General features: G+C 37.6%; 2 protein-coding genes across 2 annotated transcripts; both read right to left on the reverse strand.

Annotated features, from left to right (window-relative positions):
- Positions 1-6,635: 6,635 nt before the first annotated feature.
- On the reverse strand, positions 6,636-117,449 carry BCKDHB (branched chain keto acid dehydrogenase E1 subunit beta). The gene is made up of 11 exons (XM_066545897.1): positions 117,321-117,449; positions 114,773-114,850; positions 112,144-112,212; positions 95,724-95,857; positions 94,886-95,041; positions 90,879-90,987; positions 84,330-84,427; positions 82,103-82,213; positions 53,632-53,718; positions 13,484-13,636; positions 6,636-8,137 (listed from the first exon to the last, which is right to left on the reverse strand). The coding sequence occupies exons 2-10, from the start codon at positions 114,834-114,836 to the stop codon at positions 13,496-13,498; spliced, it is 969 nt and encodes a 322-aa protein (XP_066401994.1). The 5' UTR covers positions 114,837-114,850; positions 117,321-117,449; the 3' UTR covers positions 6,636-8,137; positions 13,484-13,495.
- A 14,728-nt stretch (positions 117,450-132,177) lies between these two features.
- LOC136554101 (nuclear receptor subfamily 0 group B member 2-like) lies at positions 132,178-137,448 on the reverse strand. Its single transcript, XM_066545898.1, has 2 exons — positions 136,854-137,448; positions 132,178-132,431 (listed from the first exon to the last, which is right to left on the reverse strand). Exons 1-2 carry the CDS (start codon positions 137,446-137,448, stop codon positions 132,178-132,180), a joined length of 849 nt encoding a protein of 282 aa, XP_066401995.1.
- Positions 137,449-144,179: the final 6,731 nt, after the last annotated feature.

Here is a 144,179-nt window from a genome sequence, read left to right on the forward strand (position 1 = left end):
AGAGGGACACCTAAGTCATTTCCAGTGTGGGCAGAGGAAATGACTGGCTGGGGAAGCTGAAAGGGTTGCCACCCACACAGTTTAGCAGCCCTGGAAATAAAAGAGGGTTTTATGTGCAAATAAGAGCCTGGAATATTCCTGCCTGACTGGCTTGGCATGCAGGATTGTGCAGAGTGAGCTTACAGCTGCAGGCCAGTAAGGATGCACAGGATGTCAACAGAGAGACTGAAATTTTGTTCAGCCTCAGTGAGCACAACATTTAGCTGGTGACGGTGACCCAGACCTGAACCCTTTATTCACATGCAGAGACACATGGGAATATCTCTGATCTGATGTTCCTGCCAGTACCCAGCCCTCAGCACCCTCCCTGAGCTGCAGGGCTGTCCTGAGGGGTGGTCAATCCTGCACAAGCCTTGCAGCTGCATTGGCTGGTAGGGCCAGGGCCTGGTGATGAGGCAGCAAGATCTGATGTCCTCCAGGTGTACAGGACACAGGACAGTGGAGTCATGGCTTTATTTCTCAGTGTTGTGGTTTAAATCCGGCCAGCAACTAAGAACTGCACAGCCACTCACTCCTCCCCTCCACCTCCCCAGTGGGGAGGAGAATAGGGACAAAAAAAGTAAAGCTTGGGGTTTGAGGTAAGAAGAGCTTAATAATTGAAATAAAATAATATAAAACAAAATAAAATAAAATTATAATAATAGTAATAATAATAGTAATATTGGAAAGGAGAGAAAGAGATGAAACCCAAGAGAAACAAGAGGCACAACATACTTGGTGACCAGCTGCTGACTGATGACCAGTCCATGCTCAAGCAGCAATCCTCCTGGCCAAGTGCCCCCGGTTTATACACTGGGCATGGCATTCTATGGTATGGAATATCCCTTTGGCTAGTTTGGGTCAGCTGTCCTGGCCCTGCTCCCCACCAGCTTCTCATTTGTCTCATACTGGCAGAGCATGACAAACTGGAAAATCCTTGAATTAAGGTCAGCACTACTGAGCAAAACTCAAAAGATCAAGGTGTTATCAACATTATTTTTGTACTCAATTCAAAACATCACATTGTACCAGCTACTTGGTGAAGAAAATTAACTCCATCCCAGCCAAAACCAGGACACTCAGATGCAGTATCAGGTCTTCATATTCCCAAGCAGAGAAGGGGAGTAATCACAGACACAGCTCATTGCATGGGACTGCAGCAACACTTACTGAGCAGATTTTTACAGCATAGTATCAGAATTAACCAAAGAACTAAAGAGTTTCATAAATAATAAAATAACAAATCTCATTTGAATTTAACTATTTCCCCTGGTTGAAAAACAAGCAAATAAATCCAAAGAACCTGCTTAATTGATAGCCCCATATTTAATACTTAGTTGAAGAATCTTAAGATTTCATCTATGGATATATGTTTCATGTACAGATATTTATGGATATTTATCTTACCAGGACAGTGGAAGGAAATTACTGTAACATAAGGATTGCTTGTCCTTAAAAATAAAATGAATCAAATTCATTGGGAAAGATACTTTAAATTTCAATCTCATGGAGCCAGATTCATTCAAGAGCAGCCTCACTAATTTCAGTGTGTCTGTAGACACCATAAACATCAGTTTCCTTTTGCAGCTATGCTCCACCGAGATAATTTTAACTGCATTCATAATTTGAACATCCTCCTTCCCAAAACATCAGGATGAATGCAGGCAGTTGCTGTGCTGCCACAAAACAGCTTTGCAAGAGCAGAGGCAGATGAAGCTGAGGGGAGTGAGCTGGTGCAGCAATGACAGAAACCCAGACAAATCTGCACAGGGCATCCCTTAAACCACAGGACTGTGGAAGCCGAGGCTCAGTTAGCGATGCTGACAGCAAAATGCTCCATGATTTCACTGCTCGTAACACAAGATGAATCACATGTTCTTCGTTGAAAGCTAATTAGATAAAGTGTCATCTCCCAAAGGCTCAAGCTGTGCAGATGACAACACCCAGATCACTGCCTGAGTGGGTGTTTCACAGCCTGAGCAGTGAATTGCTGTAAGTCACCAAAGCTGCTTCCACCTGGGTGAAAAGGAACAAGAAGGGATGGGGATGGGACACGGTGACTGCACGCACCACAGGCAGGGAGATATGCACAGTCTGTGACATCCAGGCTGGCTCCCTCTCCCAAGGGACTGAGGCTGGGATGGCAGTGGAGTGGGAAGCCTGGGAAGGCTGGAGTCACTGGTTGAGGATAGGCAGGGCTAGGACCCTGCAACAAAATGCTAATGCCTTCCTCACACCTCTTCTCCCTCTCACTCCATCACCCAGCAGCAGCAGCCACCACTGCTCTGGTCCACACTCCATGACCTCCCCGAGCCCAGCCCCCCTGCCTGGGGCCAGCAAAACACCCAGCAAAGTTGTGGGTTGGCTGTGGCATGGGGCCAAGCCAGGAAGGGAAGGACCAAGGAGGAGGCCAGGGCTTCAGCTCTGCTTTGTAAGGCTGTTCAACGTCCATTTGCTTCAGTGGCCTCTAAGTCAACTGTAACACAGCAAATGAGGAAGAATAGTTTGGTTTTATTACAAAAAAAAAAAAGGTCTGACAAAAATTACTTCAAACATTTAAAAGTGTTGTAGTTGATGGAGAAACTAGGTTGTTGGCAAAAAGGGAGGGGGGAAACTTTACTGAAGAGATAGGTGGGGGGACTGACAAAAAATCATTTGAGAGGACTAAGTTACATTTACACTAGGCTTGTCCTTAGTCCTTTTTGTTCTCCATGTATTAACATTTGAATGCCAACCTGCTCACACTTTCCTTCCCAAGCTAAATTCTGTTTTGTGAACAAACCACAGGATCAGTAGGTTACAACAAGAGATGCCATGAAACCATCAGAGCAGCACTTGAACAAGGCTGCACTTTGTTCCTCCACTGCCTCACCACTCTTTTGAGAGCCATCTTTGAAAATTCCTGAGGCCAAAACACTTTATTATGTAACACACACATCTCAATCATCTTATGCTTAGACTTGAGGCACTACCCTGCAGCAGGCTGGGTGGTAGAGAAAAGCATACAGCACTATGTTACAGCCACAGGTCCTGCTAGGGGCACCTTCCCTGCACCTCCTGCACAAACCATCCAAAAATTTTAAACGTGTCTGGGTTTGCCCCTTGCAAACCCCTAGACTAGCAAACAACAAGAGGGAGACAGCCGAGCTGCATGTGGAACACTGTGCACTGCAAATGCAGGCAGGTCCCAGGTCATCACTGGAACACCATCTCTAATATCTCCCCTGTGCAGCTGCCACTGAGACCTGCCTGGCTGTGCTGCTCCAGCCGTGCCAGAGCCCGTTCCCTGCTCACAGACCCGAGCGGTGCCGCTGTCGCAGCTCTCACAGGGCAGGGCTCTGCACCCTCTGCTACCCCCGCCTCCGCCAACCAGAGGTACCTGGGATCCCACAGGGCACAGCTCCGCACAGCCACAGCGCCCTTCGCCGACCGCAGCCTCGGCAGGGGCTGCCTGGAGCCCCCAGCACAGCTGAGACTGGCAGGGCAGCAGAGGGGAAGGGGCTGCATCAGCTTCAGCACCTGCAAAGTCCCGCCTGCAGCCCGGGTCAGTCCTCAGAACTGCCAGAGACTACTCAAGCCTGGAACTAACAGTGGCTCAGGCAGGGCAGAGCTCACCAGTGCTGCAAGAGAGCAACCAGAGGCAAGTCAAACAATTTCTCTTTTCAGCAAGTACTCAGCTGCAAGCAGAGTGCAAGTAAACAGGAATGATTTAATTACCATATAAAAGTAATTAATTACACACAGGAATCAACAGGGATGCCTTATGAGACACTGGTGGCACATTACTGTCAGCTGTAGAACAGTTAGCCACAGACCTACATGAGCAAGACCAGACACTAGTTTCTGCTCTTAGAGTAGCAGAATTATTTTGGCAGACAAAAATAGGGTTTAAAAACATCACCAAAGACCATAAAGCAATTTCAAAGCAAGTAACATAAAACCAAGGCTGGGGTTGCTTCAGTGCTGCCCTTGAAATATGAAAATAGGCAGCTGATCAAATTAATTGGTATTGCTCATCAGGAGGTTTAGTTCTTTCTGTTAGGGGGCTGGGGATGACTTTATGACCTGAAGTATGGATTAGGGCAATGCTGCTTGTAGCAGCTGGACTGAAGGACAGACCATCCTCCCCCAGCTTCTTCCACCATTTAGTGCATGGCCATAGCATCCTCAAAACACTTCATGTGCCTCCTCTCCATTCTATCCCTTCTGCCAAAAGCATAGAATGAGAATTTTGTCTGAAGTTAAAAATCTAATGCCCACCTTTGGGCTGTGATCCCATGGCAGCCACTGGGGAATTAGATCCTGCTGCCCACACATTTAGCAATGATGATCTGCAGCCCTAGATGACTTCGAGCATGGTGAAAGAAGGACTGATGGGAGACCTGAACCTTTCCAGACAAGCAGCTGAGGGCCAGGCAGGACACCTTACAGCACCTAATGTGGCACCAGGCAGAGACCAGTCAGTGGAGTCAGTTCAGCCTGCAGAATGAGTCAAGATTACCTTAAAGGAACTTAGTACTAGCTCAGCTGCTCTGCTCAGTCATACACACCTAAATCCAGACACATTTAGGTGGCTTAATCCTGAGCTGAATCCCACACAGAGCCTACAGAAAGCAAGGGAACTCATGTCCCATTAACTCACTCCTGTTGCTCATGGTTTTGCTGAAATAGAACTAGGTCCTTGCCCCGTTACCTTCAGATAATCATCAGAAACCTTGTGACATATGGCAACCAACTCCAGCCAGGTAACAGTTCCAAGGTTGGGGTTTTGCTCTAAATTATTCTCCTTGGGGAACTAACAGGCCAGTGCAGCATCAGCCCATCACCTAGGAGATGATATTTTCTTTCACACACAACATCATGTATCCCACCTTATGTACATACTAAGGATTTGAGCAATTTACTTGGAAAATCAAGGACTGGACCAATCTCAGTGTTGGCATTTTATGCAAGCTTGCAGAAAAATAGTCAGACATCAGCTATCCAAAGTTCTAGAAAACAAAGGACTCCATTTAGATGCCTGAATGCCAGCATCTATGCTATTTGAGATGTACATGGGGTTGGCAGATGCCAATAGGTCCTATGGAAGCAGCAGCTGGAGACATGGAGACCATGCAGGATACCCCAGGGTGTCTCAAATGGTACTCGATGCCAAAGCACAAGCAACTGAACCAAGTTCTAAAAATCATGTTTCATACTGAAGTCAGCTGTAGCCCTCCCATATCTAATCAATGTGTATCTTGCAGAGCAGCTAAGCTGAAAAAGAGCTACAAAAGAATTGCATCCTTATTTCAGGTCTGCTGAAATCTGGCAGAGCTTACAGACTGTGTCAGCTTATTTTGTTATGAACATATAATGCTCACTGAACCCCATGAGCTGCTGTGATAACAATCTCTGCCAGCTTGCTGAATGGATTCCTTTCAGTTGCTGCCTCTGAAGTTATGTGGCTAGAACAGAGCTTCTGCAGTATACCAGTGCACCAGGAGCACCAGGTTTTAGCTAAGGGAGCAAGAAATCTGTCTGGAAAGATTAATGGGCTCAGAATTGATTATCAGACCGTAGGAGCAGAAGGTCATTGTGTCAAGGCTCCTGGCTACGGCAGTGAGAATGTACTACTGGCTAATCCTCTTACAAACACATGCACTTCCACGAGGAAGAATACATCTAATGATTTAAGTCCAATTTTTATATAATCAGCACACTGTTTATTATGGTGAGGTTGTTATGGCACTACAGTCTTAACTGAGCTAGATGACAGAAGAGGATACAAGTCTTTCATCTGCAGTTAATAAATCTGGGGTCTTAGGAAGGCTGTGTAGGTCTTTCATAGAATAATAGAATAATTTAGGCTAGAAAAGACCTCTAAGATCATCCCAGTTCAACCATTAACCTGGCACAACCAAGTCCACCACTAAACCATACTCATAATGTCAAAGCTACACACCTTTTAAAAACCTCCAGGCATGGTGACTCCCCAATTTTCCTGGAGCTCTTCCAATATTTGAAAACCCCTTCAGTGAAGATCTCAGGATTCAGCAATAAACTTTGTACTGTAAGTATTTCCAGCAATTGGTGTTAAATGAGCATGACTAGATAGATTACTAATTTTCTGGACTATCAGCAAGGAGTAGTGACATGATTTTTCCTTTAGGAGTTACTTAGTGTGAAACAATCATTGCCCAGGTTAAATCTGAGAATAAAATTAGGAGACCTAAGTGGTTAAAACCCAGAAAATATGACTTGTCTTTAGATTTTATTATTAGGAAACTTAATAAGAAACAGTTATTTGTGTGTACCAGCATACACCTTCCCATCCAGTTTAGCACTGTAAGTCATTTTTCCTTAACACGCACTTAAACAGCCTCCATCCTTGAGCACAAGTTATGTGAGTGAATACTGCCATCTAGGCAGGCTTTTGGAGGCAGCACCTATTTTAGAACATTAATCCATGTTTGCCAGGGAAAAATATTCTATATTACCCAAAACAGAGGAGAAAGGAACAATTTTTTATACTGTTAAAACTGACACAACACCAGTCACCGAAAACACAAAACCTGCCCCTCAACCAGATTGCAGCAGTCCACATTAAGTGTGAATATTTTCTACATGTTTATTAAGAAATATATTATTTCATATATCAGTACAGGAAACTTGAATTTAAGCTTTGCACTACATTAGAAATCACTTTTTTCTGTGAAAACTGTAAATACAAAGTATATTTTATTAAGGCTATTAATTACCAAAGTACATTTTACTAAGGCAGTACTATAATTGCATCTATTTTATATGCTTTGAAATACAGTAACAGTACATTTTTAGGAGACAGTTACTAAAATATCTATTAATGTTTTACAAAGACAGAAATAATTTTTAAAACCATTTTCCTTCATATGACCAAAATATCTTCCATCCAGCACAAAAAAAATATAAATTATGTAATGCACCTATCTTATTTCAGACAATAAACAAGTTCTATACATGGCATCTACAGGAGACTTAACACAATTTGACAACAATTTCATTTTGATTGGATACATTAAGAACTAGCTCCATTATCAGGTGTGAAATTCTTCAGGGAATGCACAAACTGTGAAGACATAATCTTACACAAAATGGTAAGACCTGAAAAGGTAACAGTTTAGCACTTCCCATAGATCCACTGATATTGAATGTGAAGTTATCCTCCTCAAGTTCCTCCCTGGTGTGTTTCACCTGTCACCTTGAGGATTGTCCTGAGCAGGTTTGTTTACAAAGGTATTCTTCTCTCTCTCAGAAAGACCCCCCTGAACAATCACAGAAATGTGATTATCTGGCTACAGCCATCCATCTCCTCAACCCCCCCCAGTCCTTCCCCTATTCAGTAAGAAGCAATGCAGCATGAGACTGATTTGTACAGAGAGCAAAGCAGGCAAAAAGAAGAAGAATTGCTTTTTGCATAGCTGCTTAGTAGCAAACACATTCCATTTCTAGAAGGAAGGATATTGCAGCAAAGATGTACCAATTAAGCCTCTCACAGCAACAAAGCAAAAAATGCTCTCCTCCCCTCTCAAGAAAAATGGACTTCCCCTTGCAGAAAGGGAAATCAGTATTAGGGACTATTTTGCATGAAGCCACTCAAGTAAAACACTGATGCCACCAGTTAAAGCAGGTCTCTATCCCACAAGTTGGTCTGGCTGTGTAAGGTTTATTGTGTGAAAAACAGTCACATTCAAATAACTTCTTTGGGTTCTTCCAAAACAATAGCAAAACGGAGAGACTACATGAGCATAACATGTTTTATTGAATAAAATTCTGCTTCTAATATTTACACAATGAAGTCTAGATGTAACCTAGTGAAGCACGGCAATGTGCAATTTTCATTCAACATCTGGAATATCTTTGAATACATCTGAAAGTACTTACTGTAACAATCACCTGCCCATCACTGATTTCATAATTAAGGAAAATTTGAACTTGCTGAAGAATAGCCAAGATGAACATTCAGGATAGCTGAGTTAAAAGAAAAGTCTGCTATGTAAATTCAAAACCCAAAAGATCTGATTAAAATGTCAAGAGTTTTGAAGGCAGCTTCTGTATTTTCCTGTTGTTCTTCTCCTCTCTGCAGAAAAAGATGACAAAATAAATTATAAATCTGAAGACTGAAATTAATATCTGCACATTAAACAGACAGCATACTCCAGGATAATCTTAGTTCTTAAATTCATAATGTCTTAACTTCAAGGTGTATGAACTAAAACAAATTACTATCAATTACTTACTGATTTTGTATTAAATACTATTTCATGTCTGCCAGGGTAGACCCACAGAAATTAGAAATGCTGCAAATGGTACCTAGAGTCAGCACACCACTAATTATTGCCATTTACTCAAAGAAAATTATGATGAACTACCTTCCCTCCTACTCTAGAATGTTAAGCATTAAATGTTTTGTATTTTTTCTACTAGATATACTATTATTCTACTATTACAGAGAAGAGGGGTCTGATAAAGAAACTATAGTCAACACCTTTCCTGTTTACAGGGATTTTTTTTAAGATAATTTCATTATTGATCTTGCATGAGTTCTCAGCAATGCCTGAATGCAAGTACAGATTTGCAGCAGCCATACTAACAGTCTAACTCATAGTTCTAGTAGAGTGGTATCTTATATGTGGACTACTCACTTGTAAGACATGATTCACTGACCACCTGTATGATTTTTGTCATCCAGAAGGAAAAGATTTATAAACCAGGAATGTTGTGTCCTACTCAAGTTTCTGGAGGTTGTTAATTCTAGTGGGTTAGAGATAGCCTTATTAAGCAGGCAGTCTTGTCTGACACATTTTTGATTTATGTATTGAAAGAAACTGGTTGTTAGTCTCAGGTTAAAAAGATTTTGCACAGTCTATCATATCTTATTTACCAAACAGGGAGAGGAAGTACAGTTGTCCTGTCCTCAAGCTAACCTGTATGAAGCCCTGCCAAACAGCCAGGAGTGCAAGGAAGACACAATTACTAACTAAAGTACCTTCCAGGTCCCTTCCTGTTTCCCAGCACAACCAATTTCAACTGCATGCTTGGAAAGAAAAACAAATTTAAATCAGCCCCCTAAGATCCCCTAACATCACCTAACCTTTAAGCACCAAGATTAAACTTCTCATAAAATAGTTCTGCAATGAAGTTTGGTGCGCTGCATTTTTAGAGACTAAGTTTGTAACAGTAACAATGGTTCTCCATGAACACACATGAACACTCTCGTGGAGGTAAATTGTAACCAAGCTTTAAAATTCAGAATTTGACAAGAAAACAAAATATGCAAATGTGGTAGTAAAAGCTGCAAAATATAACAGAAAAGCACTTAAATACCTGCCATTTCAATGCTACAGTCAGCCTTCAACGTATTTGTGAACAAGAGCATATTTTATAAAACTTGTCGCTATTTTCTCCAGTTTGATGGCTATCTTTTGTTTCTTCCTTTAGGGACTTTTTCCCTCCTCAAATAAACGGCCAGACACATTCCATTTACCCAGGAAATGTAGATCCATCCTAATCTCACTGCTCTTTTTATTTTTATCTGTTTTCCAACTGCAGAGAGTTATCTGGAACACAGCTGCCTACCTGGAAGCTATTTCTCATTCTCATTCTCTCTAATGTAGCTACAAATTTTAATAACTGAGGAGCTGCTGAAAGACAGAGACTTTGCTCTTGCCTGTCTCGTTGGTGAGGCACACAGGAGACATTAACAAACACTGGCAGGAAATCCATCTGTACTGACAAACTCAAGATAAGCAACTACCTGTGTGTGAGATGCTGTCAACATAGGCTGAACAAAACTAAATGTACATTAGGATAATAATGGTAACTTTAGAAATTATTAACCACAGTACCCAGATATTTTTACTTTTCTAGCTCTCTCTCCCCTATCCCTCTGGGGGGAAATGAGAAAGGCTGTGTGGGGTTGAGTTGCCTGCTTGGGTTAAACCACACCACCAGCTTGACCATTTCTGTAACTCAAAAGCCAACCCTACACCCCTCTTCACCACAGGGAACTCCTAGCTGCCCTGTCTCTCCAACAGCAGGACGTGAAGGGGCCCAACCTTTCTAACGTCCAGAAGGACTAGCTGTGCTCAAATCCACACAAACTGTATAACCATTTCTTAGAACAACATATGAGATGGTTTGGAACACATAACTTCATCACTCTGTACCAATGGCAAGTAACAAATGTTACCAATGAGTACAAAAATAAGCAAATGTAAAGCAATCCTTCAATTTCTTAGAAACATAAGTGAGCTACCTTGCAGGCAAACTCTGTGGAGTTGACAGCAGAATGGAGGTCTGTTGCAACTGCTGTGTCAAGTATGTAAGACCAATGTACAGCAGACAGAAAAATAAGGAAATACTCCCCGGAAATGTGCCTTACAACAAGACACATTAATGTTCTCTCATAGAAAAACATAGAAGAACTTTGAGCAGCTCATTTTGTGACACTAACATCTAGTCACACCAACCAAAAGATATGGTGCTATGGGCCCCAATATCTGGATGTTTTGTTAGACAAAGCAGAAAGCAGAGTTTTCTGTGTCTTGACACTGTTTTTCAGACAACCTCTACTAAACCTGCTCCTTGATATGCTTATGCTAAATCCAGGCAAATTTTTTAGACCAGGGTTAGTGTGGATTTCCAGTGTCGAAACTGGGCTGTGCACAATTATGATGCAATCTCAGAACCCACTTTTCAGCTCATACCTCCCTCCCTTTACCATCCTATAGAGGAACAGGGGGTTAACTAAGTCTCTGAACCACCAAATGCCCTCAGTTTGTCTCCCTTTTCTTACAGAGGTAACAGTATTTGGTGCTTTGATTTCCTCTGAAAAGGAACAAATCAGAGGCTATCTAGCATGAGCCAGTAACTTGCCTCAAGGAACAGATACAACCAAACCATTCTCCTTAGGTAAGATACTCTGACTTTGTTACAGAGGTGCCAAAAAAAAAGGAAATAAATCTTTAATGAGTTTACTTCAACCCAGATCAAAGGCAAGGACAACTGTTGAAAAAAGAAGAGCACTGATTACATATTCTACAAAAAATATGACAGGTTAGAAAACAGCTTTACTTTTAATACCAAGGAAATGAGGTGCACTAAGAACTGCATCACCAGCTGGGCAAGGGAGGGGATTGTCCTGCTCTGCTCTGCACTGGGGCAGCCTCACCTCGAGTGCTGGGGGCAGTTCTGGGCACCACAATGTAAACAAGCCATTAAACTATTAGAGAGTGTCCAAGGAGGCCAACAAAGATGGGGAAGGGCCTTGAGGGGAAGCTGTGTGAGGAGCAGCTGGGGGCACTGGGTCTGTTCAGCCTGGAGGAGACTGAGGGGAGACCTCACTGCAGTTACAGCTTCCTTGTGAGGGGAAGAGGAGGGGCAGGCACTGATCTCTTCACTCTCATGATAAGGCAGGACTAAGCTCAGGAAGCTGAGTCATGGAAGGTTTAGGTTGGATATAAGGAAAAGGTTCTTCACCCAGAGGGTGGCTGGGCATTGGAACAAGAACCTTAGAGAAGTGATCATATCACCAAGCATGGCAGAGTTTAAGAAGCATTTGGACAACCATCTTAGGCATGTGATGGGACTCTTGGGATGTCTTCCACAGGGCCAGGAGTTGGACCCAACGATCCTGATGGCTTCCTTCCAATTCAGCATAGTCTGTGATTCTATGAATTGCTCTGGTTTGTCAGTCATAAGCGATTTTTGAGTAAAGTAGAACTACTACTGTAGTTTTTGCAGAAACTGCATCACTGGTAGCAATCCCATTTCTCATACAGAAACTCTACTGTCTGCTATTGAGGGAAACAAACAAGAGTGGAATGCCAAAAAGTCTCCTGAAAGTAACTCTGGGAGTTGGAGATGAGGGTTTGAATCCTTTCTTCCCAAGACAGGGTGGTGGGGTAACTCTAAGAAGGGGTACAGTCTTCAATCTTTGGCTTACAAGACCAATGTTTTTGTAAACTATTAGAGTTAATTAGAGTTTGAGTAGTTTATTTTCTAGGGCGGCCACAAGGGGGAATAAAACTAGGATGATTGTGAAGTAAGTGAATGAGGCTAGTTGGCCAATGATGATGAATGGGTGTTCTACTGGTTGGCTGCCTACTCAGGTTAGAATGAGGACGTTAGCAACTAGGGTTCAGAATAAGATTTGTGATAGAGGGGGGAAAGTTATTGATTGCAGTTTTGATGTGTGCAGTAATGGAGTGAGGAACAGGACGAGGATCGAGGCAGCTAGGGCTAGTACACCTCCTAGTTTGTTTGGGATGGATCGGAGAATGGTGTAGGCAAATAGGAAGTATCATTCGCGTTTGATGTGGGGAGGGGTTTAACATTATGGTATTGGTAACCTTCTATCCATGGCTCTAAAGTTAATTCACAGTTTAATGTAGAGGTAAAACAGACAGAAGATGGCACCCCTCATATAGGGCCCACATTGGCCTTCCTGTATTTGGTGTCAACAGCTAAAAATCCCTTGCCTGTCCATTACAGTTTCTATTGTTTTCTTCTTTTCATTTCCCATGTACAAGATCCATCAAGACTGTATCTCAAAAACCAGGTTACTTTGTTCAGTTAAAGGAAGCACAGAATACATTGTGTTAACACATTTTCTAAACTGTTAAATTTTGGTCATTATACACCAGAAGTTCTCCTACAGCACAATTCTAAATCCTCATCAGCCCACCCCACAGTCAAATGCTACTTAGTAATATTATCATGAAACAAAAGATATTACAGACTGTGAGTAACAGACACAGGATTATGTATTACTTCACAGTCTTTGCACTCTGCAAACAGCAATCTTCAAGCTTGATCAAATTACATTGAAGACCATAAAGGAAAATTATTTTTATAATAAATATTAAACAGTAGTACTTCAACAGAACTGTAAGACACTACAGATGCTTCACGTATTTCCAATGGTTTGTGTGTGTTTACAATACAGAGGCAATATTCAGAGTAAATTGGGTGTTATTTGTACAGGATTACAGGCCACCCTGAGAAGTGAAAAATTACAAAATTTAACACTGTGGTTTGCCTATGAAGTAACTCTTGAGTATTCTAATAGAGATGAAAATATAGTCTCTGCATAAGTATTCTTTTCACTCTGCACTTTATACTCTTTTTCACTTCTCAAGATTCAAGACACTTAATTTTTAAATTGATCAAGCAGTGTAATTAATTTTGAACACTGATTTCAATGGCAGTACTCAAAAATATTCAGACCCCTTTAAGACTGAAGGCCCAAAGCTGTAAGAGGCAATTCTTATTAAAAATAATTAAATAAAGCAATAAATTAAATAAATAGTTTAATAATGAATAAATTAATTAAATATACAAGTAGCAGTATAGGCCCAAACCTTGCAGTAATCCTGTCAGAACCCTTGGAGGCAACCTGTCAGTACAAGCTGTTATTCCTCACCTGTAGTGTTGCTCAGTAGTTAATCATTCTTCTAAGAGCATCATAGCATTTCCATTTGTCTGGGATGTAGAAAGGCTCAAAGATGTGAGGGAAGGGAGTGTCATAGCCACATACTCTTGCAATAGGAGCTTCTAAGTTCAAAAAGCATTCCTCCTGTTAACAAAAATACAGAATAAATGTTAGTGAGGACATTCTTTTCAGGAGTCTTGAATCACAAATTGGGGTCATATGAACTTTGCCAGACAGACAGTCCTGGAAACTCAGAAGTTCTATTTATATCACTGAATAAGTAGTCATAATCAGAATAGTCTTCCTCTTGCACAAAGGTCCTAATTAAAAATACAAATCATATGAATGTTATTTTCATTCTCTGCATGTGTGCTGCATTAAATCACAGCCAGTTTATATTTAGTACATCTGCTATACATTCAGACAACTCCTGCCAAGAAACAAATACTTTAGGAGCAAAGGAGTAAGAGTCTATTTCCTGTGCCACTTTTAAACATATAGAAAAATTATATAATCTAAGAGTGCATATTATTTGCTGGATAAAGGAACATCATATTCAAAATTCTTTCAACTCTTAGATTATTAAGGCTCTGTCTAAGCATTAAGCAGTTAGGAAAAGTAAGTGGATTTGCATATCTCCAACCTTTCAGTCAAATCCATGCTCTACTCAACGCCCCACAATTTGTATTCTACTTGGAGATCAGATTTGATAATGACTCATAATGTTTCATTACTTGACCTAGAACAGCACAAAATATTACAAACACCACATTAATTTGAAAGTAACCTGTAAATATGTAATATTATCAGCCTTAAAAACCAAATAAATAGTGGGGTTTCCATCTTCTTATTCTCAAGTGCCAGAATGATGGCATGGACCACAAAAATCCATGAGAAGTAGATGTAGAAATAACTTAGCCAGACCAAACTGATGTTGATGCTAATTATCAGCTCCCTTTTCTCCCCATATCTTTAGTATAGGTATTTGCCTTCCAAAGCAGACAAATGAAGTGATAAAACATGTCTCCTCCTGGTCTCTCCTTTATGGCGTGCAGCAACTGAGAAATCCTGGCCAACTTCCCCTGTACTTGGCTCAGCAAAATGGAAGATGAAGTATTATCTACCGGTCCTTTTCCGCCAGGCCCACAGGGAAAATAGTTAAAAAGCTTTTCTACAAATGCTTGAACGAAAAGTTAAAATGCTTTTCTACAAATGAGTGCCAAGTATTTTCTCAGATTGATGAACTGTTTTGAATGCACATTGCCTTGCAGTCCATGGCAGCCTAATTCTACTTACTGTGCTTTCTATACATCACTATTTAGCAGTATAGAAGGTACTGGTAGCACACTGAGATCTCAATCTTTCACTCCAGTATTGTGAGATGGGTTTTTCTGGACAATGAACCAAAGTAAAAAGTCCAAGAAGTCGTGTGATTGCACACAGTATCAATTACACTTAATAGTGCATTAAATCACCTAGAAAACTTCACAGTCTGAGTAGCTCTGAGGTAAAAGATAAAGGCAAACAATATAAATATTTTTGAGCTCCATTTCTAGGCACTCTTTTCTTTGCAAAGCAAAAGATTCACATTAGTACAAAACCCTGGAAAGCAGAGTGTAGTAAGTCCTTTATCTGCCTATGAGATAGATCATGATGTCCTACTCTGACCTGCTGGCCAGGGTAATTATGATACTAAACAGACCTCGATTCCCATGTTGTAACTGACCAATAAGACAAGGCAATAGATTTTGGACCATCCCAAAACTGACTGCCCAATCCACCTGTCAGTTGCATTACACCAAAACATGCAAATATATTTTAGACCTGCAGGCTCCCAGCCCTGCAGTGCTGTTTTCAAGTGCCCAACACAGACCACTATCTAGAAGACAGACTGTTTAAACAAACTGATATCTCCCCAGGAAAGACATTAGGAAAAAACTTTAAAGTTAAATGGTCTTGGAAGTAAAGTAGTAGGCATGGGATTTCTGGTTCAGTGTAAAATGTTTAGTTTTGAAAACCTGTATGAAAAAGTCATACTCTATTAGCACAATATCCATAACCTCCAAAATTCAATTAAAGTAAAAAATTATTATTTTGTTAGAAAAGTGTTTATGAAACCAACAGCTATAGTTATTAGTTCAATCTATCAAAATTTTTTTAATGTAAAAAAATAAAAAAAACATTAAATTACTGTTCTTGCCCTGCTTCCTAACTGCAGAGGCCAAATTCTGGCCTCAGTTATTCAATATGACCTTTGCCAATTTTCCTTCATTTGCCTGATTTTCACTGAAAGCTTTCTGGAAAATACATTATTATATTAAGATATAAAGGCATATAATTGGTCATATAATTCTATTTGAACATGTGATGCTTAATACACTCTCATTAAGACTTTTCAAAACACCTAAAGAGCACAGGTCGCAATAAAAATGTGTTCCTGAAATTCACAGCAATCAGTCAAATGTATCACACATGCAACACTTTAAAACAATCACATGCCTTGATTTCTTAGAATAGGACCTAAAACCAAAGACTTGCTGGATGTTAGATAATTGTATATGAAATGGATCCTCCAGTATGTGGTACACTCAATCTATTTCCCCAGATTACAATGTCCCAGTATGTTAATATAGAAAATTTTATCCAAGTTTCTTTTAGCTTTATTTAAAAGCATGTTTTACTTTTATCAGAGATACAGGTACTCATTGCTAAATCAGGGTTCTGAGTTAAAAACTCTTTAAAATCTTTGAATGAGAACTGCAGACATTTACAGAGATATACACTTGTATAAAAAGGATAAAATAAAATATCAAGTCCATTATTGGGCATTACTGAAAGAAAACATTACTCATCCATCTGCAATGTATGGAAAAATAAAGCAATCTCATCTGCTGTTTGGAGGAAGTGCTTTCAGGCATCGGGGCAAGAAGAAGATAGTTAAAAGAGGTTTTTTACTCCAGCCTGTCCTTCCTCTGAAGGGAATCTCTGCAATTCCACAGTCACAGTAAATGACCTTCAAATGCAAACACTTTGGTAAGTAAGTACTGGTAAATGAGACTATTTAATGCATAGCTAGCAAATCAGGCAAATTCAAACTCAGTCTTTCACCCATTACAATCCTAATTTCTTTATTTCTATCTTTTGGATCTATTTCATTTTCCCCTGTAGCTGGCATGGATTAAAATCCATAAACAGGAATTTTTTTTATTTTTAATTTCTGTTGTGCATAGAATACTTCCTAAGTGAGAAAGCTTTCCTTTAAAAATAAATTACTTCTGCAATATTTTATGTCCTCAGAGTCTCTCCCACACTATTCTTATTTTGCAACCCTACAAGTACTCCAAAAATTAACAGCTACTAGAATTCCAGATGTCATCTACACGAGACCACTGATTTTACAACTCCTTCTTCAGTACAGGAATTTACTTTCTGAAGGATGATAAACAAAAAGTTTATATAAAAGGCTAATATGAATACCAAGAGTTAGATGGAACTCTTGATGTTTATTCTGGTATTATAGGTATTATAATAAAAAGAAGACTAAACATAAAGTCCATTACACAAGGCAAACTGTAGGAACATTCTTCATGCAGAAGTACTCATTTTTTGGCTGACAATTATAACAAAATTTAGACTCAGGAATTCATTTGCAAATGAATTGCAGGATGCAAATCTTTAATTAAATTGTGGTCAGTACTGTCAATTAGAACTCTGAATTTTGCCATCTCATCTACAGATTATAAAATTTTAAAAACCACATACTTAATTAAAGAACTTTTCAGAGTGAAAACTTACTGCATCAGAGTTTCAGTTTCTGTTCTGGATTTTTATTCAGATTTATTTATGCTATTGCCATGAACTCAAGTGTGGGGCTTAAACAGTTAAGAAAATTTATTTCAGATCACTTTTTTTCATGATTGTTACATCTGTATTATCAATTACTTCCACACACAGATTTTCAACAGTAAATTACCTATTATTTTCAAAATAAGATTAAACCTATTATAGGTTAATAATGAACACGGAAATCTCATTTATAATAAAATCTGTTCTTTAACTCATAGCTTAGATTTTCAAAAGAAGCTTTCCAAAGACATTTTCAATCAAGTCCATTTTATAAAATGTGGATTTCATGCAATAAAGCTGACACTAAATAAAGACTAAAAGTCTTTTTCCTTGGTTTCTGCTTAAAAATAATGTCTTATTTTAAAAACCTATTTTTTATAACAGAAAAGTCAAGCGTTTTCAGTTTTCATGTTTCTCAGTTGTAGTACAATACTTTTTACAGCTGCAAGCACCAAATGCTACACATTTTAAACACACTTTGCTTTGACAACAAATATATGTCACATTCCTATGAACAGTCACTTCTATGAGCTACATAAGTACTATACAATGCACCCCGAGATATTCTCAAGTTGACATATGAGTAGAGAGAGTGATCTATACATTCTTTCTTTAGAGGAACTTTCTTTTTTCCAACAGCTTAGCCATTTTTGTCTTAAAGTACTTCTATAAATCTTTTCCTGATAGTTACAACCATGACACAATTTTTCCTCAGAGAACTCTGCAGATGTATGTTGTAAACTTTTAACTTCTATCAAATATTTTTCTCCTGTTCAAATCACTTTAAGACTATACATTTATAACTTAGCATAGATTAATAATGATCCATTTTATTTGTTACCAATTCTTTGAATATATGTAATTAATATTTTGTCAAATACAGAAAAATAGTTAGCTGCTAAAATTATTTATTTTGTAATTGCCAAAAGAGATCATACTTTTACTTTAAAAATACTTCAGTAATAATAAAACAAAAATTTAGGGGGGAAAAATGTCTGTTCTGTGTAATTAATTTCCTTGTTACCATTAAAAAGCAATTAACTGCAAATATTGTCTTTGCAGTAATAAATCATATAAAAGAGTATTTATAGAATAGTTCAAATGTATTCCATAAAAGATAAAGTAATTATAACATAAAATGAACAATTCATACACAGGCTTGAAGATTGCTTTCGAATTTCATTTAAGCCAGCTTAAAAAATGAATGGAACAATCTTTAATTACCCAATACACAACTGGCATGGTCTGTTAAATTTTCCTTATCAAGTTAACAACAGAACCACTCCAACAAACATTGACAGCAAGAGCATTAACTTGAAGCTGTTGGCTAAGTTGTCTTGGTGGCAGAACTGCACAAAGAAATCGGCACTGCATTCCCAAAGTATTTACAATACCAAACAAACAAACAAAAAACCCCACACAAACCAAACAAGCCCAAAACTTTATTTATGACAAATAATTATCTTTTGAACAAGGAGTAAAATTAATAAAAAGTAATTTTTATTTCTTCACAACCTATTCCTGTGTTTTATGCAAAAAGTCAAAGACTTTGTATGAAAATACTACCCACTTAAATTGATTCTGGTAGAATCTAGGACTAGAATTGAAATATATTCAACTCAGAAGAACACACAGACAGGAATTAAGGTCTTCCTGGTAAATGTATAATTTGCATTGTTTGGGGTATGAGGTGCAGCAGCCAGTACAATTCTTCTCCACAAATTAAAGGGCACTAAACAGATACACTCAAGACGATGTGGAATGACTTGCAGATTATGGAATATGCTACTTTAAATTAACCATAAGAATGTCTTTTGGCAAGTCAAGTTTTTGATAATTAATTGCAATCTGCTAGATGATCACTTCCCACCTTTTTGCTACAAATACTAGAAATACTATATTTTCCTAGGCAATTATGTTATGTATCATGTATGCAGAATATGACGAAATTATCCAAGCGGAAGTTGTTCCTCTATATAGCAGCAAACCACCTTACAGCAAAGTTACTACAAATTATGTTATTCTATAGGATATTCCAAGTTTCCTGTGCACTTCTTAAGTGGCAATTACAAATATTCGCAGCAGAACCCACATATTTTCTAAAAGCATGCCCAAAGCGCCAGAGCTAGAATGATTCCCCAGGCCCATGAGTATCTGAATTCTTGCTTTTTTTAGCTACTTGGCATTACTAACTGATCTGTTCAGTAAATGATCCTGCAAACTGCTACACATACAATAACATGGCTGGATAATCCAAGGGAAATCAACAGAGCTGAAGTGCCTGCATAAAATTATTCTTACATGAAATTGTTTGCAGATCACGGGTCATTTTTCTGCATGAATGAGCAGTTGTTCTGTACAACAAACATTTGTTAAGATTTGCAGTAAAGATTAACCTACTTCTAATTACTTCCTACCTTTTAATAACAAAGCTAGAAATATGCTACCAATGTAATCAAACTTTATACTTTTCGATCATCATTTATCACCTACCATTCTAATTACTTATTTAAGTATTTTGTAAAAACATCTTCTGGTTAAGCTCAGCATGCCAAAAGTGACTGGAAGGATTTGCTGCTAAGAGTTTTAATACTCAGTGAGTGGTATTTTTATTTTTACAGCTGTCGAGGCAGCTGAGAGATTCTTGCAAAGACAGCCTTGTCAGTCTATCTATCTGGCACAGTAAAATTCTCGTAGAAGTATTTCGCTCAACACACACTAATGAACTTCAAAGGAAATGCAATTTCAGCTGCTGTTACTAAACAATTTAAACCAGCAGATTTCCCTCTTCACACTGAAGCATTTGCATTTTGGGACAGCACAGCGAGAATGATGCTTTCAATGTGACTGTCACCAAATCCTTCCCCAGTGCAAACCTACAGCTTGGCCAGGCAGCCAGGGCACAAATACAAAGGAACTATTCTGTCCTCCTATGAAAAGGTTAGGGCTTACCTCATATCTTTCCAGAATTTTTTACATGATCACCTTTGCAAAACAGTCTCAGAGTGGAGGAGATTATTAGATCACTTCACACAAAGATATAAGGAATTTCATGGTGTACTATTTAAACCAAGTCATAATTTTAGTTATAAATTTAATTTATCAGAAGCTGCTTGATGGTCCAAGCCCTCGGGTAGAAGAATTCTAGTGAAAAGTTTCAAGTGAATAATAAATATTCTCTCATACAAAGGCAAAATTAACAGTTAAGAAATCTGACTGGTGAGAATAGACACAATTTTTATTCTACAGAAAAAGTTTTAAAAGTTGGAGAAAAATGTAATGAGCTTTTAATATAAAAGTTTATGCAAAAAATTACTCAGAAATACTAAAATAATTATAGTGGAGACTGAGCTTTTGGGTACAGGTTAAACTAAAAAGCATGAAATAATTATTTCACCAAATTTCTTAGAGTAATTAGCTTTTCTTCTTTCCTAGAGAGATGCAATTTTTTATAGTTTTGATCATTCTACACTTCATTTCCTAAATTACTACTCAAACAGGCTACATTGATATTCCAGTGTAATGAAAAATTGCCAACAAAACAAATGAAAACAAGACGTCTAAGAAAATAAGAAATTAATACTATTAATTTTTGCAGCTATAAATAGTCAATGCAACTCTGTTACAAAAGACCAAGAAATGGACTGCACATGAAACATTTTTATTTTAAAATGTTTAATAGACCATAAACAGTTCACATTACATCTCTTAATTTAAAAACTGATCCAAAAATGAAGACAAAGAATAACATATTTTGGAGGCTATGAAATTTTGAGTTTCTTTTATGCCAGAAAAAACAGTTGAAAATTATTGCCCTGATTTCGAGGAGTCGATGAAATGCATGTATAAAAACAAATGTGTGGGACCTGCGACATATTCAGCAATATTACACACAGAAATACAGATAAAAGAATTAATTATTTTTACACAAGAAACATAACATAGATGTCAAATGTATATTTTAGGAGTCTCACTGAAGTTTTCATTGGATTAAGCCCAAGTATTTAACTTGGTCTATGTCTTAGATCATTTAAATAAATTTCTTAAAATGGTTATGTGAACTTTACTTTTATGCTAAATCATTTACACAAATTTAATTTTCACCCCACTAATGAACTTACTGCTTTTAAGTTGAAACTATAAATCTTTTATATAACCTAACCAATCTTCTATCAATGTGACCAATTGTACAGTGAAATTTCTTAAAGAAGAAATGAAGTAAAATACCTACACAGCTGCCTTAGTTACTATGAAGCACATCTCATAATTTTCTTCTTTTCTGTTTCAGTTAGCACTCAACATAAAATTGCCATGAATGAAATGCAAAAATAAGCTATTGGTAGTACAGCAAAAGGAAAATTGCAATAGAGTTCACACTGAGATTTTCTTTTCCACCTATGTGTCTGCTAAACAGTAAAAAAAAGTGTTTCTCTCATGCAAGTACTTGAGAAAAATTCTCAGTTTATTCACTAACTAAAATTTTTGCAGAACTCAATCCATCAGGACTCCACTGGACTAGAAGTCTCTAACAAATGGCATTCAATAGCATAATACATAAAATCAGAATATCATAAATATAAAACAGAACAATAGTACAAATGGACATTAATTTACTATTTACAAGGTCTGATTTCATTAAGCTAATTATTACCCAGCAATCCTAATTTACATCGCCCTGAAAAAAAACCCAAAACACTAGTATTATACTAATGCAGGATTTTTTGAGAATTAATGTTCCCTATGTCAGATTTTTTTTTCAATTTTTAACATAGCTCTTGAAGCACATTGGGCTTCTGGTCTCATCCAGTACTGTGATTGTACAGTAGCATAAACTCTAACCTCCTGCACTCACAGAGCCTGTGATACATGACATACAACAGGAAGCATAAAGGGAGAACCGAAAATGTAGAATTCTGTGAAAGTCTGAGATTCTATTTCCTTTGCTAGTGACCAAACTCACCACTGCTTGAGTCAGGCTTCCTGTCACCTAAAGCCACTACTGATGTCAGAAGGGAGGGATTAGGTGCACTTACACTGATGTACTCTCCCAGCTGGGCAACCACAAAATCAAAGCACATTTTCAAACAACAGTAATCCAGTCATGGACATTTCTGTGCCCACCAGTCCATATGCCTGATTTACTCTCAACAAATGAGACCACCAGGCCATGCACAGGTGAAGTTGGAGCTTTTTCCCCAGACTTCTGACAAAGCATAAGGATACAAAACTTGGCAAGTTCTCTGAAGTCCTGTCTCCAACATCACAGAAGGCCACAGTTTCTATCACAAATTGATATTGATACATCTGACTGTATTGTACTCTATTGTGGTGGTAATACTGTAATATGGTTATTGGCTTTTTTAATTCACACTCCTTCTATGTGACAGGTCATCTTTTTCTAATTTCACTTTTTCTAATTTCAAGCTATTAATTTCAGATTCATTCATATATAGTTTCCCTCAGTATTACTTCAGCAAACACTTTTCTGCTGGTTACCTTTGTTTATTTTCCCAGTAAATTTATAAACAGGACTTCCATTCCTTTAGTCTTCCTTTTGAGAGTGGAAAGAAGGCAGGCACCATAAGCTATTTTCATAGAGCAAGCTCTCCATAGCTTTTGATAACCCTAACAGCTCCTGACTCATGTCACCTGGTTTCAATACTTATTTTAAAAAACTAGCTCACCACACCACTGTCTTCTACAACAAAATAAGTCCTTACTATTTCTGCCATAATGGCCTCTCCAAACACACTTGTCTTTTTATCCACCTGCAGGATATACAACTGAGCCAAAGCCAACTGATACACCAATTCTTCCTCTTTCACCCAACAAATCATTTATAAGCTTATGCTTTAAAAAGTTAGGAGTTCCCAGCCATGTAGAAACTCTGCTTCTGAGATCCTCAATATCACCCAGATAGATTCATTATAGGACTCTAATTTTTACTCATCAATAATAGACTGACTTTGTGACTTCAGAATTCTGTGTTTTTAACTAAGAAAGTAAAAGAATGTTAAGATCTAACTAAGTCTTAAATAATGCTTCTCTTTACAAATTGGTAATATTTTTGAGAGCCCACCATACCACTATCCCCACATCATATACCTTGCAGTTCTTGTACTGACAAGATTTTGCAATGTCAGGATCTAATCTGTCAGGTTAATCTGCCACATTCTACACTCACTGTATAAAGCCCAGCAAATTCACTGACAAATTAAATTTCAAAAACATGAGGCTGACAACATTTTTATCAGAGCACAATAACAAGAAAATTAGTAGTTCATGCTTTTAGAAGGGAATTATTTGTCAAGACTGAAAAACAGTATTCAAAAAAATCCAGCCAGTACAGAAGTTATTATGGGGCTTTTCTCACTGTATTTAGTGAGATTTTTCACTGGTCAGATGGTAGAAATACAGTCAACCAATCCTGCTAGCAACTGTAAGAATGAAACATGCAGACACTGCAGATATGGGTTTAGATCGCTAAAGATCCAGTTTAAGTGTTTGACATTGTACTTTTTCTTGACCAAGACAAGAAACATGTTCTCAAATGTCTTCTTTTGTGCTTGACTTTAAAAAAAGTAATGAAAAAAAGTTCACACAACACTATTCTCCTCGTTTGTTTCTGCTATGAATTCAGGGATATTCCAGAAATTATGGGGTTTGTTGGCTTCATAGTTTCCTATTCACTGTAAAATCAATATTATTTTGAATACTCTACAAAAATAGAGGTTTAAGTATCTTTCTCTGAACAGTACATAATTTTTCAAGGCATTTCTACTTATTTTAGTGATCACCACAAATTATATAGAGAAAGAAAACCTTAGCTTGTAGTGGTTAATAAACAACTTCAGCCTAGAAGACCCAGTGAATGAACTGATCAAGGGCTGAGATTTGCTGCAGCACAGTGACCACAGCATGCTGAAATTCAAGCTGCTGCTTTGCAGTTGTCTTATTGAATACAATGGTTTCCTTTATTCAAACATCTTTTGAAAGCTTTCTTAATTATTTGATATAAGTTTTCTAAATTATTAAGGCTGTTTTCAAGACTTCTTTCTTTCTGATTTCCCCCCCAGTCAAAGAATTTTTAGGGGCAAAACAGGCAGTTCTTTGTAATTCATTAGCTTGTTACCATTAAAAATCAAGTAAAGCTATTTATGTTCTTAAAAGGGAGACAATTTTAGGAGACAATCAACAAGACCTCTAGTTCTCAGGCACTGCTAAAAAGTTTCAAATCTCTCCATAGAGATATTTACTCTAAAATGAAATGTACTATCCTTTGAAGATATTAATCCTTACTGACTACAAAGGAGGCCTGTAGTGCATAGATTAGAGATGCAATTTTAGATCAATCCCAACTGAGTTTTTTAGTAATCCCAATTACTAAAAAAATTCAAATCCATGCCACCTCATAGCAGTGGCTGTCTTTACACAGGCAATCACAGAGATTAAACAAATGTTCACAATTAAATGGAATTATTGCAGAAGATAGACCGCTACAAAATCTGTGGTACCCAGTAAGAGCATCCATCAGTAACAGTGAAAGAGACAATGATACTTGAAAAATCAATCCATATTTCCCTCTCTTTTCAGTCCTGATCCACTGTCAACTACCTGTAATTCAAAGCCAGTATAATATCCAGCTTTACAGGTGAATGAAGACTGCAAGTAATCAAACATATAAAAGGAAAATAAATGCCATTCATTAGGTGGTTTCTGAAGTTGCTCCTATAATTTTGGTAAACCCATTGGTTTTTGGAAGTTCTAAATCCATTTATAATGTTACAAATAGTATTCAGAGCCAAATGTTTCCCTCAACTAGTATAAAATTCCATATGAAAATGGGGTAAATTCAAATCTTCCTACTCAACGTTAAATCAGCATTTCAATCCTTAAACAACAGTACAAGTTTGTTTATAACTTGTGCAAAGATGGTAACATCCATATTTATTCACATAATCCCATCATGCTTACTTATAGAAGAAAACCTTTTCTTAGTATTCTCAATATAGACAGTGATTAAATATACAGTAATTAGAGGATTTTGCCTCAGAGGAAACTAGATTTTTCAATTTTGGTTCAACCAAGTGGGAGTCCCCTCAGAGAAAAGCTGCTAAAATTATCTTGGTACGGCAACATTGATGACATAATTTGATTTTTGAGTAACAGTGGACTGCCTCCTCTGTATTATGTACCAGGTTCCTGGCACATCTGAAACATTTTCAATACATTCTGGAGAAAAATTGCTTACCTGAGGATTTCTCAAAAAATTTCTGACTCAACACATAGCAATATATGGTGTTACAACTCATATTTCAAAGACATTTTGTCTCCTTTCACTTCTGCTCTTTGGGACTGAATAGAGGTAAGTCCATCAATATATTTATTAGCATATAATCACATGAATTCCATCAATATATTTTGTGGTTGACTCAGACATATGCATATGCAGAATTGAACTTGACACCTACAATACACAGAATGTGTATTGTGACACCTACAATGCACAATAGTCAATGCTTTTTATAGCCAGTATTTCTTATTCTCAGCCAAACAATATTCTTAATGTAAGATGGTGGCCAGGCTAGCAAGAATCTGATGTTTGGAACCTAATCCCCAAGTAAGGTATCTGAAGCTATTCTACAACAAGCAAATAAAAAAATAAACAAACAAACAACAAAATCTAATTTTTTAAGTACTTCCGTGAATAATAAATGACCACAGAGATGGGTAAAATTTGAAAGAGGGACATTCTCTTGTGGCACCCCAAAAGTCACAGTGCCACCGAACAGCAAAGAAGGGAGATCAAGTAGGGCACTTCTGCCCATGGCCAGGGTGCTCATCTCAGGGATGGCAGCTCCTGACCCCCCATGCTCCTCACATAAGCGTTTTATCCAATGGACATGAACACAAAGCAGAAAACAGTCCAGGGAACAAGGTCAAACTTTCAACCAAGAACACCAATTTGTCAGAAATTCCACCTGGAAAGACAGAACTAGTATTCTCTGAAAAACCTCCTGCTAAAACTGGCAAAAAGATTTGACATTGGCATTTTCTGACAGAACAGTATCTTGCCAAAAGGACCGTGGTCAGTCTTAAAATAGATGCACTTCATCTCTTTTTTTGTGCTAAAGAATGGAAGTGTTACATGCAATTAGCCTAAATATTAGCAGCCCCAGTGGAATTGGTTATTCCTCCTTCAGGTCCTCAGCAACTTTCATCTGTCTCCTTCTCCTACCATTAATGTCTTGGATCTAACTATGACTTACAGAGGTATTCAAATGTAAGAGTCTGAACATCTTTTACAGTTCATCTTGAAGAAAAATATTGAAGCTATGTTACGCAAAGGGACAGATACATCATATTTCTACTTGCATATTTCATAAATGAATTGCAATGCTTGCTTCTCTGGAATAACACCAGTCAATGCTAGCCACCCAAGGGGCCTTCCAGGATTTAATTACTGAAACTTGGGCCTACAGATAACTTTTTTTCTGTGGCAATGCTGAACAGTGTAAGTTTGACTGTATTTAGAGCAGCAGCCAATCCTAAAATACAATTCATCCATCTCAGCTGTCCAACAAAAGCATGGAACTTTCACATTATAATGCAGGATTTAAGGAGTGGGGTTTTCTGCCTTTTTTTTTCCCCTTCAAGTTTTTGCAGGAACACCACGTGAGTTGTCTTTGGCCTCACCAACTATTTCTTGTATGCTTTTTGGATATCACTGTTACCAGTACTTCTGCCTCCCTGACGGAACATCTTTGGTCTGAGGTTTCATGATTCAGAGCAATTATATCATAAAAACTGAATGTTAAAACAATTCATTTACATGTATGTTTATACTGCTCCGAAGATTTTGTACACTGAGATCAGATTATAAAGCACGTGCAACTAAATCTGAGTTTCAACTTCAGCTAACAGACAATTCAAATACAGTAAATTGTTTCAAATTAAGAAGACTGCATTTAATTTTAAAGTTTGTGCATTTTTATAATTATATTATACTCTAATGTATTTTGAAATTAATTAATTTTATTATTTGGCAAAAATACAAATGTAGTGCTTTTACGTTTCTATTGTATTATTTAAACCTGGCTTTGATTATAAAACCTATAAACAGCTGTAGAAAGAATAATTTTTCCTTTAGTCGTAAGTTATATAAAAGAGATAAAATGTAAAAAATTAAACATACAGAATTCCACATACTATAAAATAATTATCCTATTTTAAGGTATGGAAAACTAATTTTTAAGATTTACAGTGCATCAATCAGTGGGGTTTTTAAATCAAAAGTTATGGGGTTTTTTCTAAAGGACAATTACTAATATGGTCAACATTTTTCTGATCTTTAGAATTAAATTTAATAATTTCTAAAAAGAAATAAATGATAAACATATTAATTTAGCACAGAAAGAAATTACCTAAAATAACAGTTCCGTCTTTAGGTTCTGAATGTATGTTCCATAATTCACTGTTAAATTTCATGCTATGAAATAGGCATTAGAATGGCTTTCAGATTTTAAAGCTGTAGTGCTACAATAAACCAAAGAACATGGAAGCAATTAACTCCGATTGCAATCATCTTATGCTGTGTTTATAGAAAATTAAGCTTTAAAAAAATACTTATTTAAAATTGTGATCATTCACAGATATGCTTGGATACACATAAAGAGAATTAGAGGTAATCTACTATGTTTACTATCAAAGTATGCAAAGAAATATACTGTATTACTGAAGTAAAAACAAACACATACATTTTCTCTGGAATATATTTCATAATCGTTACTAATATTTATATAAATATGGTCACTAAATTCCCTCATTATTACTTCCACTAATCACCATTTTGAATTCTTTCTACAATATAAACAAAATTACTGGCTTGGAATTGTCAAAAAAAAAGTTGCATAGACATTAACAATTCCAGCCCTGTGACTTGTGAAATGCCTTCCCATGCTTACTTAAAACTCAGATTTCAGTCAAAGGTGACAGCAATAAATAACACAAAGGGTTAGGTCTGAATTTTTTGTGAAAGAAACAGTGCAAAACATGCTAAGGCACTAAACTCTTTTACTTATTTTACTGCTCGAACATGTTACAGCCCACTAAACTGCAGACTAAAAGCAAGAAACATTTCATTTTTAAAACAGCTCCTCAGTTTGGTTTTTGTGCCCTCGGGAATGGACGCCAGTTCAGCTCCCTGGGGATCTTGGCTGTAGAGGAAGATAGACATCCATGCCACCAAATATTCACATTTCTGCAGTAGCTGGTCAAAAACTGTAAGAGCTAAAACAACTGATTTTGCTTTATACTTATTGTAATTCAATTCATTTGAAGACAGTGACCAGTCTGCTTCAACTGCTGCTCTGGAAGTGGGCCCTGAGAAAAGCCATCTGTTCCACTCAATAAAATCTATTTTTTGGACCCTCTTCCACTTTTATTTCTGAATTCAAGTGCCAAACACCTGCAAATTCTCCAGGCAACTTCCAGATCCAAAATTCCCACTTCCCTCACATTTCAAGACATAAGTGCACGCTGCAGTGACTGGCAAAGCTCCTCAGGGTGGAGCCCCCACAGTTAGGGGGCATCTCCAGGGGGGACAGAGCCGTCCCCTCCGCTGAGCAGGCAGAAATGCATAATGATCACTCTCCAACCTTGGGCAGTGCAATTCAGTCCCTCAAGTCACAAAGCAAACATTGAATATCCAGGTTTGGCAGGTTTAAGATACCTAAAAGCAAGTTTTGTTACTCAGAAGCCGCTGAAAAAACTTGTGTTACTATTTTACTACCCAGAGGAAAAAGGCAACAACCACAGCTGAGTATTACCTGAAAGGACTTCAAGATGCACTTGGACAGAAAAATATTTAATTTAGAACTGTTTTGTCAACAAAATGTCTGAAATCAGTCCAAACAGTGGGCAGTTTCTAACCTCAGCTGGCTATTTTAGAGCCAGCATCTGGTTTAAGCCAGTTGTCCAAAACCTCCTCACAGTTTGAGGAGAAGAGAGGGGAGGAGAAGAGAGGGCCCCCAGGGCATGGCAGACCCCAGGCATTCTGTGTGACTGAGACCTCTGCCTTGTAACTGCAGAGGGAGCTTATGGCACCAAAACTTCCCAGTCCCTTCACATACCCCAGCCCAGACAATTTTCCAGTCAAGCAACAATTAAATCAAAAATTAAGTTCCCTTTATATAAAGAGTTATCACCACTAAATTTAATGTATCTGACCCATAAAGAACATAGAAAACTGCATACAAAGAGTACACAACTACCGTGAGCCCTGGTCATCCTGAGAGTTAGCTACATAGTGAGGTGAACCTTTGTTTTTCATACAGTGCAGTAAATCATGCTGGAAGATGACACCATAGAGCATGTCTAAATCAAGAGAACCACTGAGGAATACCTAAAAACTATCCAGCCAAAGAACTGCAAAGAACCGGCACTAAAATCTCCCTCGCGCCAAAAAGTGCTACAGGGTTAAAAGGAAAGTATAAAAATACTCTGTAGTAGGGAAATGCTCAACAGCTTTTAACACTGTAACACACTTGCCTATTAGCATGGTTATCTGCTTATCTGATATATTTGTCTTCTTAACAAAGATCAAATCTTTTCTCTGCCTCCAGGACTTCACATTTTACAGCATCACTCAGTGCCTAGATGAAATAAGTGCATCTATCTGGGATTAATGACTCTGGCCTCCCTCAATTTAAAACATAGATACCCAGGTTCTGCAGCTGAAAATCCTAATTTTCAACTTTCTTGCTATAAATGCTAAGCATTTCTGAGCTGAGAAAGAATTTTCTCTCCTTAGTACTCAAGGGTGAAGACTGGCAGGAGAAAAATGAGCAATGGGTCGCTCACCATTTCCCAGCTACGGAAACAAAACCATCAGCGGTTCCAATCGGATCAAACACTTTGCTCTGTAAGTCTGAATCAGCTTTTCCAACCAACTGAGTAGTTAGAGGTTACAGCACATGATAAAATCAAAACACCAACGGCATTTCAGAGCAAATTATTGCAAACATCAGGATTTTCAAATATTCAAATGCAGGAGATCATTCTTAAGTCTTCCGAATAGCAAAATGTCCTCACTTGTAAAATCTGGCACCCACATAGCAATGTAGGTCTTAGGAAACTGAGCAAAAGTCTAAGAACAGCCTTTGAAGTTTCAATTAAGTATGTTTTATTCGTGATCTTATTTTTATTCTCTAGAAATTATATTCACAAGAATATAAAGAAGAATTTTGAAGAAAAAAAAAAAAGTGAAAGTTCAATAAAGTGTAAACATAATTACAACCATATGCAACAAATCTCCGTAACAAAATATTTGTGCAAAAGCCTGAGTGACCTGGAAGAATATCTCTCAAGAACAGAATATATTTTCCTGATACAGTCCTCTTGCATTTTAAAATAACAATCTTTGAATATTTTTATGTATTCAATCTTCTCAGTCTGTACAACTATGAAAGATAGTAAGTCACAGGTAATGCCAGCTTTATATCAGAGCTTCAATCACATTTACTTATTTTGTTGTGCTTCAGAAGCTTGTCCTCTAGAATAAATGTCTTCTGTCATTTTAAAGACTACCATCTTGATTGCATATCTCCTCCTTTTTATGAATTCTGAACTTTGCAAACACTCCTGAAATCCCCTGAGCTCAGACCTCCTTTTGGACTCTATTCTGAACTCCAATAGTATTTTTTTCCAGTAGTATTAGTGAGAGAATTAGAATTAGAATTAGACCAATTGCTTTGCACAAAAATCCAAATTTCTTTCACTGTTTCAGGATATTTGACAACTCGGGCATTGAGCAAACACACCACTCTGAAAAAGCTCATGTTGTTAAGTATACTTCTTACTAATACCTAAAAATTTGAAAGATTTTCTGCTTCCTTTCACTTGTTAAAGTGTCATTTTATCTATAGCACTACACTAAAACAAGTCAGATTTTTGACAGACCGATTTCACTTTCTTGGATTTTAATATCTGAGAGAATTATGATTTAAGTTATCTTTTAATCCTCACATTTCTCAGCTGCATTGTGGGTAACACTACTGCTTACTCTTCATGTATGTGGTAATATTTAAAAGGATACACTACCTCTTTTTTAAGAATTATTTAAGTTTGGGATTTGAAAATTTATTTTGATATCCCTTACAAACTTCCCATTGAATATTTGCTATTATATAGGATAAGATACTGTTTCTGTAGTTATCTTCAGAAAAAAGAGGTATATCTTTAGCCTTTAATTCCTCCTTTTCACAGACACCATTACACAAGGCACTCCTACAATCTGGTGAATTAAGGCTTTTAGATACTTGGAAACTATCTATTGCTAGATCATACAGGATCTTTATTAAAGATGCTATGGCAGCTTAAATAGTATTTTGATTGGGTTATGATACCATAAATACTTATTCACAGATTTTCCCTCACTGAGATTTTTAAGTATGACTCCTTATTTTATAGCAATCTAGAGGTATGTAGATATATTGAAAGGTATTTCAAGAGTAGATGGTCCTTCTGCTTCACTTACATTTTATTAATAGGCTCACAAAATCACAGAATTTATAGGGTTGGAAATGACCTCTAAGATAATTGAGTTCAACCATTAATGCAGCATTGCCAGGTCTCCCGCTAAACCATGTCCCAGTTTGCCACATCTACACATCTTTTAAATATCTTTAGGGATGGTGAATTCACCACTTTCCTGGGCAGCCTGTTCCAATGCTTGACAATCCTTCAGTGAAAAAATGTTTCCTAATATCCAACCTAAACCATTCCTGGTGCAGCTTGAGGCCATTTCCTCTTGTCCTACCCTCTTGTCACATGGGAGAAGAGACCAACTCTCCTTACAGGTAACTGTAGAGAGCAACAAGGTCTCAGAGAGCTCAGTGATCACTTCCATCAGCTCACTCAATATCCTTGGGTGGATCCCACCCAGACCCATAAACATGTATGTGTCTATGTGGTGTAGGAGGTTCCCTTGGGTTCTGGGATCTTCAGATCCCCCTTTCTGCCTTCCAGTTCAGAGGGCTGAATACACAGCTATTAGATATTGTCTTCAGTGTGAAATTCTTAGTCACCTCTGCATTCTAAAGCTAATCTCCACACCACATCTTCAGAGATCAGAACATTAATCTCAGTTCTAAATACATTCTTTATCTTATTAGAAATGCTGCATTATCCTAAATAAACACCTGTTCTGTGAAAAAAGTACAATAGTCCTCCCCTACTTGGTAAAGAATCATTTATCTGGAGATAAATTGTTTGATTCTGAATAGACAAAGCAGAGTGTCTTCAAGTGATAATCACACGTAGTTTATTAACATGTCTCCGTTAAACAGGAAAACTGAACAAGTACTCCTGAAAACAATGTGCTCTCTTATGAATGTTTATGAATTGTCTGAGGAGACATTAGCACTCCTTACTCAAAATTAGGGATTTTCAGCATGTAATTCTTACCAGACATGGAATCCATAAATCATCTATTGTAAATTATGCAGTCTATTGTAAATGATGCAGACAATTCACCTGTCTGTTATTACTCCCTCTAAGAGTGGAATTCTCCCTAACTTCAGTTTAAGTGAGGCATCCTAACCTAGCACCAAATACAAGATACAGCAGAGATTAAACACCCTCTGCATATGTTAATCAGTTTTAGAGAAGGGTCAGCTCTTCTGTGTAAAATCCTATTTCATCTGCTATTAAAAAAAATAGATAAAAACCTGACCTTAATCAATTAAAACTAGGTCTGACAGTTTGCATTAAGAAACTATCTATCCACAATAAAATTAAACTATTGGCTTATATTCAATTACAGAAGCAGCACAATTGCCTTTGGAGAACATTCCCAATCAAGCATAGATATATGCAGCATAAGAATAGTCACAAATGTAATGGATTCAACATTTTCTTTGACTGTTATTAAACAATTTTTAAGTAATGCAAAATAAACAGACACCAGTCAACACATCTCAGAGTTACAAAGATCATATGTTGCTATCATTTGCAAGTGAAGCTAGCAAGCTTTATATAACAACTCAAAGTTTAAGGAACTTATTTTCAGTTGTTGACATTTTTATTGATTGCACTGATGCCAAGTGGAGGTAAATTACATGAGCAGTAGAGCTCAGTTAAGCAGTAATTCAATACTTATAATTCAATACAAAACTAGACAATATTTGTTGAGGAGCACCCACCTGGAGCAGAAGTCTCAGCAAGATCAATTAGCTACTTGCCAATACTGCCACAGTTTAGGGGATGTGTCTTGTATTCTAAGTCACTGCACCTCTGCAACTTCTGGAAAGACTTTGCGCTGCATTCTGCAAAATCCCTCACAGTGCCCTTGCTTAAGATGCAAGCATCTTAAGACAGTAACAGGTTTACCTGCAACTTCAAAATGCTTCTCTAATTATTTTTATGGCCTGAGTTTAAAACAACAGTTTACCATTACAGGTTTTCCTTAGATCATTTTAAAATATCTTCTTGTAAATGAGACCATATGATTGCTTTCCTTCCAGGAGTATTTGAAAGAGCTGCTAAAATAACTGAACAGTGCTGAATGTGAGAAAAGGCAAAAATAAAAAATAAGAAAGGTACACTAAAAACAGAGAGTAAGAAAAAACAATGGAAACTAATCTTTAATTATGCAACAGGGTCATCTAACTTGATAGTGTGGAGATCTGAAGTGTTCTCCAGAACACACAGTCCACTGCCCCATACAGAACCATTCTGTTTCACACAGACAGCTTCCAGTAATCCCAAAGATAAAATGGATTCATACACTAAGACTTTATGGAAACTGTGTGACACCAAGAAGTAAGAGATAAAGTAAAAGCCTTTTGTCAACAGCAGTCAAGGCTTATCTAGCATCAAGGATCAGGAGAAATACGGTCAAGCAATCCTAGATAAGAGACACTCATGCTCCAATGCTCTGCTGCTTTTCCTGTTAATTTTTCCCAAACAAAGACATCACAGGTTCCCAAACTTTCCAAACAGAAGTCCCCTTTTATCCAAATCAGCCAGCAATATACAAACCAGTAGTCTAGGAGAGAAAACTTTTCAGATTTCCTTCTGAGCACTGTTCCATTTGTCTACTTTTTGAGTCCAATTCCAGCTGTTGCAAAGGAATGCATGCAAAAAAAAAAACAAACTTCAGAGAAATCTGATGCTGAAAACCATGCATCTCTGCAGGATACAAAGCCTACCAGACTTCCAAAATAAATATCCTTCTTCCTTCAAAAATAATAAAATATTAATTCAGCTTATCTTTTCCAAGTATCTCAAAGTATCACTGTTTGAACTTTATACTATGTCAAGAGAATGTTCAAAGAAAACCCAAATTGACCTGTTTGATGATGACTGGGCTTGACAGATCAGATGAGAGGTAATTTAGGTAGTGAAAGATGTTAACACAATACATAGCAAAAGCATTCCAGTCTCATATGGTCACTGCAGCTTTTCATATTGACACAATAACTGCCAGGCATTAAGTTGCTATGTTTTTAGGTTTTTTTCAGAAATGCTATCATTAGTTTTCTTTTCTTTCCACCATAATATTCTAGATTAATTAGGAAAATTAGTTATGTAAGAATAGACTAGCCCATGCACTTCTGCCAATCCATTCTGTTCAGGCCACTGGGTACTGTATAAACAAAACCCAGCATGGCCTTTCAACTAAATCAGGTGGTTGACACAGGATTGGGGTTTTTGCTTAGAGGGACTCCCTGGTACCACAAAAAGATTTTATAAAACTGATTTCTTCCTCAAATTCTGTATGGAATCAGACAGACTAGGGATGTGATCTACAGAGCAATATAATCAATTCATATTTTTAGGCAGGGCAAGGAGGACCTACAGATGAGAATTTACAGCTGTAAGCCAGTCAGCCTAATAACAAGTCGCTAGAAAGACAGAGCGAATCATTCTCAATTCCATCTCCAAGACCACCAAGGGGCCTCAATGCCATGTCCAAGAGCAAAAGTTGTTTGGGAATGGTCAATATTAATTAAACAAGGGCAAATCTTGCCTGATCAACCTGACTGCCTTCTAACACGAGATGTCAAAGATAATGGACAAGGGGAGAAGAAGAGATACTGTTCTACCAGGATTTCAGCAAAGCTGTCAACAGCCTTCCTTTAGTCAAGCTAGTGAAACACAAGCTGCAAAAATGAGCACTGTTGGAAAACTGTCTGTATCCCTCAGGTACAAAGTGTGGAGATGAGCAGAACAAAATCTAATAGGAGGTGATTAGTAGACCTGTTCCTTGGGGATCAGTTTCACCAACAGCTTTATCACCAATCTTCAGGGATAGAGCACACAGAGCAAAAATACAGAGGGGACAAATATGGGGGGAAAGGATTGATAAGCTGGGACAGAGGCACCTCATCACACAGAAAAACTGAATGACAAGCACATCATGGAGCACAACAAGTCCTACAGCCAGTACCCAAGCACTGTGAGCACCACTGCCAGCTGGGGACAGCTGGGGACAGCTGGCTGGAAAGCAGCTCTGTGGAAAAGATGCTGGAAATCCTGTCAGGCAATGAGCTACATGACAGGTAGCATCAGGCACTTCCAGCAAGGGCAGGTAATGGCATTTTGGGTTGTATTAGCAAGTCCAAGATCAGACTGGATTTAAAGACTTTGCTTTCAATGTCTTTGTTTCATGGTTTTGTAAATCATATTCCTTACATGACACAAATGTGACCCTCGTGGGTTAATACTACAACTGGAAGTAGTTCTCAGCTAATGACTTCTTCCTCAGCTCTCACTGTCTTTTCTTTCATGTATTGGGACTTTTCATGGATTTTCATTTTAAAAAATAGATTAAAAAGCTAGTAAAGGAAAACAGATAGGCCAAAGTCTGACAGATACATTTTTGTCGGGTTTTTATTTCTTGCTTTAAATGAACACTCTTTACTAATGAATCATAACACATAACCCCTGTTCATACTATATTAGTTCAAAAGAATAAAAGCCAAAAATAATTAGCATTGGCAAAGATTTCAGATTTAAAGAGAGTGAGCACAATACATGCCTTGTGTTATTCCTCTGTACTGTACCAGAAACTCGGTAATACCCCATCATTACAAAATGTGCTTGTGAAAGAATATAAAAATAGACAAACAAAATAAAGACCAAAACACTCAAGCTCAGAACGCACAGTGCACAAAGTACATTCCCATTGTATTTACCCAGTCATTAGCTATCTGTTTGCATTGTATATGGGGAAGTGCAAAGTAAACCAGAAAGCCTGCTTGCGTAGGCACTGACATCAGGACTGAAGGGTTATTAGACACTGGACAACCTTTTGCAAAAAGCTTTTATGATTTAAAAACTTTCTAAAATAACAGATATGGATTTACTGTGAGAACTGAGAAAATTCAAAGCCCTCATTGCTCTACTTTCTCTAATTAACACTCTCTGCTATGGCAGGCACAGTCCCCAGCACTGCATGACAGAGTTATCATGCCTTCTGTTGATGTAACACTCTTGAGTTTCAAAATATGATTATTTAAAATCCATAAACACAGTGCACCAGATTATGCATTTCTCTGTTAATCAAAAGGCGTTATTTCCATGCCATTGCCAAGGCACACAAAAAAGGAAGGAAGAGTGGCCACAACTGTGAAAATATCTCCAAGATCTGTCAATAATCTTAATGATCTCCTCGAGAGCTGCAGCTCACATTGCCAAGTGCAAATGAGAAAGCAGGGAAAAGAGTCCAGAAGAACAGCAGCACAAACACGTCCTTTTCAGCCCAAAAGAATCTATGGAGCAATAATTCAACTCACATTCATCTTTAGGACAACACACAGACATCAGTCTTTAGCAGAATGGCTACTGTAAACCTGTGGGTTTGCAAGCACCATAGTAAGAGAAGGGTATAAAAGCAGCATGCTGGCACATATCTCCCCAAAAATTGACTTTTACTATTATTTCTTGTTATCTAAAAAAATGTTTTGTCAAAATGGACAGAAAAACAAAATCACCTATATAGGAAGCTTAATGTGATGACTGGTTTTGATTTTTCATGATTGATGTATACCAGCAGTTCAGCATCATTCATGTAACTTAGTCCAGTCTGGAATTTAGGAACAAAACCTTCCCCCACTAAAAAAAAAAGTGAAAAATTTTACAGTTTAAAAACCCTAAGAGTTATTATTCCATTTTGGAAGCATCAAAACAATATTTATTTCACTATTTTCAAACTTGAAAATTGCCAGTAAAATCTGCAGCCATACTTCTCCATTTTTTTTCCTTCTGATCCATGTATGCTAAGGTTTCAGGAAGCACAAGCACTGCCACTTCCTTCAGGAGAGATACAAAGGCATGTTGCAATATGATTAATCACTTCAGCTGCAAGGCCAAACTTAATAGTAATTATCTCAGCCATCTTCCTCAATTGCTTCATGTTTTAATATATCTACTGCTAGTAAATTGTGACAAAATTAAAAGCGAACACAGAGCTTTTTGCAACTGACTGGAAAAAGGTATGATGAACATCTAGGACTCCTAAACAGTGAAGCTGTCTGGAATACTGTCAGAAATTTGTCTCTATGCCTTTGCAGAAACTGTCAGTTACAGGAATAAAGCTGTTGCACAGTGCAGCTATTTCCAAGCAAATTGTTAAGGCTTCAGCAATTGAAGTGGGTGTAAATAACAATTTTCTAAGGAAACAGGGGGTTTCCTCTTAGCCCTCAATAGATATCAAGGGGAAGAAGGAGAAGATACCACCTTCAGGTTTTGTTGAAAATGATGCTGTTTGCTCTATTCAAGTTAACACATTTGTGATATCTAGTGAGACTCCATTCTAGCCAGTATCAGAGGGGACTTCAGTTATGACAGAAGGCAGCTTTGGGATGTTTTGATACTACTCAGGCTGTATTTTTCCTCTCAGAGAGAACATACTTCATATCATTCCCTATGGCCGAATTGAAGAGACTTTCTTCCCTCAGCTTGTGACAAAGAGGAAAGTAAAGGAAATGTACTTGTGTTTAATTCAATCACAATTGACTGGCTTGTCAGATCTGTATATCCAGTAAATCATGAAGCCCAGCCTTTCCTAATGTTATTCCACACTTTAATAGCTCTTTCTTCCTGATGGTTTCAATCAGCATTTTAAGTGTTTACTTCCACTGCAATCCTGGCTGTGATATTAATGTTGTCACAGTCAGTCAAGAATAGAAGTAACCTATATATTGGCCCTTATGTATCTCATAATTTATTTCAGCCTTGTTTTGATACACTGTAATCACTGGCTCTATTTTTATGCCTCTCAGTACCACTGACCTTAACTATTGCAAAGCAGGACTGTATTAAGATAGATGTTACACAAGGGCTGATAATTGGCCCTCATACCTCTCATAGTCCAAGTGCCAGGTAACTCACAAGGCAGTGAGCACTGGGCTGCTGCCTGCAGCTGGCATGATACCTGTTAGCACGCAAATAAAGGACCAAGATCTCACACTTGCAATGAATTTTAAATATTGCACAGGCAATTTTTCAAGTAAAATAAATCTGATTTACTTCCACAGGTGTAAGTGATCTTCACCATATTTTTAGCAGCACTCCCAGCTCATGACTCAGAGTAGGACTAACTTATGCAGAACTACATCCCACAGTGAAGCACTAAAGCACTGGAACATACGCAAAAAAGCAGCTTTTTTTTCACAGAAAATATTTTAGAATGTCAGTGAGGAGGACCTGGTTTTAATAATATAAAATATACCTACCATAATAAATATTTTAGGGGCTGATTAAAGAAAAACTGCCCACATAATTATAAAAATGTGTAGCCTGTAGAACTTCAAGAACAAACCAAAATTCTATTTTAACACTGTAAAACCATTTTATTTTAGATATTCAGCAATTTTATTTAACTACCAGCTGCAATCAGATTAGGGAAGATATTTTCTTTGGCAATAATGCACATTTGTATGCTTAGAAATACATTTTATTCTGGTTATAGTTTAAGTTACTAACACTGGAATGCAAGTTTCAGTAGCAGATTTTTCTTTCACCTTTAATTTGAGTAGTATCATGTACTACCACAACTCAGACCTGAAATTCACTTCTGCAATATGAAGTCACTTGGCTGCCAGCATTTCAACAGTTCTCATATGTATCATAATAATTCTGTATTTAAAACTGGTATGCAGGATTTTCTTTAAAATTCATAGCAGCTAACTTTATTATGTCATCTAGAGTGCATTTAGCTGCGATGTTCACAAGAAGTGTTAATGAGTAATAGCCTCACCATGGCATCAATTATTATTCAAATATTCTGCTTACTTTCTATCAGACTGTTTGTACACATTAAATACAAAATATATAATCAGTGTAACAGAGAAAACCCTATTATTTTACCACAACGGATATTCCTCTGTCCAACAAATGTCATATGCGTGGTAGAGATTAACATATTTGTATCTTTTAAATTAATCAATTCCTGGGAAAGCCATGTTTTTAACCACAGGAAGCTCAAATTATGTATTCACAACGTCACAGAAGTCACACAAGTTTCTAAAAGTTAAGTGATTGAAAGGTTCACATGAAAACTGAATTCAGTATGGAAAGATTTCTGAAACATAGTTTGCAATAATTCTCAGACATCCTTTTTTGCAAGCCATCCTACCTATAAATAATGCTTGCTCAGGGGCAAGTTCAGCCCACAGGTAAGGAAATAAATCAGAGGAAAGGACAGGAAAAATATTTTTTATTCTAAATATTAATTTTATCTCTATTTCAAAAAAACTCATTATATTAGGATTATAGATTTCTGTATCTATTGGCATAATACATGTGCAAGCAAAGTGTCAATCTCTGTCCACGGGGAGGCAAATTTCATCAGCTAAATTTGCAAACCATGAAACACATCACTGTTAAACACAAAAGTGCTGCTGCCTCAGGAAATAAGATACTCCCAAATCTACAATCCATTTTAAGAGAACCTTTCAAACCACACAACTTCACATCTTCTTATTTCCAAAGCACTCTAAATTTAAAGAAGTTCTGAAACCAGTGAAAAAATAGTCAGATATGGACAGAAAACCCAACACCTTCTCAGTCACACGATCATGAGTGCAAAATTGCTGTGTAAAAATCATATCTCTCTCAAAAGGTAGAAAAGCTTCTGTATAAAGAAGTTTTGAAATGCTAGCTATGCCAAAGTTAACTAATGACGTGTTCATCTCAGTGGTTCAATTGCTTTCAAACAGAAAACTTAGATAAAGACCTTTCCTTTTTCTTTGAGTACTTTTCTTTGAAAAAGTATCTCTGTGATTATGACATTTTTCTCTCATTTCTTCTGCAGATGATCTATGGACTATCAACTTTAAAAGGAATAACTAGGAGATTAGATTACCTTAGAGTAGATTAGATTAACCTTTTTTCACTCAGTTTCTTGAATGAGAACCACTAAGAAAAAGAAGCAAGCAGGACTGATTCAGTAAGCTTCAAGACAGATGTGGATTCATTATTTTTATTTTTTTTTAAGTCAGGCCATATATTTAGGTAACCAAATACAGACTTCTTAGTCTAACTACAGGTATCTTATAAAGGAAAAAAACAGACACCTTTAAAAAGAAAACTTTTATGAGAAGGACTGGAAAACAGAAGACTCCGGAATCTCACAAATGGCTTTTAAAAACAAAGGCTAAAATAATAGAATTTCCTTTTCTGATTGTCAGTGACAGAACCACCGTAATTGTGGCATATTTTTCAGATGGTTGTGTGATGCCCATAAATACACTTCATTGCCTTTTAAAACTTCCAGCAAGGCAAGACACACTGGATAATGAAGATTCCTTCTTTACTGCTACTTTTACCATTTCGTGTGGCATGGGTGCAATTTTGAACTGAATTGCTGTGTTGAGGAACAGAGTTCTCTCAAAAAATATACTTCATTTTGACTAATAGGGCTTAAAAGAAGTGTGCCCAAGCTACAAGTTTACTCTTACAGTTGGATGCTATACAGGTTCATTTAGGTCTCCCAGTATACAGTAAGTACTGGATGCAATATAAAGTACAAAGCCGTAGAGGATCCTGATACAATGTTGATGAAATCAACAAAATTAGAGCAAAACCATGAAATGTTTCCTCTCTAGAATACACAGTGATATATGATTCTTATACATCTACCAATATTATTCCTAATACTGCAATATTAGAACACAGTCTTGGCATATTATTTCTTGGCACTTTTTAGCTGTTTATTTATTGCAAGATTATTCATCAATGCGCAGCAAACCTAACTTTATTGGCTGAACAAAACAAGGTACAAAAAAGCAAAGCACTAGAGTCTTTGCTTTAAAGAACTAGAGCTTTCCAATTGTACACATGTGCAACCAGTTAAAGAAGAAAACGGGTGATTCTTAGGGCAAACCATCCTCTCCATGCACTGATATGTAAAAGAATACTAAAAATGGAATACTAAAACAGAGGTATTCAGAATGAAGTCTCAATTCCACAGACTTCATCACCAGGGCCTACATTTGCACTGTGGGCAACTCAGAGCCAAGTTGATAATGCCAGAGACACGTGGGGATTGAGAAAATATGGTATCCACATAATGACTAAAATCTGTGCAGCTTGTGTTGCCTACCACCCCCTGGGAGAAGAGTCAAGTCTTTTTTTAATGTTGCTTTGAGTAAAAAGTCACATTTTATCTATATTCCTTCCTAAACTGCATTACTCCAAATGTAGGACATCAGTTTCTTTAAAATGTACAGGAGAAACAGCAAGTTTTCACTAGATATAGGGAAAAAGTGAAACACTTCTGTGCCCACTTCAAGCATCTATTCAAGAAGACATTTGCACGCCTTAGACACCCAAGTTACTGTTAGTCATTTGTGCATGCTTAGTGCTTCAGCAAAACACAGCTGGGTGATGAGCATGCCACTTGCTGGAACATGGATAAAAGGCACTTCTTCAGTGATGACAGGGAACAAAATATTATTTCCAAACAAATGTATCTGAGGAACAATTCCAGCTACAGCTACACAGATCAGCTTTTCCAGAAACTTCAGAAACTTCTATATGTAGATTAATAAAAGATGGATTTGGCTCTTCATAGAGAAACTTTTTCAGCTTTGAATATTATTTTATAAAATTATTCCTTCAGTGTTTGGCAAAGAGGAAACAGCCCTCCCTCCCTCAGTCACAACGAGCATTAAACCTTCACCAGCCTTTTCTGCTTGTGAGATAAGTGTCATTATAGAAGGATTTGTGCTCTGTGTGCCTAGAACTTTGTCTCTTGCTCACCATGATCACAGTTAAGTGTGGTAAGAGTAACAAATATTTCCAACAGGATGCAGACAGATGCCAGTACTGCTACAGCTCTTTCAATAATGCTGCCTTTCAAAATCCCACTGTGGTAGCAAACAGCACAACTCCAAAAAGCATCACAGGCACTGCTGATATACAGCATATGAATTACATGCACCACTAGGAGTACCTTAGCTCATTCTCTTTTGCTGGTGTTACATTACAGAATAGAGCTTTCTCTAGCACAGATCTTGTCACAGGTAAGATCATAGGAAGAGAGGAACACACGAGGTTCTCTCCCAGTGTGGTTATTTTTCTCATGTAACTGACTGTAACTGTCTTTGTCATTGGAAATTCGCTCCAGGCTTACATCTGCTATTCAGGCATTTTTACCTGGCTTTAATCACTTTTGTAGCTTTTCAGTTGCCTCACTGTAACTGCTAGATCCCTGCATGATTGCAATGAACATGTATCCATTTGACTGTTGGACAAATAAGACTATTTGAAAATTTCTTCCTCTGTGCCTACCTATAACACGGAAACTTGGCACTGTCATAACTTATCCTACTAACCTGTAGATCCAGATTTGAGGCTTTAAGCCAGGTTTGACATCTGGGGCACTGAGAAGCTGTGCCTGCCCCAGGGAGATCAGGCAGTTCCCTTCACAAGGAAGCAGCAGAAGATCCTAGAGTAGTTTTCTGAGGTAGCAAAACTGTACCCTCTATTTTCTCTTCTATATTAAAAATCTTAATCTAGCCAACAGCAACAGTATAAAATTCACAGTACTCTGGAAGAGCACAGAAGCTCAGAAGAGCTCAAGAGGCTCTTTTTACATCTCCTCCTACAAATACATTCATCACAGAACTGAAATAATTTGATCTTATGAACATACATAAAACATCAATAAACACACACACACTGTTTTACAGGCCTTTATGTAATTATTAAATTAAACCTGCAAGAAAATTAAAAAGGCAAAATTCCTTACATATTTCTTTTTATTTTTAAAACTTCACTGAGCCATTAAAATAGAAGGATAGATTTTTCTGTGTTGCTCTATAATTTTCCCCTATTCTGCATAGATTTTTATATGCTACAGGCCACTCTTCTCTAATCATGCTACTCTGAACTATGTCTGCTGCTCTAAACTAATAGTCTAGCCAGATTATTTCCAACAGCCATATCAAAATATGAAAGACCAGGAAAAAAACAGAATATACTTGCATGAATCAGCACTTTACAACCCCAAACCAACACACTAAAATAATTTTTTCAGTAAGTAAGACAAGGTAGTGATTGTATGGTCCAAGGAAGTAAACCTGACATGCAGTGCAATTAAAAACCTCCACATTTTTCTTTATCCTGGCTTGCCAGGGTGCCTTAATATGTTTTAAGTTGTTGTACCTGTGACTAGTAAAGGATTCTAGCATCCCACTGAGGCATTTGGAGGAATTATGCCAAAGGTTGAGTGACTTTCACCACCCAAGTAGTTTTTTACAGCTCCAGGGCACTGAAAATTGAAAGAAAGGTCATTATTACACTTTTACAGGGGACTCCTGGGCTCCCTATCATAAACTACTGTTCAAAGCTCTTACTAGTAGTTCTAGGGCAACTCATAATTTACTGGGAATTAAAGATAATGCCAAAGACAATAAAGCAAGTTACACATGGTATTGTTCAGCTTTCAGACAGGAGAGAAGTTGAATATCCTTGAATTAGTAGGTGCTCTTCAGAGTTGCCTTATTCTAGAGCCCTGTCACAGATCATCTGTTATCAGACTAGAGTCAAAATTTCAAAAAAATTTATTTATATTAATTTTCATTAAGCAATGAGTCAGTGATTTGACAGGGTGTAATATAAAGGCCTGCTGAGTAATAGGCTTATCAGGGACCCAAAATTGCTAGAGGGAAGTTCATAGTTCTGATGTTCTCCTAGATCATCATTAGCTGTATTTACACATCAGCTAGAAATGCTGACATGACTGAACTACAATATGGTATTAGAGGGAAAAAAAAAGGAAAAATATCACTGGATCACAAAGCAAAAAACATAAGATGAGCAGTTCAGAGACTGTTTTTTTGCCCTCCTCACAATTAAAACCATTTCATTTCTATCAACTCCATGAGCTATCAGAAATGTAAACGCTAGAATCACAACATGATTCTAATCAAAACAGTTTGCATTAAAACTGTAAATGTAAACTCTACCTTAAAGTAAGTAAAAAAATGTTCCTTCCATTAGAATTCCTGATAGCTAGAAAGATGAAAATGCAAAGGGAGGACAGTGTACAGAAAAGAGAAAATTTTAATTCTGCCTCAGTGCCCATGTTTTTGGTCTTTTTCAGAATTAGCATATGGAAGACTAAACACATTGTTTGAAGTTATAAATCACATTGAATGAACATGGGTGTATCAGCAGGACAATGATGCTGGAGCTCAGCCTCAGGCATATGAACATTTGCATGCCAAATTAAATATTAGAACATGGAAAAAATGTCCTCATTGGATACACCAAGAGCACACTTTATACTCTACACTTGAGTTATTAGGGTGAATCAAACACTGAATTGTTCAGTAGTTCAAACTTTTGATTTCACTGAATCACAATGACTTTCAGCATATGCTTCCACTTTACCACTTTGTATTGCCCAGGGATAAACTTGTTCCTCTTCAGGAATTTGCATTTAAAAATTAAAGCACTTGGCTGCACACTTCTGTACCCCACCAATACAAGGAAAACCAGTTCTGTCAGGAGAAGACAAACAGGGTTTGATGCAGCTGGAAGAAATGCTGCCCTCTGCTAACTCACAATGCAGCTGAAAGTGGGACAGGAAAGGGTTATTTTGTTTCAATCCCAAAAGCTGTTGCTCAATACATTACTTGAAAATAAGTAACTCCACAGAAAGCATTCAAGGTAACCCTAGTTTTAAAAATGCTCTTTTCTCAGTTGAATGCTTTTGTTAAAAGTGCCCATCTTGCAGGGCTTTGCCTACCATAAATGGCAGCCTGGAGATGCAGGCAGTCACAAGCTGATCACTGGCTTGAGCTTTCCCTGTTCCACCATCCATGGTGAGGTGTTCATGGGCACACACCCCCCCCTCCAACCCATCCTTTCCATCTGTGAACTCTGGTCCTGCAGCAGCAAAGCTGGCATGTGCAGCACACTCCCAAAGAGCAGGCATTTATCCACATACAGTGGGGACAGTCCCTCAAAACCTTACTGCTGGACATGTTCTCTCACTTGCAGAAGACTTTTAGCGAGGCAGACCTTATTGTTCTCCTCTCCTTTCAGTGCCCATGGAAACTGCCAAGCTCCTGTCTCGTTTTTCTTGTAAACAAACAGCTTTAGCCCCATAGCACATGGGAAAAGCTTACCCCAACCCGTATTTTTTAGACAGAACAGACCCAAAGCCAAGTAGATGGGGCACAGTCACATAGTGTAGAAATCCATGTCCAAATCAATGCCAATGGGATTCAAACACAGTTTAATCACTTGCTACCAGAAGAACATGCCACAGGTGGCTGACTGAAACACCACCTGAAGGCAAGGCATTGGTTCATGCCCTCTCTCACCCATGGAATGACACCGTGCCCAAAGCCAGGAGTGAGTGTGCACAAGCAACCTCGTGGCTGGCACTACTCTTAGCCCACGTGCCCACTCTTGTGTGGACTGCATCATGAAGTGCTTCACAGAGCTGAAAACACTTCAAGCTAAGCTGCAGCTGAATAAGACATTTTGATATTTGTTATGCCTAGAGACTGGACTAATTAGACATGTAAACACTTAATGCTTGCATCTTTTGAGAAGGTATTCTGGGGCTGATTTTATGAAAATCCACCACCATTTTTGAGCACTTCATTTCCCAATGTTGAATCTTGTTTTAGGATTTGGGGGGCGAGAGCTTGTTTTAAGAAATGTATTTGGGAGGTTTGTACAGTACAGAATACTGTGTTCTGTTCAATATTTGGCTACACTGAATTCATTAAATCACTCTTCTCTGCTCAGTATTGAATTTATTGCAGCCTAGAGAGAACACAACAGTCCCTTGTAGCTGAACTATAACATATGCCACTATTACAATCATTTGCTGTTTTCATTGTAGAAGAATTTGTTCTTCCTTATGTTCACTAAAATTAAATAAGTATGTGTAAATTGGACTTTATCACATAACATCAAACAAAACATCCTAGAAGTTCATTTCATCCTGTACTGAATTTCTCACATCCTCTACTGCATTTCCTAGTTATTAACCAAGACATCTGTAAGTGTATAGGTATCAGAATGTAAGACAAATGAAAATTAAGATACTTCCATGCAGTGAGACAAACTAGAATAAGAGACTTTTATGCAATATCCAAAACAGTTTCGGCCTCATAGATTTAGTGTGAAGAAAGTCCCAGGCACCACCCTGTGAACAGGCATTGCTTGTTAGATTTTGGTTCTCTTTTAAATGTGATACAGGTTCAGGAAAATGCCATCTCTGCCTGACACACATAACCACCAAATCCCAACAGATGGGCTCACAAGCCCAGGACTGTGCAGACACTATAGCAGTGAGGGGCAATGCTCCTCCACAGGGCACACAGTGGAGTACAAGGCACAGAATTTCTTCTTTCTCATTTACAAAAGAAAACAAACAAAAAAAAATCCTAAATGTTTACTGCTATTTCCAAGCTCTTTGGAAAGCACTTTTAAAATAAAAAATAACTCTTAGCTTGATAATTAATATAAACTATTCACACTAAATTAATACATCAAATTTCTAATCTGAAAGAGGATTTTTTAAATATCAATTTTACTGAACTTTTCAGAACCACTGTTGAATCTTTCTTTTCAAATATTTTTCATAATGCATAAACCTTTTTTTTAAATAGATGAATAACAAAGCTTCATTTCCTTTGAGAAACCCTGGGTTTGTAACGTATTGTCTATTCACCTTTATTTTCTACATTGTGTAACAAAATATCCTGACATTCAATGCTATGCAAGACTCCAGACTTGCATAGCAAAAATTGCTTCGAGTTCATCCTGCATCATAAACTGGGAGTTTGCTGAACTGTTTAGAGTCACATTTAATAAACACAGGCAACATTTTCATGTACCTTTGTATCCAGTCACTGAATGGCAGCTTTATGCTGGTATTTCCCTTACTGCTCCAAATCCCTCACTTAAGAAATAATCTTATTGGTTTTCATCATTATGGCTTATTTCTGTATACTTTGATTTTATTTTCCTTCAAATCCCTGTTCTCTTTTGTATTGCTAAACAATTTATGACCACCTTGAATTTACTTGCCTGTATTCTAGCTTTTCTTTATATTCTATACTAATATTTTCTAGATCACACTCCTACTGACAGAAACTGATGGTGTGATCTATAAAACCAGACTTTTATATTGTAGTTTGTGATTGCTGCTAGATATGCCAAAAGAGTGACAGTGAAAGTTAAACAGGATAACAAATGAAGCGCCACATTGTGTCAATATTTCATCTCTTCCAATTTTGCTGCCTATCGTAATTGTGATTTACTGTATTGTAATTGCATCAAAGGAAGTTAAAAAACATCAATTCAGATGTAATAATCTTCTTACATCAGCTGAACTACCATACTGCTGTACCTGTATGTTTTAGTGAGCCTTTTCCTTGGATATTTATGTTACATTTAGTCCAGAGCCTCTTTCTTTAGCCATCCCATTAAATGGTACTCAGTGAAAAAAGTCTGTGTCCTATGAAAAGCTGCCCAGGCTGGCCTCAATTATTTTTTCTAATCAACTTGGGGAAATATATTTGAGTCCTTTTATTATTTCTCCAGCTGAATAGAGAAGAATTAAAATTTCCTTCATTTCCATAATTATGTAGTTCTAACAATTTGTACCTCAAGCTCCTCCAGCTTCTTAACACACACACATTCCATTATGTCTCAAAGGTCAGTTCAAAAGGCAATTTGCTTCAATACACCTTGTGAGAATGAAAACATTTACCTATAAATGAAAAACAATTACTCCAGAATCACTGCTTTCAATAAAGTCAGACTTTAATACCAGTTTACAGCCTGTTCATTAAAATAAGATTTCAAGTGTCACCAGCACAAAATCTGATGCTATTCACCATAACTTAAAAATCAATCCCAGAGACAAAGTTATTCATTAGTTCCTTTGGCACTAAGTACAAACACAGGTGCATAATCTGAAAGTCAAACCTGGTCCCATGGATATTTTTAAGTACTGCACTATATTCACTATATTCACTGCTTCCTCAAAGCACCACAAAGACCCACCGAGGACTGTTACAGCTTCCTTGGGAAACCCCACCTTAACTTCTACTCATGGAAAACTGAAACAATGGAACTATTTGGAAATCTCAACATCCCAAATTCTAAAGACAGATAACGCAATGGTATGAAGAAGTATTTGGGACCAATATTCTGAAAGCATTTTGTTGGAAAGGTGAAATTTTTCATTAAGACTCTGTAAAATAATGGTTGCTCTACACAGTTCCTGTTCAATATCAGTCAGTACCAGGTCATTTTATTTCAAATGTTCATACTGCTGAAGTCATTACATTTCTTTTTCTCATTCTTTTACTTTTTTGAGCACATTTTTTTCCTATGGCCACCTGCTTTAGGATAAAAATGCTGTGGAACTCTGATGTCTTAAAAAGGTATTTCACAATACACCCACTTTTCCTTTTCCTGAATGCTTCTCACAAAACCAGCTCATCTAATAGTTTCCCTTATGCCACACTCTAGCAGAAAATTACACCACTTACTGGAGATTAGGACTTATTTTGCTGCAGGAGAAAGAAATCTAAAGCATCACTGATCAAACAGTCAAATACTGTTATATCCAATTTATAGATACAGAATGCAAGATTTGAAAAAGTAAGATTGTGTAACTCAACTCTCAGAAACAGGTTATTTCACTGAGTTTTCTGAGTCCTATCCTCTGACTGATACCAGTCCTCTGGAAGACTGATACTTCTGTGTAATTCTGAGAAACATGCCATGTCCTCTGGAAGGGCTCCTGAGGACTGAGCTGTGCTCACCTGAACATTTCTTTGGTAGCTGACCCAACATCCCCTGTGCAGGCAGATGCCCAAGAACAAAGTACTCACCAGGCAGTGAGAAAAGAAACTGTGCAAAATACAGGAACTGCAATTAAATCAGAATTGCTCTGTTCCTGCAAGAATGATGCATCTGTGCAACCATCTACAAAAAACAATGTGCTACCTTGTTACTTTATAGACAGCAATGGCTTTTACCAGGTCAGCTAACCAATTTCTTTATTCATACACATTTATTTTAATAACAGCATATATTTTCATGGTGTATCCAGCTATAATGGCATCAATGTAAACAAAAATCAAAATTCCTAAATGAAAATTTAAATTCCTTAAATGAAAACATTAAAAATTATTAGAGGAATTTTCTATTTTTAATAATTTTAGCCATTACTTGCAGAGAATGGGTAGAAAACCACCAAGATCTTCCTAAGACGTATATTTCCTGTATTTGCAGGATCAATGCCAGAGGGTATATGCTACTTCCCTGAATTTATTTCAGCCTTGTCAGAAAATAGCAACCACCATATTATTGAAGCCACAATACAAGCTTCCTCTTTTTCCCTTTCTCTCTCTGTTTTCCCATATCTGTGTTTCTCCAAACTACCGTGGCTCCCACATCACTCCAGTTTCGATTCCTTCTCTAAACATCCCACAAGGCTTGTATGATTCCAAAATGCTTCCTCCTGCATCCCATACCAAGTTCCCAGTGCTGGCAGGCAGCAACCCTGTGAAATAGTCCAGAGTCTCTTACTCTTTGTGCTAGCTGTCTCCATCCCGCCTGGTTCTCTTTCCTTTTTTTTTTCATTTTTGTTTTTAAACAGGACACAGTTACTGGATTTATGTTTCTGTGTATTACAAATGATTAATATACTGATGATTTCCACACACAATTCTTCGTTATTTTGGAAGTGACATCTCAGTGGGCTCCTCTCCCAATGCTTCTCAAACTGTGCTTTATGCAAGTTTAACCCTTCCTCTGCTGAACACAACAGTTTTGCAAGCTTTTATACAGAATATAAGCTATTTCAACTTTTAACTGTACCTGTATTGAATTTGTCCTGGTATCTGTTGCTCACTTCAGAATACCCATTGAGAGCACATATGAAATACTGGAGCAAAGGGCACAGTTGTGTCATGTAGAGTTTTAAGTACACCATCTTTTCTTGGTTTTAGTTTTATGCCTGAGCAGAGTAAATGACCACTTAGTGCAGTAACATGACCCTTTAAAATATTCTGTACTCGACACACAACAAACCTGATTTAACATGTTCTCCAAATGCTGTTTTAAATCTCTCATATGCAAAAAGGAAAATATTCAATGTATTTTTTTCCTATAGTTCATGACTGAAAGCCATCATTACCATTTGATCTCTTTTCCTTGAACTGTATATCACATGAAGTGTATGTGACCACAAACTTTTAAAATAGCCTATATACTTCTATTCACCTTATTTCTGTGATGAGACCTCACAGCAAGGATGGAATAACAATATGGAAACGAACTATCTAATCCAACTGGGCATATTTTATTGAAGTCTTATTACTTCCATGTGTAAGAAGAAACTAAAGCCAACTGCAATCCCCAATTTTTGGCATTCTCAGTATGCATTGTATCCAGCAAAAGAGAATTTCACTTTTTGTTTTCATTTTTACAGCACAGTGATATTAGACATACAGACTTAACTTGATTGTTAAGAGATCAAGATTTTTAAGTGAATAAGAAAAGCAAAGTCTTTATAATGCCTAAAGCAATAGTGTTCTTTAAAAAGTTGCAACTTTTTATTTTAATCTCTTTCGCAGTATAATCTTTAAAGAACTCATATCAAAATTTTCATATGGATGATAGAATCTTCAAGAATGGAGATACAGAGTAATGACAACATGGTTATAACACAGAGTCAAGTCAGGCAATTTATATGAAAGAAACTTGTCATGGATAAATGCAATGCCAAAGAGTTGTATTCAAATTTATTCTGAGGGAGCACATGTAATAGACCAATATTTCTTAAGATACAAAGCCTATTTTCCTAAGAAAGATGAATATAAAATTATGAGCAACTATAATAAAACATTTTTTTTTAATATTGACAGAAATAAATAGCACTTTAATAAAGCATTTTCAACTTGGTTTTCTAAACAAGTGATATTTGTCAGATATACCTCTGATATGAAAAACAACACCTCAAGAAGGATCAATCAGGTACGTGGCTTTCTCAGGGGAGGTCAGAGAGTTAAAAACTAATATTGTAATTTTAGCAATATATTGTGCATCCCATGTTTTTCCAATGATATTTACTGATAAAATTTTTTTCCACTCATTTTTTATCCACATATGCTTTCCTCTGTTATATGGTAGAGTTTGACTTTTCTGCTCACCTTAGAATAGTTTTCTCCTCAAGTGTTGATAATAATACAAGATGCTAGAAGACAGGCTCTTTTGGTTGAGTCTATTTCACATTTTTGTGAGAATTTATAAAGGAAATTAATTTCCTGCACTCACAGCTGGCAGTACCTTATGGCTTTATTAGTCCTAGTTTAATCAGAGGCTATCTACTAAAGAACGGAGGTCAAATGCTGATCATTTAGAAGGATGAAAAATCATGGAATCATAGAATGGTTTGGGTTGGAAGGTACTTTCATCTCATTCCAACTCTCTGCCATGGGCAGGGACACCTTCAACTAGTCCAGGTTGCTCAGAGCTCCTCCATTTAACCTGGCCTTGAACACCTCCAGGGATGAGGCATCCACAGCTTCTCTGGGAAACCTGTTCCAGTGCCTCACCACCTTTACAGTAAAGAATTTCTTCCATAAATTTAACATGAATTTCCATTTGTTCAGTTTGAATCCATGACTCTTTCTTATCACTAAAGTTCCTGATGAAGTGCCCTTCTCCAGCTTCCTTGTAAGATACCGGAGGGCTGCTATGAAGTCTCCATGAAACCAAATATTTGGTTCTTAATACAGAAAACATTTTGGTGGAAAAAATGAATTTAACTTAATATAACTACATTAAAATTAGTTCAACTACTCTTTAAAAGAAACTGTACCACCAAGTTAAAGAAACATAGTATTCTGATTCTTTCTGCATATTTAATTCAGAATTACACTCCCAGAACTAATAACTCTATTCCTTCCCATAAAAAGGCTAATTACCAAACTTTAATAACTGCCTACATGATTTATATTTTGAATATTGGGAATTTTACAATCCTATTTCATTCTAGTCCTTTAACTATCCTAAAATAATCAAAAAAGAGTCATCAGATAGTGATGGACACAATTTGGATGTTTCTAGAAACTGGAACTACTGATGTGCACAGGAAAGAAATCAAGTTAAGGGGAAAATTTCCAGGGAGGTACAGCTATAAAACACATCAGAAAGCTCAGAAGGACTTCCAAAACCTAATGCTCCAGCTGTAAGTGACACTGATGGACAACTCAGCCTGTCCAAGCTGCTCTGTGTGCACAAGCTTGACACGTGCATGAGCATCACCACAAACACGTGAACAGCTTCTGCAGACTTTTCTCAAGAGGTCTCTGAACACTGTGTGTCACACTGTGTTATACTGTACTGGACGGGAATGCTTTTTCTTTGTCTGATTTCAACATTCCTAGCATGTATTTTTAAGAAGCTCAAGGGATAAGCATATGAGAAAAATAAAAAAGAACATTAAAACCAGACTACACATGAAGATTTTTCCCCTGCATCTCACAGTGCACATTCTCCCTGTTTTGCTGTGGAAGTTAAATTTCTAGCTTAGCAGACACAGTGCACAGTGCCTAGTAGGTACATGATTTCTCATCTGTTCAGATAAAGAAAGGCGAGTATGCACAAAACTGCAAAACAGAATAACTTTAAAAAATATAAAACCTCAACTTTTAATGTAGTGTTAAGTATTTCTTCTACAGGGAAACATTCATCCACCACACAGAACACTTAAAAACAAATAAGCTGTGTACCTGAACTGTGGAACTGATTTCAGATGCAAATCCTCCTGTCAGGGGAGCCTCATGGCTAATCAGCAATCGCCCAGTCTTTGCCACCGACTGAAAAGGAAAAACAAACGCCCAAAATGTCACCAAATTACAGCTCTTGTGATTTCTTACTTGTACTACTTGTGGTATATATGAAATATGTGACTTTGTTAGCAGTGTTAGAACACAGCTCCTTTTCCCCTCTTGCATTTCCAGTGAACAATAAATTATCCTAAAATACTCAACTGAGTCATTAATAGAATGGTTTTATACTTACTATAAAAGTATTCACATTTTCCACTCAATTTTAAGCAAGTATCAAGAATAAATTTAAACCTGTTTCATATTAATTTACCCTATCAATGCAAACTGTAACATTTCTGAAAAGGAATAAAGATTTTAACAAGTAGCCAGTAAAAAACTGAGTCCTCAAAATACTAAAATATGCATACACAAAGAAATTCTTCCCTGATATCACTGTACAAATAGATTCTATATAAAATCATAAACCACTGCTATTCAGAAAGTAAAATTGCTAAATAAAAATTTTAGCAAGAAACGTGTGGATTAGTGCTGCATATTTAAATTTCACATGGCAATTAGTAGTACCATTTTCTACTTTTAGATTTCTATGTTTGTGCAGTTGTTATGTAGTCTACTTCATAGCTAAATAAAGAGCATAATATATACAGATGACTTAACCATCTTTGATAAAAAAACCAAAACTGTGCCCCTTGCAGACAGTAAAAATGAAAGCAAAATATTTTTAATCTTATGGGAAATATAAAGCTTCACCATACAGAAATATATTGATGTTTATTGGAACTATGCTAAATTGACTGAATCCAACAGTATCGGATACCTTTAATAAGAAATATGGTAGCAAAGTCTCTGCTTCCATGACATGTATTTTAAAATGATTATAATAAAAAGGCTCATTAAAAAGTTTCATAAACTTCTAGATATGCACATCAAAAAAAAATCAGATTACTGTGTATGTTAATCTTTCAAGAACAGTTGCAGTCTGACATTTAAGATAAGTACATAGTGTACTGCTGGTCGAATATTATCCATCAAGTGGAAGAGCCCAAGACAGTAGTTACTATCAGATCAGACCTTCTGAATACTGTGATCTTTAATTTAATGTCTACACCAGCACACTCTCCAGACAGCTCCATGTTATCTACATAATAGGATACATAAAGGCAATGCCCTAATTATGCAGCTTTCTCTCTGATTCAAGTATTTTACTAATTCTTTTGCTTTTCTAGCAATGACTCAATCAGTGGCTCTAAGCAGCTCATGCACAGATGTACTGGCAACCTGTAGGCTACGAACATGTTCCGTATACTGTACTATGAAATGGTTTGAAAACATTCAGAGCTAAACAAGACAGAAAAAGTAATTTCAGCAGTTGGAAAGTAATCCAGTTACATAGGCTGATTTCTGGGGTATTTTTCCAGCACTGGAAATTCATATCTAAAGGAACAGAGGTATTAACTGCGCCATAAATCTGTCCAGTACATCAGAATAACAGTTCCACGAACAAAATGTACACTCTAGTTATAAGTTGATATTATTAAAACTGATACAATCAGTTGCTATAGTACAAGTTGCTATAGTAAAACTGATACAACTAATCAATGTTAAAGTTCAGTCTGGTTGTTCATGTGTTTTTTAATCCTCTTTATTTCAAAGAGAGATTCTTTTGCATTACAAGCTGTCATTAAAGTTCCAGATTTTGTTTCTCAGATAACAGAGTATAATCTAACACTGTTAAGTATATAGGAAAATTCACATGGGGTCAGACCAATAATCTGTCAGTCCAGTAAATTATCTCCCCAAAGAGATAATTTAATGTTTAGGGTAAAATAAGAAAAGGACCTTAAATGTGTTCCTTCACTATGTCTCAGTCTCCAAATACTTTCACATCTCCTGTTTCTTGAATCCAATATTGTCTTTTATACTAAATAATTAATAACTTTTATTCATCTGTTCTCGAAACCATGTAAATAAAGAAAAGGCGGGGGAAAGAGAAAAATAATCTCTTGTCGGTAACCTGCTTCTACTGTGCGAGAAATCCTTGTTTTTACATATGATTCCCACAGGCTCCAAGGAAGTCCATGTCTGTGGGAGCTTGTTAAGAGTGAACAAGCAGCTGTGATCACCAAGCATTGCATACAAACATCTCAGCCCTACTATAACACGATATATGCATCACTCCTGCTACAAAATCATGCAGAGGTTTGGTGCTTTTAGAACCCAACCAACCCTACAGTGCATTTTTCAGGAACACATGCAATCTTAAGTATTTCTAGTGGTTGTAAATGAGTCATACCTATTAGTAAATTGTTCCAGTTTTTACAATTTTGCACCCTATTTCCAAACTAATTTGGCTGACTTACTTTCAAAGCTGCTGCTTCATGTTTTATTTCTGTTTGCTAGAAGGAGGCACTATCTATTATCACATTTCTGCTCCCAAATGAATACATTAAGAGTGTGATCAAATGGTCTCTTAAATATGATTTTGATAAATTAAGAAGACTGCGCTCTAAATCTTTCGGCAAACAGCACATTTCCAATTCCTTCATCATTCTTGTAACCCTACCCTGAATCATCATCTCCAGTTTTCTATGTCCTTCTTGAAGCACACCCATCTGGAACCAGCATTCCAGATTTTATCAGAACACCGTCAAATGAAAAGATAATACAGCTGCAGTACTGCAGCTCTTGGATGTATGAGGCCTGTTGGCCAAAGCATAACGGGACAAGTCCAGCTTTCACTGATAACTGGAACTCCCTGATGGTGGGAAAGAAGGTTAAAGGATAATGGCTTCCTGGAATAAAGATGAAAATATAGTGTCCCTTTATTATTTCAAGACACAAAATTATATTTTGGATATACTGAAAAACATCTTATGTGCCTGAGCTTAGCTCAATTAATGACCTTATCTTCTCTTTATCAGTAACTGTCTATTTTACTGGTCTCTTAGCTGTTTCTTACCTCTAACTTTTTACCAGTAATGGTTATAATGTTTTGAATATATTTGACAGAAATATTAAGAAACAGGTCCCAAATCCAACTTTGCAGGAACTTGAGACTATTTCCATTCACTATCACATTCACCACACAGTTACAAGTCAGCTCACTACTAATGTCTTACTTTTCAAACTATGATAATTTATTTTGAGCACCTATTAAATGTTCTCAATGCTGAACAGTTGAGCATGTATTTCTAATTACTGTTGAATAGCTGCTAAATTTCTTGGTAGTGTCTTCTGAGCTTACAGATCATTCTCCCCAGTTAATTTAGTACAGGTTTTTTGTGGAAAAACTGATCCATAAGGTATCAGACTAAGAAATTCCTGGTCAAGAAATACTTTCAGTTAGCAAATATTTTGCAAATATATTGCAGTCTTTGTATTCCCTCTTAATTTTAATTATTATCTTGTTTTTTCTGTCTACATATGACAGCACAATACAGTAATAACAGCAGACAATAACAACAGATGGGATTCTTCTAGATACAATTTTTAAATATCTATTATCATGTAAAAATATTTTAGTTGGCATAGCTTAGAACAAAGCCCAGCAAACACATTCATAGTGTCCTAGAAAGCTAACATTTCATTTCAATATCCTCAAATGAAAATTTAATCTTACTTCCTGGAAGCAAAATAGTTATTCAGTTAAAAGTTTCAAAAAAAAATTTTCAAAACTAGCTGCTCTACTATCTACAGGGCACAGCAGACATGGTTAGTGATTATTTGCAGATATCATCATTGTTCTTTTATAAGGCACTAATTTCACTTTATAAATCTATGGCAAAACATTAGTTCCTGTTAATTTAGACAAGGTGATTATTCAACTGCCAGGATACCAAAGCCCAGTATTCAGAAGAGCATTTGGTTTACAAATAAATGCGGCTCAATAACATTAGATAATGGAGTCCTCAACCTTCAGATTTCCTAGGAAACACCACTGCATAAAACTGGAGAAAACATTGGCTAAATCTGCACAGTGTAGCACACTGGCCAGCATATAATCCTACCATTTTACCACCTTTTCTGAAGGTGGACAGATGGATTGGTTTTATTGGTCTGAATTAGGTAGAGAAAAGGATGGCCTTTCAAAGAACAATGTATTTTGTCCCCTCACAACCAAACACTTGTATTTCTGTAAGGGATTGATTTGCCCCACTTCCCCAACATCCCCATTCTGTCTTCCAAAGCTGCAGTCTTTACAGTTTATTACCTAAGTAAAAACCTAAGATTTTGAAATGCATGCACATTCTGCATCTCATGAAGATTATTTTTGAAAATATGTCTTCAAAAGTGTGGTATGCCTTAAGAGATTATTCTTTACAACTAGAAGTTGTTGCTTCCTGATCTTTAATGTCTACATATACTTCAGAGGGCACCAAGAGATTCTGCATGTATATCACATCTCAAATTAAATGAAAATGGAATTTTTTTTTTTTTTGCTATCTTCAGTAACAGACCATAAAGGGAAGTCAGAAGCAATATCCAGGCACTTAGAGAGCATGGCTTCTCCTTGCATCATGGTCACTCTGTGCTGTCACAGCCAAGTTCAGATGACACAACCCTGGGCTTCCAAAAGGGAGAGGTCCTACCCTGCCCAGAACCCTCTTTTTCCCAGACCATCCCTGACATCTCCTCAACACCGAGAGGGCTACTGGGAAAGTCACTTGAAGGGGATAATCTGATTTATCCTGTACAGTTAGCACAGAGCAGCAAACACCACTTCAGAGACCGATTTCGAGATGGAAAGTACATCAAGATTTGCACAGAAAAAGCTTCAGCAGTGCTCTCTCCTGGAAGGCAGCAGAGACCCAGGTTATGGCACACCAATGTCACCTCTGCTATATCCAATCATTAGAGAAGAGACTCTAGGGCTTTAAACTACTAAATTAGCCCTCTAAAAACACAGACACCAATACTGACTATACTTTTCCACCTCAATTTCACTGTCATTTCTGTTTTACATTGGTGTCATTCACAAGAATGACAACTGATAGTGCATCAGAGAAAAAGGCTAACAGCATGATCTAATAAGGAAATGTAAAAAAACCTAATGCCTTTGCAAAACAAATGCTTTCAGGGTGCACTCTGAAGTTTTTCTGAGATGCAGCCCAGTGTTTTTATAGTGAAGCAGTTCAGCAAATTGTTTTCAACCTCCCTGACCACACTCTCTATCCAAGAGTTTCTATAATCACTTTTCTGTTCAACTCTCAATTCATTTTGTTGGATGTTTTCTCCTCTCCTACAGGCATCGATGACAGAAGAAAACAACACAAGCCTGGCACTTCCAAGCACTTTGAAATCCAAGTGCTGACACCACCAGTAACATATTCTGCCCTTACTTAGGAGAAAGCAGCCATCCAAAATGAGTTTGATGCTAAGCCACATGTAACACTACTGCTCTCCACATATAGCAACACCACAACTACCAGCATAACCAGCTGCTTCACTAACACAGACACTGCCTTTAGAGATATTATCAAAGTCAAACTTTTCTTATAAATAGCTGTTATTTTGTCACAATGGTAAGCTAGCTATTTTCTTTAAGAAAATTCTGTTCTCAAAAAGATTTTTCCATCTCTTACAGAAAAGGATTTTTTTTATTATGTTCACTTTCCCCTTTAAATTTTTGCATACCTTTGATTGTGTTTTTTAGAGACCATAAAAATTTCCTGCATAATGAAAAAACTAGCTTTTCACAATAATTTGCAAAAAAGCTGGCAAAAGTACTGAAATTATATTTTTATTGTATTCCATTTTGTACTGAGCACGTATGAAGCAATTATAAAACCGTATAAAAATGAACATTAATTGATATGTGCTTTTGCTGAAAAAACTCAGAATATGGAAGCTTTAAAAAATTACTTGGCAAAGTTTCAATAAATGTCTTGAAAAACATTTTCCTTTTTCATTTTTAGACCAGCTTAAATGAATTTGTGCTTGGAAAACGTAAATCCTGAGGGAGGCTACTCTCCCCATTCCATTAGTTCTACCTTCCCTTTAACGTTTCAATAACAAATTGCATAGCAGCATTCTTGGTACTGAACACCACAAGCACAGGGATAGAATTAAGATCCCAGATTTCTATTCAGTACTTCCCACAGAGAAATATGTAACATAATCTGCCAGATAAATCACTGAGGATTACATTCACTTAGCACAATCAGATCCACAGGATGACACATCCCAGCTACAATGAATTGTTTGTGCATGTGATACATTGACAGTCTAGAAAATGCAGTTATTCCATCCCCTATTTCCAGACATCCCAGAGGATGAAACCCACTGGATTTTTGGGATCTCTGGAAAACCAAATAGATCCTCAAGCACCATTTTTCCCCCCTAGGGTCCTAAGAAAAGGAATAGAAAGGAAGGGGGGCAGTTTGTGTCCTAGTAGCCTGGACGCAAGAAAACCCTGCAGCTTCCTAACAATCATGTTCTAGCTTACAAATTATAGCCCAAGAGTGCCTTCTCCTAGAAGCAGGAAAACTAGGAAAAGTATGCCCTCTTTAAAGGTCCAACCAACAAAAACTAATTCTTAACATTGAAGAAAAAATCAAACAGGAAACCAAAATAACATCATTTGCTGTGGGTTTCAAACAGAAACTAGATTTCCAGAAAAGGAAAATGAGAAATGTACTCTATCACAATGTCTATGCTCCACTTCCAAAAGTTGACTGAAACTCATTGAGTCATTTTTCAATAAAGTCAAGACAATTCCCAGATAAACAAATGGCATGAAAACCATTATTTCATCAGTTCAACAGCCCAAAGCATGAATGAGATTTCTCAACTACTGGTAACAAGGCAGTCAGCCTTACCCTCCTGTTAAAGATTCTCTTAAGTATAACAAATATTATCACAGTATTGCAATTGTATAGCAGAGAATCCTAGCCTAACACTGGAACCAATCTATGAAGATCAAAGATAAATCTACTTGGAAAGAAAAATACTTGGAAAGAAAAATTTTTATTACACCTCTGACACTTAGGAAGGCCATTGGACAAAACAATCTTTAACCAAAACTTCTCAAACAATAAAATGAAAAAAAAACATAGGCAATTCTGTAATAAACTAGTATGCTGATTAACAGCAGGGAATGGAAAACAAGTCTATCACCTTTTTAGCCTGAGACAAACAGCTAAACAGGTGCCAATTTGAACTGACCCACATTAACAGAGCACAAATCTTGGTCTTCCTGTTACTACTTAACCAAAACTGAGGCTTCTAATCCACACCTGTCTGCGTTTTCAGCTGACACAACCAAGGTCTGAGCTTTCTGACCTACAAGTCTGGAATTCATGGACTGCAGATGGCACAGCCAAAGCTGCTGGGACAGGCTCAAACCTACTGCCAGCTTTGGAGGCACAGAATGAGTTTCCCCAAAGCAAAGGGATCTGTCATAACTGATTTGCATGTCAAGAATGATGACAAGCAGATCCTTTACGGTTTCCAGACTGCAAAGAGCCAAAGATTAAGATACTTTGATTCTGGTTTCTATCAAGGAGAAGCAAAACAAAGAAGAAGACAACATTAACAGGCAACTGTGACAAGGGAAAGAACAGAGAACAGTCATCCACTAATGTTGAACAAAATGTGTGACCTTTGCATATCAAGAGTGGTAAGAGGAGCTGTCCTGCTACACAACCCCCCTCTGACACTGTCCCTGTACCTTTACCTGCTTTCTCTGGAGTAAAAGATGAAAACAAAAAACCCACAACACCCTCTTTCCAAAAAAACAACGAAACAAAAAACCACCACACAAAACCCCAGAATTTTTTAGTCTCACCTCCTTTCCAATTGATTTCAAATCACAATAAAAGACCAGATATTAGAGAAAATCAACAAAGACCTAAAGTATGAGGCATTACAACTGTAAGTATAATTGCAATGGACAAAAATGTAGGAAAATTAAGAGAAGTATTAGAAATGTATTTACTGCCCAATAAGATGTCTACCTGAAACCAAATGACTAATGTTTAATCAAATAAATTATCAAACCACGTACTCAAGTATAGTATGTTGTAGACAGTTGCCATGCTGTCTACTCAGCTCTTTAAAAATGCATACTCTGCATTTGAATATTGACTTTGAATAAGGAGCAAAGCTCAACAAAAGAAACTTAAGTTCATTTTACATAGCCCCTTTAAATCTGTTCTCTCCTAAACAATCAGTCCAACTGTGCTTCTACCTAGCTGCTTCTTTTACCAACTCCTTAGTATTAGCAATATATAGCTGGAAGAAAATCCTAATGAGAGCTCAAAGGAAGGGGAAGCAACAACAATTTGGAGCACAGAGAGTAGCTGGGCTGTATTTTTGACAGTGCAAATGCAGAAGCAGGAGATGATGCTAACAGTAGCATGGATGAAGGAAGGGAGAGAGGACAGGCCCTAGTACAGATCCCTGCAGTCCTTGCTTGCCACTGGCCTCCAGGTAGAATACTGTGCTCTACCCACTAACCATGACTATGCAAGCACTCAAGCAGTATTTTACCTACCCAGCTGAGCACTGGACCAGAGCTGTTCATTGGATACAGGAGTATTCTGAGAGTATCAAGAGTTTTCTTCCAGTCAAGGTGTCATTCACTGCTCATCCCTTGTCCACAGATCCAGACATTCATCACAGACTTAGCCTTAGCAAGGCCATGCTTACTTTTCCTTATCTCATTAACACATTCAGAAATCATATGAAACATTCAGTTTGGGTGAAGTTTTATCAAAAGCAGCTTAAAAGCATTTACTGATAACTCTTTCATGAAACACGCAACATTTTCTTAAATTTGATCACAAGATGCAACCAACAGCTCAATGAAGCAGAAGACATGCACCTGTGAGCAGTCTGAGTGCTGTCAGTAAGATGACCCACAGCTGGGAGCACTCCAGCAATCTCAGTACATATTTTCAAATCCGCATTCTACATCATTATTTAGAAAATTTTACTGTTTTCTTCTTGAGCAAATCTGCAGTTGCATCTGAATAATGGGTAGACTGTATACCCTTAGTAGAGTTGCAGATGACACCAAACTGTGAGGAGCAGCTGATTGGCCAAAGCAGCTGTGCTGCCATCTGGAGAGACCTGGACAGGCCGACAGGAACCTCGTGTAGTTCAAAAAAGGGAAGCACCTGCCCTTGGGGAGGAACAACTCCAGACACCTGTGCACACCAGGGGCTGCACAGCTGGAAAGCAGCCTGGCAAGAAAGGGAGATGGATGTCCTGATGGACACCACATTGACCATGAGCCAGAAATGTGCCCCTGCAGCAAAGAAGGCAAATGGTATCCTGGGCCGCATTTGGAGGAGAGCTGACCATACAAGGGATGTGATGCTGCCCCTCTGCTCAGCATTGGTGAGGCCACAGCTGGAATGGTGCATCCAGTTCTGCACTCCTCAGTAAGACAGGCATGGACATACTGGAGAGTCCAACAGAGGGCCACAGAGATAATTAAGGGACTGGATGAGAGGAGTGGGATGAGGGGTCCTCATTGATATAACTACAAACCCAAAGGGAGGGTGCAAACAAGACTGAGCCAGGCTCTTTGCAGTGATGCCCAGAGGCAGAGTTTCTGTTGTTATGCTGATGTTGCATTCTGAAATCCACATCAGGACAGATTTTTTCCCCAGTTGTATGTATGGCAGAAACAGTTCATAAAGAACTAATGTGACCACAGCAGGGAAGCACATATGAAACATCTTGCTGAGAAATGTTAACACAACCATAAAATTTACTGACTCAACATACCAGGATTTTAATATTCCAGTATGTATCATTTTACACTATAAACGCCAAAAATAATTCCAAAATACTAATGTGGATTCTTCCTGCATAGCACCAAGAACAATGCTGTGGTGTAAAGATGGTGGTGCAGAGAGAAAGAAAAATGAAAACAAGCACAGGAATAATGCAAAGTAACGTGGAAAATGTTTTAAGTTGCAGTCAAAACCAAATGGGGTTGCTACAGGACTAGATAGAACATCCTAAGAAACAGTGAAGAGATGATAATAAAACAATTATGGCTTTTATATCCTACACAACATTGTCAGCATATGACTGAGATGATCAACATAGAAATTTATAAGCTTCCTGTAAAGCCAAGAACCAAAGAGAGATCCCTCGTGTGTAGAGTAGCATATGAAGAGTAGCAGAAAATTCCTCTCCAAAGAACTTGCAATTTAAATAGCTGAGACTGTGAAAAGAGAAATGAGGTATGACACATGGCAGGGTGCACCTCAGTGCAGTTTGGGTTGCTTGATATATTTTTTAATAGAAGAGGGTTAAAGTACACTAAAAGGACTAATATTCTACCAAATAGTGACTAACTCTCCAATGCCTTTCAGTAAACTTACTCTTGTAATACAACACTGCTACAAACTCTCTTGTAATACTTTTGTATCATTCTATATACCCTAAAACAGATAATTGCTGAGAAAACAACAGGTGATAAAAATGGTCATGGATTGTGGGGACAATGAAGAAAATTGATGTTTTGTGCAGATGGACACTCCTGCTTAACTTAAAAGTATTTAAGAACACATTAATCAACTTCATTAAGAGATGGGCAAAGAAAAAGTACTTCTGGAATGCAACAGCATGCCTTTTTGATATCCATAAGACAAATTGCTACATACAAACTAGACTGAATTGGTTAGGGATGTAAACTGATTCAGTATTCAAAAGTAAATTTAAAAATAAAACCCATCTGGCTCATTCTTATAACTTCAGATACACTATAATGATTTAATTGCATTATTTTCCTCCACCTCTTCACATCTCATTTACTTTCTGGCACTGGAAGCTCTCCTTAATAGTGACAATTAATAATTTTAATATACATTTGGTGCAAGAGTATGTTTATTTCTGAGGACTCCATGTACAATCCGCTAACACTACTGAAATAAGTAGCATGAATGTTAAAAAAACTTCTTTTAACCAAATACCTCTAGATTTCCCAGCCATTGTGCTCTAGCAATAATTATGAGCAGATTCCTTAAATAGACATTTGAAGTATAATGGCAACTAAACTCAAGGAAAATATTAATGAGTCCACTGTATTGGTAACTCATGACTCCTCAGTACTTTGAACTACATTTGCCTACTTAATCACAATTAAATATATCTATTCAAATAATCCTTCTTTGTGTATAGCCTACAACATAACATTTAATAGCACAGGTTTCAGAGAACAGGAACTTTTGCAGCAGCTTCCAACCTTCACCAGTGTTAATAAAACACTTGGGTAGACTTATCCCTCCCTCACCCTCTACACCATTTAATTCCCTGTTTATGGGAGCAAAATTAGAAAGTCTCAGGAAATACAGATGAACAATACTGCATCAAAGAGATCCTTTTCATCCCAAAAATCTACATGGACACATTATAAGACACCCTTCAAGTCTGTGAGGCATCACCACATTCAGCTGACATTCCATGGAGAAAAGTCCTTTTCTGAGTTTTAATTAATTGTTAAACATACTAATTAGTGCCTTCATAAATTAACTTGCTTCTTCAGTTTTTCTATATTCATGTTCAAATCCAGCACTTATTTTAGGCCTTAAATGTTGTAAGTCTGTTAATAAATTAAAATTTGAGATTAGCTAGCCCTCCTCTTGCCTTTCAGAAATTACATGCATATTGTTTATTAATATTCTCAGGTTTTGAAAATTTCATCTGTCCCTCAAATTCCTGGAATAATCAAGCTGACATAGTACATATTCTTTTCACTATAATACTTTTTTTAAAAAAAATAAATCCAAGCTTTCAAGTCTGAGTGTTTTTTGAGGTTCCTCCAAGATAACCTTTAAGGAAAGACTGCAGTCTTCTGCAACCAAAAAGGTAGGGAAAACACCCACATTCCATAAGATGAAAGTCTCAAAATCTTAGAGGGATCTACCCCAGGACTATGAAGGTAACTAAACCCTGAAATACTTAGAGCCTCTAGCTACCTTTATTTATCTCCTTTCTTCACAACCACCACCATTCTCTCTGTTCAGTACCCCTGCTCTTCCAGGTGCTCTGATTCTCAAGTAGAGTCACATCAAAAAGTCAGACAGTGAAACCAAGTTATAAAACAAGAGGATGAACAGTGCCTCAGGCCCTCCATGGACAATCCAGGGCTTTGTAAGATCCATAAATTCTCTATTAATCCAAATATTGTACTATACTTTTTGTACAGAATATATTTTATATGTTTTCTCTATACCAGATAGAGAACTTCCCCAGCTAATCTGGAGGATCCAAGAATGGGCCAGCTAATTCACTCCATACTCACACCCCAACAGACACACAATAACAATGTCTTGGAACAAATCTTGGCAGTACTCATCCAGAAGCAAAACACCATCCTGCCAGATATGACCCACATAACAAGTCTCCTCAGAATAATTTTACTGAAGCTAACTATAGGTTTGGAGAACTTGAAAGAAGCCAAGAACTGTTCTTAAAAGAAAAGAGAAAAATAGAATCAGGTCACCAATAAAATAACTAAAACAGACTGAAATTTCATTGCTGAAGATAACAATACTTTCATTTCCCCCCACTGAATTGGTTAGTAGCTTTTAACACAATTCAAATAACCCTGTAAGACAAATAGTTAGAGTGTCTCTGGTCCAAAGAGAAAGATTAAAATAAAAGTGATGTTTCTTAAATTTGTAGGTGAAGAGGAAGACTGTAAGAATAAAAGAACCTGAAGGCAATACAGACAGAAGAAAATTAAAAGCACAGAAATGTCAATGAAGAACGGCAAGGAAAAAGAAAAGGCCATAGCAAGAGAGACGCCAAGTTCTGGAAAGAAAATATCTGGATTCTGAAAGGTATGGAGAAAGGAACTGAGAAAAGTACTGGCAATACCACTTGTGGCATACCCCTCGTTTTTCACTCTGGCTCATACTGGGAATTATAGCATGACCTGGACACCAAACCTTCCAAAGAAGCAGGAGCTTCAGAATCTCTGCATCCAGCATCTGCTCAATTCTTATTTCCTAAATTACTTTCAATTCTGATAGTACAAATTCATAAAGTTCATCACAGACACATGAATTCATTTCACTGCAGATGTTGAAACCACTTAGGCTTTATTGGACTTAGTATCTGAATAACTAACATGGACAATATGGGAAAGCACAAGACAATATAAGGGAAAGATCTGAGCAAAATAATCACTAAATAATTAAATAAAAATATGAAGCAGACCAGGACGATCAAATAAAGGTCTGAAAATGAGAGCTGAGCCACCTCTGCCCCTTTTAAAAACAACCATTAGCAGGTGAATGGATAGATATAACTAACTGAATAACAGATTGTTACAGAATTTTATGCCAATTATCTTGCAAATCTATGCTTTAAAAATTACAGTATCCCTTGGTTATGTTCTTCTTAATATATTTTTTCTGTATTACTTCCCATTTATTTTTCTAAAGCAACAACCAATTCACCTTCTCCTTTCGTTCTTTCAGCATCATATTTTGTCCTATTCTCTCTTCTATCTTTTGTACTCTCTTCATTCAAACTATCTCAGCAATCCTCATGTCATTTCTTCTACAATCTCCATTTTTTTTCTATCAGTTACACTCTCTCCCCATCTGGCTGACTTCAACTTACAGAAGAAGGAATAGCCATTTTCAAGATATGCATTAATTTTCAGCCTGTCAGCCAAGAAAATGAGGGTCCCACAACCTGAGCTCATTTTTCTGTCCATTTGTCAGTGTCCTGATAGACATTTTGCAGCCAAATGCAAGTCTTAAAAATATTAAGTTCCTGAAAGCTTTGTAAAAATCAGTCTGTCTGAGGAAGATTAGCACTCCTACTAACTTCATAACCTCATGAAAGCCAAGCTGCACTTAACACTATCTCTCCCACAGCTCTTTATTGGTAAGCACCAATAAATTGTCCCTGTCACTTTTTGTCTAGCCATCCATTTTAGAAAGGAGCTGAGCATCTTAATGTAGTTAAATGGAGAACATGGAGTGATGGAAGGCAGGAAATATGGGCCATAAATTCATAGAAAAACAGTTTCACTCCTCATGTAGTAATCATTTTTCATTATTTATCATAATGTTGTTATCCAAAGTAAAGAAATAAATTAATTTCTGTGTCTTCACAGCATTACATGAGAAGGGAAAATATGGTAAGGCCAAATGCAAAACCCATGGAACACATATCTGAGAGTTCTCTAGGGGTTTTTTTCAGGCTTCCATTTCATGGAACAGTCCTACTATGCCAATAGAATTTCTAAATCATCAACACAGAGTTGATGATTTAGAAACTCAGTAATTTGCCCATAATTTCGTCATTTAAATTTCCATGAAAATACCATTAAACAATAGCTGTTTTCTATTTAAGCAATAACTCTGTTGCTTTTATAACAATTAATTTGACCTTTTTGATGTCTGTCACTCAAGCTACTAATTTGGATATAACTTCTTTTTCCCCAGAAGAGAGACTACAGCTGCAGTGCTTGGGATAAAGGTAAAACAATACTTCTCAATATCAACTGAAAAAGATCACATGATGACTCAAGTCTATATAAATTTGCAGGTTTTATTATTCCCGTTTTCTGGAACAATTGTATGTAACAAAATGTCTGTATCATATAAAAGAAAGGTTAATATTCAGCAATCTTTTCTTTAATAGATAGACTTGAATTTTAGAAACTCTGATTCTATTTTCTGGAAATTCCACTATTATAATCTTCCAGCATGTTCCATATGTCTTTCATATCCAAGCTAAAATTAATAAAAAGATTAAATTACACTAAAATAAGAACTTCTAATGCTCAAAAACATTACTGTGGTGAATCATATGCTGTTTAGGGCTACTTGTACTCAACCAAAGTCATCCTCCAATTATTCATTTCCATAAAGTTTAATGGTCTTTCAGCTACTGAGAGCAACAATAAGCCAATGACATTTGATGGGTTAGCACAGGACAATGAAACATTAGCACACACAAAAACTGTCACAAAATGTATGCATTTGCCACTGACCTCAAAGGAAATCTCTTTAGTGACAAACACCGAAATCAAGCCTCATATTTGAGACAGGTATTTCTTGACACATAACTGAGCTTCATTTAATCATTACATCAAAATTTTTAACATGCTGGTCCAAGAATCACTAATTATAGTAATTTTAAAATGTAGACAAAAGAAATTCTATGTATAGACCAAGAAATACGTTTTATTTTTAAATAGCCTCTCCTGGTGAGCTGAAAAAACTGTGAAAGTAATCTGGGAAAAACAGCCTGATATAAATTTTTTTCATTGATCACTGATCACCATAGCATTAAAATGAGACTGCAGCATGAGAAAATTATCAGAAATAAGAGTTTGGAAATATTCCTTATCTCTTTGGTATATACTCCTAAAAGAATTAACTGTTTAGGTTCTTCTGTTCAACATGACACACAGGCACTGGCATTTTTCACTTAGATCAGCAGCTCAAAAGACGTTGAACTCGTTAAATGTTTATCAACTAAAAGACAGCAGTCATCTTTGTACATGACAGAAAAAATAATCAAAGCCTGTAATTCATTCACTGCAGAGTTCTGACTATTGCTGAATAATAGCCTTTGTTCCCTCCTGTCTGCTTATTTCATATTCCTTGCATATCTGAGACAGTCTTTCCTCTAAGCAGTTTGAAATGTCACAGTCTTAAACTATGTGTCACATGAATATTTTTCACCCAAATCGCTAAGGCAGTTTTTATGTTTTTTGCCAGAAGGAATACAGACAGAAAAATCATGAAGTTGCTGTAAGAACCATACAAGGCACAAATGAGACCTTCCTGTCTTGAAGCTTTAATTTCCAAATGCAATATTATTGAGTAACACTCATTTCCAGTCTGGAATTAATGCTGCATCACTGTAATCACTGAAATGCCTGTAGAGATCTCCTCATTTACATCCTCTACATATGCAGGGCCAGAGAGAGAAGGCATTAAACACAGATCTATGGAAATACCAGGGAGCTTTGTACATCTCAGAGCAGGACAATGAAAGAAGCATAACCAAGCTTGTCAACAGAGCAAAACTATATTTAACCAGAATGTCAATTCATTTTGGGAAAGCAGTAATTAGCAGAGCTGTCGTTTTGTAAAGGATCTCTAAAAACCTTGGTTTTGCTAGAGGAAGGGCCAGAGGGAAGACCAATTACCCAGCACTGTAGGTAGCAAACAACATTTGGTTGTTTACTACTTTTCTCCATTTTTTTTTACTCTGAGCAACATTTGCTTACAGAAAAGCATTTGCTACACACCACTTCTCACAGAAGCTCAGCAACTTACTGCCCCATAAATTCTGTGTGCTCTGATATTCTTTAGAGGTCTATTTGCAAAAAGCTTTTCAGAAGCCAGTTTATCACAGTTTCTGGAGTTCTCAGGTAAAATTTTCTTCAGTGGAATGCAATCATTTTAGAGAAAGAACTGTTGCTTAGTCTTTGTTGTCACTTGGTTTTCTTCAAGGGGAATTGGGTAAGCAAAAGTTTAACAGTTAGAATGCTATATTTAGAAAATTGAAAGAGGGAACTAAGGGAAACTTGAAGAAAATGAGAAAAAATACCTAAAACTTTAAAAGTTAGTGGAAGCTCTAAATAATTCATCAGACAATCATAATTATCTCATGCAACACTGGAAAAATGAAAGATTAATACAAAATTTATAAAAGAAATTGAGCATAAAGAAATTGAGCATTTTCACAAATATCTTGAAGGATCTGTAAGGCACTTGACTAATGCAAATCCCAATTTCTTCCTCAATACTTCCACGTTTCTAATGATGTTTACTTATGAAACCATTGAGCCTCTAAATTATGGAATTTTAGATTGCTCAGAGTTTCTTACTTGTTTAAAGATCAGCACTTCTGTATTGCCAAAAAATATTTTATTCCTTTAGAACACAGATGGTGAAAGCTCAAAACTTCATCACATCAGCAGCTTCCTCTGTACTTTGCTGAATCATCAGATCCTCAATTGTGTCAGTTCTGATATTACTTTAGGTGATAATGAAATAAATACTAAATTAATACAGGAGAGAGGGGGAATGTGAGTCTTCTACAAACCTTTATTTTGACTTTTTCCCAACAAAAAAAAGGTAAAAAAAGGTATTTTATTCTAGTGTGATACAGGTCAGAAAATTTATGCTGATGACTTGAGCAAAACAAGTTACAATTATACTAAATATGTGAGAACTACTGATGTCACAGAGAAAAAAAATATATAGCTAAATTTATTTTTTCTATTAAGCAAATCCCAGTGTGCTACTGAGTAATTTCTGAAACAAGAAAGGGTCTATATATTAGCTTTTCAATTACCCCAAGTAATTGCCTTAGAAAATCTCTACACTTTGAAACACTTCAGTATTGCATCTATGCAATTAGATATAACAGCCAAAATTTTTCAAGTTTAACTTCAACATAGATACATCAATCCTGATGATACTTAGATGTCTAGATCATCAAGATGATACTTTAAATCTAGACACATACATACCCAGTAACATATGCATTAACTATTTCAAATATATTTTGATTGTCCAGTAGAAAGGACAATTTACAAGTGACTATGCAGACAGATCACTCTGAAAGATTCATTTTCTTTCACTGGAAAATAAAACTGTATTACCACAAACTGCTGACAGTGTTTTAAGATCCAAAAATCACATCTTTCCCTAGCCAATCTATTATTTAAAACATCACTGAGCTCTTAGCCAAAAAAATGACAGTATCAAGACAATTTTCTAATGTCAGCAAAACACCATAGCTGGTAATCAGAAATTAATTGTTTCAATGGGCTTGTTAAAGTGCAACATTTTTTCCCATCATATTGCAAATGGTTCCATATTAACATGTGAAAACTAGGTCCCACTGCTGAGCTTAATAACCCAAATTTTTTTCCACTCAACACCATTGTCCCTGTAAGAAAAAGCAGATAGAAAACACACATCTTCTAAATTTAATTTTAAAATTGAAATTTTTAAGAGAAATGTTTTAAAACTTTGAAAAAGTTTTAACAAATCAATTTTTCCCTTTATTAATAAAGTAACATACCAGTTTAATGGCAAATAAAACATAGATGTCACTTGCTCTTTAAACTCAAAACTGATTCCCCTTTTGTAGCAAAGCCATATATGTCCTTCTTCCTTAAGAAATCTGTAAGCTTCCAAACACAGCACTGTTGTAAATTTCAAAGTCTAGGGAGCATGTCAAAAAAGGCACCACAAGTGCCAGATGTGATAATATAGTACAGATTGGTACTTATTGGTAACGTGTTGACCACATGCCAAAAGAGTGATTTTACAGTTTTGTCATGTGCAGATCACGAAACTTATTAAAACTGGCAATATGGGGGTTCTCAGCTGGACAGAGAAATTAGAATGCACATTTATAGCACAATCATTATACAGTAACCAAGTGGTATTCAATTACCACTTCCTCTTTTTCTCATCTAGAAAATTTGATTAGCATTCTCTGTAAACTTTTGTTAAGTCTTAAGCTACAAGACACAAACCAAAGCACAGTTCCAATTTACAGCACACTTCACTGCTAATCCAAGTAGTGTGACTACAGTTTAAATAGAATACTGCTTAGGCAAGTTAATAAATACCTCACATATGAATCAAATGGAAAAAATGAATTAATTGCATAATCTTAAACTTATATCATGGCAAGCATTCATTATGCTGACAGCTTCCTCAGTAGGCTGAATGAACAATTCCCCTCACACCACACATTTGAAAAAATTTTGAAGATTATTCTTATGTTTAACATAGTTAGTTTAGATTGCTTCAGATTAAGACCTTCTAGTACTTTATTAATTTCTGACTGCTTTTCTTATATGTTATTCTTCATATTCTCTCACCAATGAGATGAAAAATCAGTCTGAACTAGTTCCCCCTAAAGACTTTTTATAACTTTATGAATAAAATCTCTTATTTTAAATTAAATAAATTGGCAAAATAACTATATAACGCCAGCTCACAAGCTACTAGGTTGATTAATGGCAAAAGCATTTGCAGAATAATCACACAAGTAGAAAAGTAGGGAAGAACAATGTCAAGATAGTAAAGGAAATTTATTTTGTACTAATATTCACAAAAAGCAGAGAATACCCAATTTCCCAGCAGATTTAGCACTGTAGTGAGATTCATTATGCAGTAAGTAAAATCGCACCACTTGCAGTACTACAGATGGGTAGCTCTTAGTCAAGTCATGGGTAGAAGAACAGGACATGAATCAAGCAAATGACAACATTCTAGCACTGCCAGGGGAATCTCCTGCTTTTTCTCAGATGTCACTGGTCCATCCTGCATTTCCTACCACTAAGGCTCGGTCTTTTCCATTCTTCTCAAAGTAACAATGATGTATACATGCCACAGCTCAAAACACTTCCTTTCTCTTGGCTACTCATTTTAACTAGTTTGTACTTCAAGTACAAAGACTAGAAACTGTTGTAACACATCTCTGTGAACCGAAAGGGTACCTGAAGAAGAGAGCAACAAAAGCAGTAGCAAATGTTCCAACAGTCATTCCTCCTGCTCTTTGTGTCTGGGAGAGACTAAGACAACCCCTGTAATCAGATACTTCTTTTCCTTTTTTTTCCCCTTAGTGCCCAGAAGAATCAAGGTGAGTAAGAGCAAAGCTTTTCTCTTTTTCAGCACAGAAAACAGAATATGCTCAGATGCCAGTAAAAAACAGGTGCAAAGATCCCCAGAGATCTTAAAGGGCTGATATTAAAGGTAAATTAGATGAGCATCTTCCAAGAGATGAAGCAACATGGTGTCACAGCATTATTAATCATTTGCTGTATCCACCATACAAACACCAACAATCTAAATGTAATTTAGCCGGGAGCAAAATTTCAAGCAGAAGAGACTAAGAGTAAAAGTTAGTCTCTGTCCCTTGAAATTGCCATGTGTTGTCTGAAAAAGAATACTCTGCACAACAGGCAGCTTGTGAGTTCTGTAGGGTTAGATCTATACAACAATTGAACAGAAATCACAGATGAGAGGGAAAAGCTGCTAAAGTACACTGCTGAAATGTAGTATCACAGAAAAATATAATTAATTATTTTGGTTTATATTTTCCTTTTATGTTAAAGTTCTCAAGAACTTTGAAACATACAAAGTTTAGGATTCTCAAAACTGCACATCAAGTGAAACAATTTCTGCCGTAACAGCTTTACATATCAAAAGCATATTTTGCAAACAAAAACCTAAGAAAATGAAATTAGTCTAATTTGTTTCTGGAGAGAAAAAAAAAATGCAGACATGTTTTTTTTTTCCATGTTAAACCACTAGATAACTATGCAATAATTAAATACATGCATCTCATTCTAGGACATTTTTTGTGACATTACAAAACAATTTTTTTGTTTTCTATATCCACATGCAAAAGTAAAATGTCCACCGAGCCCAAGCAAATTTTGTCTATTCTATCGTATTATGAAGTGAAATATCATAAATTTCAGGACAATGCAAATTACATACATAGGAAAAGTAAGCAAATTGCAAGGTCTTCAGATTACTTCAACCTCCATATGATAAAAACAGTAGTAGAAGACTCATTAACATATAACCAGAATTTCAAACATTTCAGTATGGTAAAGGTCTTAATGTACCTCAGAGCTATCAAAAATTATATAACAAGAAGTTATAATACATAGAACAAGACAGTAACTGTTCTATCATAAGGAGTCAATAAAGTAATCAGATATTCAGGATTTCATGCATTAGTTCAGCCCACCAGATTGCAGGGAGCAGAATTAAACAGCCCAAAACAATTTCAAGAGATTTGGGGTATTTTAGGAGTACTCCATAACAGCTTGAAAGAAAAAGTTATTCTTGAATAGACTGAGTTTATTTAGAAGAAACCCAATCACAAATTGACTGTGCTGAACACTGTTGTGTGGCAGACAAAAAATGAAAGCAATCTTTAAGTACAGACTCTTGAACACAAAACAAAGATGAGAGGGTTAGGAAATATTTGTCCAGTTCCACATTAGTAGCATCAGAGAAGGTAGCAGCATAATGAAAGCCAAGTAATACCAAGTATAGCTCTAAGACCTTTGGAAAATATCTGAGTATATATATCTTAAAGAAAAATAAAGCCTTCCTATAAAAAAAATTCTAAGTATATTTACCTTTGAAAATCTCTGTAGTCGATGCTTTTATTATAAGCATTTCAGATTGCCTTCACTGTGAACATAAAAATACTTACACGAGGCTAAATACAATGCACTGTGCTATTAATAAATGCATATTGTTAGACAATAATTCAGTAAAAAGTAGGTTAAATCTTGGCATGATGAATTTCAATATTATCTTTAGAAGTACAAAATTATTGTAGAAATACTTAAAACTTCATTCTCATGGGGTAAAGGTTAATAAAGCACAAATATGAAGAATCTACAGCATGTGAATCCTAAAAAAAAGTAGTCTAAAAGAGCAGGTAGTAGTCTAGTTGAGCTGGCTCAACTAAGTGATAATGGCAAGATAAATAGCTACAGACATTTAAAGAAAGGCAATACTGTAGAGAAGCAATAATTATGTCTGTGGAAGAATGATTCATCTATAATCACCATCACAGAACTTCATCCCAACTTCCATTAGAATTCAATCAGCACCACTTGCAAGGAAAAAATAAATGCACATACTGGAGCCATAAAATAGCTTCTAACCATAGACTCTGTACCACTACCCATTTATTTGCATAAGTGCCTTTAAATCTGAACATTGCAATACATAACGTGAGCAAAAGGGAAAAGGTTTGATGAAGAACTGATGGACAGTATCATCAGCACTATATGTTAAGAGAAACTAACATATGCTTTTTTCTAATCAGAAACTCTACCTATGCTTTTTTCTAATCAGACTCTTTCTCACGTATCACTTGTCAATATATAGGCAAAACGACTGAGAACTATTTTTATATTGGGAGGGAGAAAGGAGAAAACAGAATTATATATAGACAAACACCTTGGCACTCAGGTACTTCCCTTAAAATTCAAGATGCGTAGGAACAAAAAACAAGAATTCTTTGTTTCAAAGAAAACAAGAACTTTTTGCTTCAAAGTTTTCTTAAAACATAAACAAAGATATGAATAATTAGTTTCTAAAATGGTTCTGTATATATTCTCATAACTTTAAAAATGCCTGCCTCCAAGTATGGCTCCAGCATTCTGCTTCTGGAAGCCAAGCAACAGTCCACAGCACGCTCTAGTAACCTGAAACTACAAGACCAAAAGACACAAGTTTCTTATGGAAACCGTGACAAAATTAACTGTCATCATGCAAGCAGTACAACTTTAGTCATATTTTATAGGTGCAAGATCCATTCAATAAGAAATCCAAGGAGCAACATGTAAAATGGCAAAAGATCAAGAACAGATAGCCAAGAAACATAAATCTGATCCCAGGATACCTGTGCTACAATTGTACAGTTCAATGCCTGGTGAGTGTAGTTAATGCATAAAAAACCCACATCAGGGTTGCTGATCTTGATTTTCCTTTTATTCACAGTCCAAATAGATGAAGTAAACTTAAAGGAATGGAACAAGCTGGTAGACCTATAGGTCTGCTAGGACATGCTGCCTATTAAGTATAGGATATGAAAGATGTACTACTGAAAATTATTCACTGATGACATCTGACAAAAATGCCACTTGTGCATTAAGGATAATGCTTCAATACATGCTGGAAACAAAAGCTCCCATCAAGAGCCTCGATGAAAAACAGGCACAGAGTTTGCTCAATCTGTATTACCCCCTGGTTCCCTCTGTGGAACTCTGTATTTCTTTTGCTCAGATTTGCTCTTTCCAATGAGTAGCAGATGTGTTTGGAGCCTGACAAGCATTTTTGCTGACCTCCATGAGGGGGTCTGCAGAATCCTTCCTGAAGAGGAGTAAAGTAACACGGAGTGCCCGGAACTACATACATGCCTTCACTTGATTGTAGCATAGGGTCCTAAAGAAGCAAATTCTGAATTACTATTCTCAACATTTCTTTGCACTAAGGTAGTAACCATTTAGAGACAGTTAAGATGACTAATTAGGTATCATTGTGCATGGCAAATACTTGCCTTCTAAATAATTCAAAAAGGTAAAAATGTGCATTTGCAAATTTTCACTTGCACAGTTAAAATGGCAGATTGCTACTGATTGGTTCAACATTTAAATTAACATTCTTGCCTCAGTGCAGGGTGAAAAAGCTACAGTAACTTGCACAATCCTTTAAGAGTACTTAATCCTGAGCTAGATTTCCTACTTCCAGTAACACATATTTTTCAGTATAAAAAACACTACACCTACAGAATTTTACCCTTAATGTGACCAATGAAGCACTGGGAAGTGTGCCATGGACTTTTTAATCAATACCACACCACCCAGCAGTTCATACACAGGAAAGTCCACACAGCCTAATCTATTCAAAGTGTCCAAGCAAATCTGTTAAGTATAGAGAAGGAAATAAAACTTCTGTTTGAAAATTTCATTTATGAAAGGGAGAAAAAGTGCTTTTAAACAGTTTTGTGGCTTATAAATAACTAATTTTATAGACATTTCATATATCACTCATGTTTCAGTTTTCTGAGCAGTGTCCTTCATGGCAGCTTATTCTTTCAATAATAACACAGCTAATCAATCAAGTAGTGGAAAAGGGTTATCTGTCTGGATTAGGAACTGACATCTTTGCTGTGGCTGCACTAAATCCAGATGTCTGCATGCACATGCAACAGCTGAGGAGTCAGCAGAGCATTTAAGGCTTCTTTATCAGCAGGATATGTTGAGAAACACATTAATTTCATGCATTCATGTTTACAGGTGAAGGTATAATGGGAAAAAAATCACTCCTGATCCACATGAATAAAATACACAGATACAGGATGATGTCAGAATAAGCACAGGGAAAGCATTCTCTCCCTCAAAAAAATAAAAAAAAATCAAATCTATGGACAGCTAGCTCACCTCTTTTTGAGTTATAACTGCTTACCACTTATACTCCAATCCTAGTGAATAAGACAAGAGCTATAGTCAGAAATCAGTGAAGATTGTCAAAGTAAACAAAAGATCTAACAAATTTCTCACTGACCACAATAACATTGTCCTTTGAAAACTCATACATAGACAAGATGCTCAGTAATCTAAGGACAGCCTTTGCTGTTACACTTCCTAAGGAAGCAGCTAAGGCAGCACATAGTCTTTGAACAAGCTTGTGTCAATTTTTTGACACATAACAAAACTTTTTAAGCTGGTTTATACAGCTACATATTGGGAGTTGATGCTGCAGGGAAAAAGCACATGTTTGCTTTTGCTCCATTTTTCATTCAGAAGCAATATCCTGGGAAACCTGTGCATGTACAATCTGTACAATCTACCCCATTTTTCTTGCAAAAGTCCTTAGAAAGATTACAGATCAGTGTGCATTTTAATGTACAGAAATGTATGCCAAACACACAGATTCTTTATTTTTATCCTAGTAAAAATGTCGGATATTTTTTAAACAGCCCCAACTACTTATGTCCTTTATGTCAGCAGCAGGTGTCATTTCTCAGGTGCAAAATTAGAGGTCAATTTGCCTCACCTAACTTTAGGAAAATTACAGTTTCCCTTTTTTTTAAAAAGGCCACACTTTTAAAACATGACATTTCCAGAGGCCAATTTATCTCATGAAAAAAACAGACTGCTGATGTAGTTGTGGAAGTATCCTTTCTCTAGAATAGCCTTATGAGCTGCTGTAACTTCATTTCTCTTTCATTTCTCCTTCTTAGACATCTGAAGAACAACAAAAGAAAAATCTAGCCCCTGTTTGCATGTTGACCTATTCCAAGAATTGCACCAAAAAAAGTTTCAATAACTGCTAGGATCCATTAGAAGTCCATGGTAGCCTGCTCCAGGCAGGTGCAAGCTCATCTCCTCATGCAGATGACAAATGCTAACCTATTTCAAAACTGAGAAGAATCTCAAAATCTTAAAAATGCAAAGAAAATATCAGTAAAATAAGGCAGCAATTTTTATTTATGCTCACTGTATTTATTCTTTATGTTTATTTATGTTTCTCTCAGAGATATTTATTCACAAACGCGCTCATAGGAGCAATGCAAAGTCAAACAGATGCTTAACTTGGCTAGAAGAGGCCTCTGCTGGCGGTTGTGAAGTACAACTTCTCATAGTTCTAGGAAATATGCATTTTGAGGACATAATTTTCTGTATTGAAAAAGCTACAAAAAGCAGACCAGTTAGATTTGCAGTGAAAATCTACATATTAGTGCTCATCTCCAAAGCACTAACAGTTTCAGCCCATCCCTCTTCATGGCTACACCACAGCTGTCAAATTAAAGTTGCATGTATTTCCAGCTAAGACTAAAATGAGAGCCTTTACTGATCATAAAGGACACCACTCCCAGCAGTGAAACTGAGGGATGTATTTTTACAGCCAAACCCAAAGTCCTGGTCTCCAACACCACATAGAAGTCCCATCAACCATGGACCATGCATTCCAGCACCAGCAGAAGAGCAATAAGGTTACAGCATATTATGTGCACCACCATCTGCATCCAACAGGACAGACAACAGACACATTTCAAACACACATGTGAGACAAGGAAAAACAAAAAACTGGCTTGATGTTTATGAATGCTGACACAAGTAATAGTCAGCAACAAACAGTCAGACCTGTAACAGCTGATAATTTGCTTATTGGTTGGACTGGAGTAAAAGTAATTCCATTATCATTTAAGAGCTCACAGAGAGAACATAAGCAGACCAATGGACAGCTGAGGACTTTCTCTGGAATGGCCAACTTTTCTATTCATCTTTCGGACCTTGACCCTGGCATCTCAGGACGGGAATAACAAGTCACGTTACCCAAACTGATGCTGTAAGCCACTGTCGACTACAACAGCTGCCACAAGCAATTCCTCTTGGGATGAGACTAGAGCAAGCAGCTAGAACTGTGGTTCCATTCATCTGTTTACACAAGTAATTACCTTAAAAACTGTCCAGGATGCAAATTAAATTAAAAAGTTTCAGTGTTACATAATGCAACCAACTAATGCACAAATGCAAACCACAAATTATTTTCAGCTGAGCAAAATAGACAAGATCTAAAGAAGAAGAGAATATTTCTCCCATCAGACCAGCCAGCATACAGCCAAACTAACATAACAGCAATGCTAACTAAAAACATTTACTGTTTGGTATTTATTATAATAAACAGCTGAACTGCCTAGCCAACAGGCACTATACTTTTTTTTAAATGATTCTCTTAATTCTTAATAGTAAACATATTAACAGATTTAAAACAACAGGTCCATCTATTCCATCTTTTAGAGATATGGGAAAGCTCTCCTACAAGGAAACACTAAGAATTGGGATTGTTCAGCCTGGAAAAGAGAAGGTTTTGGGGTGACCTAATTGCAGCCTTCCTGTATCTGAAGGGAGCCTACAATAAAGATGGAGAGAGACTTTCTACAAGAGCATGTAGTGACAGAACAAGGGGGAAGAACTTCAAACTGAGAGAAGTGTTAGATTAGATATTAGGGAAAAAAAAACACCTTCATTGCAAGGGCAGTGAGGCACTCAACAAGCTGCCCAGAGAAGCTGTGGATGTCCCAGCCCTGAAAGTTCAAGGCCAGCCTGGATGGGACTCTGAGCAACCTGATCTAATAAAAGATGTCCCTGTCTATGTCAGGGGAGTTGAAACTACATGATCTTTAAAGTCCTTTTGGACCCAAACCATTCTATGGTACTTTTATTTATGCTACAGTTACCTTAAAAGATGTTCAGGACAGAACATGAGCCAAAAATCTTCATGGAGTATCCAAATTTAAAGATCATATTTGTAAAATATTGAACAACTAAAACTCTGCACTTCCTCTGCACAGCTACGTTTTTTCCTGATGGTGTTTCAGTGCAAGTCCAACCCAACAAAACAGATTTAATTGCTCTTTCAAAGAGATACTGTTTTCAAAGAATGACAGCTCAAATCTTCAAAGAAGGAAAAAAGAATTATCAAAAAAAAAAATCATTTTACTTGTCCAGAAGAGATTGTAAAGGATTTATTATGGCCAAAATTTCACTTCATATTGATGACACATAACTCAACACATTTCATTTTTTACAGTTAGAAAGTATATCCAAGTAACAAGAAATACACTTCAAACAAAAAAATGAAAACACTTCAATGAAGAAGATCAAATTTTATGAGGCAACTCATAGCTACACATATAAGTACACAATTTGTAATACTTCCACAACCAGACAGCCGAACGCTGCCAATAACAAATGCACAACATGGATCTTTCCTCCCATAATCTATTCCATCCCATCCCACTGGCAGCCCCTCAGATAAACAGAACTGAGGAGAAATACAAGCTTTGCCATAGAGTAGCAGACCAATGGCCCATCTTTCCCTTTATCATACTTAATGTGTTTATATGTTACCTGACCAGAAGCAAGGCCCTTACTGAGCAAACACAGGATGACAGAGCACTCATCTACACAATTAAGATATTCCAAGTATATAGAGTCAGATATGTGCCTGATCTGCCCTATTTAAACATCTGTACAATCTGAGTTAGCTGTACATGACACCATATTGCCTTAAATTAGAAACTGCAGGCAGAGAAAGTATTTGATGGAATCACACACCTTTTTCCAAGCCCATGGCTGCTCTCATCCCTGTGGTTAACTCAGTACACTACAGTTACTAGGCCTGAGTTAAGAAAGCTGCAGACATCTCTCAGTCTTCTGAATAATTTGTTCAGGAGCATAAAATGAGCAAGTCAACCCAGCTTGAATTAGGACCCAAGGAGTTGTTAGCTGTGCAGCACTGTGGATTTGCCAGATTAAGGAAACTCTCAGCTCTAGCAGAAGCAGTAAGTGTTCTGTTAGTGACATCAAAGACTTCCACAAAGAAGAAAAGGACTTTCCAGTACCCAGGAATTTCAAACTAGGTAGTCTGAGAAGAATAAATGCTGCTTTTTCTCCCCAACTCAAGAATTCATATACCTTAAATCAAAACATTTATTTCTAAAAATACAGATAAACAACACTAAGGCACGTTACTGCAGACCTATAACTAGATGAAGATCTTAATGTAAAACAGCAAGAAAAAGAAAATATAAAGATTTTCCCAACTCAGCAGGGATGTCAGAAAGACAAAGACTAAGAAATTGTGGAAAAGCAATTTTCAGGTGGAAGTCTGATTAAATCATACCCTCTGCTTGAAAGTAAAGAACATGTATTCTGACATTATTTTGAGCCCTGAAACATAATTCTCTTTCAATGCTAAAGTAAATGTCTGGTCCATGTAATGTGCATGTACTCTGCATTTATGATACAGATCAAAAATACAGAATATATACAAAGAAAAAAACATAGGTCTTTTTAAAACAACCTAGGTTGTTTTTAAATGAATATGTATCATTTCCTTACCTTGCAAACAGTCTCTGTATCCCATGGTAAGATGGTTCTCAGATCAATAACTTCACAGGACACACCAAGCTTTTCTTGAGCCATTGCTGCCACCTCTTTAATCACATGTACCTGAAAAAACAATGTATCATCACCAAATAATCTGAATTATGCAAATTGCTCTAAATTATACATCTGGAATACAAGCAGTAATTTAACACATCACCTGCACGTTGAGCAGGGATGTTTCTATTCAATAATAACCATTTAGTATTTAGTGCATTCTTATTTAGTACCAAATTATTCCCAGTATTTTAGCACCACTCCAAAAACTCAATTCACTGAAGAATCACTGAGAACAAAATTTGCTTTCTAAAGAAGTGTCTTTCAGTGAAAAGTACCAGTTTTCAGTGAAAAGTCCTCACTATTTTTTTTTAATTAGTTTGAATGAGTTTTGGAAGATTTTTGTTAGGATTGTAACTAAGCTAATACCCAAATACATCAGAATAATGTATTTTAATGTAGCAGTCCCATGCAATCCTGCAAGAAGCATTAAATACATTCAGAAATGCTGCACTCCACTACATCTGATCTTAGCCAAAAAGCCAAGAAACAGGTCTAGTAGCCCCAGTAACTGCTCTAACTTACTGAAACATAGCCAAGTGATCATCTCCAAAGCATTATCTTATGAAGTGCTAGGAGAAAAAGTGATTACTACAACCTGTAAATATCCAGTCCTGATCCCCACAGTCAAAGCATATAGCAGTAGCACGACATTAGAAGCACTTATTGCTCTTCCAACACATAGTTTAACACCAACAATACAAATGCTGCATTACCTGATTACTACAATTAACATTCTACTAAAACAAAAAAGTATTCTTCTCTAGCAGGAGGCTATCACTGAACTGGAATACAGATTATTGCCTATCCACCAGTCAAGGTACCTATTTAGTAGTAGTGAATCACAGTAGATATAAATCATCCACATCTACACCCATCCTTTACACAAGGTGTATTATGCTAAGAACAGAAAAGAAAGTAATACTCCACACATTCAAAACTGTATCTTGACATTAGGTTATAATACACTTTTCAGCAAAATGAATCTCAAGCATTGGTTTCCCTAAAACAAATATTTGCAAGCACATGCTCCAACATGGAAAATGAGAACTGTTACAACTCAGATTATCCTCCACAATATCTCAGCAAGAAGCATTTGCTCATGAGATATGTGGGTAGAAAAATTTCAATATGATGTTGCCAATAAACTCTGGTGCTCTCTTTATTGTTAGAATATTTCACAATACGATTTGGATTGTGGCAAATGACCTCCATCAAGCAACTCCTAGGCATAGCTAAGAGGTTGAAGCCAAGGACCATCCCCACTAATCAATTTGGATGAAGTCATCTTCATCTTGAAGGCAACAGAAATTTAGCAACCTGGACATGGTCAGGCAGTGTCAGCTGCCTGAAGGTCAGAGGGCATAAATAAATCCTACACAGACCCCAATAACAACAAAAAGCACAAACCCAGAGATTAAGTCAAAACCCCTTTGTTACAAAAGTTGTAAGATCCTCTCCTCTGAAAGCTTCTCAGATACAACTAGGCCAAGAAGACAGTAACTTCTGATTAGTCCACACTAGACTCAAATTTCTTTTCTGTAATTCTGGATGAATTGAAGGTGTATTTTCTTAACAGCTTTTTCAGTATTTGCAGATTTTCATCAGGGGGGCAGGGGAGGGTTGCCAATGATGTTCCTGAACAGCTTTGAAATGTAACTGTTAGAATCAAACCTATACCAATCCCTACTTGTATTAAATGCCCCATGGATTTTTAACTTTCAACAAAGGGACCCAAAGTTCTTTAAATCATGCAGGGAAGATCTATACTTTTCTTTCAGCATACCATTTTGAACTTTTCTTTCCCACTACCTTCCTCAGAGTTACATCTCACTGCCCTATTCTTAAATCTATCATTTTCATAATCATAAAAAAATCATTAGCCTGATGCACAGGTACCTGTTCTACACTTCCAGAGTCATCTTCAACCAAAAATGGGTAAAAACTTACGCAACAAAAAACAGGTCTCATAGAAATTTAAACACTGGCAAACATTCACCCCAGCATATAGTGATGGAAGACACACACATTTTAATGTCTGGCACTTGAGTTTGAATGCAAACATCACCTACCCCCTAGCCCAGGCTTTGCTGGGTGACAAATAGCTTGTAAGAGCGTTACTGACCTGAGTGCCCCAAGCAACCATTGTCACATCACTGCCCGTCTGCAGCACCTCAGCTTGAGACAGTGGAATGTTGTAGGGCTCTACAGGAACTTGTTCCACTGAAAAAAGAGAAATGGGGGAGAATAAGTATTAGATTCCTTTATTAGTCAATATTATCCCATAAAAACATACAGTAAAATTTTTCTTCACTGTTAGAGCCATCTGAAATAATACACTAAAATTTCACTGAGTATGTTACTGCTGCCCAGTGACAGGATTAGGAGCAATGTCCATAAACAAAAACAGAAAAAGCTTCACCTCAATATGAGGAAAAACTTAATGTTGAGGGTGGCAGAGCACTGAAAAGGCTGCCCAGGGAGGTTGTGGGGTCTCCCTCTCTGGAGAAATTCAAAACCCACCTGGATGTGTTCCTGTCTCACCTGTTCTAGGTGACCCCTCCTTGGGCAGAGGGGTTGGACTGGATGATCTCCAGAGGTCCCTTCCATCCCTAACAACTGTGCAATTTTATTAGCATTAGACCAAAATAACTGAGCATTAGCATTCATTTCAAAGGTTTAGCTGCACTTCAAATTCTTTTTAATTAGACTCTTACAAATATGTTCAGTGTAGAGTTAAATTTCTGTTATATACCACAACAAGATTATGCATATAGACACATGCAAAAGATAGTAATAAGTTCTGACGTACATCCAGTCAAAATGTCAGCATCAGATTTGGAAATGGACACTGCTACAGTTGATTAAAAAACTCAAGTAAGCACTAATTGATCAGAATTCTTGATTATTCTAGTAATCATCAGAAGAGTCTTGAAAGTATACATTAATACTCAGACAAGAAGGACTATCTGTCCCAGCATCCTCCTGATGCTCCAAATATGGTGCTCTGCAGTTTTATGTTTAAATTGAGGTAAAAAGTTTTCAGAACCTACACAGGGAATGTCAGCAAGAACTTCTGATTATAGCAGTTTTAAGTAAGTCTAAATATTTTTCCTTTAAAAAATGTTACCTAGTCACCAAAAATACACAACAATTCAAGAGATAAGGCAAGAATTAGGCATCTTGTCTTCTCCTAAGACATTTAACATAGCTCCATTCAAGACTCATTTACGAGTATTGAGCTGGAAAAATGTTAGGTTAGGTCAGTTGTGCTAGTTTTGAATCAGTGCTCCAATGCACTATATATTGACTGGTTTAATGACTAAAACTATGATTAAAGCCATCCATATATAATATTTTAGAAGAAATACTGCTTTTGATCTAAAGATGAACTTGTCTATGCATCAGCAAGCCAAATAATACTTCTTGAAACATATTCTAGTGATAAGTAGAAAAAAATAAATCTTCTAAATACACAGAAACAATTTATAAAGAAAACACTCTGCCTTTTTTGTTAACATATTTTATAGCTCATAAAATACTTATTGAGCTCCTGCTGAACAAAATTGCTTCTTGAAGTAACAATGAACAATCTCCATGAGTGATAGCAGTAGTGAAGTGGTTAGTATTTTTCCTTCCCTGTTATGGTAAATACAACACAAGTAGAATGACCTAGGTTTCTTCCTGGCTTACAAGTTCCAAATGTAACTTCAAAAAAATAAAATAGCAAATAATTTTCAATCCTGGCAGACAATTTTCTTTTTTCTTGTTGATAATGATCTATAAACACCATATATATTACAGAACCAGAGAATGGCTGAGGTAGGAAGTGACCTCTGGAGATCACCTAGTACAAGCATCCTGCTCTGTAATAATTTTTTGAATGACAAGTGGCTAGAAAAATATAGGGCTGGGAAAGAAAGGGAAAGAAATGCACATCCAGCAGTTGCTCACTGCACATTAGTGGCAGACCGGGTTTCTATGAATTTTGCACATTGTACAACCCTCAGGCAACAGAAAGAGATCCTGAAAGATAATCAAACTCACAACTACACTAATTGGCATTGCATGACTGTCTTTGTCATGGAATGGTCACCTACATGAAACCTGGAGAACAAGAAACTTAAAAAGATACCACAGGACCTTCAAGTGGAAACCCAGGATATTGACAAGAATTAGAAGGTTCTGAAGAGAGGATGAGCCAGAGGAAGAACTAGAAGGTGTACAAGCTACAGAAATAAAAGCTTTTTCTCTGTGCAATGGTTTTATCCACGTAAGGAAAGGAAATATAATATACAGTTACACAAATTAACTAATTTCTTACTATAGCTGAACCATTCTGCACTAAAATGTTCATTAAATGAGCTCATCTATCATACCTGACAATTTTAAATGGAAAATTCAGCTTGTCAAAAATTTACAGGAAAGTCCCATTTGGAAGGACTTTTCTTGATTGCTTTGCAAAAACTCCTTTCCCAACTAATTCTGATGAAAAATAGAACATGGAATTATTCTATTAATGTTCTTTCATAATAATTATCTAATCCAGGATAACAATGTTTACGTACAAAGCAGCCTGTTCATCTATTACTGAAGAAATCAAATATTTTAAATCAAATGTTTCAAACACAGATTTCAAATACAGCAATTAACAAAAAGTTGTAATTATCAGTGAAAAAGGGCCATGACAATTTTAAGAGGTTACAACATCTGTTGCATTTTCTAAAGGAGCAGTCTGAACAGCAGAAAGAAAATACATGTTTTCTCATCTTACCTGCCTTGTCTCTATAACAACCACTGATGCAAGTTGTATTTATTTCTACACCACCAATGTCATATATAGTACAATTAAATGAAACTGAAAAGGTCAGAAAACATCAGAGTAGGTTCTCCACAAGATGTCTAAACCTGATAATGTCAATGTGACTCATCTCCTCCTTTGATTCATAACCATTATGTTCTCTTGACACTGCACAGGCTGTTAACACTTTTTATAAAACAAAGCCTCCTTTTCCTTTTTAATTCAGATATTTTCTTAGTATCTGATATTTAGGGGGACATCACTACAGCACTTTCAATAACACTATGATCTCCTAAGTTAAATAGCAACAGAATTCTCTCTTCACACATGTCCTTGCATATTTAACTAGATTTTCACTCAGAAAGGTTTACATTTCTTTGCTCCTTCCTAATATAATTGAAGGAAAATTAACATACACAATACTTCTGATAAACACTTGTATGGTTATGTGAAAGAAGAAAGCATCTGCTACTTGAAGGGTGTCTAGACAAGGACCTTTATAACATAAAAGGGGATAACAGGAAGAGAGAAAAGCCATGAGGAAGGACACACAGGGAGACAGACCTTACCACAAAGGTTGAGAGTTGCAGTTACAAGAACCAAACCTGCTCAGTCCCACTTATTCATAAGGGGATGGGGAATATGGGAGTGTTTCTTTCAGTAAAACTATCTGATGGGATGATAAAGTAAAAGGAGAAAAAATTTGCAGACATACATGAAGACAAATATGACTAAGACAAGAAACAAACCTTGTCAGAAACACTCAGAGAAGGGTTATAAATTTTTGGTGGCTGGAATGGAGTGGAAATGGGATTTTTGTCATTATTTTAGTTTAATTTTTTTGCTTGCTTGTTTTAAACAAAGCATTATTAGCTTCAGGCTTCCTGAATAAGGACCGATACCCTGTCTTTTAAAGACTATCCCACCTAGAGTTTCTTTTCAACTGTAATTACAAATATATCAACAACTCTGAACAAAAGATCACTGACAAATATTTAGAGGCCTCATAGGAAGAAAGAAAAGTCCATTAGAGGAAAATGATGAGGCTCAAAAGCCTACATTAATTTTACAGATAGAAAATCTTCTTTCTCATTAACATCCTTAACACCTTAATTTTTCAACGAAGTCCCTACACACCCACTGTAACATCAGTCACAAAGCTCTCTGAACAAACATGTCTATTCACATGAAGCTAAAAAAAAAAGCTATGGTAGGGGCAATATAATTTCATTATTCAATGACTGAGCCATCATCATGGAAATAAAGAAACTTATTTTCATCTGGAACAACGAGATCCCAAATCTTAGGTGAAGTATTATACCATGCTAAAAAGGAAAAAAAAAAAAAAAGATAAATTAAGTAATAGAGGACAACTGATACCATTTTGTGTTCTTGTTTTGGAAAGCCTGCATGTTCCCAGCCTTCAGTAAACCCTGTACTGTTCTGACACACTAATGAAAAGCACAATAAATACAGTGTTCAAGCTTACTGTCTAAGTCAGAAAATTGTACAGATTCAGGAACTTTCTCCTGCTAGAACAACACATTCACATGGCGTGTTGTAAAAATTTTCTTTAGGAAACACAAGAAAGTCACATTTTTAAAACCCTTCTTTCCACCATTTATCTTATTCTTGTTTACCAGGTTTGTGTCTCATTGCTGCTGCATCTTGATCTTATCAATCATGATGGCTCCAGTGCATTTCTGAATTCACCAGGCCACCTGGTTTCTATGGTGGAATTACCAGAAACCCTGACTGTGGCCAGGAGAATGAACTCTAAGAGAGATCAATTTTATAGGAGAAACTCCCAGACAGCAGTCATCTTCCAGTCCAAGCTGACCCAACCCACAAAGGATAGTAAAGATGACAAACTAATGATAACACAAAGGTTCACAGTGAAAATAAACAGAACATGAAAACCATTCCAAATAGTAAAATATTCCTGATTTACATTGTAGAAATAATAAAATATCCATGCAGATGAAAGAAGTTACCTGTTACAATCATCCCTGTTATATGCACATATACAACATTTGTTGATGCAAATGTACTATATGTACATTTACACATATTGTACATATATTTGCACATTTGTACATATAAATTTCAACTTACACCACTAAACTGATGTTCCTAGAAATTTTAAGACAAAAAATATTGGTAAAGTCTCTGAAAATTAGCCATCAGAATGCAGGAGGAAATCACTGTCTTTCAGAAATTACCAACAACAGCAATGCTGTAGCTGCTTACTGACCAGCACATACATCACATTAAACACTATTTCAGCACATCTTTACTCAAGATTTCCATCACAAGCCTGATTTATATTCAATAAATGATCCAGTAGTTGCTTTACAAGTCATTTCCTCAAACACAAAAAACCTCCCTATGTTCTCGAAAGCTGTGTGATGTTGATGCGCGGCCTTTCACGCCAATATAAAAGCAAGTATTTTATTAACTCTACAGTCTGTACTTGTGACTTGTAAATATGGAGGGAAGAGGGAGAAATAAAGGCCTGTTTTAAAAACACTTCATTTTTTTTCTTTAACAGGATTCAGACTCAGGCTCATTTTTCAAACTACTTTCTCTAAATGAATGGACAGAGGCCCTCCAGTTGAATTTTAGTAAGCCCTCAAAACACACTGAACTTAAGGAATGCAAAACCCTATGAATATATCACACCCACCACTAAAAATAGGAGAAACTTAAAATAGCTAAAAATAGCTGCACTTTGAAATTTACATTGCTATTGGGATTTCTGGGCTTTTTTTTAAATTTAAAAGCAAATAAGCAGTTTTACCAGTAAATATCCTATTTGATCCTGAGTTATATTACTATTTCTTTGTAGTTTTGATGTCTGTTTTCTAAATTTTTCCCTTATTACTGTCTCTCTAGGAAGAGGATAAATTTACTTACAAAATGGATGCACTGATGGAAAAGTGCTGTTAAAAGGTCCAAAGCAAAACAGAAACATTTTGTCTCTCACTCAAATACAGTCCACACAGAGTCAACTTATAAACTGGACTGATGCATCAAGCAGAGTTCGCACATAAAGCCACAGGACAGGGAAATGCTACAGGTAAGTCAGGGCTTCTGTTCTATTTTATCAGTTCCTCATCCTATTTCCCTGCCTGTCTCCACATGCAAAATTTTTAATCTGTTTTCTGTTCTGTCAAGTTTCTCTAGTCCAAAGAAGTAACAAGGTAATTTTTAGAACCAATTCAAACACCATCATTGTCAATTTCCACTGTTCCAATACATTACATGCAACTGAGAGTTGTTTAAACTAATCTGAATCAGAAAGCTCACTATGACTAAAAACAAAGTAATGGCAATCACATTTCCTTTCAAATAAGGTTGAAATCTAAATGAGGAGATTTTAAGATTTTTAGAAATTAGGCATTTCAACGAAATTTAAACTTTGAGAAAATGGTGATGGTGGGGCTCAGTTCTTTTGGAAAAATAAAAACTGATCTGGAATCTTTTTTCAGTATTTAGAGTTATCACAAGAAAGCAGTTCAAATTCTGCCAAATTTATACTGGAATTTGATAAAGAGTAATACCTCTTAGTTCTACTTCTTTTGTTAATCTTAGACTGTAAAGCATTCCACTTCTGAAGCTAATTGAGCATAATTGAACATAAATCTGACTGTAAATGTTTATCTTTGCAGTCAAACTTCAAGAATTTATTCAGTTTTCACAATTCCTCTAAAAACTCATCCCACTACATAGCTAATGTCAAGACTCCTACTGAAGTCAAAACAAGTCAAGACTTCTACTGAAGCATTGTTTTAGCTGAGGCTATTAATATATATGTGCAAAAAACCCCAAACATTGCTGCTTTACTGGAAAATACAACATACAAATCTTTACCTGCAGCTCTGTAAAGTATTTTAGGTTCAAAGAATATGCATGGATTTTTGTCCTCTATGCATGAGAGCAGCAGTCCTTTGGCCTGCAGAGGACTCCTTGGAATAACAACCTGTAAAAATATTTTTAAATAGTTTAGTTAAAATAGCAATTCTGCTAGAAACTTCCTCAATAATACTTAAAACTAAGCAATTATTTGCTTTAAACAAATCTACGTACAGATTGAGCTGTTCTTACAAAGTGAATTGACATCAGTGCTTCATTATTAAAGCACACTCCAAATTTTGAATTTTATTTTGTTCGCTGATGAGGCTTCAATAGTCCCCTCTATACATGTGATTGAAATACGAAGGTACTGTGCTCAGATAAGGTAGAACTAACATCTTAACAGTAACATTTGAGGTAAAAAAGAACAGAAGTATGTCAGTCAGATTAATATACATATATACATAAACTTAGTGAAATTAATGTAGATGTACAACAAAAAATGCAGCTGAATGATCCTCAATTACTTGGGTGAAAATTCATCAGAACAGACACTAAAGGTATTCAGACTTAGTCTGAATAGTTTTGAAGGCTACAAAATGAAATAGTTACTTAAAGCTGATTTTCTTTTCTTACAGTAGAAGCTTGAAATTTGTTCATTTTGGAAATAAACAATCAATAAATACCTTAAATCATTATCAAGCAAAAAAAACCTAAGGCCTCCAGATGTAATCCAAATACTTGGAAGGAAACAGTATAATTCATTTGCCAACAGAAGAGTTAACTTTGGATGACGTAAGAGAATTTCAATTATGAAAAGAAAATTACCAAATTACTGCAGTTTAAATGAAAATAGAACCCAAGAGCAAAATTCCCTCAAATCAAAAGAACCAATTAATTTCCATCCCAGAGACCTCAAAGAGCTGCAACATGCAGCATGAAGTCTACCAGCAAACACTTTTATAGCTGTGAAGTTAGAAGTCACTGAAAACATTAATTCTAGCACTTGTTAAAAAAAATACATTTTAATTACAGCCATGGCTTCAAAATATATTTTGAGAGTAGTATCATTTATTTATATAAAGATAATATAAAAGAGTGAAAACACAACCTAAATCTCCTGTTACATGAAATTAACTTGAGAAGTGATTTTTCTAAACAAGGGAGAAGCAGTTTATTAATATTTCATCAAAGCATTTGGTAACAGGCACATGGGAAATTACCCACGGATGTCACTAGTACAGCTGCTTAGGAATGAATCATTTTTAGGACAGATTTTATTTACCTTATTCATTTATGATGTTAAATCAGAACATGGTGATGAAGACTATTCCAAAGCTGGAAGTCACTACACTAGAGAGGATGATACTAAAAAGACCCAGTTCACAAAAACAAACTGAAAAATATATATTTAAAGTCACATGCTTAAGGACTACATTTTTGTTACAGATTTAGAACTCAGGAGTAGAAATTCAGATGTGAACTTATTATCTACTCAAAAAATGACTAGCATACTATGCAGTTAAGTCCTAAAAAAAAGTAACATAGCCAAGGAACTGTTAGTGCTATTGTAAAAATCGCTGCTGGAAACTCAGCTGGAATACTTAATGATTCTTTCAACCCTTTGAAAAGAAAATGAATGAAACAGATGTCAAAAGAGCTCCAGATACTGTTAACGATTCCTTGATACTTTGATTCTTTAGTCTAACAAAACAAAGACTAAAGAGAGTACAAGTGCTTTAGGCTATAAATGAGCAGATAAGTTAAATATACAAGTTAGTCAAGAACAAATTTAGGCTGGAAATGAAAAAGAAAGCTTCTAACCATAAGAGAAGATATTCGTACAAGGGAATGCAGAGAATCAATATTAATGTCTTCCATGTACACCCTCACAACAGTGGACAGAGGATACAATCATCCAGTACCCAATAAGCTTTGCCTAAGTACCAATGACCACAGTCCTTCCACTGAATAACTAAAGTTGTACAAACTCCCCTTAGCTTGAGCAATCCAAATTCTACCTGCCACTTAAGAAAAACATAAAATAAAAAGCCAGAAACTTCTCACAAAGTTTAATAAGAGGGTTGTTTTGAAAGCCACTCTTTTCAAAGATCAAACCTTACCCTTCTCAGCTTGTAAGACACTGACTTTCCTCCTGTAATATGGAGAAAGTATGCTTAGATATGGGACATTTGAAAATGCATCTGAAACACCAGTTCATTTTAACTTCTTGATTTCTATTTTAAGGGCCAGGGTTATTCATAAATACCTGCAGTCTTGAAACATTATGAACTGTACCAACAAACAGCTTTGCAAAAAATATTAAAGAAAAACACTGTTTTCACAAAGCAATATTATTCAAAAGATATAGTCTAAAACACTTCTCTGTGCACAAAAAGCTAGTAGATTGCTCCATCAGTTCCACAGAATTAGTGTGCCTTTACCTTTAACTGAGATGACATATCTTAGTGGTAGCAACCTACTTTAGCATTTTATCCAAGGAAAAGTGAAAGAAAGTGAAAAACGAACACAAAGATCAGAGGTGGGAACAAAGAAATCATATTACATGGAGTGACTAAATAAAATTCTGACTTACTAACTTGTTCATAAGACTAGCCATCAGTCTAGGTAGCTGGTATGAATCAGAAAGAGTATTAATCACCAGAGTGGACCACTAAACCTCATCCTTTGGTTTAGTATATAAAAATTTAAGATTGACCTATAAGATCAGCAGAAATTAGCTGGACCTGGAGTCAGTATTTTAATTATCTGAGCTATGTTTTGCTTTCATACAATATTAAACTACTTTAGTTTTAAACAACGTCTAGAAAACATTTGATTCAATAACCTGGCAAAAGACTTTGTAGATTGCTTTTGTCTATAATCAGGAAATACTTTCAACTTCAGAAGATGACCTCAAATACCATAAAGAACACCCAAAGACAAAAATGTATTCCATTCCTCAAATATAATGAAATAAAGTGTGAATAATACAGGATTTTTTATTTAAGAGAAGAACAAGTAGGAAAAATGGCTATGGCCTCCCTATAGATGAGTAATATCTGAAGCTTTAGGACACCAAAATCATACAGAGACAACAGTATAAACAGCAGATAAACAATGAACATGTGTCTTTAGAATACAAATACTGGTTCTGCTTAAATCTTCCACATTAATCTGCCCTGAGTCATTGCTCAATGGACTGGATGCCAGCTAACCCAGAAGTATAAGTTCACAGACAAAACTTTGGTCAGGAAAAAATGAAGAGCCTGACAAAGTATTCTCTTGGTCTGAGATGATTATATCCTACACTTCCCTTTCTCTAGGAAAGTTATCCACCTAAGCACTAGGTGTCTTCACTTCAAGGGAAGCCACCATCTCAGGCAGAAAGCTTGCCTGAAGTTCTCACTCCAAGAATCACCAAGCAGTTGAGTTTGGCAAGGACCTCCAGAGAGTCATCTATTCCAATCCCCTTGACCAAGCAGAGGCATCCAGATCCAATTGCCTGGAATCACATGCAGACAAATTCTGAGTACCTCCAAGACTGGAGACTGCAAATTCTCTGGGCAATCTGTACTTCCTCATGTTCAGAAAAAGCACCTCTGGTGCTTCAGTTTGTGCCTACTGCCCACCACTGTCTTTCATATAAATTAATTCAATAATGCACTTAAGAGAGATGCAGAAATTTTAAAAAAATTAAAAGGAAAGTAGTATTTTTTGTTAGTTTTTAGGTTCTGTATTATACTGGACACAAAACTATGTAAAATGTATGTTTGTAGCACAAGAAAACAGACAAATACAAAATGCTATGTGTACTAAAGATTGCTTCAATAATGGCTATAAATTTTCAAACACTCAACAGAGTTTAAGTTTTCTAATAGTTTTTAATTAGCATATTCAGATATTTTGTTATGGATTGACATCTACTCTTCTTCTCCTCTGCACCCAGACTCATTGCTAGTCAGGTCCATTATAAAACAAACAAACAAAAAAAAATAATCTTCATAAAATAAGAGCTATTATACCTTTATTCCTGGACAGTGAGCAAAAAAGGCTTCTGGACTTTGAGAGTGATATAGTGCACCATGACCCACACAGCCCCACGGCGCTCTAATGGTGAGGCTTCCACAATTGAACAGATCTCCAGAGCGGTAACGATATTTGGCTGCTTCATTAACAATCTGGGAAGATTTATATACAAAAGTAACATTCAGTCCAATACCTCTAGTTATGCATCAAGACACTTCAGTACATGCAATGTAACTACATCATCTGTTCCATGCATGGGATTCAGAGGATGAAATTAGAAGCAAAGGAATACTGTAAGTCAGCACAAAGACAAACATTTTCCAAGGCAAATAAACAATAATTTATTGTGTTCAAGTTAGATGCCTAAGCCTCAGGGGTAGCCTTATAACACAGTTGTTTCATCATTCTCTACTGTCAATCAGCCCAATCCAGATCTGTACTTTGTCCTGTGGACATATGGCCATCTGCAGCTGTATGCAGAAATGAGACTGTGTTCAGAAGACATAGGCTGTTGACTTTATGGCTGCTGAAGCCAACACAGCCACAAAACCAAAAATTAAAACAAACAGACATTTGCCTCAAACCAGATCTTTAATTTCCATTATTTAATAAGCCTTCAAATTTGTCATGGTACAGTTTACTGTTTACAGTACAGTACTAGCACTGTTTGCAGTTCACGCCTGTTTACCTAAAGCATGCATAAATATTAGTAATACAGCTCTGGTTATATTTGCAAAAAACTACATATTCAAACCAAGTACTAATGCTAACAAAAGAGTAGTTTAAACAGATGTAAGATTTATTTTAACCGCTCTCAAATTTATTAGTACTAACCTGATCAAATGCTGGAAAAATGTAATCTGCAAATTGAATTTCTGCAATGGCTGTAGCACCTGTAACAGCAATTCCAATACCAAAGCCAACAATTCCTTGTTCACATAAAGGGGTGTTGAAAACTCTGTCTTTACCTAAAAAAAAAAAGAAAAAAACCACAATTCCTTTAATAAAACCAGCTTTAAGAGGAAAATATTGTCCCAGAAATATTTGACTTATAAACAAGTCACATGCAATTAAGCATATCGCTGTTTAGATGGGCTTTTTTAGGTGTAGCAACAATAACCATCCATTACAGGTACAGATACTTTAACTTGTAACAACTTAGAGGAAGAAAAGGAGAAACTAAATGAAAGCTAAGAACAGTTTCTGTGACTTACAGCATTCTGAACAGTTGAAGGAAAATTTGTTCTGACATTTTCACATTTAAACATGCCTACCCCATGCTTATATGGGAGTGAACAATACTTACAATCATCCTTAACAGGTTACAATAAAGGTAACTGTTGCTTCTTCCATTTTTTTTTTTTTTCCAGGCACTGACAAGTAACTGTCCCTGCTCAAAGGCAGACAGATGCCCAGGGGCACCTGTACAAAAGCACACTGCCTCTGGTCCACACTCCCCATCAGCAGTGCCCATTCTTACCACTCTTCTCTCCCAAGGTAAGGCCACATTTACATAAGTTGCTTTGTCCCCAAGGAACTGCAGTTCCTGCTACAAACGCAAAACATTTGATTTCATTTCTCCCCTATGGGAGTGCAAAATTTCTGTGCCACAGTAATTTCTGATCCCAAATATGCATCAATCTAATAGATGACTGCACATAAAATTGTTCAGTTCATGAAATTAAAAACAAGAAGGAGTGGGAGGGAGATGAAACACCACTACAATATCCTGTATAAGACTTATTTACAATACTTGCCAGCAGTACTTTTCTGCCAAGGGAGTACAGCAGAAAAATCTTGGTCTGCTATTAAATCTTCCCTTTAGAACACTGGGTAGACAGTAGGTTTCTATAGGAATCCATCATGCATGAAAATACCAAGACTTCAAATTGGATAGAAAAAATGTGCACAGTGCACACCAGTGGCTATGAAATAAATTAAACAATAACAAAATAACCATGAATCAACTAACCAAAAAACCAGACTAAACTAATAAGTGGGAAAGCTGTTACTAGCAGGACTTCTAATTTCAATATCTCTAAGTTCAACTATAAAAAGGAAAGCTAACAAAAGTTTTCAGAAAGAGATGATTAGGGAAAAACCATTGTCCAAGTACTTGCAATATACTAAAGGGAGGTATGTTTTACAAATCTTAAAAGGACACATCTTCCATTTCCACAGGTCACCCCTTGTACCCTGTCCACATGCATGTATGAATGTATAGATATATCAGTGAATATGTTTTTGGCTCTCCCTCTGCTTTCCTCTTTTTTCCCCTCCACCAGCAACATTCATTTAAAGCAAGTAAAAAAAGAAATGCCATCAAATGATACTACAGTGTTGGTGGTGTCAGTGAGGCTACAGAAGCCAACACCAAGTCCAAAGAGCTGCCACAATTGCAGGACACACCATGATTTCTCATACAAGACAGTGGAAACAAAGAGAATCCAAGATTAATTTTCCCTCTAGAGGGACCCTTCATTGTGTAAATTGTTCTCATTCCTGAGGAGCTGTAATCTCAGTTCCTATATTGCATTCTCTGGTGCACTCTCTCCATTCACAGACATCATGGCCAAAAAAAGAGGAAAATAAACTTCCTGTGCAAACATGTAGCTGTCCCAGGCCTTACCACCACAACTGTGAAGGTGCAGAAGCCTTGCACCCATATCCATCTGTAACAGCATAAACACTTGGCAAACACTTCCTTCCCTCCCTTTCATTTGTCTAGCATACCATGAATTAGCCATCTTGATTCCCTTCTCTTGCACTGACACAATTAATTTTAATTTAAAACAAATCTTATTTTAATAAACTAAAAATGTATTAACATTATAAAGACATATGGTAAGGTTGGTCATTTTCTTTCCTACTTCCTACTTTCCTGCTTCTTGTAAGTCCATTGGCAGATCACTATTTCTCACTTCACTTGCTTACAGGATATTTTGATCTTAGGCTTATAGCTTACCTAGCCTTGCTCTTTATTAACAGATTTTTCAGAGTATACTGGAATAGCCTAATACACAGATTCCATAAATAAATAAAACTCACACAAAAATTTAAATGTATTTGAACAATCCTGTAAAATGAGCTTTCAACTAATAATTGACACAAACTTGAAAATTAATTTTTTAATATCAATTTAGGGTGACAAATTAGTTTAAAAGCACGTTAGCCCCACCACACTAACATCTAACACTATAATTCAAAATATAAAATACATCCTAATAAAAAGGATGTATTTCATCCTAAAACATGCTACATACACACTAGCATGTAACACTATAATTCAAAATATAAAATACATCCTAATAAAACTGCTGAAATACTAATGAAATATTAAATGAGAGGTATCACATTGCTATCAATGGAGTATGATGAAATAAATGAAGTGAAAATCATTAAAGCAAAAGTAAAATGTAACGAGACACTGTAATGTGAGGAGTGTGAAGCACCTAATTTGGAGTTTCAGGACTAAAGGTACAATTCTCAAGCACCATGACTTAAAACAGAAAAGAGTAAGCAAGGGAACTCAATGAATGAAATTTATTACTCAGGAACAGTTCTGATTGTAGCATTAAAACAATAATACTGACCACTTAAAAGAAAATCCTAAAGCACTTTACTATATATTACATCAGAAAACAACTTCAGGCAGAGTTTTGAGGAGTAGGGCTTTCTTTATAAAATCTAGCCCCTTATGACAAAAAAACATACACATTGTTAGGATAAAACAAATATATTCATTTCCCCAAACATTAAAAATTGTATCGTGTTGCTTTCACCTTCTATTTTTATTGATACAGCATGAAAATCATTACTAAAACTAACACAACATATTTAAATATTTAGCATTTAAATGCACTAAGCCTATGTATTTTTATCTATTTTTTTTCACATTTTCTTATTTTTCACTTTTTTCAAAACATAAAAAGGAAGTCCATTTTGATAAACAGCCATTCACACCATCCTCTGCAAACCAGCTGAGTCAGATTTCAGCTGAAATCTGACTGAAGCAGACAAACCACCCAGAGATATACTTTGTATTTCCATATTTCATTTCCTTACCAACAAAGAAACACTTCCTAAAATGTGTTCCTCCTATGATTTGTGTCAGCCACACAGCTCAAAAAAAACTAACACTAACTCAAGGAGGTGACTTGCCAGCCCAGGGGAAAGCAGCAAGCTGCACTTTCTGCAGCCAGGTGCGTCAGCCCCTGCAGAAGACATTATTACACTGGTGTGCATTTCAATTAACCTGCCTGGCTTTACAAACATCCCTGGCTCCAGCCACCTGAACAGGTCGGCACCCTTTGCCAGCTACTGAGGGAAGCAATATGGCAAACATGGAGGGTTATGGGGAAAAAAAAAGGATGATTCTTCTCATCTCTCCATCCCAATAACTAAGGAGTAAGACTAGATGCATGTTCAGGAAGTTAAAAAAACACTCTAGAAGTCTTCCCTAACAAAGAAAATCTGAAATTATGAAGAACAAACATTAAAGAAAAAATGTTTGTTCTTCATAATTTCAGATGAAGAAATTTTATTTAAGTATTTTTTTACTTAAATAAAAAGGAGTGATCTTTGTGATTTTCAGAACAAAGAGTATCCCATGAATGTTCAAATTACCACTGACCCTTTGTGTAAGAGACAAAAGCTTTAAGGCAGTCTCACAGTCATCTTCTCGTTCGCCAGGAATAAAGAGTTTCATAGCAACCTAACAGAACACGTTTACAGACATTTGTAGTCGATTATTGTGCATTAATGTTTTGGCTGCTTCATCTTTATTTGTTCCAAGCCATCAGGAAAAAAGTATTTCAGGATTCTGCAACAAGTCATGTTCCTGTCTTAATTTAACTTCAAAAATAAGATATTCAAACAATATTAAATCTCCTATAATGTTAACACACCACCCAATGCTCCAACTCTGAGTAATTTTATATCACTCTGCACAAGTCCACCCTGGACCATTTGGGTGGTTTAGGGAGTACTGCTGGTGATTTAGCCAAAGGAGAACTGTGCTTTGTTTTCAAAGTACAGCTACATCACTGGTGCTAAAAAAATGCATAACGCATCTTAAAAGATGTCAGTACTGAGCAGTATTAACAATATATGTGGATAGCATTTCATTTGTCTCAATGATCTCACTGACTTCCATTTAAAACATCCATAAGAAATCAAATAGAAAAGTCTAAGAAGCTAAATATATTAGGAGTTCAACCAAAGCAGTCAGTCTCCATATGCAGAAAGGACTGGAAAGAAAAGATGAGTTTTTTGGTACTCACCAGGGACTTTGTGTAGAAAATTCAAATAGGAATTATTAATTCCCAATCAGTCCTGCCTTCAAAGACCTTTTTTAACCTTAATATATCTAGGATTTTTCACAGATGTACTTCTACATCAGTCTACTAATTTTATTTCTTAACATATTTCAAACAATCTATCCAACATTTAAGCTTTCTTGGTCCCATCATCCCTTTTAAGCCCCATTTTACAACTGGTGACACTTGCTGTCTTCCATTTCTCTGATACTATGGAAGAGGGCAAGCCAAACAGTAAGTAAATTTTGGAGCTCCTGGGTTAACAAAAAGTATTTCTAACAACTTACTCATTTTAATCATTTTGTTCTACCATTTTTTCTACTGATAACCTAGTCACAGTTCTCCAGCTTTAAAAAAATAGGCCCTGTTGCTCTGAAGGGAATACCAGTAAATATACATTGACTTTACAGCTGGATATAGAAATTTCAAAGCTACTTGTCCAAAGCAGGGCTTCAGGCTCACTGACACAGAGATGGTTTAACTCTCAGTCTTGAAACTTTGCACACTAACATGCTGTGTTGTTTAAAAAGCTGCTTTTTCCAGAACTATCCATGTTACAATACTTCACCTGATGAAAAGTGATTGTATGAAAAGGATTTCATACACTGAACTTCTAAAGATGACTTTGACCTACTGTGCACAGAATTACAACACTTACAGAATTTAGCGATATTCCTCTCCTGTTCTTCCCCAACCCCATATCCTCCAAAAGCCAAGAACATTTGTGTGTGCCCAAACATTCATAAAAGGCTTCAAGGGCCCAGCCATGCCTCTGGTATAACTCAGCCAACCCCAGGGCTGAGTAACCAGGTCTCAGCCCTCAGTCAAGTCAATGTAAAGTCCCAAGTCATGTGCAGTGAGTTGGTCTGTTAATAGGAGAAATACATGCATCCACACCCACTGTGTATAAACTGCCTATGCCTTCAAAATTTTCAACATTTCATTACCTTGAATAAGAAGCCATTCAAATTTTGACTATTTAGCAACTAAGTACATCATACTCCCATTATACTTTCCATAAATATTCCAAAAATTCACATTATGGCAGTAAGATACAAAAGTAAGATACAAAAGATACAAAAGTAAAAAAACATACTGCCAAAATCTGTGAGCAACTGACATGAGGGTCAGAAATGAGATTTGCATGCATTAAACTAAATTAGCTTCTTCCTATTTTGCTGCTGCAAAATCCACTATCACACTCTATTTTGCAACAAAGGAGCTGACTTCCTATTCTAGTTTTACACAGAAGTTTTAAAGATCAAATGACAGATAAGCCTTTCTTACTTGGTTTCACTTGTTCACAGGAGTCCTAATTATGCTTCATTTGGGGCAAAAAAAAGAAAATCCCACAAAAAAATGCATTCTTCTGAACCACTTGTCACCCCTGTGTTGCCCAAAGTAAAGGACACCTGTTCTGCCTGGCAACTGGTAAGAACAGGAATTCTTCACAGGTTTATAATATATGTCACTGACATATCCTACACTTTAGAAAAGCACTTCAAGTAATTTGGAAATTAGGAACAACTGAAAGATTTCCTTTTAAGTCTTTCCCAGTTACTAAATCATACAAATCATACATTTGAAGAAACATGAATGTTTGAACTAGTAGTTCTAGCTCAAAGTGTTCTCAACAAGTCATTCTTTGACCTAAGACGATGCATTTTTCTTCTAAGAGCTTATTAGATCACAAGTACACTTTCACCTCCTCTCCCCCAAGATTCCCTCAGGAGAAAAGCCTGTTTACTGCAGTTCCATTTAACCCTCACTCTCACAGACTACAAATAGTATCAGTCAGGAGAACTGCTGAAGTACAAAGAAAAGGTTACCATGGACAGAAATTCTTATAATCTGCACTGTTACCAAATTTCAGGTTTGGAAGGAAAACTTTCTACTAAAACTTAGTAAATTCTGAAAGTTCACAGCATAAATACAACATTAATAATGTCTTTGTCAGGCTTACAGAATTTTGGATTAAAGAGGACCCAGAAAAACTCCATAGATACCTCTGCCTTTCTAAAGCAAAGAGTGAAGATTTCATTTTTAGCCCTCTCCCCCAGTTCAGAATTCCTGTCATTTGTGACAAACTAGCAGCCACTGAAAGCTAAAGAATAAAACAAAATATTAAAATATATTATGTCATTGTCTCCCTTTCTCAGGGAAGAAGTGAGAGTTGGGGGAGGTTAATTCAAAGCTTTGGCTTTAGCTTTCAATGCTGGTAACCTTGCAAGTCATTTAATCCTCCCACAATGGAAGAGCAGCCAAGCAGTAATATGAACAGGGGTAGGAGCAGATTCTTTTCAGGTACACAGTGTCAAGTGAAAGAATGATGCAAGAAAGTAAACGAATTATAAAAAAGAAAAAATCCCTACTATGACAGTAGTCACATGGTGGAATAAGCTGTCCCAAGAGGTTGTAGAAGCTCCTGCCTTGGACATGTTCACCTGGACAAGACCACAGGCAAACTAAACTCTGTGTTGAGTACTGACTGGTTCTAAACAGATGACTTTCAAGGTCATCTCCTTACAACTCTCTATGGTTTATTAACAGCCCCAAGCAGGGCTACATGATGACTGACAAAACTTTTTATGCCTGCCCTTTTCACCTGTCCTGTTCATGGAAGCAATTCATGACATCAATAAAACAGTACTCATTCAGACCCACACTCTTAGGAAAATATTTAAAAAGATGCTCACATCTCAGCAGCAGATTTCCTCACCAGAATTTCTTTTTACTTTTCTAAGGGACTCTTGGAGGAAGAGAAGGTGAAAGAGTAGTCGTGATCTAATGAGCCCTTGGAAGGAAAACACATCATCTTGAGTAAGAGAATGACTTGTTGAGAACACTTTGAGCTGGAACTGCTAGTTTAAACATCCATGCAGGCTGCCCACTCCACACTGAAATCCTCCTCATCATCTGGCTCATACATCCAGTTGCAGCCTAAACAAAAAAAAGAGCAATGCCTAACTAGACAAAGCATTCAAATATTCCTCCAGCTATGATTAATAACATTCCTTTGTCAACTACAAAAAACTTTTGCTGCATGAGAAGCACACTTGCAGAAAAGCATAACTGACATACAGTTTGACATGAGGAGATATGCCAGACGACCGAGTGCTTACTTGCAAAAATATGCCCCAAAATTGACATCTACCAAATACTTATATGTGGGTATAAGCAGAGGACAACACACCAGCTTAAATTACAAGGCTTAGATCAGTTCCATGCATTTTCACATCATCTGCAACATGACATGACAGAGATCCAACAGGAAACACAGAACAGTTGTCAAGGCTAAGTTTTGCAACCTGTCAATGAAAATTCTGCTGTAATAAGCTGTGCACACCATCTGGATGACAAATCAAGAAGTAGGCAAAAATGTCAAACAATACCAGTTACCCTCTCTCACATTTCTCAGTATCAGTAGTGTAGATGTATTTTATAGTAAATGTGAAAGCATGCTGGATCTACCTGGAATTGTGAAGCAAGTATTCTCAAGAGCAAGGATTTCATGCTGCTGTAGAAGTACTCAGGAGCAAAGAGCTCAATGACCAGAAACCTGCAGTAATGAAAACCATCTTACAAATCTCACTGGTAACCATGCCTGTCCCTTTATACTGCAAAGCATGTGCAAGGGAAAAATTAATAAAGTAGTCTGTATTTGGTGCTTCCATCTAAGTGTGAAAACCCTGTGCCAGGTTTTGAGAATTTAATGCTTCTGCAAATTAAAAAGAAAAGAGATCTTTTTATAATAAAAGACTAGCATGTTATATTAACCTGGTCACTAGAAGATGGCTCTAAATCAAGTCAAAATAAGATGAACCTCCACCTCAAAGTGCTTCTGCTGCAAATCTGGTTAAACAATTCCCAAACTTGGATACTAGTCTTGATTTCTTTCCACCCTTCTAGGCTTCAAGCAAATTACTTCCAAGAAAACTCTTGAGTTTTATTCCCTGTAAAAAAGCCTGCAGAACCTTCTTAAGTTGAAATTACCACCCTCTTACCACCAAACTCAGAGTAGAAAAAACAGCAGACATATTGAATTAACCCCAGCTGATGAGTGGGATAAATAAACATACAGATAAACAGAGGGAATCACAGGACTAACCAACGAAATTGAGAATCACTTCATTCCACCTAAGGACATAAAGAGAGATGTCAAAAAGAAGGTACACAAAATGTACCTTGCGACCTCATATTAATACAGACTGCAAGACTAGTTGTGTTTATCAATTCCATCTTGGGTCTTTAATATACATAAAGTTTCATCCTCCTCGACCTGATATTATCAAAATACTGTTTTTACATGATTCACTGCAAGTATTTTCTGAAGTGGAAAATTCCATTTTTATGAAGCTTAGCAGCACATACTTTTTTGCCCAGCAATGTATCTTGAAATATCTTAAAAATGTGAGAACAGCTTTCTCTTTTTCACTGAGTATCACGTTCTATATTAAAAAATATATTCCTTATCTTTCCTTCAAACAGTTTTACAACATAGGAAAAGAAACATAAGTATTAGCAAGCCCCAAATAAATAAAATACAGTTTTCACAGCGGGCACACTATCAGAACAATTAAAAAGGAAATAAAAACAAAACTAAAAAGCTATTTAACTCTGACAGTGACTGATTTATATTATTATCCCACAGAGAAAAAACATGTAGAAAGGACACACTATATTTTACCAAGTTTTTACATTTTACCAAGTTTTCAAATAACTTTCCTTCTAACTGTAAATTTCAAAAAAGAATTGGCTATTTAAGATGAAAATGAACAAAATGTACTATTGTGTAATGAGTCCGGAACACGTTCTCCAGATGTTACTGTTCAAAGACATTTATATAAATCAGAACAAATCCAGGTCTTGCCAAACTGTTCTGGAAGAACCAGGCAAGCAATCTGCAGGATTCTTCACTTAAATCTATGCAAAAAGAAATGAGGATAACCAAACCCCAGGCTATTTACGTTTTACTCAATCTACAAACAAGTAGTCATTTTGAACTCTGAATGAAATGTTCCACCCTTAGCTTACATCCATGATGTCAAAAATTCTGAACTCCTTCCTTCTACCACATGCAATGTTTTAGAAGGAGCAGGACCTATGCCAAAGAAGAACCATGTTTCTCTAGCAAGCTTGCAGTCTGCTTTTAAGCATCGAGATAACATTTTTCTATCTGCTTAGAGAGTAAAGCCCTAACACTTATGCTACTTTAGGCTGAGTTTTTCCTCTTCCTCATACTAGCCTATGGTTATGTTCTAAAAGAATGTAAAAGACACCATGATTACTGATTCAAAATTCCACATAAAAACCACAGAGTGTCTTCCCACCTGCTGAATTAAGACCCAACTACTAGTAGCTTTTGGGAGGCAGAACACACTGCCTTAATATATTGCATTACAGCCCATCCAAATTGTGTTCTTGTACTTCTTACCTTTGCACTGTAACATTTGGGACCACAAAAACAACCACAACAACCCAGAATCTCCATTAACAGATATGTGCTATCTTACCAGTCACGTTAAACATAGTCTACACAATAAAAGATGTCTTGAAATCACTACCAAAAATATATACAATATAAACATTTTAAAGTATTTTATGTATTTTGGAGGCAAACTATCAGAATTGTTTTAAAAACAACCCCATACTATATATAGTTCTATTAGCTCAGCTTCAAAAGATTCTCCCATCATTTCATGCTACTAAAAGCCATCAGGACATTAAGCAGTTTTTGCAAGCACATCCAAACTTCAGCCAACAACCTTCACCAAATACCATAACAACACGGGGACAACTCTATCTTCTCACCCATAGGTTTCACTTAAAACACAGAACTTGCTTTCAGGAGTTTTCCACAGCTAAAGCTCACAGAATAATATTGTGCTCAAGTAAATACTTATCTTCAAAGAATGACTACTATTTTTTTAGAAAAGCTGGTGTCCTTTGGGCATGGCTAGGTACAGCCATCTTCTGGCCAAATAAACAAAGACTCATGAATTAGTTTACTGGACTATAAATAAACTATTCATTTACTGAGAATGAAGTGTTCCCTGAAAACTCACACAGGTGTTTACACCTAAGACACAAGATCTACAGAATAACAACCAGGGATTACAGTGGATCAGGTGTTGTAAATAAACATTATTGCTCAAGACAAGCTAGCATTATCATGGGATGTAAGAACAGAGAGCTGTAAGCAACCAGGTTTTACTCAGTAAAACACACGAGTAAAGCATCCAGTTTTGGATGCCCTATATCCTCCAGCTGCAGCAACCAGAGTTCAGAGAAATTGATCAATAAAGAAAAGCTTCAAATCATAACAATAATCCTGCACTGGGACCATATGTGTAGGAAAGCCAGAGAAACTTCACCACTGAAGGCTAAAACCAGCCTTTGCCAGTTGATCTATCCCAAAACATACCCTGTGCTTCAGAAAGAAAATTTTGTAAGGAAGACAGAAAGAAAAGAAAAACAAATATGGAAGTGATAAATAAAATCATTTTTAAAGAATCCAGCTGATTGCTAATGTGGCTAGGTCATCCTGACATAAGGATACTATTTTCTTTCACAGCTACAACTGTGGTTTCATATGTGTAGTTCAGTCACTTGCTTTTTGCTGAGTTTGAAACTTGCCACAGGGGAAATTTCTGATTCAACTCTCCCTCTTCTCACAGGATTCAATACAAGTGTTACCTCTTCTCCTGATGTTCCTTTTTTGCCTGTAATTTATCAATTTGCAAGCAAATATCCTGAACTCACTTAATAGACAGAAATTAGTGTTTACAATCTGCTCCCAATCTATTTCACACTTTTTTAAAAATATGGTTTGGAAGAAAATAATCCTAGCAACTATATTTACACTCCTAGCTGCATCAAAATAATAACAATAATAACAAAGCACAGGAAGGATTATATATAAAACAATCCTATAAGCTTGAAAATATTAGGGAAAAAAGAGAACTAAATTTCAAGTTACTTGTGCATTCCCCTTCCACTCTACATAAAACCATAAAATGAGTAAGGAGAAAAAAAAAAAATGAAGCTGCTTATTACACATTTACTACTATATGCATGTATTAATGTCTCTAGCCATGTGTGTACCTCAGTATTACCTAAAAGGAAATGATCTGAGATTGATTTTGTTTTATCCCACATACATACAGGAGTGACACACAGTTGTTCTTACAGAGTTTCATTTTATCAAGCATCCACCCAGCAAAAAATCAATTAGTGGCTGCACAGCAGTAGATTAGAAAAAGAACTTGGGGACTAAATCAAGCCACAAACTGACAGCCAACACTGCATCGCTAATAAAGGCAGCAAACATCCCTCTAGAACATTTCAGCAATGTTACACAGAAACCTTGGGAAAAGCACTTTGTTCTAACTGACTGTGTTTGAGGGTATCACAAGCTGCTGGGGGAGCAGTAGATCTCTGTGTGCACTGAGACACAAAAAGAGGAGAACAGCAATAACAGAGACCAAACAGAATAGATAAAAAATAAAAAGCCATGAGTCAAAAACTCTAATCAGTGATGGGACATTAATTCAGAAAGGAAGAACCCTATCTTCCTCTTATTCACTCTGCGATCACACAGAGGATTCCAAACAGTGACACATTAACCACATGAGCAAAAGACAAATTCCTTCCAAAATATTTCAAAAGAACAACTGCTGCTGTATCTTCACAAAGATCAGCTTTGGCATCTCAGTCAACTCTTTGTGAAGTAAGTTCAGAACTCCTGAGGGACAGCATTAGGCCAAGTCTCTTACAGCCTGAGCAAGCATTTGCTTCTGGTAGGAGATACCACAGTGACATCCTCTTGGAACTGAGAGAATCTTTGAAACAAAAACTCCCATTCAATGTATTCACATTCTTACCTGTATTTGCAAATAGTTGCAAGGGAATTAAAATGGCATTATTCAGGAATTCCCTACTGAAAAGTAAAACACTCATTTACACTACTCTTTCAGTCAAAAATAATTTTCAATAGCTCAAAAACTTGGAAAACAATCTATTCAGGCCTGTAAATACTGGAAATCTAACTTATACAGTCACCTAGACTTCCTTGATGGCAAACAGAAGGACATTCCATGACAAGGAATTGAAGGTTGCTGCACAATAGGGAATTGAGCGGAATCTCAAAAAGTTTGCAAACTTCATCTGAAAAAGTGAACATATACACCAAAAAAAAGTCAGCTCCTACTCAAGCACTGCTATGGGGAAAGACCTGCCAAGCTCACCTTTCTTCTGTTGGACTTTGAGTTCTGAGCAAGGACTGATCCTATTCCACAATCTCAAAATACCAAGCTCTGAAACAGCCAGAAAGCTCCTGATCCTTACCCTCGCTAAGGACAATCTTTTGACATGGCAGCAAGTGCACATTAGAATCTCCCTTCAAGTGCAGACCAGAATTGTATGAAAGAAAAATCACCACAGAGGTCAAATCACCTGGGGCACTTACAGATATGGAAGCACTCAAGCTGTAGGTGTTTGGAGGATGGCAGAAAGAACAGTCAAGGAAAGTATAATATATATCTATATATATCTATATATATCTATATATATATCTACACTTCACTTCCCTGTTTATGTAATTTTCATTTTTTGGCCATAGCAGGATAGAGAGGTCTTCTTTTTGTTTTGAGTTACACAAAAAACACCTGCCTTAGCATTCTTCTGAGTTACATCATCTGTCAATCACTATTTCTGCTATTCTTATTTCTGTCTTCACTTCTGTCCAATTTCTCCATTTTTACCTTGTTTTTACCTCTGTTTTTTCCTCCCATTTCTTTATCTCCTATCATCTAATTCCTACCTGTGATCTCCTCTATATTTCTGTCATGTGGATGATACTGATCTTTACATGTTGCCGCTTTATGTCACACTTCAGGCAGAGCAAGAGAACACATACTCCCATTCCAAGATAGTTGTTTCAAATCCATTTGCAGACTCAAAAACAAATGGACAGCATTTTCTCTGAAGGATTGGCATAATAATGTACTTCCCTTTAAAAAAAAATTTTAAAATGTTTGCACACATTACCTAGGCTATTAAAACACAGTAGGCAGTTTACATCACACTGTTCTAAGGACAGGAAACACCTCCAGAGAGCAGGACTATGGAACAGCAGGCATTCCTTATTTTGATAAATATACTCTAAAGGTTAGAGGATGTAACTTCTGCAAAACAGTGACAATCAAAAACCTGTCAGAGGGTGATGGGGAAAAAGATAAAAAATAAAACATGAATATGCCTTCCAGGGTACCAGATCAGAGAGAGGGGACAAAGGAAAAAAACTGTACAACACTTATTTCCCTTATCTGAAAGGAGCACTCTGCATAAATATTCCAGAAAGTCTACTCATTTTCATTATACAGTGACAGATTTTTAAACATTCAACTCAATGCCAGAAAACTGGAATAATGTATTTTAGACCTTGACATAAGATGCATAGGAACAAACATACCATCTTTAGTCACACTATCATGAAAATTAAATTTCCACACACTGACTGACTTACATACAATTCCTTAATTAAATATTTTTAAACATAATTCCTGGTAGCACATTAAAAATTCATATGCTCAAAAGGTTACATTTATTTCCTTAAAAAGTCAATGAGCTTTCCTTCACTTACTAGTACAGGCCTCTGGCTATGTTTATACAATGTAACGCTCCACTGGAAAAAAAAAAATAAGCAGCTTTTATATTTTATGACCAATTTACTCTAAAAGCAAACTTTTTTTCTGTCTCGAGAGAGACTTCAGTAACATTCTGGGCACCAATCAACATCTCTATAATACTACTACTGATTATTAATATATTAAGTTCTTCCTACTATAGTATTAGACTATATTTAAATCTTGACCTCTGTAGAAGTGCTTTAAAATGAACTATCAGTTTTTATCAAAATAACAACTTACAGGCATAGACTGCCACCTAGTGATCTTAATTATCTACAAAGGAAAAGAAACAAAACAAATGAAACAAAAATCAGCTCCTCTTCCAGATAGAAGGAAAAAACCCCATTCATTCCTTCATATTTTATATCAACATATAGAAACAACCTCACATTATGTTACTTGCATCACCTACTATAATTTGACAGTAAATTCAGGAGGGGGATGGGGAAAGAGTCAGTAAGTGTATGTAATCTTCCTCATAAGATTCATCAGGTTGGTTGGTTGTCACTTCCATCTGCAATTCCTCCTTATTTTACAGGGAGTCTAGCCTTTTCATAATACAAGCATTCCATCAAGAACTTATTTAATCTCTAAGATTGCACTGATAGGCAATCTCCTATCCTGACAGACCTCCCGACAGACCACTCAAAACACTGTATTCTTTCAGTTTTTTGCACTTTCAGTCTTTTCTGTTTCTCCTCAGCATTGTAACTATGTTTTCAGTACATCCTCCAGTTCATCTTTGCCATTCCCTCTTCAGCCACTGCCTGTTTTCTACGGAATTTCACTATCAGTGAACAAAGAAGCTGAGTTACCTGTGTCCTCTTATCTGCCTTACAAAACTGAATTCCCATTATGTGAGTCCTAAATTCAGGACCTTATCTTCAGACTCTCTTCCTGTTCAAACTTGTAATTCCTCTTATTCACTCTGCAGAGGTTAGTACCCTTTTTGAGCAAATGGCAATACTAGTTTAATTAGTCCTTGTTCAATGTTCATGTAAGTACAATTGTAAGTTGTATAACTTACAATTATAAGATATATAAGTACAATATATAAGTACAATTCCCATGTTCCCTCTCACATTTTAAAGGAATTCTTCCCAAATATTCCTGAAGTCACATCATAGCTTTCTCAAAAATCTCATTAAAAATCATTGATATTATACCCATGAAATAAACCCGACCCTAGCTAGACTGCTAATGTGCTGTGACTGCTGCTTATCATGCTGATTAGCACAGTGTAAACAGTCCTTTTCACTCTCTCAACAGACCCCCTGTGCTCTGTCAGGGCTGTCACAGTCTTTGAATAGCACTGGCACATGGAATACGCTACCAATAAAATGTTACTACAAAGATTATTTAATCTCTTTTCTTCATGCCAATTTATATGTCTGTCTTACATCAAAAAAAACCATCAAATGACCCTCACAGCACCACCCTAACAATATAAAGTTTGTCCCCTCTGTCTTTTAAACTGGAGATGTTCACTAAAACCCAAGAGGGTTGCTTATGCAACCATCTGCTTCTTTTACTTACTTCCCAAATAACATCTGTTGCCTGTGTTTCCAGCAACTGGTTGCTGTCTCAGAGGCCTGGTTTTCATATGGAGTCTAGTACACACAGTCAATATCTAGGTACACACAGGCAATACAGTTACAGTACTATCTAGGGCAGTAAGTAAAGACAGGGCTAACAGAAGGTTGCATCAGCAACCCTCTAGAGAGCAAGAGAACATCTACATAGTAATTGAAGCACAGAAGCAAGGCAACAAAAACTTCTTAGAAACTTGTGCTTCTGAAACTTCTTAGAAATATAGTCTTCATCCTCTCTCTTTTTTGGTTTACTCAAAAAAAATGTGGATGTTTGTTCTCCAACATGGCTGTAACACATCTTAATTATTGTTAAATAGATTTAATCACTTGCTGCAAAAGGTCCAAGTCATCTCTGTACCTTGAAGAAAGTAAGCTGCTGAAACTAAATATGTTATAACCTCTTATTCTCTGTAATAGCCCAGAGGGGGAGCAGCAACTGCCAAATTAAAAGCTGTATCATGTTACTGTCTCCACAACCAGCTTCCAAGACCTGTAAAATGCTATACACTAATTAGCCGGCGTACATGAAACATTGATTTTACGGTTTTTTAGCATTCCAGTAACAAGATTTCTCACAGCAAAATGGGTAAAAAGAAAAAAGAGCAGTGATGTTAATATGAAACTGATGTCAGATTTATAAATTACATAAACTTACCATACTTGTCTCGCAAGCCAACTGTACATCTGAAGACTCCACCAAAGGCCACGTCTTCACCAAATACAACTGAAAATAATAACAGTAGGGGAGGCTAACATTACTCAAACACATCTTACTTTCAAAGGCTTTTATATGGGACACTAACAAAAGTAACTCCTAACACTTCATTTCACTTCAAGATTTATCTAGATCTAAGAATTTCTCATGCACAGCCTGACTATAACAAATGAAGAACCAAGGTTAATAAGGAATCAGAACACAGCTGTCTCTAAACAGAATTCATGAAAATTATTCTGTAAGGCTTTCATTAGCTATGTACTTTTTTGAAATATCCTATAGTAACACAATATCTGAAACTAAATGAGTAAAATTCCAAAAAGCAATTACACTCAGTCACAAATGAGTCATTGAAATTAAGCCCTCTGCTCCAACTGGTAACCATTTTCATTCTTCATCCACAGACTTCAATAAATATAATGTTTTGAAAACCATCAAATTGAAGTTTTTTTCAAAATATCAATCCAATATGAAATGTCAAGCCTTCTCCAAACATACTTGCCAGACCCCTGAAGAGTGACTTCAAAGGAACTCCTCTACAGAAAAGATGACTAATTAATAACTAGCACAGTTCTCAGTATTTAACAGTACTATTCTTCTAGTTAATAAAGTTTTATTACTAAAAGCATTTGCCTTTAAAACTTAGCTTCATATCAACTAATCTATTTGTGGGAGTTTTTTTCCTTGAATTTAGGGGATGGTTATGTCTAATTTTCTTAAAACAGTTTTGCTATCTGCTTCACAGAAACAACTATTGCCCATTTAAAATTCTTAAGCATGTAAAATGTGCAGCAATATCACCAATAGCTGTCTGCATGAACCAGGGTCAGCTCTGATCATTCCACAATTCTTCAATATTCTCCATATTCTAAAGGACCCAAAATAATAAGTTAACCTTCTTGCCTTTCAAATACTATTCTTAATTAAATAAAATAAATTTCTGATTGGAATCACTAAAAGGGATTAGCATACTTGTGCTAATCACATCAGTGACACCACTTAAAGAAAAATAAATTCTATAAAGACGTAAAATGAACACACTCATGGTGTGTATGATTGCACTATGTCCCTAAATCACTTCTCTAATTTTTAACAATAATTTGGGTGGGGTTTCATGTACTTAAAATCTTTGCAAGTCCTTTCTGTTACCATATGGCTCCTTACTTTTGAGCCAGCTGGCATCTACAAAAAATATTCCCATTTAATGCTGGTATCCACAAACTCAAATGGATTTACTCATTCAGTTCAGCCACTGAAATGTATTTTCTTGGAGACATTCTAATTCTCATCAACACAAGTATGAGGATTTCCACACTTAAACAGCAATTGCTCAATTCCCATACAACTGAAAACATATGAAGGACATGTTTTCCACTGTGAAAAGTCCTAATTAGTTCAGTAAGTGTGGTGATTCTGAGAACTCACATCTGGACTGGAGAACTCCAACATGGTCTTGCAAAGGGCTTTACAAAGACTAAGCCCTGCAAAGCTGAGGAGCAAGACTGGAACCTTAGAGCAACTGGTTCTCTAAAGGCTCAAGATTATATATGAGTCTAGGCTCCTGATGGACTTCACTCTACTTGCTTTTATACAGCTGATTCCACAGAAATGGTAATAAAATCTGTTCTTGGCCCTAATTTACCCTCAGTTGTCTAAATTTAATCTAATTGAGGAGCATACAGAACAGCTGAGATTGAGAGGGAATTTATACAGGCATAGTACTGCACACCACAGGGGATTTGTCCCAACAGATTAGACAATTGGTCAGAATTTAGGCTGAGCAGTGATTCAAGCAGTGACAAAAAGGGCTACTAACAAACTAAAAAGAAAACTCAAAATTACACAAGATGATGCAGCCTTAGCAGCTGTCCTCATGGCATGAAGCATCTCTTTCAGATATCTGGCCATCATCATGCCTTTGTTGGGACAACAGAAGCAAAAGACCTCCTGTTATATATAAGAATTAAAAGTGGAGTAAATAGTTTTGTGCAATAGTTTACAATAAGGCTTTTAAATCCTGCTATAACGAAGTAGCATCTTCCAAATCATGGGTTATCCAGACCACAAAAGCCTAGCAAATCTTACACTGCTTATGGACAACAATGAACAGAAAACAGTAAAGCTATAAATCAATTTTGGAGGGCAGGGAAGAAAGCAAAATGTACAGAGCGAGGAATATGTGGGCTCTTTAAAAATACCGGTTTTAGGAAACAGAAAGTTTAAGAAATGTAAAGTAATGTTTACATTTTTAAAACTCTGACTAGTGGGACTCAAGCTGCCCTCAAAGACAGTTATCATCAGTAATACTTTAAACATGGTAAATAATGTATCTTCTGTCCTCACTTTCAAGTGAAATATACAGAGCTAATACAGAAGATACAATTGCATTTTAGACCATATAATCCATTAGTAATCTGTTAATGCAACACATTTTTAAGATTTGAGATCAAAGTGTACTAATAACTTATTAAAAAACTTCACAGGCCATGAGAAATACAATATTATACATAGATAGGCAAACGAAAGCACAATTTATATAAAGCAAAATACACTAACAAGTATAAGGTACCTGCAGTTGGATCTTTGGCTAAAGCATTGTCCAAGGCACTTGTAATGGATTGGAAGAGATTCATCTTCTGAGTTTGCCCTGTGTGAAAGTGATCATTCCACAGTTTAATTTGGTTCAAAACACAAAGTACATTAGAAAACACTGGTGCAAACATGTCCGAAAACTTAACCATCAAAAACAAGATCCCTGTTAGGAATACCCAAGATTCATTTGTTGAATAAAATTAAATTATGGGATAGATAGGATTGAGCAGGGTATACTTGGCCTTCCAAGGACTGTAATTCCACTTCCAATTCTTTTTTCAAAAAACTGTGCTCTTGCCTGGAGCAGATGCAGCTTTGCAAAGCTCAAGCACTGGGAAGAATGTCTTCCTTCTCAAAGGAAGAAACCAAGGTATTATTGTTTTGAGGACTGGGATAACCCCCTTACTAAAATTCACTGAAGCTTACTTTATCATTCTTTAATCACATTTCTTTAAGCTCCAGCCTTTCCCATTTACAGACATCTATTATTATCAGAAATTTTCTAGACCACTGGCCTGCTCTCTGCACTGCAGTTAGTAAGTGTCTGAAGCTTCAAATCAACACTTCAAAGAAAGAAACTTGGTACTGAAGTAAAGCAAGCTGTTTAATTCAAACCAAGGCTACCAGAATGCCCTTCTTCATTCCAGCACTTTTGGGAAAAACAAGGAGACCTGAAAGCAAAGATGGAACCAAAACAGTAGCCTAGTCCTCACTACTGTGACCAATTCAGACTCTCCAAGCAAATAAAATAATTCTTAAAAGAAATCAAGTAAGTAAGAAATTGCTTGGCTGACATTTCATAGATCTTTAACTGGCAAAACCTCTGAAGTCATAACTAGAAGCCACAGTCCAGGAGAATTCTACCTACCAACACACACATTGTGTAAAATTAAAGAGATAAATAAGATTATTAGATGAAGATCCCACACAAACTAACAGGAGTTAGAATTCAGAAAGGTGAACTACATTCTTTTCCCAGTAGTTATAGTACCTCTCAACAAACATTCAGCTCCCCTTTCTTCTAAATCTTTAATTAATGTTAGTATTTTTTGCTAGACTCATGTCATGCCACACTTGAGTAGCTGCATAGTTGCAGTCCTACACATTCCTGTGCTTGGTAACTTCACTTATACTTTAGGTGGCCCTTTAAGGAGAGGAAAACGTGGAAAGGAAAATGTGGAAAAGAAAATGTTACGGGAACTCTTAAAGTTATACAAAAGCCCTAAGAAAATTTACAAATTCAAGAGAAGAAAAGCTCAGGAATGGCAGCTGCTTCTCTCTTTCCCTAGTTGTCCACATTAGTACTTAGGTGATCTTTCCTACAAGAAACCATCCTTCAGTATTTGATATAAATGGCTATTACTTAAGCTACTGTCAGAAACTCCTCACCATGACAGCTCTACCCTGCTTCTCTTGCTTATAACACAGGCCTTTGTATAAGGCCCACAGAGGAATGGGGGAACAAACTGTGCCTTTTAGATTTGAGCTGTGAAGTTGAAAAAGCAATAGCTCAACAATATCAGGATCAGCATTGCCATAATTTTATTTCACTTCCACTGCTTTTCACAGAATTTCAAAGTGTATTTTGACTCACAGGGAATTAGACTTCTACTAATTAATGGCAGTAACTGGCACACCACTCCAGAGCTTCTTTGCATGATCTCAAGCAGGGACCTGCCATACACAAGCTTCACCACGTGGCACTTTGGTCGCCTGTACATCTTTGTCACTAATAGAAACTCTGTTTCTGTTGGTCATGATCAAGATGCAACACCAAGGTACCCAACCAAGTAACAAGTTTTCTACAGGACAGTGAGGTTCATGTGACAGAAACAGCTGTTCTGCAGCTGGCAGGCTTCTTCCAGGAAAACTCAGCACTAGCCATTTCCAGGGATGCATCTCAGAAATAAAAGTCAAACGCTATGCACTGCTCATTCCCAAGTAATCTGTGTTTACTCTCAACCATGTGACCACGAGGATGACCTCGAACCTTTTGGCAGACAGCAGTCTTTATTCACCATAGGTTTATTATCGCACTCATGACCTAAGCATGCAATACAAAAACCAGGATAGATGTCAACTCACTAAGTTACTGCTAGAAGCTTTTGGTCTAGGACAGGGGCCGAGAATGGCCTTGCAGGTCTGAGCACACGATAGGCCCATCTAGGGCAGCTCCGGCTCCGACAGCCCGAACCATTTCGCCACCCCACTGTCGAGGGGGCCTGCCGGCCCCGCCAGCGGCCTACGGGCCCTTCCCACCCACAGCCCAGGATTTCTGGGACGACCCGCGGGTGGAAGTGCCGAGGACACAGCGGGGTCACGCGGCCGTGCGGATGCCCCCGCCGCCCGGGGCCCGACTGGCAGCGCCCCACGGGGCCCTGGGCAGATTCCGCCTCCCTCCCTCCCGTCCCGGACGGGGTTGTTGGCGGCCTCCACCAAGAAGGCGGGGGTGACAGGACGGACCCGGCGGCAGAGCGAGGTTGAGGCCGGCCTGCGGGGTGGACCCCGGCCAGCCGCGCTCTCACCGTACTCGCTGGGCGCCGGGTCCGGCTGGAAAGAGAAGTGCGCGGCGGTCCGGCGGGGCGCGCCTGGCAGCGGGGCCAGGCGGCCCCAGAACCCGGCGGGGAGCGCCGCGCGCAGCGCCCGCCCCGCCGCCGCCATCGCCGCGATGCCGGGCCCTCCGCCGGCAGCGCGTTCTAAAGAGGCGGGGTCCCGGGCCGGCCTCCCATTGGCCAGCGCCGCCGGGGCACAGACCAATCAGCGGCGGCTCCGCGGTGGGTGGAGGTGTGGGAGGGAGGGTGGTTTGCTGCGGGCCCGCGGGGGGCGCGGCCTGGGGGGCCGAGGGCGCGAGAACGAGCATGGGCACGCGCGCGGCGCGCGGCAGCCGTGAGGGCGGGAGCGCGCTGCTCCCATGTGCCCTCACAGTTACGGGGACAGGGACAGCTCCAAGGCACGGCCACAGCCATGAGCACAGGCACAGCCATGGCCGCAGTCATAGGCTCCGCCCCGGGAGGCCTCGCCTCGCTGCTGTCACAGTCGCAGCTGAAACCAAAGGCTTCACCTCTCCCCTTAAACTCTTCTCTTTTCTTCCGCTGCAGGAGTTGTCGTGTCACCACTCCAGAATCGACGAAGCGTAGACTGGTTTGGGTTGGGAGGGACTTTAGGGATGACCTGGTTCTAACAAACCTGCCAGCACCAGGGACGCCTTTCACTAGGCAAGGTTGCTCAGATCCCATCCAGCCTGGCCTTGAACACTCCCAGGGATGGGGCACCCATAGCTTCTCACTGTTCCAGTGCTTCACCATTCTTGCAGTAGAGAATTATTTACCTAATATCCATTCTAAACCTATACTCTTACAGTTTGAATCCATTCACCCTTGTTCTGTCACTACATGTCCTTTTAAAACTCTCCATCTTTCTTCTAGGCTCCTTTCACAAATATCTGAAATCCTCAAATTCTACCCCAGCAGCTGTCCCAGAAGGTAAAAAAGAATTCATAGACCTGCAGATATTACCTGTTCCACTCTGTCTCTCAGAATTCCTCTCAACTGCCCATCCAACCTGGCTCTCAGTCTGTCTTATTTTAAATTTATTTTTTCCAAGGTCTTTTCTTCCAAACTCTCTTGCTCAGACCTTTGTTACATTATTTTATTGAAATTATGATCTTTCATATGCACACATTTTCTTTGTCAGGTTTTATAAAAACATTCTTTCTAATGTTCTCCTCATCAAAGTGTAACAACCTCACTATTCCTTCCATCATCCAGGTGAATCTCCTTGGTCTACTTGGTCTACTTGCAGCCTCCATTTCTTCCTCTGTACACCCATTCTTGCTGCCTTTCAGTTGTCTCCAGATCAATCTTTTTTGACTTTCCCTTTCATCAGTGCTTCACATCTTGTCCCTGTGCATGCCCCTGCATCAAGCCCTTTCATGCAGCCTCCAAATGCACGTGACAAGCTTTGAGTTGTTCTTCCTTGTCTGTTTTGATGTTATCTGTAAGATCAACCATACTGGCTAGCATTTTTACTTTGCTCCAAGCACTCATTTTCATCTAAGGTCAGAAATCATCCAGTTACTTCTGCCATATGACCCACCTCTGTGGTAAGACAGTGCTTCCCACTCAGTCTGGAATAGTAACTGTGGTTTTCATCACCAATTGCTTTTTACATTTTTAAATACTGCACTCCTAAGTTGAAGACAGTCCTATTTTAAATTACATGAGTAATTCATAACATTAAGTGAATCAAGGCTAGAAACTGTGGTGTCTATCCACAGAGACGTTATTCAGCTTTCTTTATACAACATTTCAGGGTTTTATAATTACAGGATGAGAATCCCACTCTGTTTAATTCAATCAGTTTTAATTGCCTTGAAACCACAGAGCATATTTAACTCTATTTCCTACTAACTTAATCTAGAAATACCTGTACAGGGAAATGATTTCTTATACTTGACAGTTCACAATTCTAATGCCAAAAAAAGTCATAATTAAATCAAATTTGTGCAAGGAATGGGGATCACATTTGTATCCTGGGGATAGTTAAATGTAGGAACAATTTGCCTGAGAACATGTTGGATTCTCATTGCTTCCACTCTTCAAATCATAACTAGATTTCTTTGTAGAAGATGTACTGTAGCTCAAACAAAATTACTATCTTGATAGCAAAACTACTAGGTGAAGTCATACTAAAATAATCTTATTAATACCTTGCAGTTCTAAAATACCTGTTCTTCAGTAATAAAGTGAGAATTGCTATTTGACTGGTCAAGAAAGTATGCCAAAAATCTCAATCAGATTCAGAAACGTGGAGTGATGGATTTTTCAGGTATATTGAATGTATTTGTGTGTATGTATATATATATACACATATAGCTGACATTATAACAGTGTTCAAAAAACAAATATACAGAGATGGTTTTAAGTAATGGTCACGTGATTTAAAGAAGTCACATTTGGATCCCATGAGTTCCCAAAAGGTTTCCACAGTGTTCTGTCTGCTGCTGGCTGGTGCTGCCTTAGAGATAACCATGTACCAAGCAACACATTCAAGTTTAAATAAGTGTTTGAGGCCATGTTCAGCTTGCCACAGGTTGGCTTTCAGCTGCTGATCAGAGTGGGAGCTGTGAGCTGTCATCAGTTACAAAAGTAATAAATCTCTCCCCAGAATGTTAATAGTAATTTCTGAAATCAAACATACCGAATGTGTACTCTACCAGCCAGTGAACAAGTCCTATTGCAGCCATGTAATTGTAAAATATGCCAAACTTCTACATGTGGAAACATCAATTTCTGTGCATCACCTGGCTATTTTTTGAACTAGCACCACTAGCCAGAAAAGCAGCATTTCATAAGTCAGTGCAGTATCCAGACCCATGTTTCATTGCTGTCAAGCATGAGAGGATTGAAGAGAACTGTATTCAGAGTATGAATAATCAAAGCTACCCAAAATTAGACCATACTTTGGGGATACCTGTGCTACTAATTTTATAAAAGCCAAACCCCATACTCAGCTGTCAGTTTGCCTAAATTTATTCCAAACTGCAGGGGATTTTTTCCTTCTACATATGTCTTCCTTTTAGTTTGACCATCAGTGCAGTTACAGAATGTTCTAGGTGTTTTTTCTAGACTAGGTTTCAGGTATTGGTTCACATTCAGATTCTAATGCTGCTTTCAGTGTGGCACTGCTTTCTGCACCACTGCAGTCACCCACTTGCAGCTGTCTTTAAATAAAGTAGCTGGTTGTGGTATTTATTATTACTTTTCTTTTCCTTTACCCAATCAATTTTCATCATCCCAGCAAAAAATGTCTAGATGCATCTTTTCATTTTAATATAGAGTGTATCTTTCTGTATTCTCTTTTGACTAAAGATTTTCATCACCACAGAGTACCTGAAAATTCTGTGGGTCACCATCAAGAGAAGGAGTGCTTAACACTCATGCAATTTGTATGGGTCTGGGAAATCTAGGATGGGTTCAGCATTTCTATGTTCCATTCAAAAAGGACAACTAGGTTGTGGCAATGTTGTACATTAAAGCTTTCTTTTATAGAAAAGATTTGATTTGTATAGAAAAGATAGTTTCAAATGCATATATGACAAGCTTCTGCCTAAGTTTAATTTAGATGAACAGGATATCTTTAAACAGGTTTTCAGTGACACCCTTAGGCAGCACAGGGATTTAATGTAAAACACAGCTTCACTAAAACACAGGATTTAGACTAATTTAGGCAGCCTGGATCTCACTGAAAGCCAGAAATAATAATTCACATTTTTATCCCTAACTTTCAACTTTTTCTATATTTAAATAAATATATCAACATCTATTAGAAATAGCATAAATTGAGAATTGTCTTACTGGTTTGTAATTTTTAATGTATACCATTAGGTGGCAGGAAACAGTAAAGATTTACTTGATGAAATACATATGTTGAAATACAGATCTATCAGATTGTTCTCTCCACCCTTTTTGAATCAGATTTCCTACTGTGAACTGTCAAGAGCTTTGTTTAGCTAATTATTAAATGACTTACCAACAGGGCTCGCTGCTTTCATCAAAACAGCTTCAGATTTCATTTTTGTGCAATCCTTTTGTGAAATAGGGGGGAAAAAAACAAACAGAAAAAAACAACAAGGCAAACTCATTCCACTGGGAGTTCCTTAAAAATTAAACATCAGCACTGTTGTGTATCTACTTCTAATCTCTGCTTCTGGTCAGGCTAAATCTTCTGCTGGAAGAAACCCCTAGGCCAGTCTAATTCAGTAAGCATTGGTGGAAGGCAAGAAAGTTTATTATTTTTTGAGAGCCTTGGTTGTAAGGGCTATGCTTGTGTCTGGGTCTGGCTATAAATAGGGACCTTTTACATAGCATCGGCACAAAAGGATTGAACTGAGAAGGCTTAGACACCCAGGCTGACAGACAGATGGCTGCAAGTAAAAAGACAGGGAATTTATACTACTAGCAACTTTTATGTCTCTAAGTCTAGCTGGCTGCTGATTTTAGAGTTGCAATGGATGTCACTGGTGAGAGGGTAGGTGGCAGGAATCACAGGGCAAGACTTGTCTGCTTGATAACTCACTCAATGATTGATGTATGGGAAGTTAATTGCACTACTAGTGACTCTGTAGGAGATAAGGAAATCTATGCTCAGCATTTCCCAGAGATGTGGAATTAAATCCCTTGCAAGAGTATCCCCTAAAAGATTTATTCTTGTCCCCTCAAACTCATCACGTGCTGTTGGTAGGAACTGTGCCACAGATATTGTCACACATGCTTAACTGGAAAGACCCAAAGCATATTTTTCCATATGTTTATATAATAATTTAGTGCCAAATAAATAACAATTTCAGAAAATACTATACAGCTGCAGTTTGCCATTCTCATTTGATAAGCTAACACCTGAAAGGAAGAGAAGTACAAGAGAGATATTTTGTTGATTTGTTATTGATTAGTCTGATATGAAGAGAAATTCAGCTGAATGCAGTTTTAACATGGCAATGAGACGGAAATCCATTATTCAGAGAAAAATGTGTGGTAGCAGCTCAGAGAACTCTTAACAGTGTGTCTCTTTTGTGTCAGGCAATTGCCTCTGGAAGCAAGGAGTCCTTTTTTCCTCCTGTTCAGCCCCAGCATTGCCTGAGAACACTGATAGTAACTACACAAGCTATAACCTCATTATTTGTGAAGTCCACATGTCTTCTTGAGTTAGAATTCAATATTTTTAATCTCAGTCTCTGAGTTTTAGTAGTTGTATTGGATCCACACCATTCAGACATAGGCAATCTTGTGGGAAACTCCCTATCTCAAACAGGAATCTTCAATAGTTAAAAATGCCAAAGCCAATAATAATAATGGTACCACAAGATGACTTAAGCAACAGGATTGCAGAAAATCAGATTCCTTCCAAATATAAATACTCAATGCCTGTGCACATCACGGTCCCATGGCCACCACAGCTGTCAGCATAAAAGGTGGGTCATCTTCAACATCAATTTCTTTCCCTCACAAATAATAGTTACAGATTTCAGAAAGCTGCCAAGCAGGATTGAATCTAATTCAACATGCTATCAGCATGTTGAATCATGCTGTCAATGCTGACAGCAGTATTGGTAATCCCAATGGATCAGTCTAGCAGTCAATCTATCGATCACCCTACCCTGTTTCTACCTTCTAACTGTGTAGACCACAAACCTCCCAGGAAAGATGCAGCATAGCCCTGGAGAGCATGGGAAAGGAGCTGCAGTGTGTTAGGAGATTGAGCTTGAACCCTGTGTGAAATCAAACAAGCAATATTTTTTTTGGTGCACTGTGAGTTGTTCAAGAACCAAAAATTTTTGTCTTTGAGAGACAAAAGTCCCTCTAGTCACTAAGTTACTAAGCAAGTGTGTTTCTCAGAGGGAATTGTGTTCAGTGGGGCTGCTCAAGCTCTCCAAAGGACAGGCTGCTGGGAACAGGTGGGTGCCAGGCAGTGCAATATGCAATGTAAGCTGTGTGCACATTGCAATTTGCCCCTGCAGTCTGCAGCACACTGAGAGCTCTGGGGTGGATTGGGCATGAACTGATCTGTGTATGCACATCCTGATGCTGCTGCTGGGCTTTCACTAGCACAGAGCCTAACAGGACATGGGTTAATCCTGAGCTCGGTCTGGTAGTTTGCTTATCTTTGTGGGAAAGGGAGGAACAATCATAACCATCAAGCTGATCTCTTACTGTGCTTTATGTTTTTAAAACCACAGATAAGTAGTATGAAGTATTTGCATCTCCACAAAGGAAAGGTCTTTCCAGTCTGCATAATTCAAATGTGGGTTACCATATGCCTGAAGCTAGGAAACATTATTTATATATATTTATATGTTATCAGCCTGTTCTCCTTATGTTGTTCTTTACAGTTTTATCAGAAATGTTTAGAGTTGCTTACTCAGCTGAGCCAAAATACTGAATATTTCTTTTTGTACTTTGGTCCTCTCATTGTTGTACAATCAGATGTGAAAGCATGCTCAAGAAGAGGATAAATATGTTCTGAGATATTGTCACATTTTGAGAATGTAAGGACCTAAACAAGCAGTCTCCCTGGACTCTACTTAGAATTTACAGTTGTTTGCAAGAGGGGGCACAACCACCTTTTTGATTTCTTCTTATCTGTGTCCAAGAGGACAAAGTTCAGCCCCCTTTGCAGGACTTTGCATCTTCCATCTACTTTCTGAGGTGAATATAATAAAAAACAGAACTTGAAAAATCATCTGCCTCAACCTCCTTACCCTCGCTTCAAAAAAATCCTAAACTATTGGTGTTCTGTATCATCTCTTTTTTATAGAAAGCACCAAACAGTTTGGTTTTGTTTTTCTTAAACTGCCCATATAATAAACTGTAGATTTGTACTTTCCTGTGCTTTCTTTTGAAGAGACCTCAGTAAACTAAAACGTATTTCAAAATGCAAGACCATTGGTCATAACTAACTCAGATTAACGAATGAAAACAGTTTCCTTTGAAAGAGGGATCTCAGGCAGCACAGTAGAAGCAAGTTAGCTAAAGAAGTCAAAATATTCTGGAGGTCAGCAGAACAAAGTGTATTTCCTAGGCATATGATGGCTGTGTGAACACTTAAGCTATCTAACAACATTCTCTGTATTCCTGATAGGCTTCCCACATCCCCCAGAAATGAGATTAGGGGAAAGAAAGAAGTATGCTTTCCTAGGACACTTTCCTTAGCATGCCAAAAAGGTGATAGCAAGAAGTAGGATGGGATAGAAAACAGGAGTGGTTTTGCTTAGGTCTGAAGATACTGGAATGATTTACATTGCAGTAGAAGAATGCCTAGGGTTGTTTTCCTTCAAATGTGCCAGGAGGTGGTACAAGACCTACTGGTAGTTTCATATGTATTGTCAAAGTACTGCCTATGACTGCACACATTCAGCTTCTTGTGAAAGACTGTTACAGGCAAGACCAAAGGAAAAGTTACTCTTGCAAGGAATTTTCTACCTACCCAAAACAAACAACAGCAAGGGTGGCTTGTGTAGCAATTTGTAGGAGGAGATCTGAGAATTTTCATCCTTTCTTTAAGGCTGGGATCTAGGAAACTTACCTGAAGGGTAAGAGAGGAAGAAGGATGCAGTTGCAAAATTAAAACAAAAAAGACTAACTGATAGAGAAGAAAAAATTGAGAAATTAAATTGCAATAATGGAAAGGGATATGAAAAATCAGGCAGATGATGGAATGGCAAAAGAGAAAATTAGGGAAGACAGTTGCAACAGAGAAGAGGGAAATATAGTTGAGATAGCTAAGAGGTGGAGTCTTAGATGGAGCAATGAAGCCTTATGTGATACTGACATAGAACAGGAAACAAAAATTACCTCCACCTGAAGGAGAGCAAATCCGAGATTCACCTCTGTATCAAAGAGTTTCATCAGGGAGGTCAAGTTAGTATGATGTTAGTTTGCCAGTCAAAAACAAGAGAGCGAGATGTGGACCAGAAGTTGCAAACTATCAGTGTAGAGATGACAGATGGAGCTGCCAGAGGCAGATGGATAGGGGACATCACTGTTGTCTACAAACATCTTGGATATCCAACACCTTGAGTGAGAAAAGCAATTTGAATTCATACTGGTAGTAGAAAGAAGGTAGACTCTGTCTCATTATGTACTGTCCTATTAGGAACAGGGTATGCAAACATATCCTAGATTATCTTCAGGTGGAGCTTGATAAGTTTGGGGATGCAATCATACACACAGTTGATATCGATATCCACGATGAGTGAGACCAGATTGGATGTTGTAGGTGGACCTTCCTAGTCCCTGCCTTAATCTTATTTTCCTAATAATGATGCTGTTGACTCATATGTATTGACCAGGACAGGTGCAGACAGACACACATTTGCCTCACTCACTTTCCAAGCCAACTGGATGCCACCCACTTCTGGAATCTGTGTAGCTGGAGTGGCCCAGGGCTGTACCCAAGTTGTTAAATCTGTGCAAATACATGACTTCCAGATCTGAACCAGCTTGCTTTCGCCTAACTTGGAGTGTGGGCGAGGGAGTCCACACCTATCCATACACCCTCAGAAGGCTGTGCAGAGCTCACATGTTCAGTGCCTCAGAGGGGTATGAAAACTTCATAGATTAGGGATGCAGGGACTATACAGGGTGATGTAGCAGGACTGAGGGGACTCAAGATCCCAGAAGTGCCAGTCCAGGGTGCCACAGCAGCATGGTCAGGAGCCACGTGTAACATCCCTGTGGTTGCTTTTATATGACAATGTGGTGTTTTGTGACAGACTAGTCTGATACACCACCAGTGTGTACCACGTCACCAGGAATGGCAACTTGCTCTTACATCTTTGGTTGCCCTCCCAGTTGTGTTGAGTTCCTAGACAATGCTGCACAGTGGAGATGGTGCTCTGTTCCTCCTGGTTAGAATATCCCTTCCTTGTCTGTCATCATACTTTGTGTCTCGCTCCCAGGAGCTGCATTGCTCCTCAACAGACGTGCAACCCCCTGCTCATGCTGCAGTGGCCACAGCCATCTACTGCATCAAGTTATGTTCCAAGGCACCAACTGATATTTGAATATTTGGAGGCAAACACTTGTCTGTTACAGGTGTATGGCAGATTACTTTCCATTGCTAATAAGATCCTGGTAAGGAAAGAATTTTGGACCCTTCACTGTGTGGTCACCTGCACAAACAAGACCTTTATTTTTCCCACTAGATTTCCATTTTTCCCTCCTAGTAAAAATCTATAGTTATAAGTGTGCGTGGGTTGCACTGTTTCCGCTGTGACTGGAATGGGACCATTCCCACGCTACTTGAAGTTTTGCATTCTTGGCTCATGAGATTACTTGCAGAAAGCTGTGGCTATGTCTTCCTTTGATGAAGATGCTCTTATCTTAGGTGAGATGTGGAGTGCTTCATCTTGCAACATTTCTGCTACCCCCCCAGGCAGAGAAAGAGAGAGAGAACAGAGGAAGAATGACAACTTGTACTTTCAAAATCACAATCTCATAAGGACAACAGTTGATAACAAGCCCAAGCAAAACCAAACTACTGACTCACCCTCCTCTCTCCTAGCCTACTGGGAAAGATTGAGGATTTATGCACAAATAGTAACACTGGCTTCAATGAGACCCTTTTTTGTCATTACAGGAATTGATGCTTTTTTAGACTATGCATTTATTGTAGAAACTTGACTCCATTTTTTTCCCTTGAGCCAGGCTTCTTTTATCAGCAGTCCTGTGATAGAAAAGGAGCATATATTTCCTTGTGTGCCTCTATTAATATGAAGTGAAGAACTGCACATTTCACATACCCATGCCCTGTCTGCAAATAAAATTATGTCTGAGATTATGACTTGCAAGTGCTTTCTAGCAAAAGTGAAATTTTGCATTTTGAATTAAATGCCTTTGTTTCTACAAAAGAGGTAAGAAAGGCATTCCACAGGAAAAACAAAGAACCCAGCCAAACAAAAAGAACTCCATAGAAATATTAGTATAGATAGGACAGAGATTTGTAAATGTGATGTCCTGTGTGTGCCTTCTTAGTCATTTATGGGCAAGTGAATAAAATCACAGAATTATGTTTGTTTCCAAGCCTGTATCAGGTTTTTGTTATTAGAAATACATGTTTAGCTGAAAGCATAAGTCTACTGTGTAATAGTCAGGACTGCAAAACCAAGCATGCTTCTGACATTAATTAGAAGACATTAAAGTTAATACTGCAGGGGCAAAATGGATCCAAAGCGTTTCTGTATATGCCATAGAGGTAGGATTAATCTCATTTTTACGGTGTGAAAGGCAGTGAATCTCAAATCGTCAGGTGGGCTCCTTAGCTGTACCAATAGGCAGAAGTAAAGTGCTTCAGGGTGTGATTCATCCAAAATTAAGGCAGGTGTCTGAGAGAAGGGAAGCATATCTCCCTCAGAGCATGTCCCTCTCTGTGCTCTAGAGAGAGTGCAAGTGACTCTCTTGCAAGATGGATCCCACCATTGGAAACGTCATTGTTACTTTTGCTACTAGATCACTGCCTTACTTGGTGCTTACTAAAGCTTGATCTTCAATATCTTCTCTATTTATCCCTTCCCTGTAGTGTTTAGGCTTCTCCATTACTTTACTGCATGCTGCTGAATTTAGCATAGAACACTGAATTTATTCATTTTCAGTGGGATTCCCTCATGTTCTCAAGTACAGTATTTGTTAGCTCTTTACAAACACCAATTAAAATCTTCAAAGATGAGTCAAAAAATGAAGGCATTATTATTACCCCTTCTTTTTACAAAGGAGGAATGAAAACACCTAGAATAGAGTCGATGAAAGCCTCCTGCATTTCAGGTGTGCACAGACTGATTTTTCATGGCTTACAGCACTATACATCATTCTGGAAGCATGAGACACAGCCTGTTGTGACCTGGATTGCTACTTGTGAGAGCCTTCTGATTTCTGCAATCTGCCCTTTCCCAGGTCTTGTGTTTGCCACTGTGAAAAACTATAACCTTTTACTCCACTTAACACTGTTAGTAGCAGCTTTTTGCTGGGACAATACCACTCTGGAATAGCGCCACTTCGATTTATGTGGCTCGCCCACACTCCGTAATGTGTCATTCAACCAATTTCACTGTAAGAGCATTGTTTCTGGCACTGCAGATCCATTTTAGTTCAGGTTCTGCAATGATGGTGCTGCAACAAAAGCAGCTGAGCCTTAGCTGACAGCAGCCTCCTCCATTGCCCAGTCATAACACATTCCTACAGCACACACAGGCTATTCTTTGCCCCAAGTAAGGCAGGGAGTCCTGAGGGGAAACCACAGGAGTTTGCAATTAGGTCATGAAAAGAGTTTATGATCATATTCAGAAGGAGGCTGGAGTAAGGTTTCACAAGCAATTTGAATTTATTTTTCATTCTTGATTTTGCAAATGTAGATTTCTTCTAACAATTTAAAAATATTGCCATATACTATTTTGAACAAGTCAGCAAGGGGAGAGGAGATGTGTCCCTGAGTGAAAGCTCTGCCTGGGTCATCAGCAGCAGTAGGTGCTGTGTCTGGCACGCTTCCAGCAGCTAAGCTCACACTCTAGGTGATGGCAATACTGTCGTCTCCTGGGCGCTAGAGGGGGATGGCTACACACGTCACATTGGTGGATTTCACAGCTGGAGAAACAGTGCTTCTGTTTTCAATCCCAGAAGCTAAATAAAGTGGTGACAAACCTTTCTTCATTGCTTCTCTCTCTTTGTCTCTCCCTCTTTCTCTCTCTTTTTCTTTTTTTTCCTGGAGTATGGATTTTCTGTTGTCATCCTCTTGCCTTCTGTTCATTTCAGTCTCTGCTTCTTCATTCCAATGCTTTATTTCCATTGACTTCTAAAGGCTCTCTGGTGCTGTGCATTTCCACTTTCCAGGGAGAGCTCCTGTTTTTGCTCCTGACCTCTGCTCACAATCCCTCACCTCTCCTGTTCCTGCCAGTTTCTTGTACCTGCACAGCCTCCAACTTCATGCGACGCTTAAACACAGTAAATACAGGTTCTTACTCTGTCCTCAGCAAGACAAGTGGTATCTCAGCCCCTTTGAACAGGATACCAAGATAAGATCTGTTGATCTTCTGAAGAATCTTGTATTCAAGCACAGTGAAGTGAGATCCATGAGTATCTGATCTTGTGGGAGTTCCATTTGTATTTGCCTTCATGGTAGAAGGTAAAGTCATCTTGAAAATCCAAGATGTTGACCACAATCTTCCCTGTGGAGCACTAGGCACTCTTTTCAGACAGGTTTACATAGACTCACACCAGGCTAAAAGAATCATCAGCAAATACAGCATTGTCTTCTAGGTGAGCCAAGCCATGGGTCTTGTTGGCATCGTGCCCTACAATTCAAGGAGAGCTGATTTGAAGCTGTTGTATATCTAGATAAAGACCTTGAACAGATTTTTTATAATAAAACTGTGAGCAGAGACTATCTGGTGTGCTCTCATTAGCCTGAAATTCAGGCTACAGAACCATGAACCATGTCCTGGGTTCAGGTTGTTGGTGAGTCAGTAAGCAGGCCTTTTACTTATGAAGGTAAGCTGGATTCTGCATAGAAATGAGCTCTATTAATAAACTGCTTCTGTCCCTCTCTTCCCCTTATTTTTTTTTTTTAACCTTTTCTTTTGTTTGTTTGACCTTTTTGCTCCTTTCTCTAAGCCCCCATGACTATTTTTCATTATGCATATTTTCTGTATATTTTACCTTTCTAAAATTCCTCAGTCTTCCCACTGAGCTGAGGGTATTCCTTCCCCTCTCTACACAGCAGTGGGAGCTCTGAGATGAGAGCATAGCCCTTCCTCCCTTTTCCATTGCAGAAGCTGCTGCGTGTGCAAGGCCAGCTGAGCCCTGCTCCTTCCAGCCCCACCTGTGCTGCACTGTCTGGGTGCAAGTGGAGCATCTGTAGTAGAGGTAGAACCTTACAGGACTTGGGAGGTGTTTGAGCTCATCTATCTGCTACCAAGTGATGTTGTAGATACCAAATGTACAAATGTCAGTTTTGGATGTATTCTGCTTGCTTAAATCTTGAGAAGAACAGGCAAAAAGCAAATGTCTGGAACCAATGTTTTCATTCAGCATTACAAACAGCTCACCATGGAATATCCTCTCACCCTGCACTGCAGCAGATCTGTGGCAGTACTATTGAACCATTTTAATGAAAGAAAAACTACAAAAAACTTCAACTCTGAGGACTTGCCATGGAAAATTATCAGTCTAAAAATCCACAGTTCTGAAAGGTTTAGTTAGCTTAGGGACATAGGAAGGTGAGTTGTGTTTACTGCAGAGATTGTTACTTCTGTGATCACTACTACCTAGGGGCTTAATTGGTTTGTCTTGGTTGGAGTTTGCTTCTTCTCCTTGATTTTTGCAATTTATTCCTTGATTAACAAAGTGGGAGAAAAATGTGTGTACTTTTGTCAAAACGGATAGGTACTAAACTCTTATTATTATTTAAACTTCTTTTTTCCTTAGTTGTTTGACTTCTAGAAGTCCTTTCAACATCCATCTCTGTTGATGTGCATTTTTACATATATATATTATATATATATATATATATATATATATATATATATATATATATATTTACAAGTTCTCTTTCCTTTGACTTTAGCTTGACATTTTAAGGAATTCTAAGCTGTCATACTCTTTGTTGTGTTATCTGTCCACGTGTCTGTCAGTGCCCATTTGGTGAGTATGAGCCCTCTTGCCAAGCAAAACTAGGCTGGATCTGCTACTGAAAACCTCAGAAATTAATTCCCTTAAATTTCATGGAAACCATTGCGAAAGGAGTGGGGCAGGAAATGGATACAAATAACTTCCCCTGTTGCAGCTGAAGTATAAGCTCAATGTTTTTTTCATCCTGACAGATGGGCAGTCAGCACACACATTGTTTGGCACCCACCCCAACACGTGCTGCCTCTTCTCCAACCAGACGGGTAGGGGACAGAGAGATTTTTGGGGCATGCCATAGTGCATTTGGAGGTGGAAACATGGAACTCTTGCAGTGAGAGATGCAGGAACAGATTGTACACATCTGTAGGAAACCATATTTTAGCATTTCTGCTGTCCAAGGAATATCTGACATCTATTTGGAAGGAAGTGAGGGTAATTATAGAAGGGTGCAGGCAGGGCTAAAGGGAAAAGGTCTTAAATGTGTAGGAAACTGGGCTACATTAGTTCTGCTGCTTCTGGCATGACACAGTAACTTTCAGCCTTTGTTATTCCCATTCTGGAAACAGTCGTGAACAACAGCTTTTGTCCAGTCAATAAATTTTTGATTCATGTTGTTTAGTTCCTCAGTTAGGGAAGGACTTTGTAAATAATGGGAGAGGGATTTAATGCCCACAGTTTGCTGCAAGACTTAGAAAAGAACCTAAAAGAAAGCAGTTAGTAAGGGGAAGCTCCATCCAGCAATTACAGCCAAGGACTAGAGTTCTCAGTGGAACAGAAAAGGGACTGGGGTCAGGGACTGACAAAGAAAAGGAAGGATTTATACTGATTTTACCACTGACCAGCCTTTTATGTATCTATCTTCAACTGAATAAAATTTACCATTGCCCCTGTTCCTTAAAGCCAAAAGCATAAACAGCTGGAAAAAAGCTCACTAGAAATAATACAGTTGAACCTAGCACAACTGGAAAGTATGATGCTCCTAGACAATCTTTAAATACTTAGACTAAGGGGTTTTTAAAGCACACAGTATCATGAAATGCTTAATTTTCTCTGCTTTTAATTATAAAATGTTACAAAATTACTTCATCGTTGAAGCATATATAGCTTACAAATATTTATCAATGATTTGCTTGAAATGTGTTTATTTAGCTCATAATATTCTCTCATCTCTTCAAAATGAAATATTTTATTGCTCAGATGTCACTTGTTTTCAAAGCCAGTCTGGCTTGTTATATAGGGTTTCTAGAAGTAGTACATTTAGGGTGGCCTCTCCTAGGATGGGCCTGAAGAAGAGCTCTTCAATAGCATCTGCATCAATGTCTCGAAGAGATGTGATTAGCTGAAGAATCGAAGCAAACCTGCTGAGGCTTCCATGGAGCATTGTTGAGATAAATTCCATCAGGGCTTTCTGAGCTTCCTGCTGCAGTAATTGTACATAAGGGAGACATTTCAGGACACAGCATTCTGTCAAAACAAAAAGTAAAATAACAAATCCCAAGTAAACATTTCTGTTCTGTGTCTTTTGTAATGATGGGTGTCTGGATTTCTGGCTTATAGGACTACTTTCTCCATAGAAAAAAATAAACACTTCTTAAACATACTTTTTGGAAAAAGAAGGTATGTGTAGCTCAATAATTTGAATGATCATTGGGCAGCATTGTAATCACATTGGAATCTAGCCCATTACATTAAAATCCAGCTTTGAAATGGTAACAGCAGGTAATTTTGACTCAGTACAGATGGAGAAGGAGTTCTGTAGTGCTGTCTACCCACCAAATGATGCTAAGATAGTAGTCTGGGCAGGTGAAAATATTCCAGCTCTAATCCACCCTACCTAGGTAACAGCAGGAGATGGAGAGGATGGTTTGGAGCAGTGAGCAGGCTCATGGCCTGAAGATGTAGGTTTCCAGTACACCCAGCCCCATCTCCTTCCTATTGTTGCCTCTGCTTACTAGTGTAAGCTGGGGCACTGTGGTTCACTACACTATCTAGGTATTTTCATTTACAGTCTAAAAAGAGCAAGAGGAGTGCCTCAGCAAGAGGAGCATCTGAAGGAGAGGCCTTTGCCCTATGGAGTCATGGTCATGAGCCTCAATCACATATCTCCCATAGCATGTGACCTGCTGGCTCACTGAGGGTGTTTGTGGGTGCCAGAACTCAGTGCTAAGGACACCCTGTGTTCATCCTTTGCCTCTGAAGAGAGTGCCTTGTCATGTAGCTCTCAGCAACCTGTTGCCTCCTGTCCTGACTCTCTAAGGATATCTTTTCTCTCCTAGAATTGTTGCAGTCTGGACAGAGGGTAGAACACACTATTTGGCAACTTTTACAGTGACTGACCCCACACCTCCCTGGAATAGAATCTGAATAGCTCACACCAGGTGTGTTTCACACAGTATCATTCATTTCAGTGTGGGACGTTCAGCCTTCTTGCCTAGTGCCCTGTACCAGGGCAAAACCAACCTGGCTGGGTTTCCTTCAGTCTGTAACTGGCTGACTGTTGTAAGCCTTCAGCAACTCTCTTCTTCCTAGACACCACTGCCAGAGGAGAAGCCTCAGCCAAACCTGCAACCAGGCTAGCCAGAAATTAAGTGTTTGCAAAAGTCATCATCTCCCCCAGGATTACCAGCAGCTGCAAGCTGTGAGGATGATTCCAAATGTTAGATTTTTCATGGAAAGGAAATTGTCAGGATTTTGTGGATTCAGGATGAAGTTGCAATAGTTTATATCTCTTAAAATATGCTTTATTTCCCCATTTGGTCTTCTTTTCAATGTAACCAAATACTGTTTTTAATTTACACCTTATGAGACACTTCTTGTTCTGAGATAGGTTGTAATAATATTCAGTCAAACACATGTTTCCAGCTGTACTGTAAACCTCTTAAGAGTATCCTTTTTTTTTAACAGAAGCCCTGTCACAGCCTCAATGGAATTTTTGAATATATATGTGTACATAAATATGTATATATATGGCACTGATATAATAACAGCACTGCTTTTCACTGTTCCCATCTCTTCACTGTGCAGTCCCAATTGCTCTTCAGACAATTGTCAAAATCACAAAAATGTTTTCATCTCTCTCTGTGCTGTTCCTGTGTGGCAGAACAGTCCTACCTGCTCCTTCCTTTGACTTATTGCCTGGTTCCAAGTAGAGAAGGCCTTGCAGCTGGACCCTTCACCCACAGATACTGAGGCAGCTCCAAAGCCACCCAGCCAAAGCTCCCCTGGGAAGAGTGGGGATGCCAATATGTTCTGGAGAGTCTGGATTCTGTTGATGCAAGGTGCTGGTTTCCCCTCAGGGGCTGGTGCACAATTTCTTCTTAGCAGGCTCTTGCTGGCCCAGATGTGGGCAATCAGTAACCCAGCCAGAGCCTCCCACACAGAGGTGCTGCACAGATTCTGTTGTTATTTCCAGCTCTGGGTCTCTCAGCATAAGAAGGACATGGACCTGCTGGAATGACTCCAGAGGAGGGCCCTGAAGATGATCAGAGGTCTGGTGCACCTCTCCTATGAACACAGGATGACAGAGTTGGGGTTGTTCAGCCTGGAGAAGAAAAGGCTTTGGAAAGACCTTAGAGAAGCCTTCCAATGCCTAAAGGGGCTTTACAAGAAAGCGAGACAGGGACTTTTTACAGGGGCCTATAATGATAGGAGAAGTGGAAATGGCCTTGAACTGAAAGAAGGTAGGTAGGCTTAGGTCAGATGTGTAGGCAGAAATCCTTTACTGTCAGAGTGGTGAGGTATCGGAGCAGCTTGCTCAGAGATGTGAATGACACAGCCTCAGGGACTGGCCAGAAGGCCAGGCTGGATGGGGCTTGGAGGAACCTGGTCTAGTGGAAGGTGTCCTTTCCAATGGCAGAGGGGTTGGATTAGAAGATCTTTAGGGTCCCTTCCAACCCAAAGCATTCTATGATTCTTGTAGGAGGACCTACGCTCCATCGTGCTGCCTGCCACCCTCTTGCCAAAGGGATTTTTCTAATCATAGTAAGCACAATGTCTGTGCCACAAGAGATCCCTCAGGGTACAAGCAAAGCTTTACATAGTTGTCATGCTTCTTATCCAAGTGATGGCTGCTACAGCTGCATGCCTGGATGTCCTGTGGAACTCCAGCTCATGACCCAGCTCTGGTCCTGGCCCTTCCCCATTGCTTCAGTCAGTTTTGGTGGTCCCAACAGAAGTAAAACATTAAGGGTGGTAACGAGGTACTTCATAATCCAAAAGAGAGTTAGTCACTGCTGGTGACTTCCTGAAAACCTTTAGAACTGAGGCCTGCAAAAATAGTAGCATTTTGCCAAACATAAGCCAAAACTTGAAAAGTTTGAAAATGTGTTGCAAATATGTAGAAAACATTTTCTGAGTTTGGTGGAAGGTGTTGAAAAACTATTAAAAGTAGTAGTTGTGAAACAAGAGCTGTACAGGTTTGTTTTCAGCAAAGGGTGCTTTGGGCTGTGTATAAGCCCTGAGTACCTGTTTCAGCCCAGACTTAGATGGTGACTCTGTTTCATATGGAGGCTTAACTGAATCTAAGCTTAACTGATGTTCTCCAGGCTGCCTTCTGCAGCTCATGGAGAAATATTCCAGGAAATAGGGTCATCCCAGCTAAGAGCTGAGTGTCATTCCTGAAAATGTGGAATGTGCCTGCAGACAGCATTGAGGGCTGCTGGCTCTCTCATACAGCACCCTGGGGAAGCAGCAGGCCTTTAGGAGGCACAAATCCAGAACATAACCCTGCTACTGCTGTTTCTCCTTAAGTGAATATTGCATTTTACCCACAGAGACAATAAAAATGCCAGCTAGTTAAACTGTGTAAGCTGCAGATGAGGCCTTTCTCCTCTTATCATCCCCCTGGATAAAAACAGTGGTTTCTTTTAGCCTGATTTTATTGTGAAAAAAGCTTGCACTGAAATGAACTCTTCTGCTCTGCTGCTGCAGCACAGACACTCAAGGCAATACCAAGCATCTGGATGACATTACACCTCAAGAATCAGAATTTGAATCCCATTGGAAGCAACTATAAAGTCACACAGCCTTTGAGCAGCCTATAAACCATCCACCACGAGAAATATAATGGAATAACTGAGGCATTCAAGTGTACTTTTGGTGCTGCCCCAAGTACAGCACACTGCTGACAGTGCAGCCAGCAGCAGTGATTGCTGTGGAAGGAGCTGGGCATCTGAGCCAGAGCAGGCTGGAGTCAATAAGTCTTTCCATTTACTTTGGTGGACTTAGAGCTCAGCTTTTAATGACTCATGCACTCCATGGTGCTGACTGAGGCAAACCTTCCTTCCTAAGGAGCCTGAACTTGGCATCAGAAGTGAGAGGATGCAATCAGAAGTCTTAGTTTGGTGTCCCAGGCTTTGAAAGTAGAGATACTAAATTATATAAATATACATAAAAGCTGTGTAAACTCAACACATCATCCTTTTGCCTCACTGATGAAAATCAGATGGTTATTTTCTCCAGTGTTCTTGTTACTGAAGAAGCCTTTGCTAAAATACCTCTAAAGCTCACATCATGTGCCCGTGTACCCTCTCTCCCTTGCTGTGATGTGAGGGTGAGGCTGCTGTGTTACCTTTGAGCTGGAAGTCATTGAAGTTACACAATTCTTTATGACTTACAATTTGTCAGATAGAGGTTGTTTTGGCTTACAGTGGGTGACATACTGCACAATGTCCAAGGAACCAAAATAAACCACATCAGGCAGAAAAACTGTTAAACCAGGGAATACAGGTTTTTGAGAACATTTAACAATATTCATAGAAATGAGTAAAACAAAACATTTTCTCTATGCAAATAAAAAATGTCAAATATCTTTCTAGGCACATAATAATTTGTGTAATTTCTGGGAGGACTTACAGAATAATTTGTGTAATTTCTGGGAGGACTTACCAGAATTAAAAAGAATAATTCCTTTAAGATAGGCATATTCTTTTGCACTTATGTCCAGGTCCCAGAATTTCCACAATAAATTCTTCATCTTCTGAACTTCTGTGAAAGATGCCCCTGCTGATGAGCTGCCCAGTTCATTCATAGCTGTTGAAGACTGATTGAGGAGGATTTTTTTCAATAAACTGGTGGCTGGAACCTCTCTCAGGTCAAAATCCACTCCTTCTTGTGCCATGCCCAGGACAAAAAGAGGGGCCCAGTTCTGTTGTATGAGGACAAACTGATCCTCCCAAGGCATGTGATAAAAAGAAGGTAAGTTTCTAATAAAAGTTGAAGTCTTCAACAGCACTTCAGAAGCTCTTCTGCATGTGGCTTCTGGTGTTCTCAGGACAACTCTTCTGTCCAAATAAGGGCAGCATTTCCTTCTTGCAGAGCAGTGGGGGCTGCAATGCTGCTGGTGCCACTTGGTCTCACTTCCTTGCTCTTTGTTAAGGATCTGGTACAGGATGCTTTTAGAATGGAGTGTCCCACACTGACATTTCCCACATTTCTCAGGAGGGATCATGCAGCCAGAGCTCCCTGTGGCAGGAAGCAGCATGTCTGGAGCTGTGCGTCAGCAGCAGGGGAGGGCCCTTCTGCCACACAGGGAGGCATTGTGTGCTTATATAGACCTGGGCAGGTGTTGGAAAGCGATATGACCCTGATCCATAAGGTTACCTTGAACTTTACTTGCACCAGTGTGTTTTGAATGGGGCGTGGCTGCAGGCTGCTGGCGTCCCTGGGCTGCTGTAGCCCAGGGTGGCATGGGCCAGTCCTGGGGACAGTCCTGGAGATGGAAATCCTGTGTTTCAGAATTACCTCAGGCTTCTGTGAGATTTGAGAGAAACCTCAGAGAACGTCAGCTGTTGGGAGTTCATGACAGTGTTCTCTCTTGCATTTCACAAATGGTAATTTCAAACACAGAATGTGAAGGCTTAAGTCATAGAATTGATTAAGTTGGAATAGACCTTTCAGATCATCAAGTCCAGCCATTAACCCAACACTGCCAAGTCCACCACTAATCCATGTCCTCAAGTGCCACATTTACATGCTTTTAAGTGCCTCCAGGAATGGTGACTCTACCACTTCCCTGAGCAGCCTGGGCACCTGGGCATTGATGTAGAACAAGACAACACAAGACATCCAGTATACCTTCCTCCTTCAGAATATTTCTCCCAGACAGGCTGTGTAATTAAATTTTCCTCATAGAAACTGATGAAACAAAAATGGCAATTCATACTAGTGTATATGGGAACTTTTGTAGCAGCACAAGAGCTGAATGATTGAATTGTCAGGACTCTTCAGCCAACATCAGGGAACATAAGGCAGCAGGAATGAAAGCAACTCAGCCTTAATAAGAAGACATTGGTACTTCAAGTTTTTGTTACTTCATACTCTACTCTCTTGCTTGCTCTTATACAGGGGAAAAGGTGCTAAGTTTTTTTCAGCAAGCATGATGTTTATGCATTCCTACCATCTGGGCTCTTAGCATGTCTCAGCAAGAACTGGGCATTAAAAACAACAGCTTGAAGGTCTCTATCTGCCAGATCTCCAAGCCTTTGGTGGGCAAAGGCCTTCCCCCCCCCCCCCCACCATCAGATGCCTAACTGCAAATCTGTGTTTTACTACACCAGGTTTGGGTTTTTTCCATGCTGGGCTATTTTAAGAAGTACATTCTTTACCTCTTCATGATATTTATGTTGCAAAATTTTCCCCTTCTGAGGAGGCAAAAAGTGGAGTAAGAGATGTCTGCTCCAAAGTTGAGAAATTTAGGAGTGTAGTGCTGCTGAGGTGCAGTGACTGCTAACTGCTGTGGAGGTTCAGGGCACACACAGCACTGAATACCTGGTGGTATTTGCTTGTCCACCTCTCCATTCATTCAACAGCTCCCTGTTGCTGTCCATTGCTGGGGTATCAAAAAGCTTTGTAAGTTAAATGGCACAGCAATAGGGAAGTCCCCAGAAAGTCCCCAGAAAGGCCCCTCCCTCTTATTCATGATGTAAAATTCAAGCTGGGCTGAGGTTGAATGGAATGAACTCCAGTTACAGGGGCATTGCCATCTGAGGTTCAGCATGAATTATATTGATTAGCTAATGGCTGTACTAGAAAGACAGACTGACCTTGCTAAAATCATTCTTGCAGAGTGTTTGCTTGTGAAAAGAAGTTCTGTCTCCTAACTGCTGGTGAGTGTGGTGGTGTTTCAGTAATCTAGGCAGCAGAGCTCTGAGCAACCCAGCTCCTGTGCTCCAAGAGCAACATCTCATGGTTAACCATTTCACTCTCTTGGTACATGCCACTATTTCACAGCTCCTATTAACTGTGCTTATGAAAACTCTCCTTCAGGTTAAATTGGCTCTTTTCCTACTTTTTTCCTTCTGAGGTTCCATCAGTCATATGCAGAGTTCTGATGTCAGCAACATATGGTATTGGATACCATTTCTATTTGTCATCATTTATTTCCTTTGTTTGTGTATAGAGCTAAGAGGCAGAAGCAAATTATATTTCTTTCTATCAGAATTTCCCAGTATGTATATATAAATATATATATATAATTATATAATAACTTTATGACTATTTACCAAAAATAAGAGTTAAGGTCACTGCACCAGTATGACTGCCTAGGATGCATTATGCATTATCAGATTTCCTGAGAAAATGATTACTTAGAATTATGAGTCAATACTGAATTGCAGGTGAAACTGATCCTGGTCATCCTGATTCAAAACTGACTGCCTGTGTGACCCAATTTTCTCAAAGGTAGAAGACCAGCAGCCAAATTCAGTGCTATACTTATAAATTAGGCAATAGTTAATTTTTCTTTCTAAATCTTACCTATAGAATGTTTGCAGCCACATGCACCTAGATATGAAGCATGCTGCAGTAGCAATGATTCATACTTTCAAATGTTAAGGAAGAACACAATACAAACCCCAATTTTGTGATATGATAAATCCCCATGGATTTCTATCTATTTTAGCTGTCTCTAGCATGCTGGCTTGAGAACAATAAGACACAATCACATCAGTGTTATTTTTTGTTTTTTGCATTTATATACTTTTTCAACCTAGGAGACACCCATGCCCACAAATACTCACTGCCCCCACATTCTCTCTGAAACCATCAGAACTGCTTCTCCAGCATAAGTGTTGCCATTTGGACAACAATACAAGGTGTCCTAAGTTCACACACAAAATTTAAAAAAACTGAGAGAGAGTTGGTTTAGATTAGATATATGGAAGGAATTCTTTACTGTGAGCCACTTGTGAGGCACTGGCACAGGCTGCTCAGAGAAGCTGTGGATTGCCCATCACTGGGAGTGTCCAAGGCCAGGTTAGAAGGGCTTTGAGCAACCTGGTCAGTGGAAGGTGTCCCTGCACATGGCAGAGGGGTTGGAGCTAGATATCTTTAAGGTCCCTTCCAACCCAAGCCATTCTGTGTATGTTCACCCCATTGCTGGGAATTAAAATAATAAATATCTCACTGGCTCCAAACATATAGGATGTATTATTTTTGGCTCATAGTCCATAGCACTAAATCACTTAGTGGAATACTTGGAAGTCTGAAGAAATTGTCAGATAGTAGAGGAGCTTACATGACAAATTTATTCTTACCTTGGCAGTAGCCAAACATTAATCTTTCAGGAAGAGTGTATGATATATATACCACTCTTCTCATGACTATTTTTCTTGTCTTGAATAATTTGCATCTTAGGGAAATCCTGAACCAGAATCACTTTATGCATTTAATAACTTTCAATTAATTTCTAACCTTTGTTCCTATGCAGTCTGCTTCTAAAGCCACAAGAACATCCACATCAGCCTATGTCAAGGAATTCTCTGTGGATGCTTGTAAGTGAGACAAAACTTGATCAAACATTACATTTACAGGATCTGGTGCCTTCTTGCTCTTTTGCTGTGGAGGAAAAAGGGGAATCAATCAATCAATCAATCAATCAATCCTTATTCATCCTGTCTATTACTTGGTCTACTTATAAATCTCTGTAAGATTCCTTTTGTCCAAACTAAAGAGTTGTAGCTTCTTTCTTTAGAGTGACACAAGGCCTTTATTCATCTTGTTAACCTTATTTGAATCTTTCCTAGTCCTACAGCTTTTCCAAGATATTCTTTAGAGGGATGTGCATGAAGTATCAGGATAGGACACAATATCCAGGACTTAGGAAAGCATGGATTTATACAGAGACAGGATGAAGTTCTCTGTTTTGCCTTTCTCAGAAGTCACTTCTGAACAATGAGCTGTTGTTGCTGTGGAACAGTCACAGCCCCCAGGTTTTATTCCTGAATGATGGTCATCAGTTCAGAGGCTCTTAACTTCATCAGGAGTAGAGTCAGGAGTGGTTTATGTGCATATTTTGCCATATATGCATATACACATATACTTCATCATCATTTGACACCTAGCTGATGATTTTCATAAAGCCTTTCTGCAATTCTTCTGAAAGTCCTGTCTTCCTCCAAATAATTTTGTACCATCAGCAGACATTGTTATTCTCAAAATTTGAAGGCACTGCTCTTCAGAATAGTTCACTCAATGCTGTGAGTCGTTTGAAAGACTATAATAATTTAACTATGAGAAAGAAGATCTGACACTGTACTTATAGTAGAATGTCCATATATACAAGCACATAAATGTTGGACTGTACATATGTACACCATATATATAGTAACTGTGTTATTACCAAACATTGATGTGAGCTCTCCTACTTTCCTAAAAAGTAAAATTGGAGGCAGATGCATTTCTGGAGGAGAAGAATCTTCTGCTATTATTTCATATGGGCTTTAAGAAGGAAATGCCTTCCCAGGAAACAGACAGCAGCCTTTCTGGCGTCACACCAGCTTGATTTGCACACATTTTCCTTGATTCAGTGACCTCTTATCACTCTGGTCTCACTTGAAAACATTTAATTGTCCTATAAACATCCATATGACTACAGAACAGGAATCTCTAGGAGTTTTATACAATGTGTTTTCTGGGAGAGGTTGGGTGAATTCTGTGTCACTGGCACTTTTGAGGACAGCTGACCTCTCTAACAGCCTTAAGAAAAGGAAACAGCAATAAAACCATTATCTTTCTAGAAGGGTTCCATTTCCTCCATCTTTCTTGAGCTATAAAGGCATTCATTTCTCAGCTAGAGAAACTAAAAGCTACCATTCAGACTGCCAGCTTTGGCTAGGCAGATACTGGGAAATACCAGGTCCACATTGAAACCTGCTCATCTTTTAAACAAGTTCTGAAACAATGTCTTTACCTTATGAGAATGCCATCGTAAAGTAGGATTTGACCCTAATATCTGAAGTAAATCTACATGAATAACAAATCCAGTTAATTTAAACATGCTTAGCCTACCTTGAAGCTCAAGTGATTGAGGGTAAGCATGTGCTTAAAATGCTTTTGTTGGTTATATCTGATAAAATCAGCATCTTTTTGATGATAGCCATTTGAATAAATTAGCAAACTAATAGAGAGGCAGCTGCCCTGCCGTGAAATGTTTTCTAACACTGAAACTAGGCCTGTTTTAAATTTGCCTCTGGTGACTGAGTTAGATAGAAGGCAAGTGTCTCTGAACTTATGCCTCAAACCTTGATGCAAAACAGGACTTCTGAGGAGCCCCCTCTCTAAAAACATATCCAAGGCATTATATTTAACTCAGGTACTCCTGTTCTTTGTTTCAAGAAACCTTGAGTAGCATTTAAAGTGACTATTTGGCAGGTGCTGCTCACTAGCTGAAGTAGGGGCAGAGTTTATCTTCATTTTAAACCAAGGACATTTTGTTAGAGTTATTATACTGCCTGGTTATATCTCAGCTGTTGCAAATGTGAATGCAAACATGTGCCTTCTGGAGCTATAACAAATATGAGACTAAAATATTAGCACAGAAAGTAAATAACAGCTCAGCAGTTCTCCTCAGGCAGAAGATGGGATGACACAGGAACATATTTCTTAACTCTTTAGCTTCTTATAAATCTAAAGAAGCAATAGATTTCTTTGAATACATATGCATAAAGAAACCCAAAATGTCTCTTCACGTTGTTTAAGAAAGAAAAGAAACAAACAAGCAAAACAAACAAACCCAGCTGGATAAATAAACTCTTTCACAATTTTTTAATAGCTCTAACCTGCCTCACAGTAACATGGGTCAGAGCCTTCTTCAGCACTTTGCACACCATAGCAGGTGTGCTGCTTCTGGGACAGGTGACAGGTAAGGGATTGGTTAAAGTCTTGTTTGGAAATGGACACGAGTCTGGAGACATGAATAGCTTTTAAGCTGCCCAACACCAATTGTTTGCTTTCTTCATACTAAATTTTTTACAAGGGTAAATTGTCAATATTTTGTTAGGGCACAGCTCAGGATGTAGAGATTCTAAAATATACCAGAAGTGACCTTGTACAAGTTTGTGCCATTTTTCTCCAGCTCCCCCACTGAGGAGATGGTGTTTGTACAGTCACCCCTATCAGCACTGGGACAGGCACCACCTGTCATTTTAAATACGGATAGATGTACCACTTATTATTGCTCAGCAAGTGAAAAATGATGCAAAGCACAGTTAGAAAATGTTCCTGGCTAGCAATGTCATCTCCAGAGTGGCACTGAAAGGAACTCCTCCTTCAGCCCCCTCCCCCAGCTGAGAAGAGTGGTGTAGATGATAAAATTTAATGTAATATGGAGCCCACTATCATATCAAAGTTTAGTCTGTCTTGTGTCATTGAAGATAAATGCCTAATTTAGTGATCAGCACTCTGTAAATACCATAGATTGGTAAGTGAAGGTTAGATGGCAGATTAGATATGAGGTGTACATCTTCAGATTTGGCTTTATGCATTTCACATATGATCAGATTAGCAAGGCCCAAGAAACTGAATCCCAAACTCTTTCATTTTATTTTGAAATATATACAGGACAAACAGATCAGAAGATGTCTTCTGTGAGAAACATAGGACTAATGTATTGAATTTCCCCTGTGACAAAATTAACGTGCCCAAACTTCCCTTGCTGTTTGCCATAGGATAACTTCTCTGCTAATATAAATATCTGTCTACTCAGACTGGGGAAAAGGAGCAAAGCAGTTCTGTCTCAAAATCTGGATTTTCTAAGAGCTCAGAATACTTAAAACAGAAAATTCTCTGGTATTACAAACAATGGATACTTAATCTGTCAAACCTTCACCTGACCAGCAGCACTGAAAGGCACGAGTCTGCCTGCCTTTAGGCAATTATTTCTTTAGAAACAGGTTGGTCTGACAAAACTGAGTAGAAAGAAAAGATGTTGAGTCA

This window comes from Molothrus aeneus, chromosome 3 (assembly GCF_037042795.1).
Source record: "Molothrus aeneus isolate 106 chromosome 3, BPBGC_Maene_1.0, whole genome shotgun sequence".
NCBI classification, from domain to species: domain Eukaryota; kingdom Metazoa; phylum Chordata; class Aves; order Passeriformes; family Icteridae; genus Molothrus; species Molothrus aeneus.

What these genes read in the sequence shown, in the direction of transcription:
- LOC136554101 (XM_066545898.1), bottom strand. Translation starts at nt 137,448, where the DNA reads ATGCTGCTTCCTGCCACAGGGAGCTCTGGCTGCATGATCCCTCCTGAG. An exon ending in AATTATTCTTTTTAATTCTG is followed by an intron (nt 132,432 to 136,853) that starts GTAAGTCCTCCC and finishes TTGTTTTGACAG; the next exon opens with AATGCTGTGTCCTGAAATGT.
- BCKDHB (XM_066545897.1), bottom strand. Translation starts at nt 114,836, where the DNA reads ATGAATCTCTTCCAATCCATTACAAGTGCCTTGGACAATGCTTTAGCC. An exon ending in AGCCAAAGATCCAACTGCAG is followed by an intron (nt 112,213 to 114,772) that starts GTACCTTATACT and finishes TATTATTTTCAG; the next exon opens with TTGTATTTGGTGAAGACGTG. An exon ending in TTTTTCCAGCATTTGATCAG is followed by an intron (nt 95,042 to 95,723) that starts GTTAGTACTAAT and finishes AAATCTTCCCAG; the next exon opens with ATTGTTAATGAAGCAGCCAA.